The sequence below is a fragment of the Psammomys obesus genome, unplaced genomic scaffold (assembly GCF_907164565.1).
Source record: "Psammomys obesus unplaced genomic scaffold, mPsaObe1.curated_primary_1811, whole genome shotgun sequence".
NCBI lineage: Eukaryota > Metazoa > Chordata > Mammalia > Rodentia > Muridae > Psammomys > Psammomys obesus.
In genome coordinates this window covers 3,185,729-3,329,907 of record NW_026590503.1, presented here as the reverse complement: position 1 = coordinate 3,329,907, position 144,179 = coordinate 3,185,729, and the positions used below count along the sequence as shown (strand labels likewise).

The following is a 144,179-nucleotide window of genomic DNA, read 5'->3' as shown; positions in this document are numbered from 1 at the left end:
CCAACTGGGTCCAGCGGCCAAACGGTCCTCCTCCAGCAGAACAGCAACCACCTTTGAAAGACACAAGGGCAGGGGCTGGAGAGGGCTCAGCAGCGGATAGCACTCTCTCGCTAGGAACTTGAGTCAGTTTCCAGACCCCCAACGGGAGCCCACAACGCCAGTCCAGGGACTCTTTTGGCTTCTCAGGCCCAGAATGCACACACATGATACACAGACACACAAGCACACAAAACACCACACGCATAAAATAAAAATAAATGTTTACAAATTTAAAAAGAAAAACTATCCCAAAGATGAATCATCTTTCTTAAAATGCTAACACCATGCTAGCCTTTCTTTAAAAATTACCTTTTGTAGATTCTATTTCTATAAATAAATGTTTGGCTCCACTATACCATAATTTAAAAAAAAAAAAAAAAAACATCATTTTTGCATAATAATAGCAAACATAATATGTCACAGGATGTCTCTATTTCATCTAACATGTTGTTTCCTTGTTGTGGGTTGGTCTGATGCTTATATTTTGATGCTAAAACTAGCCCTTAAGACCTGGTTATTGCCTGGATACATACCTGTCCTTGTTGTGTAAACCTATCTAATTGGCTGATTAAATAGCCTATACCTGTGCAGGACAGAATGGGGAAGGCATGGCTAAGATTTCTGGGCTTTGAGAACAGGAGAATCACGGCAAAAAGATAGCCGGACAGAAGGAGTGGAAGGAGGAGGACACCTCAATGGGTTAGCATAGAGAAGGAACCAGTGGGCTGGGAAGAAGGACTCTGAGGATGGCATAAATGGCAAAAACACCAAATATAAGCAAGTATTCATAAGATGATGGACGGAAGGTAGCCCAAATTAGGACGGTTAAGGTGGCATTGGATGGGGGGCTAGGAGGTGGATGGTGAGGTTACTCAGATATGTAGGTAAAAATATCTGCCCAACCCAAGGTAAATAGACAATTATAAAATCTAACAGATGTCTATGTCTTATTATTTGTGATAGCAGGTTAAATAATACCACTGTAATAATTATAGGACAAAAATAATAAATAATATATGACCCACAAGCCCACTCTTATTTACAACATTTGTTCATTAAATACAATTAAAATTTCAGAGGGGGAGGAGGCCTGGACATCTAACACCCTCAAGCAAACAAGGCACGAAGGAGAAACACAGGCAACCATCACTCACTGCATCCTATGTCAGCATTCCATGTCTGTAACAGACCTAACCAGGTCACGTCTACAACGCAGAGAGACCCAGGAATGAGCAGAACTGGTGACAGGAAGGCAGGGACTGTGAAGCAAGGACTAGCAGGGCTGCATGTGAAGTTGGACAGAGGTGTAATGTGTACACAAGAAGCCTGTGAGATCAAGGCCGGACCAGGCTCCCCGGATCGTCATCACCTCTTTTCCTCTCCATCGCATCTCCCTCTACGCTGCACTGCACCTGAGGATGCTGTTCTTACTGCTGCCAAGAATTTTACACTAAAACAGAATCTAATAATAGTAACAAGATGTCAAGCCTAACCCTGTTTCTAAACCACAAACTCCTGTCGAACTGTGACCCTGAGGTAATCAGAACAGGCTGACAGACAAGATCAGCCCAAATCAGCCTGTCGGGCCTTAACATCATTAGGCTGTCTATGTCTGCTCTGCATTTAAAGTCTAAGGTTATATAAAAAGTTCAATACAATATATTAGAAATTATAATGTATATTATGTTATAATATAGCATGGATGTTATACTAACACAGGTCACACCTGTGTTAGTGAACTTTGTGACTATGCAGTTGGACTATTACAAGTCCATGGCCAAGTTATCTTAGGCTCTCATTAGCCCTCCTGAATGCCTTTCATTGCCTACCTTTATGCTTGTCCTTATAACCCTTACTACGGTTTGAGGTCTCCTAAATCAAACTAAGAATGTCATCAGTCAGTGAGGCCTCCATCACAGACTTCCTCACTTGACTGGAAGCCTCCTACCCACTGTTCTCACAGTGTAGCTGAAAAGTGCTTTGACTCAGGATTTTCTTTTGTTCTGAAACTATAAAAACTTAATGGAAATGTTAAGGTAACCTAAATCCATGTGCCCAGGCCAAAATCATTCATATTTGGCTGCCGAATAAACTCTCTTATTCCCTTAGAGGTGAAAGCTGTGTTTTTTATATTAAAAAAGATAATTTTCTTTTAGAGATTTATACTAAATATATTGAGGTAAAAATTATGACAATTAAGGGTTAGTTTCAAAATAATCAGGTGAATGATGACAAAAAGGACAAAACAAGGAAGCAGGAGCCAGGTGACATCTGCTACAGTATATGGAGCCTCGCAGTTAATTACTCTGGAATTTTCCATAGCCAGCTGATAAAATCTTGAGCTTATTATTTACAAATACTATATAGATTTATACTTACTTTACCAGCTTAACATGATTAGCTTAAGAGTCTAAGATTAGTTTCAACTGTAGGAAATTACAGCCTGGAGCCCCTAACCCACAGAGTCTTCAGTGACCTGTATTCACTAAGGTCATTTACATACAAGGACTTCATGGACGTACTGCTGGTGACCCACTGGAAAAGAACTCTCGGAAATAAAGAACTGATCTAATCCACAAGGACTGCAGGGTCTCGGCAGCTTCATTTCTGAACACAACGAACCCTGGAGTGCTAACACACGGAAGAGGACGTGCACCACAGAACACACCTGACATGCTGCCCGGAGAAAGCTGGACAACCGTGGTGTGTCAATCTTTGGGACGACGGCGACATCCAAGAAGTCTTTTTCTTCACTCCCTAAAACACAGGATTATTAAGTCAATAAAGGTGACTCCAAACAGTTACGCTTTTCAGGTCACAGCGTGCAGAGCAATGTCACAAACACCGAGAAGCCTAGAAGAAAAGTCCCAACACTGCACTCCACCCTCTACATCTACTGGCAATTTCCCCGGTTTCACTCTGTTTTACAGTAAGTTCATAAACTGCATCCGATTCACCTGTCTTGAGGAATGCAGAAAAGTGAACCAGTGTTTGCTGCGATGACAGGTCAAACTAAGGATGAGAAATCTCTAACACTTATGGTCCAGGGCACTCGGACCAACCAACCCTAGCATCTCTTTCTTATGTTGAAGCCTACTTGAGGATATATTCCTCGTCACGTAAAGACAATTACTTAAGAAAAGAATCAACCAACAATGTACACTCCACGGGAATAGCTGAGACCCCTGTGTTCTAGAGAGCTCTGAACTGCACTGACAGAACACGTCTTCCAAGCACACTTAAAAGGTAAAAAGTCTTTATTGATGAGGACAACTGGCCCAGTCTCAGACAGTTTTCCCACAGTTACAGGTGAGTATTTTGAGTATGGAATCTTCCCACTACACTGCAAATCCTGGGCAGGATCTGACAAAGTTCCAGGCCAATTTAATGATTCCCTATGATTCAACAGCTCTAATCTCATTCATTAACATGAGCTAATTTGTCTCTTCAAAGGAATATCGAAAGAGTGCTTCCATAGCCATGTACTAACAACGTCATCCAAAGAAACACATGAGAAAGAGCAGTTGAGTAAAAACAGAATGTGTTGTAAAGGGAGTAGACACTCAACATTCAGGGTTACCTCCAGATACAACAGTGCCTTCCCCTGGGTGCTGGGTCCAAACGTCCCTGGTGTCTATATCTTCAGTCTGAACATCTCTATCAACATTATCTTCGTTGTACTGAACATATGCCTTCAGACAAAAGCACGTTAGACTTGACATCTATTTCAGTTTCAGAGCAATTTGCCATTACTGAAAATAAAAGCAGCTACATTCTTAAACCAGCTAACCACCTTAAAAAATGTTAAGGTAAGCACTCTTGGGGTTGGGTCAGGTTGGCTGTGGGACTTCCTTGAACATTAGCTGATGTGGGAAGATCCTGCCTAAAAGTGGGTGACACAATTCCCTGGGTCTGGACTGTATGAAAAAGGAGAAAATGAACTGAGTACAAGTATGAATGTAGCTACTGCTCTACTGTTCTGACTGCAGAGGTAACAGGGCTGATTCTCTCAAGCTCCTGCTGCTGAGACTTGCCTGCTAGGGTGGGCTGTAATCTGGGCTTGTGAGGGAAAATATTCTTTCTCCCAAGCTGCTTTTGTCAGAACAACAGAAAAGAAACTGAAATACTTGTCATCTGTACCAATCATTCATCATGCCGAAGAGGCTATCTTCAGACTTTGCGTCCTCTCAGTATCATTTATGAGTATCAGTTAAGTTATGAAGGACACACTTTCTCCCAACCATAGCTTCAGAAACCATTTCCAATTCTAATACTGCAGAATAGGCACAAGGCACACACTTACACCATACTTTCATTTATCACTTAGATAACACATCTTTTACTTACCTGCTTGGTATTTTTTTTCCCAAAGTTCCTTATGTACATGTCATATTCATTTACTGGTGGTAGATCCAAGAGAGAAAAAGTGAATGAAAAGTCTAAATCAATAAGCCGGAGAAGTTTGGTACTTCGTGTCCTTTAAAACAGATTGGAAACAAGAATCAAACTGAATAACATACTCAGAGACAGGCAAGAAGGTATGTTTCAGGATCATGTGTAAGCCATTACATGACTCTAAAGTGTGCAATAATTATTTTAAATAACTAAATAGGAGCTGAGGGTATAATTCAGTGGCCAAATGCTCGCCTAACTTATAGAAGACTCTATGTTAGAGCCCGAGCAAAAAAGAAAGAAAAAAAAAACTAGATAAAAAGTCACAAACTAATGGTATGAATATACCATGAACCAAATGTGTGACTGCCCCACGGCAGGGCACTGAGGTTGAAAAGTCAAACCGTATGCACACCTGAATTTTCACGACCAGCAATTCACCTTTTTCATGATTTATTGTGTTGGCTAGTAGGATGACATTTCTGTTCTCCCAGCCAGTGGGACAGCCAGGTTTTCAGCCTACTTTCTCCTGAAGGCTACAGCAGCCTAATCCCACAGGAAACAGCACCTCACACCAGGAATCCTAGAAACTAGGTTTCTGCGTGTCCCATAGTCTTCTTTCCCAACCGTTTATATAGCTTGCTTGCTTGCTTCTTTCTTTTCTCTCTCTTTCTCTTTCCTTCCTTTCTTCCCCCCGCTTCTCTTTTCCCAGACACCCTAGTAGTGATGGGCCCCGGATTCACTATCCCTGGTCACCTCTCCCCAGGCTAATGCAAGCTGAGCAAGAAAAAGGTTCTCTTTTTTCCACTTACCAGCACTCCCAAATGCTGGTGCTCGATACATTATGAATGGGGAATGATCCTCCCAGAATCACTGCATCTTAACAAGTTAGGAGTTCTCACTTTCCTCCTCTCTGGTCCTCCACTCACAGAGTCCTTACAACAGCTGTCACTTCTGCATCATCTTATTCCCTGGCCACCATCCTCTAACTTTCTACTTACAAATTTCAATTCTGTCTCAAACCTCTCCAGCTACAAGGCCCCTGCCACAGAAGAACATTCTACATTCCCTGGCTGTCCGGACCTTCTCCCTGTGTCAGTGGCTCAGCTTCCTGTTTCCAGGCATTTATCGGCTGCTCCAGCACCAGCCTCTCCCTACCACACGCCAAGCACAGCACAATCAATGACAGCGTGGCACAGCTGATGCCCCCCTGTGCTTAGGCAGGTTGATTTCTTTGCTAAGAATACAGCATGATAACTGGGTTCTTGTAACTAACTTTGTCCTCTGACTTCAAGGCCTCTAATTTTTTCTCCTTCAATATGTCTTCACTACTCTTGCCTTTTAGTATTTGTATGTAATTTCCAGAATCAGCATCCTGAAAGGTCTGAATACACACACACCCTTACCGGGATATATAGTAGACTCCATAATGTTTACCACATTCCTGTGTGGAGACCTTCATGCAATCATGCCTATCTATTAATAGGTGACATTTTAATGGCAAATACCACTGAATGGGCTAAATTTTTATGCAGTATCTTTGCTAAATCCATTCATTATTCACATTTCTTAATATATCCTAGTTTTATCTGTAATTTTTTTCTATATAATTATGTAGCTAATGAAGTATAAATTTTGGGTTTTGTTTTTTTTTTTCTAATTTTATTTGTCCATTTCCACCTAATTACACAGAGTAAAAATGGTGGATACCACACCGACCTCCAGAACTGAAAAGCTAATTTTTATGAAAGTACTTTTGTAGGGTGATTATCAATTCATTCCATTCCGATTTGCTAAGATTTGTCACAAATCAGTGTTCTTAATGTCTGTAACCGCTGATACGACCACACAGTCTTCTGCTCTAGTGAGGTGGTAGGTGTCGGGGGTTCCTAAATCTTCGGTGTTACTCACTTTGGGGTCACCGTATGATAGTGACTAGATGTGGGGATTCTACGGTGGCTAATTAAGATTTGTTATCCTTGACCCGTCAGAAAGTGGGAGTCTGCCTGTCTGCTGAAACAGACATCCATCGTGATGAGTCAGCATGTGAGCGGGGTGGCCAGGCTGCCCCCCAGTGTCTGTGAGGGTGTGTGAGGCATTGCATCGGAGCTGCAGAGATGACTGCAGGCTCTCTGCCCACAGCGGGGTTGGGGAGCCCAATAGGCTGGTGCTCGGGAAGGACAAAGGCACTGGAAGTATGACTCCATTCAGGAGTCAGCATCCTCTTCTGCCTTTGGGCATCAGAACTCCAGGCTCTTTAGCTTCTGTTCTCAGGATCGAAGGATCACTAACCCACCAGCTCTCAAACTGTGCTAACTCTGAGAATTACACCACTTGCTTTGATATGAGGCTTTCAGACCCAACTGAGTCAGACTGTGGATTTTTTCTGTTTTTTCTTCATTTGGTAGCCTTTTGAAGGACTTCATAGCCTATGTAGTCAAGTGAGACAAAGTCTCTAATAAACCACATCAACACTCCCCACTCCGTATGTACACACACAGAGACACACCTTTTCATTTTCATAGTCATTAAATTTTGAATCAAAGTTTATACTGGGATCTGATGCCCTCTTCTGGAATGCAGATAGAGCACTCATACACATAAAAGGCATAAGTAAATATTTTTTTAAAAGGAAAGAAAAAGATTCATTTCATCTTTTAATGTTTAATTTTCTAACTTCTGGAAAATTTTTAAGTGAATTTTTGTTGATTTGGGGACTAATTCCATTATGGTCAATGGCACTCTATATTACTTTAGCCTATTGATGAAAAACTGTTTAAATATTATAAAACTCCACCATATTTTTGTCTTCACTAAATTTCTAACACCAACAAGAGAAGTTTGTTAAGAAAAAAAATCTATTCTCCAACCAAGGACCATGCATGGAGATAACCTAGAACCCCTGCACAGATGTAGTTCACACATGGCACATAGGGCAGTTCAGTGTCCAAGTGGGTTCCTAGTAAGGGGAACAGGGACTGTTTCTGATAGGAACTCAGTGGCTGGCTCTCTGACCACCTCCTCCTGAGGGAGGAGCAGCCTGACCAGGCTACAGAGGAAGACTATGAAAGACAGTCCTGATGAGACCTGATAGGCTAGGGTCAGATGGAAGGGGAGGAGGACCTCCCCTATTAGCGGACATGGAGAGGGGCTTGGAGGAGATGAATGAGGGGGCATGGGAGGAGATGAGAGAAGGAGGGTGGAATTGGGAGGGGATGAGAGAGGGAGCCACAGCTGGGATACAAAGTGAATAAATTGTAATTAATTAAAATAAATTTCAAAAATACATTTTAAAATTTTTTAAAAGAAAAAAAAAATCTCTGAATGTGTGACCTAGAGAGATGGCTCAGTGACTATGAGAATTTGTTGTTCTTGCAGAGGACCCAGATTCCATTTCCAGCACCAACATGGTAAGTCACAAATGTCCGTAATTCCAACGCCCTCTTCTGACCTCCATGGCGCTAGGCACACAAGCAGTGCACAGATAAGAAAAAAGCAGCACATTCATCTAAGGAAAAGTATTTTAAAAAGTCTTTTTCTGTATGCGGCCCTTCTTTCTCCTTTGGGTTTGGCTGGGTTTTGATACACTGCATGCTAGGTGACAACTGCTGTTTGGACACTCAGGGGGGGACTGTCAGCTCTAACAAGCTTGTCCATTTACCCTCATGAAGTAACGCAACAGCAGCCTTCTCATTCTTAAATCTGTCTCACATAGGTGACATCACATTATTTTGGTTAGTGTTTGCTTGACACATCTTTTCCCATCCATGTATTTTCAACCTTTCTGTGTCTATCATGTAAAGTTTCTTTCCTAAAATATACTGATTTTCCAGTTGTAGAAGATACACATATGCCTTTAATCCTAGCACTCAGGGAGGCAGAGGTAGGTGGATCTCTGAGTTTAAGGCCAGTCTGGTCTATAAAGTGAGTTTAGGCCAGCCAAGGCTATGCAGAGAAAGCCTTTTATGACAAAAAAAAAAAAAAGAAAAAAAAAAAATACAGTTTCCAATCTACATTATATAGAATTTATCGTGTTTTCATTATCCTACTTATTCACTTGTTATACTTTTTCCCCATTATCTTTGAATGGGTACCTTAAATATTTCAACATATACTCTTGCCCTACTAAAAATATAACTTAAATTAAGTGCTTTTTCTCTGTCTGCCAGGACCTTACAATAACTTACTGTCCCCGTTAATCTCCTCAATTCTTGGACTAAACTGTGAAGAAATTAATCCTACATAATGTTTAATTCCATAAGATATGACAGTCATTTATTCATTTAGAGCTGGTGGCTACCTGTTCATTAACTTACCCTTCCCTTTGTCACTCTCTCCTTTAGGAGTCCGTGTTTTTATCTGGTATCAATTGCTTCTCCCTGAAAAAGCCTATTGTTTTTTGTTCATTTTTGTTTTTTTTAACTGGTTATTTATTATTTATTATAATTTATTTACTTTATATCCCAGCTGTGCCCCCTCCCTCATCTCCTCCCAATCCCATCCTCCCTCCCTCTTCTTCTCCCGTGCCCCTCCCCCAGTCCACTAATAGGGGAGGGCCTCCTCCCCTTCCATCTGACCCTAGCCTATCAGCTCCCATCCAGACTGGCTACATTGTCTTGTCTGTGGCCTGGCAAGGCTGCACTCCGCCCAGGGGGAGGTGATCAGACAGCCAGCCACTGAATTCATGTCAGAGACAGTCCCTGTTCCCCCTACTAGGACTCCCAATTGGTTTTAGTACAGGTCTATAAGCAAGGAATTCTCATGGTTTTGTAGGGCAGAAAATGTGTGTCTCTTACTTTAATTTTTAAAGGACATTATTCGCTTTCAGCACTTGGAGCATGTTTGTCACTGCGGCCTATATTTTCCTTTGAAACCCTCCCACTTAAGCTGCCTACTCTAACCTTCAAACTGCAGGCTCCCAACCTCTCTGCTATTTTTAAGAGCCCCTGATATCTGGTGTTCAGCAGTCTGACCAGATTCTGTCTCACTGCACTTTTGTTGTCCTTCTTTATTGTCTACATTTATGCTTCTTGAATCTTTTAAAGCTTTGTTTACACTCATCAAGTACTGAAAATCTGCAGACAGTATGTCTTAAAACCCTGGTCCTTCTCTTCACCCTTTTCAGGATCCAATTATGCGCATCTGATGATTCCATTCCGTGTCACATCTCTGTATCACTTTTGGAGCTGCCCCCCCCTTCCTCACCTTCACTTCAATTTGGAACTTTTCTACTGCCCTCTCTCCAACTCTCTGGTCCTGCCACCTCTGATCATTTGTTATTGAACTAGTTCATCTACCCAATTTTTAGTTTCCAGTATTATATTTTTAGTGGAGAGTCCTAAAATTCTTTTGATTGTCTCATTGATATCAATGTTCTGATTAAATTCATTGCTTGTTAATTTGCTTATATACACATTAATCACATGCTATTTTAAATTTATTTTTAAAATATTTATTTTTAAAATCAAGAACTAATGACGCACGCTCAGGAATCACTTTTTAGTTTCTCCCTGGTAATCAAAATCCAAACAGGCCACACCAAACAGGTCCTACTGGGGTGATCAGAGGCTCAGTGTCATGATTTGTGATGTCAGATCTATTTCAAACTTGCCCTTATTCCTAGTATATAGGCCTTAGGAACTTAGATCCAAAATCTGGGGTGTTTACCGAGGATTCTCTTTCTTCAAAGTCCTAAACCTCACTCTCCACCTGCCCAACTGTAGGCGAAGGGCACAGTTTCCTGCTCTTGCTTTCTCCCTGACTTGCCCACCTTGAGACGCGCATACAGTCCCTGGAACGGGCACACAGCAACACAAGGATCAGCACACTGCGCTTCTGTGGCACTTGGTCCTTCAGTCCTGGCGGTCCTAGCTATTACTTCTTTGTCATGCAACAATCTCAGGATTTGTGGTTACTGTTGCTTTAGGTACAGCTTTCAGAGTTGTTTTTAGCTGAAGAGGTTTTTTTGTTGTTTTGTTTTGTTTTGACTCAAACTGTTCATCATAGAAAGTGGTCGACTTCCTGTCCCAATCCTCTACAACCCACTGGTCAAAAAGGGATGCTCTGACAGCTGTATGCTGCTCAACAGCATCTGTCATTAGGTAGATACATTTGAAACGTCACAGAAAACTGCCTCTGCAAAGGCCCTGTCAAGTTGTTACAGGCAAGATTTTATGCTATTCTCTCAATGGACACTGGAACACTGTCATTGTTCTAACACCTCATCTATTCCACAAGGGAAGTATTCATCTTTATGCATGAATTCATACTTATTAACAAAATACATTTCAGCTATATACTGACAGCAAGGAAAAAAGATTTCTTCTTCCTTACCCCTCTCACCCTGCTTGTTACGCCTCTCTGTGGCTCCAGGCCTTGCTCTGTGGCCACCATGGTTCAATATCCCTGATCACACTATCATAGACTTTGTGGGAGGCCAAATTCAAAAGTTATGGTCCCCGAGACACTGCAGAATATAAAATTTTAACTCATTTGAAAGACTGCTTTGAAATGAGTATTCTCATGTTCTCCATCCACCAGGGCTGCCTAGAGAAGCATTTCCCCACATTCAGCCATGCAGGCACTCGGCTAAAGCCATGGTTCAAAGGAATCTAATTAATGCTTGAGCTGGGCGCAGACAAAATAAGCCTATTTAATGCTTGGGCTCATGGCAGACCTTGGTTTTCATTACATGACAATAGTTTTGCAGGTGTACAGAATACAAGAATTGTTGGGTCCTGGAGGCTTCTATCTGTATTTTAAGAGATCAGTGCCACAGAGGCAGAGTACAAAATGAGCAAGCTCAATCTGCTTATCAAGATTCAGGCCACCACACATATAACTGTGTGGCTGTAGTTCCGCTGCAGTCAAAACAGGCCATGGGTTCTGCAACAGCCAGCCATGACTCTACTACAGGCATCAGATAGTAAGAACCCAGTATACAGAAGGCTACACACTAACCAGAATTGCCAATGAACACAAAGAATTGTAGTACTAGTTAAAGAATGTGACCAGGATAGCGATATAGCTCGGCAGTAGCTGAGCTCAGCTTGCCTAATAATCAAAATAGTGGGTTCAATCCCTGAACAATTTGCTTAAACAATCAACAATGAACATGGGAAACTCTAGTTTTAAGATCACTTTGAGGAAGACAGGAAAATGCACTAACACAAGTTACAACTGAGATTAGCTCAATGGGAGAACACTTGCCTAGAGCACACAAGGCCCTGGGTTTTATCCACAGCACAATATGCACACACACACACACACACACACACACACACATACACACACACATACCTGTGGCAATTTCCTCATATACCTACTTTTGCTTAAGGGCCTGACTCCGACTCTTTTGACGATGTGAGGCTGTTGCAAAATCCACAAAAATCCCACAAACAGGGGTTCTAGAAGTAGGACCATTTGTATCTACATACGAGAAGAGGAAAAGAAGCCAATTTGTGACAATGAAATAGTTCCTTCAAGCAAACAAATAAAAATACACCATTATAGTCATATATAACAATTGCACTCTTCAATCTCAACAATTTTACTTGAAATTCATAAATCACACTAGTAAGAGTTTTAGAAATATTTATAAATTGTCTTAGTCAGGGTTTTGTTGCTGTGAAGAGACACCATAACTAAGGCAACTCTTATAAAGGCAAACATTTAACTGGGGCTGGCTGACAGTTCAGAAGTTTAGTCCATTGTCATCATGGCAGGAAGCATGACAGCACACAGGCAGACATGGTGCTGGAGAAGGAGCTGAGAGTTCTACATCATGATCTGAAGGCTGCCAAAAGGAGACTGTGTGTTTCACACTGGGGGTAGCTTGAGCATTTTAAGACCTCTAAATCCGCCTCCACAGAAACACACTTTCTCCAACAAGGCCACACCTACTCCCACAAGGCCACCTCCTAACAGTAACACTCAAGGAACTCTTAATGGTGCCCTAAAAGGACAAGAAGAGCAATAAGGATGTGCCAAAGAGGAACCATTAGGATTTCCCTCAAGGGCCACCAGGTGGCACAGTAAATAAACGAACTTGTAAACAAGGTGACAACCTGAGTTGATCTTCAGAATCCACAAGATGGAAAGAGAACCAACCCCAGAAAGTTGTCCTTTGACCCCAACATGAATATTCTCTCACACACATATACACAAGAAAAAATAATTCATTAAATAAAATATCTTCCTTGAAATAAAAAGGTGAATGTCCTCAATTTAAGGAAAGAAAAAAAATCTTAAAGCTGCTAAGATCAACAGTAAAAACAAATTATCCATCCATAAAAATATACAGAATAAGAAATTCATGCTACATTGGCTACAGCGTCTTAACCTGCAAAAGCTTCCACACCAGTGCATGATGGGAGCCTAACTACGAGAAGGCACTACATTTATGTTGGAGAACAAGAACAGAAAATGTGCTCAACCTTACGACAAAGTGTTGCATCAGAGGGCACCTGGGGGACTAGAGATCACTCAGTGCTCTAGCCCTCGCTGTTCTTGAGGAGGACCTGTGTTTAGTTCCCAGCACTTATGAGCAGCACACAACTGTCCATAACTCCAGTTTCAGGGATTCTAATACCTTCTTCTGACTTCCACACGTACCAGGTATATGGTATATATGCAGGGCACTCACATACATAAAATAATAAACAAGCCTTTCAGAAAGCACTTCGGTTATGCAGGCTTAAGCAAGGGTCCCCCTTCACCTGCAGGGGAAGAAGTTCATTAGGGAGGAAGACACCGCCTAAAGCAATTCGTTAATTACAATAAAATCTGGCTCTCCTGAGAGATGCCAGGTGGAAACTACGTTAACAAAGCTACGCAGCTGCAGATATCCAGCTGTAATCCTAGCACTCAGACTCCAAGGCAGGAAAATCAAGAGTTGAAGGCAAGACTGAGGAGACTTCCAAAGAAACAAATGCCAACAAAAATGTGTAAAGAAAACTGCAGGGCTTAAAACAAAAGCACAGATCAACTTGGGCACTATGTGGAATGCCCTAAGAGAGCACACAACAAAGCCAGGTACAGTGTACACAGCCAGGAACTCACACTCACAAAAGCAAGTCACTTACACATGTTCCAGCGACCCAGCCAATGAGTGTTGGTGACAGCCATCTTGTGTATGGGATGAGTCCACCAATGTTTTATCTCAAGAAGTGAGAAAAAAAAAAAACTTGGAAGAAAAAGGGTTGGTATTTGAAGCCTCATTAACAATAACAACACATATGGCCTCCAAAATCTGCCAACAAAATAAAAACCTCAAGGTTTTAATTTCATCCCAAATAACCTCACTGCTTCACCTGTTCAGCTCACAGCACTGGTGGCTCAACAAGACCACCTGTGCCTGACCTGCCTGTGACCGTGCCCGCCACAGGCCCTGAGGATGACACAGTGTGGTCCCGGGAATCGCTAAACTGGTGCAGCAACGTTCCCCATCACGGCAGTAGCGGGGCTAAAGGCAGAAACCACTGGAAGCACTGATGTGTGGCACCAAGAATGACATTAAGTCCACCAAGGAGCCACTGGGGAGCCACAGGCATCAGTCAGGCAAGCCAAGCTGAGGAATGGGATTCTAAGCGCTCAGTGAAAAGGTAGAGAAAGTACTGAAGGCCACTGAAAACATCAGTAGATGAGGTCCTAGGAGAACTTGTGGGTCATGTTCAGAGCACAGGAAGATGAAGTAGAACCAGCAAGGTGGACGGTATCAAAACTGACCAACACTGTCTTGGCATTTCAAGTTGCATAGATATTAAAACACAAAATTGTAGACTATGACTCACACGAAACTCAGCATCAACATGTCCCTCATCATCACCAAAGATTCCCTCAGTAGCAACACTTTAGTGTGGTAGAAACAAAGGCAACTTCCCATTAAAATGTTCTTCCAAAAATGTTTCCAAACAACTGAGACTCCTTGCCACTGACACTGTTGGCTCCTATTACACAACCATTTATCATCATGCCCCAATGATCCGGGACATCCTGTCACAGGCAAGCAGGAGTCTATACCCCAGGGCTGTGTACACATCTCATTTAGAGCATCACTCCATCAAGTCCCATCAACACAAGATGGGTAAGCAGAAGACCTTAAGATGTTCTGACTGTGAAAGTCCACACTCACCTAGCTTTGGTTACAGCAGACTGCTGTCATTGTGCTTTTAGTGTTAATCTCTTACTGTGCCTACTTTACAAACTATATTTAATCGTAAGGATGTACAGAGAAGAGAAAATACAGAATCCACTGGGCTAGGAACCACTGCAGTTACAGGAGTCCACTGTTTGGGGAGGAAGAGAGGGTTGGGTAGGTGTGTGTCCACAGACAGCAAGAATGATACACTAGAATAAGAAAATTAGTATATAAACACAAAATAGTTAAAGAGCAGAAGAGAGTATAAATGAAGACTAGACCAACCACTTAATCAAAGTGTAGGTATATGCTTCATCAGGACAGCAAGGTTTTCAAAGATACGATGCCCTCATCATCAGGCTGAGAGAAAAGCAGCCTCTTAGGCTGTCTCCCTATGAAAACGGCTGCCCCCATCCACCACTTTCCTCTACGGGTTCCTATAAGTTTCTTGTTCTTACTTATCACACGTTTATTTTAACTGTATATAAATCCGTCTCCTCAGTCCTCTTGTGTGTTCAAGTTTAACACGAACATGAGACAAAGACCTGCCGTCCTGTGGTTCTTCAGGACGGCCTGCACACATAATCTCACTGACTCTTAAAACAAAAGAGTGATACAGAGTGTGTGGTTTTGAAGGAGACCCTCGTAGCTGGTCCAGACCAAAGTTCAAGTTTTGGCACCACTAAGAGTGTATGCCATGGACGTCAGTATGCCAACTACAATGGTCCAAGTAGACCTTGATAAAACTACTGTGCCAGCTCTTAAAGTGAGGAAACCCATCTCTGTCTTTAAAGTCACAGATGTAAACACTGGGGCACAGCTGACATCTTTGGAAGGGGGTATTTGACACTAATTCACCAACAGATGGAGATATGCCTTCTGGAGTGGTAAAAACTCTTTCAGATACTACAGTTGACTTTGGTGCACTGTAAAAAGGTATTTATCCGTTTCCTAAAGCCACACTTAAAAAAAAAAAAAAAGGTAGGATGAGTTCATAACCAAATAAGCCCCAGGATGCAGCAGCACATTATCCCAAAGCCATTCTAAGACAGCTACAGTTAGCTACAGTTAGCCAAGCAGGATACAGTTTGCTACAAATGTGGTTGCCAAACAGTAGTCATGGCAACATGACCTAGCACTCATGGGAACTACTCCTGCTTTTGAGTTCCTTATATATATTTACTTGTTTAATTATCAGTCTGCATAGGTCTTACAGAAATGGGAAAGCAAAGAGGTTAAGTAACTATCCTTTCTACTTAGCATTTACTGTCAACTTGACACAGCCTGAAATCACCTAAAAAAAAAAAAAGACACAATTGAGTAACTGTGTATCAGGGTTGTCCTTGCACATATCTGTGAAGGCTTGTTTTGACTACCTTAACTGAAAAAGGGGAGCTCAGACAGCAGTCCTGGCTAACTAAGGAAGAGAGCTCGCATCAGCCTACTGGTAAGTTAGACAGCAGGCTGGCAAGCAACATTCTTCCAGGGTCTCTGCTCCAAGCCCTGCTTAGGTTCCTGCCTTGACTTCCTTTAATGATGGACTTGACCTGGCAGTGTCTGCCACATAAATTATTTCCTCCCCTAAGGTGCTTATGATGTCAGTATTTTATCACAGCAACAGAAAAAAAAAAGAAAACAAACAAACAAACCCACCTAGAATACTGCTCAAGACCACGTTGCTGGCCAAGCCTACATGGCAAGATTTGAAACTCCATGATGGGCACTATTAAACATCTTCTGAGTTGCCTCCTCCAGTACAGAACATGGCTTTGTCACTGTACTCACCCTTGTGTTCTGTCCCCTTCTACTAGCTTAATTCTGAGGGAGCCAAAACCATAGTTCTTATTTTCCAGGAAACAATGTGTGTGAGTGACCAATTAATCTTGCCAACTGGGCTAAGGAAGAGATCACACCAAGCATGAATGGAGGAAATAGAAAAGGTTACTAATGAATCTATTACACAGATCTAAGTATGCTCCCAGTCCACCATGAGATCATGGCACCAGTACCTGAGCTATGGCCAATTCACACAGCAAACAGACTGGCCCACTAGCCCTGGCCTCAAAGGAGTACTTCCAGTAACAATCTACAGAACACTAAATATCCATACTGCCAACAGTTTCGCTACCCCTGCAGTGGGCACACACATGATTACTGATAACTCTTCCAGACTTCCACTTGCGTTTTTACACTGTCCTAATGCCTGATTGCTATTAGCATTCTTCATTGCAGACTATAAGATCATTTAATCTGGTAAGTCTACTATTTTCCCATGTTACCAACTGTGCTATTTTAAAAGAAAATTTTATCAAATGACACAACTTTTCCTTTAAATGATTTTAAAATACATTCTCAAAACTTATCATGCCCAGATGTCAAGAATTTTCAGAAAATACATTCTAATTTCATAAACAAAATTCCTTGGGAAAAGGTTCAGTAGGCAGGATGCTTCCTGACATGCTGGGAGTGCCGTCCTAGGTCTGCTGGCCACTCACAGGGCTCGCCTCTGTCCTGCAGTGTCCTTGGGCCTCTGTGGAGCTAACCATGGAGCAGTTCTGCCCAAGCCTGCTGCCAGGAACTATGGCCACCACTTGGTGAGAATCGAGGAGGGCATTGCCAAAGGGAACAAGAGCACGTGCCAACAGGCTGCAAAAGTGGCTAACAGTGCAGGGTGATATTCGGAGCTGTACATGGGGACAGCTACTGTCAGTTCACAGCCACCCTGAACACACGACTTGGGCCATATGTGGATCTCAGGAGTTGAGAGGCACATGGCATGGCATCACCTGATGCATCAAGGGTAAACTGTGCCCCCCCCTTCAGCAAATGTCTACACAGCTCTCAGAATATGTCTCCCGGTTACAAGTGTCCCTGCATACCTGCCCAGGGCTCCTTCACATACTCCATCCGACCTTGCTTCTGAAACAGTTTCAATGACAGCTCGCCAACCCTTTCATTCTCTGCACTGATTGCCTTTTGAATCTCTTGGATTTCCCTTTTCTGAGCTAGAGGAAGTTCTTCAGCCTTTTCTTTAGGGTCATGCTCATTATAGCTGTCATCATCTCCATCGCAAACCTCAAAATCATCTTCATAGTCCTACACACAATGAGAAGGATCTTGTTATTAATGATCAATGAGTCATTGAGTCAAATGAGTCAACAGTCACACACAACAGATTTATATACATTGTATACACATATACATTACAATTTATCATTTAAAACAAGAAAAACCTTATTATGGCGAAGGGAGATTTTTTTAATTTCCTGACTTTAAAGTTGCTGAATTATAAATTTGGAATATACTGCTGCTTTTGATATTCTGAAAATGAACCACAGGATATAGAATTATGCATAATAAGAAGCATTAACAATGTATAAACTTTGTACTAAGATTGTGAAGGATTATGCATGCATATAGTTAGATACACATATAGATGTTTGAATACAGTGCACTTAAAATGTGGTTAAACTCTAAGACACTGAAATTACCAAACACAGTGAGGACAAGCACTGATGGGAATGTGGTAAAGTTTGAATAGGAAACAACCAGATCTGCATCAAACCTTACCAGACATGGACCAGTGAGACAAGGCCTAGTAAATTATTACACATGCACTATTTTTTAAGACCACATTGTTAAACCGAGAAAAAATTAAGTTTTACACATACTTCAAAGTCTTCATCGCAATTGGCCAGATACTCATCATCCCCAGTAGCCTCTAAATCAATGTCTTCCCTTTCAGGATCCTAGAAGCAAAAGTTGAACATGAAACAAAACATGCAATCGTAAATTAACTATTGCAAACAAGCTGGAAATACATGTCTTCTAGGGTTCGTATGATGCTGTTGATTTAAAAGTAGTAATAAAACATAACAATCTTGAATTATTGTAAGAGATGCCCTTGTAAGAACACACTATATAAAAAGCTAAAGGGCTTTAAACTTCACCATAAACAACAATAACATTTGAGAGATGTTTACTCTACAGTGAACATTATACAATATACATGTGACCAGATCCAGATAACTGTTTCAGGTTCTATTAAAAAAACAAAACAAAAAAAAAAAAAAACTTTTCTTCCTTAACTCATGTCAGACATTTTGTTATACCAGCCAGAACTGAAAAGGGTATCAGACAGTAAATCTTAACATTATCAGGCCACACTGAGCAACCCTCTAGCTGTGGACCTCAGGATGACCAGAGGGACAGTGGCCATCAAAAATGATACCTTCGACTCCCGTTTCTTGTGATCCTCTTTGAAAGGTCTCTCCTTCTTCTCTGTGTGATTTCGGCGCCTCTCCTCATCATGGTGAAGGCCCTCCTTGTGCCGCTTCTCTCTGTGTCTCTCCTCCACCTCCCTGTCAGACAGCAGGCTCCCCTTTTCTTTTGAGTGTTTCTCTTTCTTCTCCCTTGTGCTGCTTTTCTCTCGGTGTTTCCTCTCCCGGTCTGGATCCTTCACCCTCCTGTGCTTCTTCTCACCTTCCTCCTTATAGAGCCAGTAGTTGAGAGGGTTCTCCTTACTGTCTCCGTACTGCAGCTTTGAAATCAACAAGGAGATCTGTGTGAGCAAAGGGTCCCGGCATAGCACGGTCTGTGTACACTATGATAAACGAAGCAGAGAAAAATCACACAGCTGGCACTGCTTGTCTTCCCTCAAGTCCCCTACCCACTGTCCTGGAAAGAACAGTCCTCATCCCACCTACACCAAGCAGTACAGAGCAACACCCAAGCCTAAGCCCTGTCTCTCCGATGTTGCACACTGTGGAGATTCCTCAGGATGGTGGCCTCCATGGTGGCATTGCTGGGAGGCACTGTGCACCTGCAGCACGTGCAGCCACAAGAAAGGCTGAGGGACTGTGGGCCTCATCTGGTCCTGCCCCCTCCTCCTCTCTGTTCTCTGACCTGGGATGCGGGTAGCTTTGCTCCACTATGCGGTGTCACAACGTGCCACCTCTCTACAATAGGGCCAACCAGGTATGGGCCAAGAGAGCCAATTCTATGACTCAAGTCAACCTTTCTTTTTTATATATTGCTTTCCTTGGATATGCTCTTTTAGTGACAGAAAACCAGTCCGGACACACAGCCAAACAAACAGCATCTGCCTTGTTTCTTTTTCCCCCACATTCGTAGTTTGTTCTCTCACCTTCTGCACCACTGCCGTGTAGTCACTGATGCTCTGTGACAGCTCTAGGAAGACAGCCCTGTGGTAAATGGCAGCAGCTGATGCTGCTGTGTCCCTCAATAACATGGTGTGCACTTTCCCTCAACTGCTCATTCCCACTCAGACAAGGAGCCTTGCAAAGAAAGGCGACCATTCTGTCACCTCCTCATCCTAACACCACCATCAAAGCTCATTCCCACTTGGAAGGAGCCTTGCAAAGAATGGCTGTTGTTCCACCATCTCCTGATCCTAACACCACCAAAGGTCAGTGGGTCACTCATGACACAAGTCACATCAGTTGTTGCGATGGTGTCCCAGCTCTGACTCCATCTGGGAGCCTTCAAGGCAGAACCTGAGCAAGCCTGACTTGATCCAGCCAGGCCAAGGGCCACTGGACTCCCTTCTTCCCTCCCTCCCAAGTCATAACTCAATCCTCTAAATTCCCTGGGACACAGAAGAGTCTCTAATCTCCTTCCTTGGTTCCACCCTGTTTATCTCGGCCAGCAGAGTATATCGAGAGAAAGAATCTCTGCCTGAGCCCCTCAGCTTCACAGGCAGTTCATTGCCTAAGATCACTTGCCAAATAAAATTAAAAAGCTAAGTCTAAAAGGACCTCTGTAGACCCACATCAAAGTCCAGACAGCTATTTACATTACTGCAGAGTAGGAAGAGGGTTTGTGAAGCATTCTGTCTACCAAAGGACAGACATGCCTATATCAGAATTGCACTTACTTAAAAAAAGAAGATTCTTCAAATCAAATTTTTTTAAATATTGCAACATAAGTGCCTAACAAAGAGTTAGCCTTTTCAACCATACTCAAGACTTGCCACGAGAAAGTGCTTGTTGCACAGGTGGTAAATAAGGGAGGCGTAGTTCAAAACACATAAAACCTAGGGTGCAGGAGGACTCCATCTAGTGTTCTCCAGCCCAGGATGATAAAATAAATAAACAAGTCGTTGACACAGGTGGAGTCATCTGAAAAAAAGGAACCTCAATTGAGGAAATGCCTAAGATCAAGCTGTAGGGCATGTTCTTAATTAGTGATTGATGGAGAAGGGCCCAACCCATGGCTGGTGGTTCTGGGTTCTATAAGAGAACAGGCTGAGCAGGACCCCTCCATGGCCTCTGAATCAGCTCCCACCTCCAGGTTCTATCCCTGCTGGAGTTTCTGTCTTATTTTGATGATGGCTACAATGTGGGATACAATAAACCCTTTCCTCGCCAAGTTGCTTTTGCTCTCTGTGCTCCAACACAGCAATAGCCAGCCCTCCCGAAGACAGAATGTCTTCGGTGACAGGCAATCACCCTATGGTAGAGATTCAACACCGTATGTGTATGCTGAAATGTCACACTGTGCCCTATAAGTGTGTTCAATTATTACTTGTCAATCACAAGTTTAAAGTGTATTTTCAGAAAGAACAAGTCCAGAAGCTTCATCTCCTCCTCAGGGAGTGTACCACGCGCTCCGCTGCCTCAGGCCTGGGTACCTTTCTTTCTCGATATCTTCTTTCTCTGTCGTCATCTCCTCTTTCAGAATCTTCCTCTCTCTTTTCTTTTTCCTCAGTTCGTATTTTAGTTACTAAAAAATACAACATACTTTTAATATTCCCAAACTTTATCTTACCAAAAAGCCAGCAATAACTTGCTATAGATTTTACTACTGCACATATGTTCATTAACTTGTATTTTAAAACATTCTTCAACTAAGACATATTCTCCCACTGCAAGGGTAACAAGTGCTAGTAGTAAACTTAAAGGGAAGATGAATATGGCCAAGAAACAGATACAGTTCTTCTTTCCTGGCAGTTCGTTACTGAGATGAACTAGTAAATGTCGGTGGCACCCTGGAAGTGGAGCCTTACAAATAACACTTGACAGGAAGCTGAAGCAATTAGGAACTGGAGGTGGGGAAACAGGACTCTACAGAGTCTGTAAGAGAAGCCACAGGTGAAGCTGGGAGGATGAACCAAAGTACTACCCAATACAACCATGTTCATAGCAGCTTTATTCGTAATAGCCAGAACCTGGAAACAACCCAGATGTCCCTCAACTGAGGAATGGATACAGAAATTGTGGTACATTTACACAATGGAATACTACTTAGCAATTAAAAACAAGGAAAACATGAAATTTGCAGGCAAATGCTGGGAACTAGAAAAGATCATCCTAAGTGAGGTATCCCAGAAGCAGAAAGACACACACAGTATATACTCACTTATAAGTGGATATTAGCTATATACTATAGGATAATTATACAAAAATCTGTACACCTAAAGAAGCTAAGCAAGAAGGAGGATCCTGGGTAAGATGATCAATCCTCACTCAGAAAGGCAAAAAGGACCGACATTGGAAGAGGGAGAAAACAGACAACAGACCAGGAGTCTACCACAGAGGGCCTCTGAAAGACTCTACCCAGCAGGGTATCAAAGCAGTTGCTGAGGCTCATAACCAAACTTTGGACAGAGTGCAGGGAATCTTATGAAAGAAGGGGGAGACAGAAAGACCTGGAGGGGACATGAACTCCACAAGGAGAGCAACAGACCCAAAAACCTGGGCACAGGGTTCTTTTCTGAGACTGATACTCCAACCAAGGACCATGCATGGAGATAACCTAGAACTCTGGCACAGATGTAGCCCATGGCAGCTCAGTGTCCAAGAGGGTTCCCTAGTAATAGAAACAGGGACTGTCTCTGACATGAACTGATTGGCCTCCTCTTTGATCACCTCCCCGAGGGGGCGAACAGCCTTACCAGGCTGCACAGGAAGACAATGCAGTCAGTCCTGATGAGACCTGATAGGTTAGGGTCAGATGGAAGGGAAGGAGGACCTCCCTTTTCAGTGGACTTGGAGGGGGGCATAAAAGGAGATGAGGGAGGGTGGGTGGGGTTGGGAGAGATTGAGGGAGGGGGCTATAGCTGGGATACAAAATGAATAAACTGTAATTAGTAAAAAAATTTTTAATTTAAAGAAAAAAATATACAAATAAATTTTAAAAAAAGAAAAAAATTTAATTTAAATTTAAAAAAAAAAAAGAAAAGAAAAGAAAACCCAAAGGGCAGGGCTTTAGCTCAGTGGCAGAGTCCTTGTCTACCATGAACAATAGCCTCAGATCTGTTTGAGCCTCAGATCTCCAATACTGCAATAGAATTAACACTTTGATGGAATACTTTTATTAAAGTGCTTTATTTTTGTTTTTCCATGGAGACTAAGACTTATTGAGATAATAAATTAAAAAAAAAGAATTTCAAAAGTTAAAAATGCTAGGCTAGTAAATACTAAGGAAATGGTTCCTTTATTGAGGAAATTTTTAAAAAAAAATTTCATAGTAAAAAACACAGAGGCTAGGAAACTGTTACTTTCTGTTTCCTAAATACAAAGTTAAAGCATACATGAAAACCTGAGAGAAAATAACTGAACTAAAAAAAAAAGTTCCTTCCAACAATGAGAACTTTTAAACAAAATGCAGGCCAAGAAAATGGCTCAGCTAGTAAAGGCACTAGCCAATCAAGCCTGACAAACCCCGAACCCATGTCAAAGCTGGATACAGCTGCTCCTACACACGATGGGAGGTGGAGTGAGGAGAGTCAGCCAGACCCCTCAGGCCAGCTAGCCTAAAGCACGTGGTGCAGCAGAAAGAGAGCCCATCTCAAAACTACGAAGGTAAAAGCCAGCTCCTGTAAGCTGTCCTGTAACCTCCTGTCAGAGTGTGGCACACATGTGCCTACACACACACACACACACACAGCCATCAATGGAACAATCAATCAATAGCAAAAGAAATATAGCTAATGAGACCCACCGGTGTAGACCTTCCTCTCCCCTGTCTGCCGGCCCCGCATTTCCCGACCCAGGAGGTCATGGTAGGTCATAGTTTGCCTGAGCTCTTCTTTCCGGGCCCTTCTCTCCTTCTCTCTCTCTCTGTCCTTGCCTCGACTGTAAGCCTTCTCAGCATCTTGGTCTCGATGTCTGTCTTTCAGCTTGTCTTTCTCACGGTCTTTCATGTCTTTCCTCCTTTCTTTGTGCTTCTCCCGGTCTCTCTCCCCACGAAGATGTTCCAGGGAGGCATACAGGTCTCTGTCCGCAGTCTTCTCCTTGTGCCGGGCCTCTCGCTCTGGGTCCCGGCTCTTGTGTTCTCTGTACTCCAGAGTGCCCAGTTCTGCCTCCTTGTGCATCTTCTTTTCTCTAACTTTCCTATCTTCCTTGGGACTACCTGATCGTACAGCCTAAAACAACATAAGCAAGATGTTCCTTGAGCATGAAAGCACACATCCATTTTACTTCCAATATCTGGACAGAAAGATTCATCTGAAACACTTTTTAAAACTCACTGACTGCAGCTGCTTTCTCAGTCCAGCGAGATGGGAGATAGAGCCGAACAAATACTCCTAGAATACTACCTGGAGTCCCACTGAACATTTCTACCAATGCTGACTGCTGACCAACCCAGGTACAAGAGATGGGCGAGGTCACTGGCAAATCAAGCCTGAAACGCAATATGGGAGGCAGGATGCAGCAGAAGATTGGCCTAGCCATAAGTATGAGTTCAATCTTAGTACTGCAGGAAGTAAAACAATAAAACACAACCTATAACTCAAGAGATAATGAAGCTGTGTTTTCAAGTTGCTGGGGCAAGAACCGCGTGGTTAGTACATGAACAATAAAGGCAGCTGGGCATGGTGGCACATGCCGTTAAGCACAGCACTCAAGAGGCAGAAGCAGGTGGATCTCTGAGTTTGAGGCCATTCTGATTTGCTGAAGTTCCAGGCCAGCCAGGGCTGGATGGTGAGACCCTGTGGCAACAACAGTGACGGTAAAGCCAAGCACAAGTGCAAGTATAATGCCAGCACTCATGAGAATGGGACAGGAGAATCATAGCCACCTCAACTCAAGGCCAGCCCAGGCTACGGAGGGAGATCCTGCTTTAAAGAAATAAATGAAAGCTTTACTATGAAATTCTCAGAAGAACTAAATCTCAACATTCAAGCTGGAGGAGCTACCAGCTGGGCTGACAAAGAGGACATCTCAGCCCCAGTGCAGGGCCACACCCCAAAATATTCCAGAAGTATTGACTACCTTGCTTCATCTTTGAATCAAAAATGCCTCTGAAATGAAATTTGTAACCAAAGCTATGCGAGGTTGAGCCTGGTCACACTGTCCAAAAGCCCATGAAGGTTGCTTGTGAAGCCCACATCAAGTCTTTAAAATACATTACCTTAAGGTGTCTTCTGAGGTCATCTGCTTTCCAAGTATCATCTTTGGTTCTTCTCTAAAAAGCAAAGAACAAAGTCAGAATTATCAAGTCAAACATAGTGGCACATAGCCATATTCTAACACTCAGGAAGCTGAGGCAGGAGGATTCTAAGTTCCAGCCAGCGTAGGCAATATGAGGAGGCCCTAGGGGAAAAAATTTAAAATAACAAATTTTGTAGTTCCATCATACTATTTGTATCAAAAATAATTAACAAAAAATACCTTTTATTATCTAGTTTTGCTTTCCTATTGAAATGAAAGATGACCCAAGTACAGGCCAAGAATAGGGCCCACATCTGTAACCCCCAGCACTGGGGTGGCCAAAGCAGGAGAATATAGAGTTTGAGGCCAATCTCAGACACACAGGGATACTCTGTCTCAAAACAAAACAAAAAAGATACAAATAAAGAGATGTTTAAATTATTCACTAGTATAAAGTGGTCCATAATTATTACAGACCCCTTTCATTGGCTATTTCAAAAACTATTACCAAATAAAAGAGAAAACAAAGTTGTAATAGCAGTTAAAGAACAGATTACGGGCAGGCATTTTGTGAGCATCTCTCAGGTGTCAAGAAAGATAGCTGAGCTTTGAAGAGCAGTGGCTGCTTTATAGGAAATCTGTGCCCAGTCCTAGCACCTACACAGCAGCTGACAATGTCTGTAACTCCAGTCCCATGGGCTCTCACTGCAGCATCTGGCCTCCTCAAAACACAGACAAGTATGTGCTACACAAACATACACACAGGCAGAACACCCATATACATAATTTATTTAAACAACAACAAAAAATACTAAAAAACATTTTTCAGATGGGCCACAATAAACTGTCTCATTCCAAATATTGAGCACAGGGCTGAGTCAGGGATTTCTGCTCCTTCTACTGTGGTTGGCCCGTCCTAGGCCAGAAGCATGCTATGTGGCTACCAAGGAACATGGCTCCCCGTGGTCTTTCTCAGGCTACCTAGCACAGGAGTTCAGATGTAAAGAAGGAAAGCAGGATAGTGGGAGAAAGGCAACACGTAGCTGTTCCAGCTAAGGCAGAGCAGAGGCCCCACAGGGTCGCTTAGTGGCCAGAATGTGACAGGATCCACCAGGAGTCACCATGAGCCCCAAACCTGTTTGTGACCTCAGATGTCAAAGGAGCAGAATTAAGCTATTTGAGCTGTGTGTTCTCCAATTCACGGTCCAGGAATACATGAGCAAAATTAAAAGATTACTCATGTTCTAACAGTTAAATTTGATCATTCCATTAAAAAAAAATAGAAACCAGAAAGACAGAATTTTCATTTCGCATCTAATATATATCAAATGGTATACTGAGTCGACTACACTACTTGAATCTATAAACCTGTCTCGGAAGGTAATGGGGACTGGAGAAGTGGCTCAGCTGGTAAACAACTTGCCTTAAAAATGTGAGAAACTTCCTGGCATGGTGGCACATGTCTTTAATCCCAGGACTCAGGAGGCAGAGGCATGTGGATCTCTGACTTGAGGCCAGCTTAGACTACAGAATGAGTTCCTGGACAGCCAAGGCTACGCAAAGAAAACCTGTCTCAAAACACAAAACAAAACAAGCGTGAGCTGCTAATCCCACACTCTCAGAACTCACGTTGAGAAGCCTAATATGGCCCTCTACCCAGCACCTCCATCTTCTAGGGCTTCAGCCTCCGGCTGTAGACCCAGTGACTCGCTTCATCTGCCCTGTGGCTTCTTTCAGCCTTTTCTTCTAGCATACCTCTCACCTTTGTGACCCACCAACCAGCAGAACCACTTTCTACCAGGGACCCCACCACTGCACAAGGGTGGTACCCAGGTCCAAGTAACCTGAACCATCAGTTTTCCCTCCCGCCGCCATTCCATCCTCTACAGATGTAATTTAGCTCTGCTAAGCCTGCCCACAGGAGCCCCACCTCCCAGCCCACCTCTATCCAGGAAGGAATTGACTTTTTGGGACAGACCCAGGGTCCCCTTACTTCCTTCTTGATGCCCTCTCAGCCGTCGCGTCTACCCCATTTCCATCCCTCTGTGACTCCCCATTGACCCACAGAACAGCTCTCTGCCAAGGACTCCGCAACCACCACGTTTGGCTGGGAACTAGAACTGCCTGTCACCAGGAATGCCACAACCACCAAATGTGACTAGGACTCAGGGATCTCATAGCCACCACTCTTGGCAACGACCCAGGGTACGCCAATGCATCCAAAGAACAGAACACACACGCAACAAAGACAAGACCAGATATCTACACCAAGAAACACTTCAAGCATCTGAACTGCAGATGCCTAGAGAGCACAAAAACAAACATGAACCACCAAGACAAAATGCCTCCTCCAGAAGCCAGCAAGTCTACTATCACAGACTATCGAGAAAAGCAATTTAGCTGAAGCACAAGACAGGGGTTTCAAAATAGCAATTACAAACACGTTCAAGGACCTTAAAGAGGAAGTGAATGGAAGATTTAACAAAGACTGTGAACACACACAACTAAGCAGTTCAAAGAAATAATGAAAACAATTCAGGGCATGAAAGTGGAATTTAGTAAAGAAACAGAATCATTAAAGAAATTCCAAACAGAAATACAATTGGAACTGAAAAAACTCAGGATCTCAAACAAAAACGTCAGAGGTAAACCTCTCCACCAGATTAAGACATGAAAGAGAAGATCAGGTCTTGAAGACAAAATAGAAGAAGTGGATAGCCCAAAGAAAAGGTTAAACCTAAAACAAAATCCAAGGACAAGCATCCAGGAAACCCAGCATACAATGAAAAGACCAAACCTATGAATAACAGATGTAAAGGAAGGAGAAGAAACCAGGTCAAAGGCACAGTAAATATTTTTAATAAAATCATAGAAGAAAAGTTCCCCAACCTAAAGAAAGACACGCTTATCAAGCTATAACAGCTATACAGAACACCAAGTAGACAGGACCAGAAAAGAAACTCCTCACAACACATAATAAACAAAACACTAAATGTACAGAACAAAGAAAGACTATTAAATGTGGCCAGGGGAAAAGACCAAGTCACATATGAAGGCAGGCCTATTAGAGTAAGACCTGACTTTTCAATGGAGAGTCTAAAAGCCAGGAAGGCCATTCCTTAAGCTCTGAACAACCAAAGATGTCAACCCAGACTACTCTACCCAACAAAACTATCCATCACAATCCACTGAGAAAGAAAAACACTAATCCAGCTCTACAGGAAGCACCAAGGAAAACTGCATACTGAAGAGAAAATTGACCACACACAAGAGGACACAGGGACTAAACAATTCCAGAACGGTAAATCAAGGGAGAGAAACCCATCCTAAAACAACATAATAAAATGAACAGACACTGCTCATTAACAACTCTCAAGACTAGTAGTCTCAATTCACCAATAAAAAGACATAGACTAGCAGATTGGATTAGAAAACAGGGTCCATCTTTCTGTTGCATCCAAGAAACAGACCTCACCATGAAGGACATATATCACCTTAGGGTAAATGGACAAGAAAAGGTATTCCAAGCAAATAGATCCAAGAAACAAGCAGCTGTGGCCATTTTAATATGTGACAAAATAGATTTCAAGCCAAGACTAATTAGAAGAGACAGAGAAGGACATTACATACTCAACAAAGAGAAAAATCTATCAAAGAGAAAAAATAGGATATTGCAGTTCTAAACACTACTTTATCCCCCTCACATACTGATAGTTCACGACCTCAGTACCTGACTCCCACCAGCAGATGGGTCATCCAGACACAACTAAACAGAGACATGTGGAGTTAAAAAAAAAAAAACCCTAAGTCAACCTGACATACCAGACACATATACTCCTGCACTCTAAAGAATGTACTTTACTTTCCGAAGCATGTGGAACTTTCCTCAAAACTGATCACGTATTACAACACAAAGCAAGTTTCCACACACATAAGAAAACCGAAATAACAGCCTGAATCCTATCTGGCCACCAATGGATTAAAGCTGAATATCAACAATAGAAATGACCGAAAACACAGACTTGTGAACAACTTACTACTGAATGAAAACTGAGTCAAGGCAGAAACCAAAATGGAAATTTAAAACTTTTTAGAACTGAATGAAAATGAGAATTCAGCATACCCAAACCTATGAGACACAATGATTACAGTTCTAAGAGGCAAGTTCATAGCATTAAGTGCTTCCATCAAAACCGGAGAGATTCTATTAGTGGTAACTCCATGACACACCTGGCAGCTCTAGAAAAACGAAAAGAAATAATGCCTCCAAAGAGTAGACCACAAGAAATCATCGAACTCAGCGCTGAAATCAATGACAGTGGAGCAACAAAAAAACAAGATGAAGAATGAAACTAAGAGCTGATTCTTTGGGGGGGGAAAATCAACAAAATGGACAAACTTTGTAAAACTGTAAACCCAGGAAACCTAAAGCTATAAAGAGAAGACCCAAATTAATTCATACTAGAAAAGGGATCCATTATAATAGACACTGAGGTAATTCATAGAATTTATAAGTAACTGATAGAATCATAAGTACATACTTTAAAAATCTGTATTCCACAAAACCGGAAAACCTAAAAGCGATGGAATTTTTTTTGATACATATGACCTACCTAAGTTAAAGTCAACAACCTTCTACCGTAAAGAGACTCAAAGGCTGCACCTTTCAGCGTTTCTGTTTGTTGGTTGGTTGGTTTTGTTTTTCAGAAGTCCTGTGCCTTCCTTAAGCTGACACCCGGCCATGCCTGTGGGTGACCGGAAACTCCTCCACAAAGCGCCCCGGAGCTAAGAAGTGAGGGCCACCCGCAGGGCTAGCCCCTCCACCCCAGCTCGGCCTCCAGCTCCGTCCTCAGTTCAGGCCAAGGCAGACGCCCGCCCAGCCGCGCCGCGAAAGACAGGGGGAACACGAGCGCGGGCCGGGCCCGGCGGCACACCGACCTTCCCAGGCTCCATCGCTCCTCGAGACCGGGCAGCCGCGCGTCTTCGGCCCCGCAGGCGCGGGCCACCCGGAGACCAACCTGCCGTCGATGGGCTCCGCCAGGCAGCGGGGCCCACGGCGACCCGGGTCCCAGCGGGCAGGCGTCCCCGCCTCCTAGCAACGGGCCGCCGTCGCGGGCCCAGCATGCCCCGCGGCTGGTCCCAGCACGCCTGCGCACGCCTGCTTCTCGCAGACACGCGGGAGCGGTCTGTTGATGGGTCTTGCGCTTACTAGTCTCCACCTTGGCGCCCACAGCTGACAAAGAGAAATGGGAAGAAAACTGTGAACAAGGCTTTGCCTCTTACAATTCACACTCCACGGACTGTATTTTAATGAAAGACATTGTGATCGGCTGTAGTGGCGCACACCTTTAATTCCCTTGCGACGGAAACAAGGGAGGAGGATCTTTGTTCCCAGCCAAGCTGTCTGTCTACATAGGAAGTATCTGGGAAGTAGCCGCTGAAAGATTAAGCAGTGGACGTTAGGTAACATTCTGAAGTCTCTCTGCAGACGACACATTCACTTTGCACACACTTTTCCAAGCCACATACTACTGTAACCCAGCTTTGAGTGTCCACTAGGCTCAAGACTCAAAGGCCAAGTCCTTGCCACACAAAAGGTATTAACAGATACACTAAGTCTTTCCCACTTAAAACTCTATTGTCTTTGTTTGCATTTCTTAGAAGGAAGGTAATCCTGGTGGTGGTTATGCTTTAATTTGGTCCAGTTCTTACAGCAATTTTTTTTTAAACTGGTTTTTGCCTCTGGCCAAAAAGAAGACTAAGCTTTTCTACATTGCTCACTGAGGCCTGTAGATGATCTGATGCCGAGCCAATCCTCTTAAGCCTTATATCACATTACACCTACAGCTGAAAGTGGACAGCACCACACTGTTGAATAGGAGACTGAATGAGAAATAAAGCCACTATCCACCATGTTAGAAAAAGTCACAGATACTGCAAAAAGGACAGCTTCCTCCATTACCTGCAACCCAAACCCGTTATACCGAGTGTAAACACATCCCCTTTTCTCCACTCTAGTCCCTGCTCACCCATGCTTCATCCCTAACAAACCCTCTAAAATGTAGTCAACCGGTTAAGTCACACAGCCACTGATTGAAACTAAAATGCACACCTCCACCACCGATGGCTCACTACCCAGGGGTAACTGTGAGAATAAACTCGGCTAATAAAACAAGTCAGCGGCGGATACGTGAGGGAACAAGGTATTTTGTGCTACTTGCACAAGGACACTATCCGCCACAGGAAGAAGAAGAGCTTTGTCCCTACCTGAGGTGGGCAGCTGTTGCAGAGTTAGGAGTAGCAGTGAGTGATCCTGGCTGGAGCAGTGGAGGCAGGTAGAATCCCCTGGATGTCATCTGGTGTTGTCTCGGTTGTCTCAGTGGTCAAGAGGAGGACCACCAAACGAGCATCACTCATGACTGCGTCAGGGTTTTCAGAGTGCACAGATGCAGCAGATCTCCCAGAATAAGGCCCAAGTCTGGGGCAAGCACAGGGATTTCTGCAGCTGGGATGGTCTTTCCCATTGCCTCAGCTGAATCAGGCTCATCCGGAGGTGAGGTTTCCTCATCAGTTGTGATGTGTCTAATAAGAACACGTGCAGATGTAACCGCCCATGGAAGAGGATGAAGAGAAGCTGTTTGCTTGGCAGCCGCCATGCTCTGAAGCTCTGGTTGGTATTGAACCTTGAACTGACAGATCTTCAGCAGCCTGCAGCATCCAAACAGCAATAGTGCACAGGTTCTACTCCCAGGAGGGCAGGAATCTGACAGATGTCCACCAAGAGGCCATCAGACCATCCTGGGCAGCTGCTCTAATAAAGAAAATGTGCATGTTCCTAAAACCAGATGGGAGGGAGGCCGAGGCAAGAATATTGTGAGTTGAGACACTAGGCTGGGCTCTACTGCAAAACCCTGCCTCAATCAAAATAACACAATGTGAGTGCCCACAACAAGTATCGGACAGAAAGGCCAACGAGATGACAGAGCTGGTGGGATGCTTGCAGCCAAGCCTGGTATCCAAGTTCAACTTGCAGTCCACACACGGTAGAAAGAGACAGAAGAGGGGCTAGATCCCGTGGAATTAACTAGATCGTCACACCTCAGTGTGTTTGCAGAATCAAGTGGATTTTCACCTAGAGATGACACTAAAACAATTATTTTCCTAATATCACACTTACCAATCAATCATATATGTCTTACAATATTTTCCACATTTGCTTCTTCACTGGAAGATCCTGTGAATTCATTCTGATGACCTGATAACTTACCAAGTGCTATAAATAAAAAAAAGAAACATGTTCTGGATCTGCAGCTGCTCATAGCTATTGAGAAAGATTATATAATCATTTATTAAATAATGTAAAAGTCAAGAGCAGCTTATACATTGCAATGAGGAAAATAATATGTCTAGAGGAAAAGAACAAATTTAGGACAGGCTTCAGTTTGGTTAGAATTTTAAGTGTAATTAAGAGACACTCGGAAACAAACACTTTGAGGGAGAAGAACAAAACTGGATACAGGTTTAGAGGGAGGAAAGGATCGGAGTGCTCAGTACTAAATAACTATTTAACAGAGCTGTGCAGCTGAAATACAATGTGGGTTTTTCTAGTGGGGACGTGTGTGTGTGTGTGTGTGTGTGTGTGTGTGTGTGTGTGTGTGTGAATCACACCGGCATTCAGACAGCACAGCAGGAAGCCCAGCACGCCTGTGAGGACTGGCAATGCTATGCTGGAGTGCCCCTCCAGCAGCGGGAAGGAGACTGCATGAATGCCATGACTTCCCTTGTGGTCTCCTCAGGACAGGACAGAGAAGCCTCCATCCGGGTACTGCACTGTTGTGCTGCACCACAAGTCCTAATACAGCCTCTTGCTAGTGGTTTTACTTTTCTTACTTGTGACTTAAATGTGTAGAGCAGGCAGAGTGAATTATACTGAGAACTGGAAATAATAAGGGCTGCTACCTCTTGAGAACAGCTAGCAAGACAGAGTCCTGGCAAGCTCTCCAAGAAAAGCTGCCGAGAGAGGTGCTACCCCTTAGCTGCCAAGAGAGCTTTAGAGAGAGCTAACAATGACAGCTGAGTCTCTAACACTCAAAGCTGGAACTGTTGAGACCCAGGTAGCTGCACTTTGCCTGTGCATGATTCTTATCAAAATTAAACAAAGGACTCTCAGGCAATAAGCTAGGCCACTTTGGCACCCACATACCTGCTCCATGACCCTGTTCTCAGGCCGTGGCTCCACACTGCCACCCTCAGCAGGCTTAGGAGTTCTAGACTTTAGAGAACCCCAACTCAGGCTAAACTGAAAGTCATGGCTTTGATGCTAAAGACAGTTTCAGAATTAGCCAGCATAGTAGAGCTGAGGATTTTCAAAGACATTTTAATACAGGCGTAAGCACAGGGCCAAGGTAAAGAAAGACACTGAGAAGAGAGTAAGACACACTCGAGTGCAGAATGGGCTTCTCAAGGGGTCGGAGCAGGTAACTGCCAGCACTGGCCATATGCAGCACGTCAGTGCCTCCAAGGCACCCTCAAAGGGTTGCTAGGAAACGTCCCCCTTTCATCCGATATGTAAGATAAATGAGGTGGCTCAAGGATGTCTTGAATGGGAGTATAATCTGGTAAGGCAGAAGTAACAGGCGCCACTGGAATTGCACACAGGAACTGGTACATGTGTCTCCCTGTCAATGGCATGATTTCACGTGGAAGGGGAAACAGGCAGCGTGAAGTTAACTGGGCTGAATATTTTGTTGGTGAGAGACTTAAGCCACACTCCTGTGAGGAGCTACTTGCTCTTCTCGTGCCTCCAGAGTTTTCTCTGCCTTTCTACCTTGCTTCAACCTCGCTCAGCTCTCGGTAGCTGTTTTAGACCTTGTGCTTCAATTTCTTATTCTATAAATCAGGGATTGCACTATAAGTTTAAAGCAATCTATGTATTGAAGACAAAAAGGACCAAAACCTAAGCAGAAATTCCAACACTTTAAGAATCAGATCAGATACTCAAGAATCTGACCCCAGTGGCTTGTGATGTCTTAGACAAACATTTAGAACCCAGCTCCCAATGATCCACATCTTACTCCAAATGGTCAATCTCAAGAAAGCTAACTGATGCAGTATAAAATGTACTATTTGCCGAGATACTGAGATGCTGACTTGCCTATCCAGACACAGACCGCGAATGAGCAGCACACCAAGTTCACCTAAGTGTTAGCATCCATTGCCTCTCAGGGAAAAATTATCTGGGGATATTTAGTGCCTGTGGCTCTGTATCTATGTGAATTTTATTTAATATTTTTATATCTGTTCTAGCCTAATAAATAATTTTATTCCTGCACCTTTGGTTTGCTCCATCATCCCCAGCATAAAATTTAAGTGTCCTGGATAAGGAACTCTCTCTTTCCCTCCACTGATCTCGCTTTACTCTGTGTTCCTGGCCATCAGGTGACCAGACTATGGGCTGGCTAGAGCTGTGTTCCAGTGAGACTCAAAAGCCTCCTATCTGTGACTGTGGACTGCTTTCACCTATCAGGTACAAAGCTGCTTCCAGGCGTTTGCATAAAGCCTTAGTTTCCATTTGTAATTGGAAGGATCCTGGCTGAGATCACTCTATACTAAAACCTGAAAGGCAGCAGAAAAATGAGGATGAGCACGGTAAGTTGCTGAGGGTGAAGGTCTGTCAGCCTTGACTTTCTTCTGGGAGCTCCTTCGCTCTCAACACGGGTGGCTGGAAACAGTAGCTCATCCAGGATGGATCAACAGATATTTTGAGAAGTCTGTCTTCTCCTCTATCACTCATCTTCCCTGTCCTAGCATTTGCTACCACTTTCTGGGGCAGTGAGGAGACTCTCCTGTGACTGGTGTTGCAGGGACTGCTGTTTATCCCTCCAGCTAGACAGATTCAAGACTTATGGGTACCCAGAATTTTGCTTTCTCCAGAATGGTGTGATTGCCCCATCCCATAGACAAATCATCACTAATTCATAGCCAGTTTCAGTTTTGTTTTTCCTTCAAGGTAAACCCAGCCTGACCAACCAGGTAGGCTTGGCTCTGGACTGAAACTAGGTTTCACCTTCTCAATTTGAGAGGATCTCTGTTCTCAGGAGTCACCCCAGCTTGCAGCTGATTTAACCCCTGACTATAGGGGGCTCTGTTGCCCTCACAGAACATGTGGGGAGTGTTCCACATGAAAGGTCTCATTCCTTCTATTCCTCTGACTCCCTCCTCCACATGTTCTCAAGAATTGGTCTAAATTTTATCTTTATAGTCTCAATTAAAAAAAAAAAAGTGACAGAGAAACCCTGCCTGGAAAAAAACAAAAACCATTAAAAAGAAAAAAAGGTGTTTTTGTTTGTAACAGATTGTGGTGCTCATAACTGCCCCAGATCAGAATGCTGGTTACCCCGTGACACACTAAGTTATAAATAGTGCATCCTTGTCAACTGCTTTTATCCAGGCCTTGTCTTTTGATAAGAAGGTCTCTGGCAGTAGCCTGTTTCCCCTACACTAAACCCCAGGTGGCATCCTTGTGAAAGGAACAGGCTAGCTTTACAGGTTTCTTTATGAATTTTATACCCCATATTAAACTAAGTGCTCCCAGGACTTTTCCAGAAATCAGAAGGACACGGACGAAAGGTGAAGCGAGTGAACTGAGACAAGACCCACTCTGTTGCAAAGGAATGCCAAAGGTCTCCACCCCGCTACGGAAGACTGCCCCAGCCTGCAGTAAGAGATGGGGTTGACAGATGTTCGTGGCAGGACTCATTGGACTTGGGTGCCTAAAAAGTCAACCACCCTAGAACCTCTTCACCCAATCCTAAGCTGCCAAGCTTGCAACCCCCGACCTCCCCATGCTTTTTCCTTTAAAAACTCCAGGTTTTTGTCTCTTGGTGCTGTTCCTCGCTGGTTTGGAGGGCAGCCACATGGGAGGATGGCTTGAATAAACCTCTTGCATTTGCAACGATTCAGTTGCCGAGTTCCCTTCATCTGTTTCCCGGAAATTAGGCTCCCGCTGGGCCTAACATCATGGTGCATTGGCCGGGAATGGAGGTACTTTAAGAAGCTTCAGAGACCGGCTATCGGAGGACTCCTCTGACCTCAGAAGCAGGTACCTCGGTTTTCTTTTTCCTTTGTCTCTCATCTGTTATATATTTGTTCTGAATTCTAGTTATTCCGGCAGTGGCAGTGTCGGATCTCTGTTCTTGTGCGTGACTTTGGTTTGGTTTGCTATCGAGAATCTGTAGAAGGGGTTTGAGTCCCCTGGGGAGGTTCGAGGCCCAACTAAGCGGTCAAATACGGTGAGGCAGATATGCTGTGAGAACCTGGACCACAAGACAGTTTAGAGGACGCTCAAACTGTCCCTTTCGGAGGAGGAGATGGAGAGATTCTGCTCCTCAACCTGTTTTGGTTTGTTTGCGAGCCTCTGTGAGAGGGGTAGCTCACAAGCAGCTGTGAGAGGGTTAGAGTCCCTCACCTGTGAGAGGGGAACTAGCTGAGTCTGTGCCTGTGCGCCTTGGCTGAATAAGGTGGTGACCTCTTCGCCCACTCTTCTTTGTTTTTCTATTTGTCTTATCGTCAATGTTACTTGTTGGAGTTAGACTGACGAAGTGGACATGGTTTGAATTAGACCCAGGGCTCAGTGCGGGAGTGCGGGCAGAGGCCCAGCCATTCTGCCTGGAGCGGCATGCGCCTCCCCTCCCATGGGCTGCAGCACAACAATGCACACCCAGCAGTGCATGCCCCTGCTCCCTGGGCTTGCCACAGCCCGAGCCACTTGCGGTGGCTGCGGAGCACAGAGGAGGCCAGGCTGGGAAGCGGGTTCGGGCGCCTAGTTTGAATAAACCTCTTGCATTTGCATCGATTGGTCTCCCCGTTCCCTTCATCTGTCTCCCTGAAAGTTAGGCTCCTGCTGGGCCTAACACTTGCAAAGCCCACCTTGGGGCACACTCACACCCCTGCTCGACCTCTAGCCTCTGTGCCACCAGCTGCGCTTCCATCTGCCAACTCTGCTCCCATTTCATCCTCTTTTCCTGCTTCTTGCCTGCGCAGCTCACTATATCTCTCTTCCCTTCCCAGACACATACTCTCTGATGCACACTGGGTAGCCATCTCCTCTCCCTCAGAGAACATCCTTTCCACTCAGAAGGTGCGTAATGGGGACCTTATCACCACCTGAGCACATGTTCCCTTTCCATGCCTGGACCATCCTAAACACAATACAAGCTAGGGTTGTTTATCCAGGACCCTCCACCTTCGTTAAGGAATTCAAAGGGATCTTTGTCTCTCACCTAGAAATACATCTATACCACGCCAACTACCTGCTCTCTATATAAGGTCGTTTCAGTCTCATATTCAGTCTTTAGAATATATCTAGGCTGTTGAGACACATGCTCACAATCCAGTTACAGACAGGTCAAGGTATGATGGTTTGCCCAATATAGACTTCACTGTTCATATAAGCCACTGACATAGAATGTTATAAGGAAGGACCCATTGAAACTGCATAGTTATCCGCCTATTAGAGAGACTAGAAAAGGTCAGTATTAACCTATTAACTATACCAAGTCGTGGGAATAACATGGTGATTTCTAAGAACCGTGATCTATTTCAACTCAGGCTATTTGAAAACATAAACAGGTATAACAGTCTGGATTCTGAGTTTCAAGAAGGCCAAGCCATATGTTTTATAAGCCAATCCACTCCATTAAGACATTAGGCTTAAACTTCAAAAATATACCAGAGACCCTAGACTCCTTTCCATACTTATTTAACATGGCCTTGAAAGCCTTTAATAACCCAAAGGAGACTTTAAAAGCCAGAGGGCCAAATTAAAAAAGAGAAAAGATAAATTGAAACCTTAACACAGACTTATTCTCTTCCCAACTCAAGAACTCCTAGGTTTTCATGTAGTGGCCATCTGGTTCAGTCTAAGGGAACTAACCAGCTTTTAAATAAATGATTCCTGCTATTGTGGTGGTAAGCTGGGACATGTCAGCCAGGAGTTAAAAAAGCCATCAGGTTATATACCTCCACTAGGACCATGCTCAGTCTGTAAAGTGGTATCCTATTATAAACAACAATGCTTCTCTCTACTTCATGAAGAAAGGCCAATCTCAACCCAAGGAGCCCAGGCTCAAGTTCAACCTGAAAGTGAGCACCTACCCCAACTCTGTTCCTGGAAAGAGATCCCTCTTCCTCTGAGAACTGATAAGACCATGAGACTATACAGGCTCTCACATTTGCCCTAGTTGTGAAAGGGAGAAAAGTTATATTCCTTATCAACCCTGAACCAACTTTCCCCATCCTCAGCACATTCCCTGGTTCTGCCTTCTCACTAGAATTAATGGCAAGCCCTGACTAACCCATTATACCTCTCTTAACATGTGTGATAGACAAACATATCATCACTCATTCTGTCTTAGTCACTGTTCTTTTACTGTGAAGAGATACTATGACCACAGAAACTCTTATAAAAGATAGCATTTAATTGGAGCTGGCTTGTAGTTTCAGAGGTTCATTCCCTTATCATCACGGAGCAGAGCATGGCAGCATGGTGCTGGAAAAGGAGCGCTACATCCTGATCTGTAGGCCGAGAAAGAAAACAAAGCTAAGTCTGGAATGAGTTTCTGAAACCTCGAAGCCCACCTCCAGTGACACACTTCCTCTAACAAAGCCACGCCTACTCCAACAAGGCCCCTCCTAATCTTTCTAATTTTTTCAAACAGTTTCACTTCCTGATGACCAAGCATTCAAATGTGTGAGCCTATGGGGACCATTCTTATTCAAACCACCACATATTCCTTGCTATTCCTACTTAGCTACTTCATTCCCTCATAGGTAGGGACATTTTGTCTACTATTTAGAGGCATGTATAGCTTTTTTGAAATTCCAGAGGCTCTTATAGCATATCAACACCAGTTTCCTGCCCTTCGGTAACCCTAGGAATGTCTGAAGCCTCAGTGTCTTTCCATGAGGCTCTTCTATAGGACCAACAAGCTCTTACCCACAGTCTGGAAGCTCACAGACGCTCTTATCACAATTGCCCTTAAGGACCCTAACAACTTTCCTCAAAGGCCCCAATATTCATTTAAATCAGGAAACAAAGAATGGCTCGCAGCTTCTCACTAATAAACTCCTGGCTACTAATCTACACATGCATGTAGCTCTCCACACAGCAACTCTATCTTGTCAATAAAGAAGCCACATGTAACAACAATTATTTTTCTGTTGTGAAAAATACCTGGCCAAAGCTCTAAAGGGAGAAGAGGTTTACTCTGACTCACAGTTTGAGGGTGCGGCCCTGGAGCAGGAAAGTCACGGCAGCAGAAGTCTGAGACAGTTAGTCACATTGTGCCGAGCACAGTGAGATGAATACTCACACTCAGCTTGCTTTCTCTCCAGTCTACCGTCACATTTAGGGTGGGCCTTCCAAACTCAATTAACCTAATCTGGAATAACTCCTCCCAGACACAGACATGTCCAGATATTTATCTGCATTGTGATTTGAGATCCTCGAGTTGACAATAAGGTTGGCCATCATAGACGAGCCCTGTAATGCTGGGACATTCACCAACCCTGCAGGTTCCTGGGATTAGACTTTCAGGATGTTTTGGGGTTTTTTATTCTCATCCATCTAGACTCTCAGTTCCTTTTATCTCTGAATTGCAGGATCTCACTCCACTGCAGTTACTCAGAAACTTATCAGAACTCTCAGTGTCTTCACTGACTGTCCTTGAGAACATGGGACTTATGCTAACTCTGGGCACAAACTCTTTTTAGTTTCTGCAAGCATATCAATTTAATGATAAGACCCAGCCACAAAACAGATCAGGGACTTCTTGGACATGACAGTATTTTGCAAAATTAGGAATAAGCTGTTAGCCTCATAGCCAAACCTCTCTATCAGACCTTAAGGGAATTGCAGGAAGAGCCCTGGGAGTAGACCCTGAAATAGTATAGGCACTGGACTTCCCGGGACAGGGATGTGGTTCTACGCCAGCACTGGATTTCCCTGGTCTTCCTGACCCTTCTCTTTGCATGTACATAAGTGAAAGTGATTAGCATTGAGAGTTGTAATCCAAAGTGTTGAACACTTCCAGAACTAGGTTGGCTATGTTTCCAAGATGTTAGGTGGTACAGGGTTGGCACCCTTGACAGAAGGCACAGGGAGTTGTGGCTCTGTTGGTTAGGGAGGAATCGAAATTAACTGTGAGAAGAAGACATTGGACTACAGAAGCTGGCCAGACTTAAAATTCTGCTATGTTATGGCTAGATCCTAGCCCTGTGACCTTTCTACAACATTCCTGTGTGGAGACAGTTGGCCTGACCTGCAGTATTAGACCAGATCTACAAGATTCCATACTTTCTCAGCCAGAGGCTACCTAGTTCACAAATGGTGGTAGTTTTATAGAGCAGGACACAAACATTCAGGGCATACAACACTGAGCTTCACAGAGGTCTTGGAATCCAGGCTCTTATGGGTAATTCCATGTCAGCCCCCAAAGCAAAAGTAATTGCTCTCAGTAGGGATGTCCAGCCGGAAGCAGGAGCATTTACACAGATTTAGTCTGTACTTTTCACACAGCCCAAGCTTGTGCAGCCATATGGAATCACAAAGGCCTCCTTACTGCCCATAATGTTTCTGAGATGCTCTATTAGAAACTACCTGGATTCTGGCACAGGTAGGTCTTTCAAAGAATAGATCAGCAGTCCAAACAGGTATCTTGGCTTCCACTCCAGCCTTAATTCTCAATCCCCTGCCTATGTCCACAGTATACCCCCAGGAAACTCAACAGCATTCAGATGAGGGCTCATAAGCATCCCAAAGGGATGGCTCTAGAAGCCAGAGACCAGGCTGTTTGCTGCTTCCTAGCTCCTTTGAATGGAAGATTCTTAATAATTATTGTCTAGCTACATACTGGGGACCAAAAACCTCCAAACTGTATAGTCTTTCTTCCTGAACACAGAAATTCTTCAGACTTTGTGGTTTGTTTCCAAAACACACCCAACTGTCTAGCCAAATCTGAGGTATCCCACAAACCCCCTTCCCTTCTATAATCCATCAAGCATGGGACAACTATGCTGAGGGAAGATTAACAAATAGATTTCAGCCCATATACCTATGTAAAGGACTCAGATATTTGCTCATTTTAGTAGATTTTCACTGGGTGACTAAGAGAATTCTCTAGTAGCATAGAAAGAGCCTCAGAGATAACTACTGTCTTACAAAACATGTTACTCCCTACCTGTGGTTCTCTGGTCCCTAAAGTTTAAAAATGGTTGGGCTTTCATTTTTCCAATATCACTCATGGAGTACGTGAAGCTCTTAAAATTAAGTGTTACCTCTATGCTACCTGACACCTTCAGTCTTCTGAAAGAATTGAAGAGATTAATCTAGCCCATCAAGCACATGTGCCCACTGTCCTTTCAACTGCACTTTCAGATCCCGAATGCTCCTCAGTCTTAGCCCTTCTGAAATCCTTTCTTCAGGCAATCCTCTTGCTAGGTTGAGAGGGCCATTACCTCTATCAGTATGTTATAACACTGGGACAGGTTATCAAAAGCATTACTGACTTTCCAGGATAAGTACAGCCCCAAATGTAATCTCACTTTTGAGACCACCTTAAAAACTTGGGACTGGAACTACCTTAAAACTTACTCGGAGAATAAAACAACATGTGAAGCTGTTGGAGCCCCACTTTTCAAGTCCTTCTCAGATCTCCAACTAAAGTAAAACTAAGGGCCTAGCCTTACAGGTTCACCAGCAGAGTTAAGACTGTTCCACCTCCAGAAACTCAAACTACCTATACCTGTAAGGCTCTTGGAAACCTGTCTTTTCTTCTAGCGAGACCCTCATGAAAGGTCCTGCAAAGGTCCCCATGTCTATCACAGTCTCAACAATGATTAAAAGTCCAAAGCTCAAAATCTCTGAGACTTGTGGCAATCTCTTAACTGTTAACCCCCTATAAAATCAAATAAAAAAGCAGATCACATTTCCAGTGTACAATGGCACAGAATATGCATTACCATTCTAATGGAGGAAAGGAAGTGTGGTGAGGAAATACTGAGCCAAACTAACCCTGAAACCCAGCAATGGCAAACTCCAAACTGCATCTCCAGGTCTGATGTCAAAACACTCTTCAGATCTCCAACTCCTTTCAGCTTTCTTGACTGCAACACACTTCTCTCTTGGTCTGGTTCCATACCTGGTTTGCAGCTTTCCGTGGAAGGAATTCCCATGATTCGGCCAACTCCAACTTCTTGGGGTGTCCAAAGCAGTCCATGCTCGAACTTAACAGCTTCATACCATGGTTTCTTCAGGCCTCCATACAGAGCCTCCTCTGACACATGCCTGGACTCAGTAGCTTTCCTTAGCTGCACAGGATGATTCTTATATTGTGTTCTTATATTCTAGACTTTAAAACCTGAACGAGGTGGCTGAAGTTGCCAGGTTCTGCTGTTTGATCTGGACTTTCCGCCTTCTTTCAATTACATTCGCATCATCTTTCTGCTGTTGATAGTTTCCTTCATTGCTTAAGCTTTCCTTTAATTCCCTTTCACAAATTGGAAGCTTAGCCGGGTGGGGTCTTGCCTTTAGGTCACAGCTCTCTTTATTCCTTGTCTTTATTCTTTATTTTATTCTTTATTCATGCTTTTCTTTTTTAATTTTATTTAATTTTTATTTTATGTGCATTAGTGTGAAGGTGTCAGACCTCTTGGAATTGGCATTTCAGACAGTTGTGAGCTCGTATGTGGGTGCTGGGAATTGAACCCAGGTCCTTTGGAAGAGCAGACAGCACTCTTAACCATTGAGCCATCTCTCCAGCCCCATGCTTTTCTTTAAACTTTTTATGGCCTTGACCCCTGGGCTTAGCTCTGTTACACTTCCTGATTGTCCTCTGTCCTCAAATAATACATTTTGTATTTCTCCTTGTCCAGCTTGCTCCTTTTCATTGTATAGGTCTGCATAAAGTGATCACTAATAAGCACATGACAGAGTCAGTGCTAGGCTGTCTTGAACTCTCACTCTGTAAACATCATTAATCCAAATTATTCAATTTAACCTAAGACATGTTTTTAGGACAAGGACAAAATGAAACACATTCTTTGCCAAAATATCACAAGAATGGTATCTAGGCCATTTACAAATATTTTTTACTCTGAAACTTCTGGAGCTGGGCCCCTGTAGTTCAAATCACCCATGACACTGTCCTCCCTGCATTTACTGGGATGGCCCATAAAGCCCCACTCTAAGTGTTCAACCCTTTTCTAGCCAAAAGTTCCAACTTCCTTCACAGTCCTCCAACAAACAGCATGGTCAGGCCTGCCATGCAATGGTCCAGTCCCTGGTATCAACTTCTGTCCTAGCTAGGGTCACGAATATTGTGATGAAACACCATGACTGAAGGCAATTCGGGGAGGACAGTGTCTGCTTGGCTTACACTTCCACATCACTGTTTATCATCAAAGTAACTCAGGGCGGGAACCTAGAGGTAGGAGCTGATCCAGAAGCCATGGTAGAATGATGATCACCAGCTTGCTCCTTACGGATTGCTCAGCCTACTTTCTTACAGAACTAGGACAACCAGCCCAGTAGCCCTCTCCTATCTATCACTAATTAAGAAAATGTACTATAGGCTTTCCTACAGCCCAATATTCTGGAGGCATTTTCTCATTTGAGGCTCCCTCTACTCTGTTGACTCTCCTTAGATTGAGTTGATATAAAACTAGCCTACACACCTTGAGTCTCAGAACTGATTTGTGGGCATTTAAACAGTGTTGAGACTGGATGTCTGTGGAGACTTTGAAGTTGGACTAAATAGTGTTTACATTATGATATGGCCACAAGACCATGGGAGCCAGGAAGCGAGATATGTGGTTTGAACGAGACTTCCCCCCCATAGGCTCATATGTTTTAGTACTTGGCTCCCAGTTGATAGAAACTATTGTTTAGTGAACATTAGGCGGTGTGCCTTTGTTGAAGGCTGTGACTTTCAGGTTTCGAGAGACCTGGGAACACTCTCTTTCCCCTGTTTGTAGCTCAAGAGGTGAGCTCTCAGCTGTGCATACTGCCATGCCTTTCCTCCTCCATCATGGAATCTCATCTTCTGAAACCATAAGCCCAAATAAATGATTTATTTTAGAAGTTTCCTTGGCAATGACATGTCACAGCAATTGAAAAGTAACATCGAGTTACTTAATCTTGTAGTATGACTCGTATTTTTCAGATCATAGATCATTAAATTCCATTTAATAGTAATAGCAACCATTACTATCAAGGTCAGCAACTTCCTTCTCCCACCAAGAACTGTGGCAGCTTGTTTATAAGGTGAAATTAAGCTCAAAAATTTAGACTTTTCAACTCTACTTCCTGGAAACAGTTGTTCATAGCTAGCACTAGCGGATTCTGCCAGAGGGTCGAGCTGACCTTACATTTTATTATTCAATAATGTTATAACTCCTGTTTTATTATCTATTCATGTGACTACACTCTGGTCACACCCTTCTTATCTACATGCCTGGCTTCACTTTGGCTGTGCTCTAGAAGACCCTAAGCCCTGCCTCACTTACCTCACCTAGGACCAATCAGCTTAAAGGTCAGCTGATAATACTTTGTCTAGTTAGCCAAAAACATAATATCACTATGCACGATTAGCCAGAATGTGTTCCTGCCCTCCTCATGTCTTTTACATCTGGTTCTTTCTATACAAACTCTGATGTGAGAACTTGTAGATGTCATAGGCCTCCAAGTTCCTTTCTATGTCCCTGACCTGACTAGTCTTGGGATATTATATTGAATAAACCATATTTCACTGAGACTGGAGTCTGAGTGGTTTGTATGGCTATTCTTGAACTAGAAAAGAACCTCCTGACCTTCAAGTGATGCCACAAGCTGGCTTTCCATCTCTTCTAGTAATCACCCCCTTCCCTCTCCAAAATGCCATTCAGTCCTTTCATGGATACGGTCATCAATCATATGACAAATCACCAATGTAAACAAACATCCTTGTGGTTTTACAAAACTAAAATCCCAACCATTCAGTTTTACCAATGAAGACTCAGGAGCCAGATACTAGCTCAGAGAGGCAAAAAATCACCCAGCTGACCTTCTTACTCAGCTCATGTCCCAGAAGAGAGAAGTCCTTCCTACTCACCTTTTGCCTCAGAAGGAAAAAGTCAAAATCCCTTTCTTCTTCTCCACACTGTTTTAAATACACATCTCTCAATGTACCTCCTTTCTGTTTACTCCCTGTCAGCTGGTTGCTTGCTCCCTCTCTTGACCAATGATTAACTTTATTTAATCCGATTTACAGAAAGCTCTTGGGTTAAATGTGTATGCTAGGGCTGAACCACACCAAACAAGAAACAGGTTTTTACAGTTCACAGTATTGGAGTTCATAATGGGATCAAATATCCTGCAACAGGGCCTGCTGTTCCCTCACTCAGCTCTAAAGCAGGTACAGAATAAAGAACATAATTCTATCCTCTGCTAATGACTTGATTCTGTTAATTTTCCAGGGAATGTGACAGAAAGCAGAAGTCCACACACTGACCATTAGACAGACTGTCTGGAGCCTGCTCCTGGTAATTTGTGACGTCTTATAGGAGCATCTGGAGCCCCACTCCTCATGAGGCATGGCACCTCATCCCAGACAACCAGTTTCAAGAATGACAACTTATGCTGAAAACTTGCTGCTTGACAAATAACAAGAAACCTGTTTGGCTCTCCAGGTATATACTCCACACAAATGCACACAAGATAAGACCATGCAACTTTCTTTAACTGTTTCCAAGATGGAGTCTCTGAAAATTTACCTGTTGCATCTCTATCTCTGAAGACCATTTTGTTCAACAAATCTTTTTATATGTTTTTATTTTGCTAATACTATGGTTCCATACTTTAACCTTGCAACCACCATTCCCAGCACATTATGTAAATACACAGGGTAATTCCTGGCACAAACTAAACCACAATAAATGAATTCAACAGCATTATCATTATTACTATTTTATGTTATTTTTCAAATGAAGACATTTAGGGAAGAAAATTGGAGATGCTTAAATTGTGGCTTTATAAATTTATGTCATTTTTAATTTGTAGTAAATCATAATTGAGCACTTTCTGAGTTTCAGTAAGCCAATTAATGCTCTTCTCTTTTCTGTACCAATGAAGAGAGGAGTAGATGAAGCTCCACCCTTTTGACCATCCTCTTTTTGGGGCCAGGCTTTAAAAGAAGTTAAGATGTCTAAATGTCAGAAAGCTACCTGGAGACGAAGGGGAAAAAGCTGCACCATAAAAGACCCGAGGAGGGGCAAGATGGGAGGACATAAAGATGATTTTCAGATGATGAGCAGCAACAAAAGAGACCTCAGCCACACAATTACAGGACTAACATTTCCATCACCTAAATGAACTTATAAAAGAGTTGTGCTATGGTTTGCATACAAAATGTCCTCAAAGGATTATGTGCTGAAGCCAGTGTCAGAGACAGGGCTTTTAAGAAGTGACTGGAACATGAGGGCTCTAACATCCTCAGTGCTTTGGTATACTTAAGGGTTTGTGTGCTTCTTTATTGTGAAAGTACTCCCCCAACCATGGTCTAAACAATGACAGATTTTTAAAGAGCACAGGACACTTTCTGGGAAAAGACTTATGTTTACCTTACTAGTGTTTTGCCTGCAAGTTAAGTCTGTGTACCACATGTGTGCAGTATCCACAGAGGCAGAAAAGACTGTCAGATCCTCTGGAACTGAAGCTATAGATGTTTATGAGCTGCCATGTGAGTGCTAGGAGCCAAACCTGGGTCCTCTGCTAGAGCTCTTAGCCCGAATCATCTCCCCAGCCTCCCAAGGTCCTTATTCTGTGTGCAGTACTGGACATTACACTTGGGACTTTTGGTATTAAACAACCCCTCTGCCAAACTCCATCCACATCCCTTAGAATGACCTTTAGATGGGGACCTGATGTTCCAGGCCAGACTCAGGTCATGCATTCTGGGAGAATAGTTCAGAAATGATGCTGTGATATGTTCTTCTCAGAACACCAAATTGGGACTATTTCAAACTGTCTCATCTCTCACTGCTGGAGTGTATGTCACGTCTGCCTTCTAGTGTCTATTGGCTTTTTTCACTGTAAGCTCTCCATTTTCTTTGATCAGTGATTTTATAACTTCCTGGTATTATTTTCCACCAAACCTCCAGCTTCTGTCCTGAGTCTCCCTCTGTAGTTCAGCAGTGCATCAATCCTACTCTGAAGGTTGTCAAAAGGTAATTTCCTTTCCATTATTCCTTTATTAATAGACATTCTAATGCAAAAAGCTTCCTTCGTCACTATTTCTTTTCCACACGTTCGTCACTCATTCATCTCTCTGTTCTTTCAGGGTTCCTAATTTGTTTACTGGAAAATAATATGTTCTGTTAGTCAATTATTTGTTCCATTATTGGAACAAAATACCCAAGGGAAAACAATTTAAAAGTAAAATTTGACTTTTGCCATGACTTAGGGTTTCAGTCCACCGGCCCTGCCTGCTGTGGGCTTGTGTTGAAGCAGAAGAGCCTGATGTAAGTTCAGCTGAACAGAGAGGCTTACTTCATAGTGACCTGGAAGGAACAAGTGTATGCTGTTGTCAACTGGATTGCAATAAATACCTAAGGTTGGTCTCAGGGCGTAGCTACAACAGAAATGAGCCAAACTGGGCTATTAGAAAGATTTCTGGAAGTTGGATAAAGGCCAGCATTTCTCAACATGTAAAACTGGTTACCATTTGCCAAAGAGTCATTCCCTTACTTCTGTCAGAAGGACAAAGGGCTACCTGTGGTGCCTGACAGCACATGCTGGCTCTAATTCCCTCAGGATCTCTAGTACCTGTTCAGCATTTCAAAGTCCACACCACTCCTGACCCTTCCCTACCCGCAGCTATTCATCCTCCTTAGAACCCACATTTGTCCACTCTGTACCCTGTCTCTTGCTAATTCTCTCCTGCCCAGTCCTGGCTCCTTGCTATTTCCCTTCTTGATATCCTCTTCCTCTCTCACTATGCTCTATTCTCTATCTCTTGCTATCTCACGATCTCTACTGTTCCCTCTTGCTTTTCTACCACCCTAACCCTGATCATGTCCAGTCTACTTTCTTTCTTTCTGCTCTGGACTCTTCCAGATGTCTCTGGTCTCTGGATATTTTTCCTCTTATTCACAACAAAAACATTCCCCTAAAAATGAAATTGTCATACCAGCAGTTTCTTTACTGCACTCCCTGGAGACACGTAAGTATCTGTAGAGGAGTAATATGTAGAAGAGTGTCTAGGGAGGGAGAGCCTCCCTGAATGTGGTCAGCACTGTCTAGGAGACAGAGGCCCAGAGAAAGCAAAGTTGGAGGAAGCATGTGCCAACACTACTGAGTGTTTCCATCCAAGCTACCAGTTTCTAGACTTTGCATCTCAGCTTCTTCAACCTTTTGATATAGGCCCAGTGCTAGCGATCCTTCAGGGAGTTTCCAGACATTTGGTGTCAGCCACTGTTTGCTTAAGTTTTCAGTTTCCAGGACTGAATGTGGTTTGGTTGTGCAAAAAAAAAAAAAAAATCAAAATCAGAAGTCTTTTTGAGTTTTGGTGAGAACATAAAAAAATGATCTATTTCTTCCCTATCAGAAAGGGTCATGGCTAACAGCCTAATATCCCAAAGCAGGCTAACAGTAAAAAAGATAATCACATATTCACAGCCATAGTTTCACATGTCATAGAAACTTCAAAATGAGACCTGAAGATGGAGAGTGAACGACCCTTTTCCTTTTTTTTTTTTTTTTTTTTTCGGGGAAAGGGGGGGGGGGGCTCAATGAAGCATGAACATCCATGTATTATTATGATTGGACAAAAAGATAGTTATCCAACATTAACAGACTAAGCTGGGAATGCGGGAAGGCCTTCTCAGATTCTTCTCAGCATCTCTGTAATATTTCTTGCATTCAGGTAGGGGGTAGGATCACGTTAAATGGTGCTTTGTAAAATCTCATCAACCAAGCTAGTCACTGTACTTTCTATGCTTCATGGCTTATTTTGAGGAAAACATATTCTCATTCTTATGATTTGCCTTAGAAAATGGAAATTCTAGTTTTTAACTTGGTTTGTAGGGAGAAAGAAAAGCAGAAGGAAGCAGATATGAGAGACTTATTTTCTAGAGAGAAGACAGTGCATGATTTTATGTTTCTGGTATATTCACAGGAGTCTTTATACAAGATGTGAACACATACCTTTAGATAAAAGAGCACAAAACCTATAAAGGCTTCCTTCTTGCTCCTTCGTTAGCAAGGGCATTAGTTTTTAAAAATAATGTATACATGTGTCTGAGTGAATACATTTTCTGTGTGTGCAGTGACTGGCAGATGTCAGAAGATGTTGGATCTCGACTGGTATCCAATATCAAGTCGTTAGCCCTGAAATCATATACATAATTTATGAAATGGGCAGGTTGTAGTTATATACAATGTGTGTATTCCTAAATATATAAATACAATATATATGAACTGTATGTGTATATATATAGTGGTGGGTTGAATAAAAATGGGCTCAATAGCCCCATAGGGAGTGGCACTATTAGGAGGTGTGGTCTTGTTTGAGGAAGTGTGTCACTGGGGGCAGGCTTGAAGTTGCAGAAGCTCAAGCCAGGCCGAGTGTCTCACTGTCTCTTCCTGCTGCCTTCAGATCCAGATGTAGAACTCTCAGCTCCTTTCCAGCAGCGTATCTACTGCATTCTACCATGCTTCCCACCATGATCATAGTGGACTAAACCTCCAAACTGTAAGCCAGCCCCAAGTAAATATTTTCCTTATAAAAGTTGCCATGGTCATGGTATAAAACCCCAACTAATACATACAATATTGTGTGTGAATTAACAACAATTAAAGAGAGACTATGAATTTGGGAGAAGTCATGGAAGGAGTACATGAGAGGGGTTGAAGGAAAGAAAAGGAAGGAATGATGAAACTGTAATTCCAAAAGATTGGGTTGGGAATTCGGAGCACACAAATTCAATTGAACAGGGTTCCAGGCCAGGCTATGGAGCAGGTAAACGAGCTGAAAGAGAAAGGCAACAAGGCTGAGTGCGGGGAACATGGACTGTGCCTTACAGTGCTACTCTGAGCCAATTAAACTAGATCCCCAGAAACATGTGCTTTGTAGCAATCACTGCAGCCAAAAAGGGGAATACCAGAAGCCCTATGAGGATGCCTGCAAGACAGTTGACCGAAGCCTGACTGGGGCAAGGGTTATTCAAGAAAAGCAGCAGCCCTTGAGTTTCAAAACCTATTTGAAAAAGCCAAACGAACCTATGAAGAGGGTTTAGTCATGGTTACTTAAAATAAATAAATAAATAGATAAATAAATAAATAAATAAATAAATAAATAAAAATTACTTCAAAAAAGGAAAAAGAATGAAAATAAGTAGAGCACAGGGAAAAATGGCCAAGAGCAGACTTTCACTGCTCTGAGAGTCTGTATCTCAGTGGCACTGTGACCACAGTGTAAGAGAATGCAGTTCAATCTGAGCAAGGTTTTGTAATTCAAAGTAGGGAAGGGGTAAGAGCATGGCCTCTCCAGACCTGGAAACTGGGTTTTTGAATAAACAACTTTTCAAAACTGTGAGTTGGGAGATAAGTCAGATTGTCTCCAGGCTCCAGGGTATAAGGGGTTAGAGCTGTATTGCACTTCCTAAAGTCTTGGGCCTGTTTCATGGTTCTGGTTTGGAAGAAGGGGTATTCCTTTAGGATTCCTTGGAGCTGGCCTTACAGGCTCTTGTATGTTGCCCAGTATGGGTTCTGGGAACCAAACTGTGGTCCTCTGGAAGAGCAGCAAGCACTTGTAACCACTGAGCCATCTCTCCATCCTAGGGGATCACTTATTTTGATGCTACTGAAACTTAGCAGCATTAAGAGCTATGTGGGGGAAATGGGTTGCCATTTGCTATTCTGCATATAGTTTATATGATGCGATTTCATGTGGAGGCAAACAAAATAATGTGAAAAAGAAAATGCTGTGTGTGGCTTGAAAAGGAATGGCCCCCACAGGCTCACCAGGGAGTGGCACTATCTGAAAGGATCAGGGAGTGCAGCCTTGATGGTAGCAGTGTGTCACGGGGGTGGGCTCTGAGGTTTCAAAAAGCCCATGACAAGCCCAGAGTTCCTCTCTTCCTGCTGCCTGCAGATCTGGATGCAGATCTCTCAGCTCCTTCTACAGTGTATCTGTCAGCATGTCACCATGCTTCCGGCCATGATGATTGTGTGCTACACCTCTGAAACTGCACGCAAACCCCAATTAAATGCTCCCTTTCATAAAAGTTGCTTTGGTCACGGTGTCTCTCCACAGCAACAGAACCCTAGGCACCTTGCTTGGTTTACTGTCCTTTGTCTAGTAGACTATGGTCACCTCTCAAAACATGGCATGCCTCTGCAATGCAGTAATACACATCCACACATATTCGGGGGGGGGGATCTTTCCACGGCTGAGTGCATTTATTTATTTGCATTTGTTTGTTCACTCAGCGCTTAACACTTAAATCAAGGCAGTTTTCAAATACACTGATGAATCACAAACATCAGAAACGCAGCTTCAGATACTGCTGACATTGGTAGCTTTTGAGTTAGTGGAAGCTAGTGAATCACAAGGATGTTAGATCAGACACAGAGATGGGCAATGAATGGCTACTGAGGGGAACAAAATATAACCCAGGATAACTTAGCTCTGGATCTGCAACATTCCACATTGTTAGAAATAATCCTCCTGGAAATTTTTCTTTAAAAGTATGCCTATGTGTGTCTGTGCACACACAGGTCCTTGCAGAGACTGGAGGTGTTAAGATCCCATGGAGTTGAAAGTTGAAGATACAGGTGCTTGTGAGCAGCGAGATTCGGGTGCTGGGAACCGAAATCAGGTCTTCTGGAAGAGCACTACGTATTCTTACCTAGTGGGACATGTCTCCAGCTCCTCTTCAGCAAACTTCAACATACATGTCTTTTTTTCTGACAGTTCACAGATGTTCCCTAGAATATGGCCTTAAGGAGGGTGTGAGGGTTGGCCACAAAACAAATACAACTTTGATTCTCGTTGCATTTAAAATAAAAATCTTCACGACAACTGTGTTTTCCTAAGTTTACCAGGGCCATGGTTTGGGAAGTCAGACCTGAAAGAGGACTAGACACAGCGGCGCTACCACACTTTAAGGGCGCAGGGCGAATTTTATTGTAGCAGGCACAAAGTTCTCATACCACTTAGGCAGGCCCAGCAGCCATCCTCCTACCCTGAAAGTTCAAGGTCTCCGCCAGATTGCTGGGAGCGGCAAGGGGTTGGCTGGCCGGAGCCCCGACAGGAAAGAAGCCCGAGGAGGCGCCAAGTACTCCGCGAAGCTGAAAACGACTCCACCCGCTGGCCTCCCAACCCGCCAGGGCCACCGCGCCCTTCCCGCACCCCGCAAAGGCCACACCTACCATCCCGGCCCTCCCACCGAGCGAAGTCCGGGTGGGCAGCTCCCCCTCCCGGGGCGCAGACGGTAGGGCGGGCCCGCCTGGCCCGATGGCGTCGCCAGCAACGGGCGAGTAGCAACGCGAGGACAGCAAAGCGAGGGCGGGGCCTACGGCGCGCCCGCACCGCGCGGTCCACTCGGCGCCCGCGGCTCTTTCCCGAGGGCCCGGACGAGGGGGCGGGATCCGGCAGGCGTGTGCCACCGCGCCCCGCCCACACGCTCCCTGTACCGCCGCCTCGGAACAGTCGGTCCTGGCAAGGAAGGGCCCGGCGCACGGCGATGGCGTCACCGAAACGAGCGCTCAGCCCGAACGGAACAATCTCGGGCGACGCCTCGGGTGGGGGCGGGCCTTTGCGCACCGTGATTACGTCAGGCCCCGCCCTCTCGGGGAGTGGAGCGGCGGCGCCCGCGGTCCCCCTCCGAGGGGCGCTGGCGCGCGGGGCGGAGCGACCGGCCGCCGTGTGTGGGAGTGCCGCGCCCGCCTCGGCCGGGAGGAGTGCGCTGCGCGGTGGGCGATGAGGGGCGCGGGCGACGAGGGTCCGGAGGCCGCCGCTGGCCGCGCCGGAGGCCGCTCGGAGCCCGAGGCCCCGGGCAGCGCGCTGAGCGTGGACCTGCCGGGGCTGCTGGGGCAGCTGGCGCGCAGCTTCGCGCTGCTGCTGCCGGTGTACGCCCTCGGCTACCTGGGGCTGAGCTTCAGCTGGGTGCTGCTGGCGCTCGGGCTTCTCGCCTGGTGCCGCCGCAGCCGCGGCCTCAAGGCCAGCCGCCTGTGCCGTGCGCTGGCCCTGCTGGAGGACGAGGAGCGAGCCGTGCGCCTGGGGGTGCGCGCCTGCGACTTGCCCGCCTGGGTGAGTGCTGTCCCCGAACCTGAGCGGAGTCAGCTCGGCTGCGCCCTTCTCCCTTCCCTACGGACGGGTGGGGACTCAAGCTTCATCCCAGTGCGGTGTCCGCCACCGCTTGCCCCGGATCTTAGTTCGATCCGGGGGTCCAGCGAGTCAGTGCTACCGCTGTCAGCCTGCTCCTTGCTCTCCGCCTACCTGCTTTCCTTGGGCGTTGGGGTGAAGTTCTGGCTACCGTGGCCCACCCAGGCCCCAAACCAGGGCCTGCGTCTGGGTCTCACTTGCTGCCTGCGCACCCACGTCCCACACCTAGGTCAGGTATCCTCATTGCTGTCCCCACCCTCGTCCAGGGCGAGGTGCCCTGGTCAGTATCTCTCAGTCTACTCTCAGTCCTCTTCCTGTCTTTTCCTCCTCACCGCGTCGCTAGCAGAAGAGCGCAGGTAGTGAAGATTTCCTAACTTGGCAGTATTGGTCGTTGCCAGTTGCTGGGCCTTTTCCTCCCCTCAGGCTAGAAGTGACTACCGCCCCAAAGCATTCCTTGGTGGGCGGAGAGATGGTCTCTGTCGTCCCTAGTGATCCTGTAAACCTTTTGCCAGCGACGCTGCAGGGCTGGAAATGTCCACATTCTCACTTTTGGTTTAAGAAGTAGTGACAGCCAATGTGGGGAGAAGTCAATCCAGAATTCAAGTAGACTCATTCATTACTGAATTGTCCCAGGAAAGCTTCTATTAGATTAATTGAAGTGTTTGTTTTGGTTTTTAAAATGCCAGATATAAGACTAAGCACGTTCGTACGATCTTTCTAGATCCAGGGTGAACATATATGGTCGGAAGGTTTGAAAGAGTGAACGAACAGTAATGATGAGTTATGGTATTATTTTGTTTTTCCTAAAGTAGCTTTCTACTTACTGAGTATGTGAACCTATTGGAGAAGCTTAATCATTTTTTTCTCCTCACTGTCTTTCTTAGGGAGGAGTTAGTGTCACGGTTTCTGATAGAAGGAAATAGTGCATAGTTTACGGTAAATGTTGCGCACGTCTGTGTGAAGTAGACAGCCGAGAGTTTTAGAAGGGAGAACGACGGAATTTAAGTGGAGAAAGAACTTGGACAGGGCTCCCCCTTTCCAGCTAGGAAACACTTGAGAAATGTGGTACAAATATCACAAAGCAAAAGTGAAAAAGTAGGGGTTCCCAGAACGAAGAGGAACATAATGGGGAGCGCCGTGTGATGACAACTACCGACTGAAATAAGCACTGAAATAGCGAGGTACTTTTGAGGTTGAAAATTCTGCACAGAGGTGCAGAGTTTGGCGGGCAGTAACGTTTTGGAAACTGAAAGTGACTGGTATGGTATACCATCTAGATAGCAGTAAAGGAATGTATAAAAACAGGAAATTAGAACAGCCAAGGTGAGGAAAAACAAGAACCAGTGGTTCATTCTGGAATGCTGTAGTGGTATCTTGTGTCCCTGCCACTCTAACTTAAATGATGTCAGGAAGCTGGTAAAAATTGTAATAGTTAAATGACCAGACAACACAGTGATACTGAAGTCTTCGGGAGCGGCAGTGCTAACTTTCAGAAATAGCTGGTTACTGGGCAACTGACATAAACTAGCTTTTAAAACATTGTTTGCAAAATGCAAATATTTTCACAATGGAAATAAAATACAATTGCTCATGTAATGACCTAAAAATGGAATAAGAAGTAATTGGCCAGTTTTCTTGTTGTTAGTTTTATTGGGTTTTCCCGTGCAGTGTTAGGGTCAGACCTAAGGCTTCCAGCATGATAGTAAAGTGGTCTACCCATTGAACTACATTGACAACTCCTGAAAAGTTTGGTTTGGTTGTTTGGAAACAAGATCTCACTTCGGGGCCAAGGTTGATCATCCTGCCTCAGCCACAGAGTAGTGAGATTAGATATGTGCTAAAATTCTTATCTGGTTCCTGGGCTTTCTGGATATTGGGTTGGTATTTTGTCTTGAATAAGATGTACATGCCAAAGACTGTGTGTGTTTTAAGTGCCATTGGTGACTATGATTCATGGTGGGGTGGAAGCATGAGCTAGTTCCTATTCTCACCATTAGATAGATTTACCCACAGCCTTTCATTTTATTTAGCAAAATGAAAATTTAAGCTGCACATGGGCTTAGGGACAATGCTGCACTTAGATGTTTATTTGAAACTCAGAACTTGATAGAATAAAGTGTGATTTTTTTTCCTGTTTTTACTACTGCCAGTAAATGCTGATGTAATGGCTGCAAATATATAGAAACATCAACCTCTTGTGTACGGTGTGCCTGACTTGATGAAAGGTGCTCTTCTAGTATTCAAACATTTGAGTTACTGAGAACTGAAAGAGTCCACTTCTTTGTATATGTTCTGTTGTGTACACCTTTGGAGGGAGACAGCTTTCTTCCCAGTGTTCTTCTGGAAGCCTAGAAGAATGTAAGTCTAGCCAACATATGGTAGTTATAATCTAGGAACAAGATAAATAAAAGATTGCAGGGTAGACTCATGCAAAGAAAGAACAAGTAATTGGCTTTGTTGACACTTTCAGAAAGTTTTATGAGAGTTGTATCGGCTTGGTATAGAATTTAGGCATTTTAATCTGAGCACTCCCTTGAGGGTGAGACAGAGTGCTGCTGAGTTTCTTCTTTAAAGTCACACCTACTTATGCTCAGGTAGTACAGGCTGTGCCAATTAGATCACATTGCCATATGTGTTCTAAGTGTTCCAGTAACTTAGAGCATAGAGTCCTGAGGTTTAGAAAAATAATCAGTAAATACCTGGGTTGTTATTTAAACTATAGTAAATTCAAATTTACCATGTATGTATCCATCAGCCTGTATGTTCAGGCTTCAGCTGTATTTTTATTTCAGATTAATATCATATTTAGTTTAATTTAAAGATGGGACTTAGATCAAATATGAGTACTTTATAGATATGAGTAACATGTCTATAAATCTAGTGTGTACATTGGTTTGTGTACCTATAATTTTGCAATATTCTGTGTGTGGTCTCTTGGATTTTGTTAACAGTATGAAATCATCTGTTTTTTTAATTTCTCAGACAGTCATAGTTAGATGACATGTATAAAGTCATCCTGTCTTCACATTTATATTCTTCCTAGGTAGATGTAACTGACAAACCGGTAGGTAGGCTGTAGATAGCCTTTAGCATGTTGCTGACTTGTGGCCAAACTGTGCGGATCTTGTCTGCTGGACCTGGGACCTGAGGCCCTGACAGAGTGGGGGGACTGCAGCGATCGCTGTAGAGCATCTTGCTTCAGCTGCACACGGATGTCACAGAGAGAGCCATGACTAAGGAAGGGTGACTTCAGAAAAACATCCTAAATATTAACAGAGCAGCCTGCCCCAGAACTTTCTTTGGTCAGACCAGGGGAAACGCAGTTGCCTGGCACATCGTGCAGATTATTTCTGGGAGAGCCAAAGGGAAGACAAAGTGCCATGTCCAGATTCAGGGTACGCTGAGAACAGATTGGGCTTTCACCAGATTGGGCTCTACAGCTTTGCTCTGACATCCAACAAGAATAAAAATATCTTATAAATTGAATGTAAATGTTTTCACAGGAGGCACAAACTCGCTTTCAAAAACAATCCAGGTAGCAAAATGCACGTGAAGTAAAAGACCCTCTGCCTTTTTCCTGGAGCCTCTCTCTCACTTCTGCAAGGCATTGTTCACCATTGGTTTTGTTTGTTTGTTTGTTTGTTTGTTTTTGCTTTTTGCTTTTTTTGAGACAGGGCTTCTCTGTGTACCCTTAGCTGTCCTGGAACTCACTCTGTAGACTAGACTGGCCTCTTAACTCAGAGATCTGCATGCCTCTGCCTCCCAAGTGCTGGGATTAAAGACTCACACCGTCACTGCTCGGCCCCACTTTTTTATTTTTTCAGCAGAGATGCTCTGGTTTTGCTGTCATTTGGTCTTCTTTATTTGCTAATTTTTAAGAAAGCTACAAAGGACTTCTTTTTATGCTTTTGAAACTACACTCCCGTGACACACTTCCTGCACCATGGCCACACCTCCTCACTCTTCTCAAACAGTTTCATCCACTGGGAACCAGGCATTCCAGTATCTTAGCTGTTACCGTTCACACCGTCATACGAGCCTTAGGAGAGACATTCTGTACTCCAAGTGTGCTAGGTCCTAATGACACAGAAATGGGCACAACAAGGCTGTGAACTCAGGAAATACGACCCGTCTACAATGTAGACCTTTAAAAAGCCATACTGTACATTGGTAGTCTTGTTTTCCCAGCCCCAGTTTATATACTTAATATTTTCTTTGTTGAAAACAGACTCTGTTTAGCCCAGGATGGCTTCAAAGTCATGATCCTCAGATTCAAGAGTGCTGTAATTATAGCCGCTGTGCCCATTCTGTTTCTTTTTTAACTGTTGGAAACTGTACATATTTATAGTGTACACATGTCACTCTGAAATACATACATGCATTGTATATATAGATATATATATACAATATATAGATATATATAGATATCAGTGGCTGAACTGAACTATTAACATAGCCATTACTTCTCATCTTTACCAAGTTGTTTCTTCATAGTGAGAAAATCTCTTAGTACTTTTTAAGAATTCATAAAATTGTTATTAACTGTGGTTACCATGATGTACAATATATCTCTAGAATACAATACTCCTCCTAACTGAAATTTTATATCCTTTGATTACTATTTCCCCTCTACTCCTTTGTGGTTTCCTTGTCTTATAAAGTTAAAAACATTATGAAAATATTTAAGGTTTCATTGATTTATTTTATTTCCTCATTTGTTTTGATTGTGGGTCTCATTCGTACCAGGCTAGCATCAAAATCACTATGTAGCTGAGGATGAGCCTCCTGCCTTCTCCTCCTGAGTGCTGACTTTACAGGAGTGTCCCACCATGCCTGGTGTGTGTGGTTCTGGGGTTCAGCCCACATCTCCTATTTCCTAGGCAAGCACTCTGCCAGCTGAGTTACATCTCTAGTTACATCTCAAGCGATTTTTGTTTGTTTTTATTTTTCTTTTTAATTCAGGGAAAATACATTAAATACAAAGTCCAGGGGCTGGAGAGATGGTTCAGAGGTTAAGAGCATTTGTTGCTCTCAAAGAGTCTGGGTTTGATGACCAGCACCCACATGGTGGCTCACAATTGCTGTAACTTCAGTTCCAGAGGATACCATGTCCCGTTCTTACCTCCTTAAGCCCCAGGCATGCAAGTGATGCCTATACATACATTCAGACAAAACACATAAAATTAAAAAAAATGAATAAGTCTAAAAAACACAGTAACAAAAATTATTCCATAGTGTTCAACTATCCTTGATGGTAGTTGTCAGAGCATTACAAATGAGATGAGGTTGCTGTATATTTTCTGATAAGTGTACTAAAGATCATTTGTTCGGGAAAAATCTGAACTACTGATTTTTTAAAGTAAGGTAACCCTTTTACTAAATCCTAATTGGTAAAGTGTATGCTTTTGTTGTTTTTTTAATGGCTATTTAGGGCATTTTGTACATTCACTAAGGCAGTAGCAATACTCTTTGAATTAATCTATTTTAAAGCAAAGTGTTTACATTTCCTTTTTGAGGGGGTCTTACTCTGTAGCCAGGATGCCTGGAACTCAGAGCACACCTTTCACCTAAGTCTACCAAGTGTTAGGGTTGCAGCAATTACCCATCGTGCTAGCCCAGTTAAAACAAAGATTTTCTTGATAAGGTGCATTGATGTTCATCTATCTGTGCAAATAACTAATTTTAGGCTGTGTTATTGTTAATTGTTTCTCCTTATGGGTGTTTTATGGGCACTCTTGTTTAGGATGCCTTTGAACATCTGGTTCAGCAGGTGAAGCTGTCAGTGCAAAGTCAAATAAGCGTTTTGTACCTAGTGACTGGAGTCTAGGACTAGTGTGTCCAGGAGCCTGGTGGCATTCGCTATGCTTCTGTACATGTTTATGTACATGGGATGGAAACTGAGCTTGAAGCATGGTTGTTGTTTAGTCATATAGCACATTTTTTACCTTTAGCAAATGTTCAATAGTACTTTTCTTTATAATGTGTGTTAGTGGCTAAACAGGTATTTGAAATGTCATTTTTCTGATATAAGAAGAATGTGCCCTCATTCTAGAACATTTCAAGCTTTCAGGAAGAATAAACACAGGGGGAAATGTCACCGGGAACACTAATTAGTGATAACCATTCCTGACATTTTGGTAGGAAAGTTATATCTACAAATACAGATAGAAAAGTTTTTAGTAGTTTCGGGGATTGAACCCAGGGCCTTGTGTATACAAGGCAAGTGCTCTACCATTGAGGTTCATGGTGATCCCTTTTTTAATTTTAATATTTTTCTCTTGAGCCAAGTTACTGACCTTAAATTTGCTGTGTTGCTCAGGCTGGCCTTGAATTTGTGATCATTCTGCTCCAGCCTTCTATCTATCTGGGATTGTAGGTATATGCCATTGTGTTTGTCTGGCTTTTCTTAGTCTTGATATGCTTAGATAGGCAATATGTATATGTATGTGCACATAGTATTTTTGACACAAAATAGTTCTTGTTCCAAAGTAAGAGATAGTTTACTTTGAACCAAATCTAAGTAAGTGACCATGGCCTAGACATGTTCAGGTTGTCCTGAATGGCACGTTGCACTGTAAACGTGGTTATGTGAACTTTTTTCTTTTTTTCTTTTTTTTTTAGTAAATGACAAGAAAAGCTGCAACATCCTCATTAGGGTTCGGAGCTACAAAAGAATTGTTTCCAAAGCTTATTTCATATGTCTCCAATGAGAACTTTGTGCAGTTTCTATCTTTTCTCCTCTCTCCTCTTGCCTCTCCTTTGCTGTCTTCCTTCCTCACTTTCTTTCCGTCATTCGTGACGTGTTTCCCCTTGTTGTCTCTCTCCATCTCCAGCTCCTGGAGAAGATCCTTCTGTTTCAGCCTCTGGAACACCTAGTATTATAGGTGTGGTCCAACATGCCTGCATTCTTAAGAGGCTGCAAGTGCAAGTACAGTTACTACTCATAGATTTCTAAAATTTCACCTGAATTGATCCAAAACGTATGCAGACAGATAATGAAGAAAAATGTGGGACGTGGAGACAAGAGTGTTGGTGGGCGGTCAAGGATGCTTCCATTGTGAAGAACTGGTTGATTGCTGTGTCTGTGCATTAATTCCCAACCTAAATTGTCTCTCCTGGAGGCCAAAAAGCCTTTTATAAGTTAATACTTTTTGGATGCCTGCTAATGAAGAACTACCAGAAGTTCCACCTTTAAGACTTCATTTTACAAAGGACTAGGACTCTTTCAGACTCCATCTCTATTAGGAATTGTCATGAGGACATTCATCCAGAGTGTTGAAAATGTATTCTAATGCCCACAGAGACTAGTGGCATTCTTATCCTCTCCGTTACATAGTGATTACATGAACTTTTATACCCTCAGAGTAAATACAGTCTTAAGTTGGTGTATTTGCTAAATGCATTGCTGGGGGACGTTTAGTAGACAGGTTATGACAAAGCAGTGTCTTTTGTAGGTCTCAGATGCTGTCTAATGACATTCTTAACTTTTGGGTTGATGGTCTAAGTTAATACATTCCAAAGGCTCAACCTGATAGTCAAAAGTCTGGTGGGCAGATACAGAGCGAGGTAATAAATGGCTTCTCAGGAGAGATCCAGTCATTTGGGCCCTCAGTATAGAATACTCCACATTCAGGAAATTAGAATCAGATAGTCAGTCAGACTCTTCAACACAAGTGCTGTTTTGATTTTCAGAGAACATCATTTCACTGTATTTTCCTTTCTCTATTGGACATTATTTTGTGGATATTATATTATTAATCTTTAGAATATGACGATGATTATTAGAGCATTATCTGTCTTATGGAATTATTATCTGTTTATTTGATAGAGACATTTGAAAAACAAGGTGTTAGAAACAAGTGTGGTTAGAAAAGATAAAGCTATATTTTGAGTGATTTCATCTGCTTTTTCAAGTTAAAAAAATAATACTTGACTTACTAGAGCTATACTTAGAGGCTATATGAACTACTTTTAAACTCATTAGGATAACACAACAATTTTATACATAAAAGTCTAGGTGGAATGCAGTGTTTATTTTGAATGGTAAGATACTGTAAGACACAATAGAGGGGCTGGAATGGCCAGAGCTGAAGGGTTCTGGCTACCCTTTCAGATGACATGGGTTTGATTCCTGAGCTCACAACTGTCTGTAACTCCAGTTCCAAGGCATTTGATGCTTCCCTTCTGGCCTCCCTTCAGGCATGCACACAGTACACAGACTTGCAGGCAAAATACTCATACACATAAAAACAAAGGTTTTTAAGACATGGTAGATGTATCCCCAGCTCTCCTTATAAAAATGACTTTTACAGAAGACATTCCCTCCACAATGAGTCATAGCCCCAGCAGGCTCTTCTTCCTGTGTGGGCTATGTTAAAATTTGTTGACAAGAATGTTCTCAGATAGTGGTTTTATGTAGCATAATAAAATGATAGCTGCTTTGGTATTTCTGAGACTTGCCGGATCGTCATGTCCTTCTGTGTCAGTATTTACCCATATGCCTGGTTCCGAATCCTTTGCATGCATTGATACTTGTCAAAAGCAGTCAACAGAGACCAAGAGCTCAGACTCTGACTCTGGTCCTTGTGAGCTACACCGCAGTGAGATCCACCCTTCCTGATTTTGTGCTTTTGGATGACCTGCTGTTCCTCCTGAGAAAAATAGAATTGAAATGAGGCTGACTCTACCCTGTGAGGCTGGAGTGAGGCAAGGCACAGTGACATGCAAGGCACAGGCAAACGGACACGTTCTTGAGTCACCACATGAGTCACAGACATGTGCAGCTTTCAGTGATGTCCTCTAGCCTTGTGGCCTGAGCCACTCCTCCCACCACGTAGATACCCTTTGCTAACTCCCTTCCCACTTCAGTTGGAGTGGACCTAGGAGCCCTTAAGTTTTTGTTTGTTTTTCACTTTGGTATGTTTATTTTGTGTGGTTGCTAAGAATTTATTTATCAAATTTTTGTTTGTTTGTACAATATCAGGGCTTGAATCTAGGATCCTTGTACATGTTAGCAAGTACTCCACCACTGGGTTATTTCCATTTCCCACTATAGCTCTAGTACCTAAGATCTGAGTGTTTTGATTTAGAATACATGCAACCAAGTGTAGTAAAGAGAACCACACAATTAGCAGAAAGACAGGTCTGAGGAATGAGAGAAACAGCAAAGCAGGGCCTTGAAGAACATGGAAGAGGAGCTTAGCTTTAGCTTCGAGACCCTAGGTAAACAGCGGATATGGACTAGAGTAGGAAGTGTTAATTTTAAAGACAGGCTTGACAGTAATAGCCAGATGGAGAAGATAGAGAAGGTGCCAAGTCTCATGGAAACAGTGCTGGGAGGGGAAGATAGAAACAGAGTGAGAAAGAAAGGGAATGACAGCTCCAGGTGCAGAAGTGGTAGTTCTGCGAAGAAAGATGATTTGCAAGCCAGTACTGGAGGTCAGGATGGTAGGCTATGAAGTCAGTGTTAAAATGCCTATGATGCACCTGCTTTCTGTCTCAGTGGGCTTACCTCTTCTGGGTAGTTCAAATAAAAATAGAATCATACAATATATGACTTTTCATGTCGAGCTTAAGTTACCGGTATATTAAGATATTTTATACTTATTTGTTTCGGTGTGTGTATATGTGCAGACACACATGTGCAGTGGCCCATGCTTAGAAATAAAAGAGCAGCATATGAGTTCAGGTTGCCAGGCTTCACAGCAAGTGCCATTCCCAACTTAGCCATCTCACTAGCCTTTAGCCATTTGTTTGTTTCTTTCTTTGTTTTTGAGATAGGAACTCACTATATAGACAGGCTTGACCTTAAACTCACGGAGATCCACCTGCCTCTGATTCCCAAGTACTAGGACTAAAGGCATTTACTATCATTCCCAGCTTATGCTTTTCACAATTACATTTTTAAGGCTGGAGAGATGACCCAGTAGTTATGAGCACTCATCGCTCCTACAGAGGATGAGGATCTGATTCCCAGGATCCCCATAGTGATTCACAGCCATCCTTAACTCCAGTTTGTGATACCCTGCTGGATAAGGTTGAATCTGACATTTTTGGATAGACTCTGTGCTCAGTCTATAATGGTAGACTCCTTTTTCTCAGTGGGGTTCTTTCTCTGCCTGATCTGGGAACCCCAGATCCTGTAAGGAGCATCACATAGCCCTCAGAGAAAGATCACAGGCCAATGCTTTCCTGGTAAGAAATCTGTTGAACAAGCTGTTGGGGATTCTTGGAGAAACCCACGCTATGCTAATGAGATGTCTTGGTGTCTTGACTTTCCACCAATGATTTTTGACTGCCTGGAACTCTTCCCCACCCATAGGATAATTAAGTACTGCTTTCCCCTCTTATGATAGGTCTTTTTGTTCATGTAGATTAAGTATCCCTGGCACTCCTGACCCTCCCAAATCAAAGACATTCATCCTCGAAACCCCTCCCTCTGCCCAGGGTTTATATTGTCTTTGATTTCACATGAAATAAAAGATGCTCTCTCACTTCAAGACCATCTGAGATTCATTTATTCTGGGGAAGAATTGCTGCTGGACACCCAAAATTGGCTGCGAGTCAAGCAGCTACATGTCTGCCACTGTGAGCTTCTGGACCACCTCAGCAGCCAGCTTTTGACCTGCATCCCACCAGACTTGCCTCTGGCCAGTTTTGGGCCTCTGCCATGCTTAGCACAGCAGCTTAACCAAGGAGCTCTAACACGTTATTGCCATAGGCTTTGGAGCGCTCCAGCTTCCACTGCTGCCAGCAATGTCATTTTAAAAGTGCTATAACACAATCTCATTTTATAACCATAACACTCCATGGAAAACTATGACCTATCTAGCCACAGGTTTTCTGGCCCTGATAATGTTGCCAGATATGGGGTGTGGATTCCATCCTATGGATTAGGCCTTTAAACCAGTCTGAAAGTTCTTGGTTACCATCTTACTTTTCTATTGGGACAAAATATCCAAATCACCATAGTCACCCCCGGCCCTATAGGCTTGTAACCATATATAATAATGCAAAATGCATTTAGTTCAAATTCAAAAGTCCCCATAGACTTTTAGTCTGAAGACTGTTTAAGAGTCCATCACCTCTTTGCAGATTCAAAGCAATCCCTTAATTATAGCATCCTGTAAAATAAAAAAGCAGATTACATACTTCCAACATACAAATTATGTACAATATCACAAAATTTATATTGGCATTCCAAAAGTGGTGATGTGGGGCATAGTGAGGAAATCCTAGGCCAAAGCAAGACCAAAATCCAACAGGGAACATTTCAAATCCTGTAACTATGTCAAAGGGGTTAGATAGCTTCATTCTTCCGGCTTTGCTGACTGGGTTGTTTCTACTGCCTGTGTTTAGCTCTTCTGGGTGGATAGCCCACAGCTCTGACACCACTATCTTGAGGTCTCCAGTGCAATTCAGACTTTAACTTTCACATCTTTGCCATTCACTCTCTCTTTCCTGCCCGTTGACCCTTGCCTCCTGGGTTCTGAGAGGTTGCCAGGAATGGCCTCAGGTGGCTGTGTGTACCACAAGAAACAGGCTTCAGTGAGACAGCTCATTTAAGTGGTGGGAACAAGGGCCTCTTAAACTTTGGGGGCAGTTATATTCTCCATGTTTCTACTAGGGTAGTCCACCAAACCCCGCTTACAGCATTCAACCAGTTTTCTAATTCAAAGTTCCAAAGTCTTTACACTTCTCCAAAAAAGAAAACAGCATAGTAAGACCTATCACAGCAATACCCTATTCCCAGTACCAAATTCCATCTTGGTTACTTTGCTATTGTTGTTTCACACTTGAGGGATATAAAAGGAAACTATATTTTAGGTAGCCAATTCCTGATTTTATTCTCCAAATTCCTGAGATTTATGCTGTCTGTGTGAGAGAGTAAAGTTAAGCCCTTTGGAAATCTATTAACCTCTTTTCTTTCCCTTTTCCTCTATTTTTCTATTGAGACAGGATTTTTTTTTAAATTTTATATTAGTTTATTTACTTTATATCCAGAGGGTGCCCTTTCCCTCCTCTCCTCCCAGCCCCCTGCACCTCAACCCTTCCCCCTTCCCCTCTCCTTTCCTCCCTCAGAAAAGGAGAGTCCCCTCTGCCTGTACTAACCTTCCCCAGCATATCATGTCACATCAGGACTGAGTGTATCTTTATTCCCTAAGACCATGCAAGGTAGTGCTGCCAGGGAGAAGATATCCAAAAGCAGGCAATAGAGTCCATGTTAGAAACAGCACCCACACACACCCTCGCCATGTGCCTCATATAAAGACCAAGCCTCCCATCAGCCGCATGTGTGTAGGGGTCCTAGGTCCAGATCATGTATGCGTAGTTGATGTTTTAAAACTTTTTAAATTTTTTATTTTATGTGCATTGGTGTTTTGCCTGCATGTATGTCTATGTGAAGGTGTCATATCCCCTGAAACTGGAGTTACAGACAGTTATAAGGTGCCATGTGGATGCTGGGAATTGAACCCAAGTTCTCTGGAAGAACGGCAATTGCTCTTAATCACTGAGCCATTTCTTCAGCCCTGAGACAGGATCTTACAATATAGCTAAGGCTGGTCTCAAGCTGGTGATCTTTCTGTCTCAGCATTCTCAGTGTTGGAATTATTGGTGTAAGCCACTATAAGCGACTTGACTTAAAATTTTCATGTGTATGGATGTTTGCCTGTATGTGTATCTGTGCACCAGGTGCACGCCTGGTGCCCACAGAGGCCAAAGGAGGACATTATAACAACTCCTCTGTAACTGGAGTTAGAAAACTGGGAATCAAATCTAGGCTGTCTAGAAGATCAGTCAGTGCTATTAGGCTATGTGAGGCATTATAGGATAATTAAGTACTGGGTCCCCGTCTTGTGACAGGACTGTGCTGCTGCATGTAATTGAAGTATCCCAGACACTCCTAGCCCCAGCACATCAAACACATTCACCCCTAAACCTCTCCCACTGCCCAAGGTTTGTAATGCCTCTGAATCATGAAATAAACTGTTTCTCACTCCACTCCTCCACCATGATTGTCTGAAACTCTTCATTCATTCTGGGTAAAGAAGGGCTTCCCTTCTTCCTGAAGAATTCACTGCCAGACACCCAGGCTTGACTGCTAGTCAGGCAGCCATACGCTGCTGGCCAGGTAGAGCTTTCGCCATTCACCGGCGTGTCTGCGAGGATCGAGGACTGAGAAGGACCACACCTTTGAAGGCTAGCTCTGGCTGTTCCTAAAGCAGCCACCCACTCACCCAAGCCCTGACTCGGCTCTGCCTGGAGCTCCCCGCTGCCAGCTGGCCTGGTGCTGGCAGCCCAAGTGAAAAAGCAATAACTAACTGCAAAGACATCTTTTCTCCTGCACCTCCAGCTGAACCTGAGTTCTGGCACCAGATCTCAGATCTGTGTTCCACCCTTCTAGGCTGGAGACCAGCATTCCTGCAAGAGTTGGAACCTTTGACCCTGCGCTTCACCCTCTTCCTCCCAGAAACCAGCAGCACTTGTACCTTCCTGAGAGAGAAGAGCACTTCGGGCCAGGTGCTGTCCAGGCCTCCTGGGAGACACAGAGGGACAGGACAGTGTTATACTTTCTTGGTGCTTCTCTAATTCTAGGATCTTACTTCTTAACATTTTCATACTTATACATATATATTTAATAAGAAAGCTGAACTTATCACAAAGAAAACATGTGCTGCTACAAGTGCACATCCGTCTTCTGATTCATTCTAGTCATAACAGAAGCCAGTTGCCTAGCTCTATTGGATTGGGAGTTTTAAAGACCCACCAGATTGTCTTTTGTGCTGAAGACAGGCGTCTTCCTTTTGGACTCATTTTAATTTGTAAGATTGATGTAGCTGATGTCAAAACCTAATTTAAATCAAGATTATCAGATTCCTGCATGACTTTCTGTTAGCAGTGACAGAACTATGAAGAGTTTGAAAATTTTGTTAAAATATGCCTCAATTTAAAAAAAAAAAACAGTCACCCTTGGATATGTGTTTACATTTGAGGCATTAAGAGCATCACTAAGTGGTGGAGTTGGTGTCCTTGTATATGCTATAAGCTCTAAGCTGTCACTGAGTTGACTTTGCCATTGAATATCATCATCCCTGGCTAAAATATTGCTGTCATGCCATACATATAGTGAAAAATAAAATGCCTTGAAAGATAAGCAGTTGAATGAATTATATATGCCAGATATACATATGAAATTCTATTGCTGAAGTAAAATTGGTTTTCAGCCAAACATGTTGGCACAGCTTGTATTCCAACACTTAGAGGCTGAAGCAATCAGACACAGGTCTGAGAGCAGCCTGAGCTATTTTGTAAGAGCCCCCCCCCACACCAATGGGTTGGTTTCAAGAATTTTAGACATCTTGTAATAGACAGTACACTAGCATTCACCTATTTTAAAATTGTCTTCCACTGTTTTCTTAAAATAGATATGTAACATTCATGTAAGAAGTATGAATTATCAAAGCTAATTACTTCTTAAGCAAATGGCTTTGTACACACTCACTGTTGTTTCCTGTTGCTCCTTCAGCTATCAGGAGTCAGAGCTGCACCTTTCCCCAAGGTTGGCTGCTGTCCTTCATGAACATTCAGCCAATATTTGTTTCAGACCTTTGCATTTGCAGTAACGTAGGAAAGTCGAAATTTTACCCTGACTTTACTAGCCCCCCATTGTGAGACTATGCAAGAGTGATTGCGGTCACATATGGTCTCAGGTAAAGACTTGTGGGATGTTAATGCTGTTTTCCATTCCTTAGTGAAATGTCTCCTAAACAACTAAGCACCTAGGAGAGATTTTTTTTAACTTTTATTAATTACACTTTATTCACTTTGTATCCCCCCATAAACCCTACCCCCCTCCCCTCACAATCCCTTCCTTCCAACCCCTTCTTCACGTATGCCCTTTCCCAAGTCCACTGATAGGGGAGGTCCCCCTCTCCTTCCTTCTGATCTTAGTCTATCAGATCTCATCAGGAGTGGTTGCATTGTCATCCTCTGTGGCCTGGTAAGGCTGCTTCCCCCTCAGAGGGAGGTGATCAAAGAGCAGGCCAATCAGTTCATGTCAGAGACAGTCCCTCTTCCCATTACTATGGAAGCCACTTGGACACTGAACTTCCATGGGCTACATCTGTGCAGGGGTTCTAGGTTATCTCCATGCATGGTACTTGGTTGGAGTATGAGACTCTGGAAAGACCCCTGTGTTCAAACTTTGAAATAAAGGAAATTTGTGAATTTTTTACTTTTTTTACTTTTTACTTGGAAAATTAGATTTGAGACTACAAACTCTGTATTTGTGCATTTTGTATGACTTAGGAACATACTTTCCGTTAGCTCTGTATCTTAGAGGGTTTTTTTTTCTTGTATTTTTGCTACTTTAAATTCTGTTTTGTGCAGGATAAGCAAATGTTTATGAATATGTATTAGTTAGAAGCAGATTTTTAAAGTTAGTGAAGAGAATTTAAAATTTATTATCAGATTTACTCTTTAAATATGCTATTTTTCTTTTCTTATTTCTTTGACAGTTTGAAGGACTGGCTTATAAATTAAAACCTCAGGATGACTGAGTGCCTTTCCAATAATCTGAAATAAATGCTAGCATTGTAGGTCACTGACTTGTTTCAGTTGGTTCTGTCACTTCCAGGAAGATGGGCACAGCAAAGAGTCTACTTTCATATTAACTTTGCACATTTCTCTGTCAAGCACTTGTGTTGTTGATTATTAATATTTATTATTGATTTATCTTTTAGTTAAACAGTGATTATTCCTAAACCAGCTGTACACCCAAATCACCACACAGAGACTAGAATTTATTTGATTAATCTAGAGCACAATTCTGGGCAATAGTTATTTCATCCTAAACCTCCAAGCCTGCATAGTTTCCTCCCATTCAGGTTTCCCACATTATACTTGCTTTTAGTCATATGTTAGGTCCGGTTCATCTCTCCTCATGGTTCCAAAGGCCTCTCCTGCTGATTTCTCCTCCCCTACTCTCCCACTCTCTTTCTTCTCCTCTCCGAACCAGGATGTCCCACCTTATTCCCTCCACTGCTCAGCATTGGCTGGTTGTTTTATTGACAATACAGAGAACAAACAGTGGCACGTTTACACAAACTTGAGACAGGTCCGGATTGAAACCAGATAGTGGGGTAGAGAAATCAGCATTTGAATGAACAAGGGTAAATTGTATACATTCCACAAGAACATTATACCAACATACTTGGATATAGCACTGTGGCCTGTAAAGCCAGCCCTGCTTATCATAGTCAGAGCATATTTTCAGATTTGTCCATACTCTTCCTTCTTCCAGGCCATCCTCAGAGAATTGCATCTGCCTTAGAATTCTCATTCTCACTCACTTCCCTCTCTCCCCTCTCCTTTCTCTGCTTGGTCTGATAGAAATGGTTTTAAAATTTAAACTTAAATACTTTTTTTACTCTCACATTCAGTGTAATACTTTACCTCAGGTCACCAAATGTGGTGTGGGTGGAAGGGTTTCCATAACCAAGCAGTTCTCCAGCAGGACTGCCTGGGTATCCTATACTTTAGTTTGTTTCTGACATTGTCTACATGAAGTTAGTGTCAGATACTACAAACTGAGAACTCAGTCCCACGATTCTCTTTAAGGAGCCACTTGCAAGTAATAAAATTGTCATACATGCTTTTGACCAGTTATACCATGGGTTCCTACAGTTCCTATCTTGAATTCTTTTAATTTGCTAGGGTGGCTTACAGAATGCAAAAGTGTTTACAAAGGCAATTACCAAGGATACAAAGGCTATAGACACCAGTCAGAAGAGAGGTGCCTAGGGGAGGGTCCAGGAGGAAACGCAGAACCTCAGTGTCCTTTCTAGGCAACCCCAGGTGGTCTGCCGCCTGGAGTCATTACAACCCTGTCCATTTGGGTTAATGATTAACTCATATGCCATTGTTGATTGGCTCAACCTCTGTCCTCTACCCCCAGTACAGTAAAGGCATGGGAGCCAGAAGTTCTTCCCTTATCATATTTAACTCCATCCTGAAACTAGGAGCCCGACAGAGTCTCCAGATTGGAAGGAGAGATGTTTCTCTGTCCCAGGAAATTCCAGAGTATTTAGGAGCTTTATGTGTGAAAGCCAGGGTCAGAGATCAAATTTAAAATAAAAGGTTGGGGAGGATCATGGTATACTGCCTTTAATCTCAGCACGTGGAAGGAAGAGGCAGGTGGACCTCAGAGTTCAAGGATGGCTCGGTCTTGACAATGAGCAGCAGTCCAGCTAGGGATTCACAGCTGGACACTGTCTCAAAAATAAAAATGAAACAAAAGGTTCCCCTACTGTCCACGGTAGCAAGAGATATAACTCTGTCTTGCTAGTGGCACAGCTTGACGTATCTTCAGCAGCCTCTATCCAGGTGCAACCAGCCTCTTGACTCACTGCTGCTACATAGAAAGTTAGGTCACTCATCTCAAGTCCATATTAGAGTTCACACAGTTAGACAAGGCTAAACAGTAAGAATGTTGTAATAGGGAAGTTTATAACAGGAAGGCTTAACATGTTTACGTTTAAGCTAAGCTTCTCTTATCTGAAGGGTTTGCTTTGCTTTCGAGTGAGACTATAAGGTAGTTTATAAGGCCTGTTATTGTATAGGTTTTCAGATGAAAAGGGAGACCTAACATTTTGAAAGCCAAAGGTCACAAAGGTTCATGTTCTTGTGTTTTGGTTGTACGAATGGTTCTTGTGGTAGTGTAGTCAGTTTTGCAAGCTGTCTTATAGAGTTCTCATTAGCTCTGTCTAAATTCCTGACTCTACACAGATGAATTACCTAAACGAGGCTGAGGTGAGGGGCTTTTTTCATTCTCGTGTCCCTTTAGTTTTTTTCTTTGCTTTCTGCCCTGTTTCGCCAGTGTCCTTGTCTATAGAGGGCTTTATGAGCTACATGTCAAGAACAGAGTCAGGGACTGGGTGGGTGGGGTGCTCGTGCACACACATTGTGTGCAAACGTGCATACTGTCTAATTGTGCAATGTTAGTGAACTACCCAGATAAGGCCAGAGCCCTCCAGTGCGCTAACCTCTCCAAAGCAAGTCTCTAAAAGATGTGTATGTGAGTTCCTCAGGGAGAACATTCACCATGTGTGCAGCAATTAAAGAGTCATCCCGTAGCAAAAGACACTGAGGGAAGTCAGGGACCACAGGTGTCAGTGCTGGGTTTGTTCTGGTGTACAGCTGTGAATAGAGAAGCTTTTCTGCATGAGTTTTGAGTATTCCCATCCCTGGACCTGGCTGGCCAAAGTAATTCAGCGTGCATTAGCAGACCCTAAGCAGTCAGTGTTGAAGAGTAGGAAAGCTCTCACTCGGAGACACTCCCAGGACTCATTGCATTGTACTGTGTTGTCAGGGAGGTGTTTGCTTAACTTGATATATTACAAGTTTTTCAAAATTGGGATAGATTACTTACATTTTAAGAGAACCCTACATCTGAAAATTATTTCCTTCTATTATAAAGTATGGTTTAATTTGTGAACATTATATTTTCACATAATTTTAATTATTTTGTTAAAAATAGCACTTCTGTGTACTTTCTTTGCTTTTTAATTTGACTGTATCTCCAGTAACCCAGGCCCACCACTTCCTGCCGCCTTTAATGCTAGGGTTGTAGGTGTATGCCAGCATACCAAGCTTGCGACATTACTTCATCTTAAAGTAATGATTGACAGTTTAATTTTTTGGCTGTCACAAAGAATTAAACTGTGAGAGCAGAGAAAAAAAATCAAGATTCTTTTTATTGTTATTTATTCAATACTTAATTTTGTGTTCTGTACATTTATAGGTGTATATAACCTAAAAATAGTTGTGTGTGTATGTATATGTGTGTGTGTGTGTGTGTGTGTGTGTATATATATATATATATATATATATATATGTATATATATATATATATGTATAGGCATATACATACACACATATGTCTATGCAAAGTGTTTTAAGATTGCATAGTCCCTATTAATTGTTTATTGGCTAGAAATCTGGCTGTAGCTTCTATTATTAAACATAGTCCTTCCTTAAACTTTTTGAAGACATTATTAGAAGGCCAGAAGTTCATTTGATGTTATTTTACAAGTATGATTTAGTATAGTCATACTATATCATGTACTGGGGGGGGGGGGTATGGAGACTAATACCTTCTGTCTCAACTGGTAAATTAAGTTACAGAGTGGCTGTGAATAGGATAGTATCTGATGCTTGGTAGAAGGTCTGCTTACATGGTCCAGTAAGTTTAAGGGATACTCTTGGAGGCAGAAGGATGTTTGACACCGAGTCCATTGGGGATTGTTTCGAGTATGTTGTGACAAATGCTGACTTTTCTGACAAATGCTGTATTTCTGCACTGATTGATCTTTAAGTGGTAAAGTGCTGAGTAGGAAGCCGACCAAAACTGAAGTGAGCTGGTTCTTAGTGAAAGGCTGGCAGGAGAAGAAAGTAGGAAAGAACGTCACTCCATGTCCACAGCCATGGCTACTCTGGCTGTACTCAACAGGATGTGAAGAAAGTGGGGTCTTTGAGTCGTGACCCAGAGAAAATGGGTCTGCTTTTGAAGTTCAAGCTGAGGAAGCTAAACTATTTGATATATTTGCATGCACTCAAAGTAAGGGGAATTGAAAAGGAAGTTCCTGTTTTTTAGAATATTGTTCAGGTAGCTCAATTGGGCAGGCAAGGAGAGGCCTTTGGGGGAAGCAGGTGAGGACAGTCAGACATCAAAGGGCCAGGATAAGGCCCTACGGAAATGTCCATTTGGCAGTCACTCTGAGATTACAGAAGTTTAGAGTGCATGTGCACTGCAGCAGCTCCGTGTCAGCAAACAGAAGATGCTCAGCATTGGCCTTTTGAGCTTTCTGTTGCCTCCCGTGCTTGTTTGGTTGGTGTACAGGAAAAAGGTAGAATGTTAGAGAGCCTCACAATAAATTAGAAAGATGCAAATATCTGTTTTAATGCTCTGCCTGCCACTCACTGTCCCATTCTTGATCGCACTACTGAAATACTTCAAAGTAATGCAAAGAAATGACAACAAACTGATTGCAAATGAATTACTTTTGTGACCTAATTTCATAAGTCTAACAAGACTGCCTACTGCCTTCACTATAATCACCACTTTTCCTCCTATTCCTTGGAGAAAGTGTGACCCTTTCTTACACATTTGTTCGCTTGGGTTAAAATTTGCCCATCAATGATGGCAGAGCATAGCATCTAGAGTTTAAGCAAGTGTGTGTAGCAAGCAATTCACTGACTTTGACCCCCTGGCTTGTTGAGTATTGTCTTCCCCAACTTCAAAGCAGCCATTGTCTCCATTCTGGAAGCTTTTGTACCCCACCCAACCCCAGTGAATTTATGCTTACCTAATTTAGAAAAGACGATTTTCCACTCTGGTGTGTCTCATGGTTCACCAAATAGTCTTTATATTATATGGTTCAAGGGAAATAAGGCCTACTTAGGCCTGTTTGTAGACATAGAGAGAACCCGTAACACTGCCAATATCACTAACCCTGCTTATTTTCCTCTTGCCAAGACCCCAGTGGGAGCAGTCAGTCACTCCAGGCTTCTCAGAGCCATTATAAGCTGTCTGTGATCAATGGCTTGATAGTTACCTGTCCTGTGTCTGGAGATTGGCTCCTGCCAGACCACATTTTCTGTTGTTCTCATTATCAAACTTGAGAAGTACAATTGGTGTCTCAGAAACCTTGGAAGCCCGACCCGGGTGCTTGAGACTATATCCTACTCAGCTTCTGGTCCACTGCCTTTATAGGAAGGATTCTTTATACTTCATGCATCAGATCTTCTCAGTCACCAGTACAGGCTCTATGATCTGCTGTACCTCCAGATCCAAACTGTGTGGGGCCTGTGTGCTCCTCTTTTGAAAGCTCCCTTTTGTGGCCAAAAATAGTACTAGCTTCTTTTGCAAAGATGTTTTATTTTAGCTCCAACAACAGAGAAAACATTCTTCACCTATTTTTAAAGTAGGTTTCTTTTTGCATTTTCAATCACTTTTCCAGTATACAGGCCTTGCTGTGGGGAGGTTTGATCACAGTGCACATCTGGGAGAGGGCAGACTGGTGGAAATGGCTCTTGCAGAGAAGTCATCTGGCTAGGGCTAAAAAGGGAAAACAAAAAAAGGAGAGGTGGATCTTGAAGTCTGAATCTAAATTCTTAGCAGAATGATGGCAATGTTAATATTCTTAAAGGCATGAAAGCATTTTTCTTTACTCTGGTGTTTCAAATGCCAAGGAATACCCACTTGAGTGCTATGAGGCAGAGAAGGCTCTGGAGACATTTGTGGGCCCCCAACCCTCTCCCTCCAAGTTTCTCAGAATGTGGAAAGTTAAGTACCACACTTTTCAACTTCCTTTCTCTGAGACCGTGTTCCAAAACATTAGAGTAGAGTGTTTTAAAGAAGTATTATATAAACACAGGACAAAGAGAATACGAAATAGCCTATGGGTCATTTTGTTTGATTGTGAGGAGTCATTAAATCATGTATGTGTTCTTGTCTCTCAGGTTCATTTTCCAGACACTGAAAGAGCAGAATGGCTAAATAAGGTAAGATTAGCATATTGTAAATATTCAGTGGGAATTAGAGGGCCAGCTACCATCTTCCCATATTTGGGGATTTCAGTGTTGGTCTTACTGGAATTTAGATTGCAGTGAACAGGCTTCTGCTCCCCAGAGGACTGTTCCAAGCAAGTATGTAACTTTCCCTTGGGAAGAATCAAGAGCTGTCACTGACCTAAGAAGACTGATGCATTTGCTTGCATGGCATTCCCATCTTGTCCTTGTGTCTTCTTTATTAAATAAAGGCTGCTCACATATGCTTTATAGAAGTCACAAGCAGTCATTCTGGAAACATGAAGAGAGAAGTAACTCTCAAGAACCGCCAATCTATACTACCTTTTAAAGGATGCTTTTGTTTCAGTGTTCCTATAAGCTTTAGGTTGAATCTCTCTTACCTTGTGTTTTGAGCATCTTTCAGGCAATGTGGTAACCCTAGCCTAGACAGAAGTCACCCTATAGCATCTCTAAGGCAATGTGGTAACCCTGGCCTAGACAGAAGTCACCCTATAGCAGAAGTTTACATGTGATTAGGAAATGCAGGAGTAGTTACAGAAGTCATAGTTTTTGTTGGGTTTAGTTTAGTTTTGTTGTGGTGTTGAGAGCAAACTGAGGGCCTCACCCACAAAAGACAAGTGAACCACTGAGCCACACTCCCAGCCCAAGGTTTGTAGCTTAAGTCTTCCCACAGCCAGTTGAAGCTGTAGGACTTTTATTAGTGATTATGATTATTAGATATGCAGACATGTTTAAGCAGAATAGCTGACTAAAAAAACTAATTCCTGTAACATATTGGTTAATCAGTACTTAATTGCGGAAGTAAATGTTTAATATTTAGAATACATTTTACAGGACTGACTTTAAATAACAAGAGCATTCTTAGTTTCCAAAGCCAGATTCTAATAGACCACATGATTACAACTAGTGACTCACTCAATTATGTCATGTATCATAACACCTATTTAATATGAGTTCCTTTTCCTTCCAGACTGTAAAGCACATGTGGCCCTTTATTTGCCAATTTATAGAGAAGCTCTTTCGAGAGACCATAGAGCCAGCTGTGCGGGGAGCAAATGCCCACCTCAGCACCTTCAGCTTCACGAAAGTGGACATGGGTCAGCAGGTCAGTACTTCCTTAGTGCCTTTTCTTAGTGCATACGATAGGACTGCTGAGAAAACATAGTAACGTTGTAACCACTACAGACCTGAAAGAAATTGTTCATCAAGAAGAGCAATTGAAAAGTCTACAAAACCCTTAGGCTCTTTCTGAACAGTGTTTTCTGATTTCTTCTGCCTGTTGGGAAGTAGGCTTGTTGCCTCATTCTCACTGTGCTGTTTTTTATATTTTGTTGCTTCTTTCTTTTCTTTGTACTTTTTAAAATTAATTTTTATTTGTGTGTGTGTGTGTGTGTGTGTGTGTGTGTGTGTGTGTGTGTGTGTGGTATGCCATATATGCATGCAGGTGTTCCTGGAAGCTAGAAGATGGTACCAGAGCCTCTGGAGATGGATTAATGGGCATTTGTACAGATGCCTCATGTGGGTGTTGGGACCCAGACTCCAGCCCTCTGAAGAGCAACAAGTGCTCTTAACCACTGAGCCATTTCTCCAGCCCTATTTTTTACTTTTTTTTGTAATAATGACAATTTTAAATACAGATTACTAGCTTTAACAAATATCAATTTGTTTAACAATGATTTTGCCTGTGTAGATTTCATATGTATTATATCACTCATATTTTTGCATTATTAAATAAATATTTTATATAAAGTTTGATTTTGTTCAAATTTCTTAGTTTTCCAACATTTCCTGAAAGTTACATGAGAAATCATTTCTTAATATATATTTATTGTAGAAAATTTTATTATTAAATAATAACTTCTAGCACATGATAAATATTTTGAGAGAATATTGAGTGTTTTGCATTCTCTGTACTGTTGGTGTTTAATTTTTGACATTTTTCTGCTTGCATTTTGTGCAGTGTATTGTACTGTATTGTGCTCACACCTCCATCACTGTCTCTTATCCTGTTCCCACCACTGTTCCCACCCTTTCTTCTTTCCAGCCAGCTCCATCCTCCCTTTCCCTCTCTCTCCCTCGTCCTCTCTCTTTCTGTGTGTGGGTCGGTTTTTTTGGCTTTTGAGAGAGGCTTGCTGTGAAGCACAGGATGGACTTTAGGGGGTTTCAGTGGTTCGAGCTCCTCCAGCACTGACGACTGGCTTGTCGCCACCTGTGGCTCCAGCTCAGCAGACCTGATTCTTTCTTAGGCCTCAGCACTCAAATAGTAAAATTAAGTCTTAAAAAAAAAAGAAATACAGCATGTCTTATGATCTGTGTTTTGTGGTTGCATAGTCAATTATCTGCACCATATATTATTATTTTTCTTTTTGAGACAGGGTCTCACCATGTAGCTCATGCTGGCCTTTTAACTGCCAATTCCATGTTGTGATTATAACCTGCAGCACACACTCAGCTATATCATCTGTTTTCTATCTACTCAAAAGCCCAATTTCTGTGAAATTTTAAAGTAAAAACTTATAAAACATAAATTAAAAGTAATGGGAAGTGTTGATAAGGATAGGGAAGAAGAAAAGGATCAGATTAATTGAAAGAGATGGGGCTTCACAATAAAAGCAAATATATTTAATACATGTGCTAACAACAACAGTAATACCCATGTTTATTGAATACTTACTGTATGCCTGACAATGTACTTCCATTCATTATGTCATTTAATTCACAGTAATCTCACATAGATGCCACATTGTTTATATTCTACAGATGAGAAAACTGAGGAATACAAGTTAAAGAAATCATCAAAGTTAAACAGTGTGTTAGAAAACTAGAATTATGCTTGTAGTCTAATGCTAAATTTGTTCTTATCACGTCTGTTGCGTTATTGTAGGGTTTCTTCGCTTTTAAACCTTTGTGTATTTTAAATTAAGCTATTTCTTGTTATTGCAGCCCCTTAGAGTCAACGGTGTCAAGGTTTATACCGAAAATGTGGACAAAAGACAAATTATTCTGGACCTTCAGATTAGGTAAGTTTTTATTTGTGTTGTATTTTCACCATGATTACTGACACATAGTGTTCACTTAGCTGTATGTACAAGATGGAGGTTATAATAAGTAGCTTGCCTGTTCTTCATTGGAATTTGACTAAATTCTTCCAAATCTAAATATTAACAACCTTTAAGTCCCTCATAGACTAGATAACCATAACTCATTAAGTATATTAAATATAATAAGACTGGAAAGGTGTCTCAGCAGTTAAGAGCAGTTCTACTGCCCCAGACAACCTGGGTTTGATTCCTAGCACCCACCCTCTTCACAGCCATATGTAACTCCAGTCCCAGGGATTCAGGGCTCACTTCCGGCCTCCATGGGCACCGGGCACATGCCAGGTACATAGACATATGTATAGGAATAACACCCACATACATAAAATAGAATAAATTTCTAAAAATGTATTGGATAAAAAAGTATATGCTCTATAAGAAAACAATAATAAATAATCCTTATGAACCTTAATATAAAAATCTTCAACAAAATATTAGCAAATTGAATCTAAATTATATGCCATCAACAAGTAGAACTTATTTCCAGAATGCAAATGTGATTCAGGATATGAAGACCAATCTTTAAAATAGACTGCTTTATTTTAAGGAGTGGGGTGGGGTGGGAGTCCTTCTTGATTATCTCTGTTGATACAGCAGATTTGTTTAACATTTAGTACTCTTTCATGGTTTAAAAAAAAAAAAGTTCAACCTAGAGTAGACAAAACAATGAAATAAAAGGACTCTAAATTGAAAAGTCAGTGTTTACAGATGATGAGATCCACAGAAAGTGTTAAAGTCAGGTGTGATGGCATACACATTTAATCCCAGCACTCTGGAGGCAGACTGGCCTGCAGTCAAGTCCAAGCCAGCCAGGGCTTTGTAGTAAAACCCTGACTCAAAACAACAACAAAACTCTTAAAACTTTAAAATGAATTCAGCAAAATGCAGTTAAATGAATTGTGTTTCTGTACATTAACAATGAAACATCCTAAAAGGAAATAAGAACAATTTCAGTTGTAGTAAGATGAAGCGACAGCTCGACTGGTAAAATGGTTGCTTTGTTCAGGCCCAGAATCCTAAGCAAGCAAGCATGGTGGTGCATTTGTGGAGGAGGCAGAGAGAGAGTCTCAGATGCTGTGGTCAGCCACCTAGCCTTTGGTAATGAGTCCTACACATCAGTGTGCAAAGTAAACAAGGCAGGAAATTATTAGCAGTCTTTTTTTTTGAGCCTAGACTAAAGGTAATTTTTTTTTATCATTTGTGAGTTTCCAAAGTACACTAATATAATAATTGTATAGACTTTATATCAATTACCTTTATTTTATAAAAAAAAATATTGACTATCTTTATTGTGAGGAAATCTTCATCTTACAATATTTGATTCTTAGGCATGCATGGTGTTTCATCATAGCAATAGCAATCCCAGCTAAGACAGATCAAATCGCACACCATCCCATGTGGAGTGTATTCAGCAGTTCATGTTTGTGTTGGAAATAAACGCCTGCTTTGCAGTGTCATAGAAAAGAACCATTTGTTCCATAATTATGTTTGAAGTTAATCTCTGAGTAAAGTGAAAGTTCAAAACAAGCTGTTTCTAACCTTTAGTATCATAAAACCCTTTAGCATCTGAGTGAGGATTTTTGTCACTAATGAAAAATGTGGTGAGATCTACTGCCAACAAAATAAAATCTAGCATTCGTTGAGTTTTAAACAAAGGTTTTGTTGTACAAATAAAAACACCTTCCATCAAAAGGGTGTTCCAGAAATTATACTGTTTTTATATTTTCCTTTGAAACTAGAGGTTTACATGTTTATTAAATTTTTGGTTTTTGAGATAGGATTTGAGGTTTCTGTATAACTGAGGATGATGTCGTTCTCCTGCTTATTCCTTTGAGTGCTAAGAATTCAACATTCCGTCCATGCCTGATTTCTGAGAGAACAGGGTATTGAACCCAGAACTTCTTGCTTCTTCTATGCTAGGCAGTCAGTCCACTGACTGAGCCGCATCCTCATCCCTTTTGTTTTTGTTGGCGTGGTTTTTGCTTTTTTGAGACAGGGTCTTATACTGTACATTCCAGACTGGCCTTAAGCTGGTGGTCCTCCAGCTTCAGCCTCCCATATGTTGGCTATGTAAGTTTAAGCTTTTCATGTGTAATAAAAGCAAGAGCTTAAGCACAGTGTTCCTCATGGGATGCTACAGCAGGGTTGAACCTGAAGTAGCACAACAGTCTTGTCGTGTAGGCTACATTTCTTCATCAGCTTTGCCTGCAGGGTGGGTATTGCTAACTTACCATCATTTTCTTCTCACGTGTACTTTGCAATGCCTATTATTAGTAGATAATTAAGAAAATAGTTAATTCCACTCACTTTATGTAATGCAGAATTTTTCTGTGCTAGTTTTGTAGGAAATTGTGAGATTGATTTGGAGATCAAACGATATTTTTGTAGAGCTGGTGTGAAAAGTATTCAGGTAAGTTTTTCAAATTTTCATTTTCGAGTTTTGTAGGCTATATTAAAAAAGAAAAGCTATGGAGTTTTCATTACCCAGGTGGCCATCAAAACTGTGCTCTGACTTGTGGTTCTTGTCTGTTCAGGTCCATGGGACTATGCGGGTGATCCTGGAGCCCCTGATTGGGGACATGCCGTTAGTTGGAGCCTTGTCTATCTTCTTCCTTAGGAAGCCGGTAAGTACACGTTTCATGATGTCGCCTTTATCTTTATCTCTTCTTGGTGACACGGACACATGGAGGATAGAGTGGAGGGACAAAATCTGCCCTCAACCTACCTTTTCCCTCCTGATGGGTGAGTCCTGAGCTTTAAACTTCTTTACACCTTAAGTAAGGGTTTATCTCTTGATAAACGAGGGTCTTCTCTGAATATAAAAAATGTTTTTTTTGTGGAAGTTAGGAAAAACATTTTTGACTAAGTAAGTTGAAGCTACATTTAACCTGTCACTAAGTATGATTTTTATAGCATTTGCTTATTTAGTCTGCCCAATTCTAAAGCTAAATATTGTTTCTTTTTACTGACCTGGAACTATGATTAAGAGGTCAATTTGTATAAGTCACAGAACGATTAAGTAGTAGAGCTTTGGCATGGATGCAGATCAGTCTGATACAGATTTTATATCCCTAAACACTCTAAGGTAATACCATACCTGTAACCTTCCTCTGACCTCCGCCTGAAATAAATGTTCCTTCTTTTTGAGGGGTTTATGAGTTGTGCTTTTAAATGGAACGTTTGACTGGCCTTCTAATACTTGGCTAAGCATGATGTTGTCACTTCATATGTTAGTTTATATTTCTTTTTGTTATTGTTGTAAATGCCGTGTGCTTATTATACACTATTAGCCTGAAACAAGAGAAGGCTATTTCTTCCTCCTGTAAGACAGACTTCTGTCTCTTTACCTCATCTCCTGCAGCCTAAGACTAATGCTGTCTTCAGTGCCTTTTTCTGCTCTTTCCAATGCTCAGAGCTGAAGGCAGGACTGTGTGCGTGCTGGGCAAGCATTCTTCCTGGAATCAAAGCTCAAGCTCTCTCCTAGCCTCATTCTCACTACTGCCTAACTGGGTGTCCCAGGGACTGAATGTCCTCTGAGGAAAAATATTAACAGTGCCTTCTACTTTTTCTCTTTTTCCTTTTCCCCAAAATTCTATCTTGAGCCATTTTGTTTCACTTATTTCTAGAAGATTTCTTTCTTCCAGGCCAAGTCACCACTGTAGTATTGAAAGTTATACAGCAGAGGCCATTAGTGCTAACCTGGGGGCACAGATGTCTGCAGAGTCAGGAAGTCTTGGGGAGCTGCCCTTTAGGAGAGATACTGCTGTGATCCCTGGCAGGCTTTCTGGGGAGGGACTGCTCATAGCATGTGTTATTTTAAATGGATGTGTTCATTTGTATAATTTGACTCAAAAAACTTAATGAAAATTACTTGGTTTTGAAAATATGAGTATACGTAGGCCAAACCAAGTGTACCATGGGTAGTGCTTTTTCTGCATGAAAATGCATCTGCTGCCTCCAGCATTATCATTTTAACCTTCTTATTTTTTATGTGGTTAAGTAGACCATGCACATTACAGTTCAAAAAGCTATCAAGGAATCTCTTAATTTTTACTTTATTAAATTTTTGAGAAATCTGTAAAAGATTTAAAATAACTTTTTTCCTCCTACCAGTTTTTAAAAACCAGTTTATGTAAGAACTGACTCCATTAATGACTATTTTTAAAGTTCTTTAATAAATTGCTACAAACTTTAATTTATCTTTTGGAAATATTCTTAACAAAGATCCTCTCCCTTAGAGTAACAAGATCTTTATCTTCCCTAAACTTAATGGTGCTGTTTCATGGCACCGTTCTTCCATAGATGAAATCCCTTTAAAATGACTTACAGTATTAACTCCCAAAGGGGTGTGAGTACCTCGAGGAGAAGGACGAAGTGAAATACTCAGTCTCCCTTTTCCTTATATGGTGAATAAAGCCATGAAACATGCTTTAGAGGGAAGGGAATTTTTTTCGGTTACTTTGAGCTGGAAAATATGAGAACTTATTACTGTTAGCTGCCAGATAATTCTTTCTGAGACTGGTGAAAAGTACAACGAAGAGGGCTTTTTTGTTATCCTAATTTTCATTGCCCCGATGATTCAGAAACAAGTGCCAGAGACCAGTGTAACACTGGCGCTTTTCTGCCTGTTGGTTTATGTTGTGGAGGGAGCCCTGAAAATTCTTGACATAATGAAGTTTGAAGCAAGTGAAGAGTCCAAGTGGATAGTGGTGTGCTTTGGAGACTGGGAGCAGCTGGGGACAGCTTTGCAGTGCCTGAGTTCTACTCCTGGTCTTCGTGCTGTGCTGTTTCAGCAGCCCACTCCATTTCTCTACGTCTCAGGCCCCTGTCTGTAACACACAAGTGACACTAATGCCTAGCTCACGACTAAATGTCGGTGATCTTAAAAGCACACAGTGAGCATTGCATTGCGGTTCAATACATGGGTGATGCTAGGATAATGTTCTGATCATGGATGGTGATCAAGCCCAGCAGTAGAGCTGCAATGTGTCAGGCCATAGGTTCGAATTTCTAGGAGTGAAAAAAGTTGTGGTAACCGAAAGGTTAGTCAGTAAATGGCCTGTTGCGTACTTCACTGAGTAAGGACCTGATCACAGATGCCCAGAAGCCACAGACCCAGGTGTGCTGGCATGTGTCTATAAACCCAGAGCCAGGGGTAGGGCAGACTGACAGGGATCCTCCCAGAGCTCACGGCAGCTGGTCTAGGAAGTGGGTAAGCTGTGTGTTCAGTGGGACCTTGTCTTAAAAGTGAAGAGCAATAAAGGAAGACCCCAGTATTGATCTCTATAGTGCCTACACAAGTACATACACAAAAAGTAATGGCTTAGAAGCACCAAAGGATTCCCTTTTGTTATTGGATATGTACATAGGACTTAATCTAAGTAGCTACATTTTTGATATCCTTAAAGCATACATTCTGAAGGTTTTGTGTCAATCCGAAAACAACTCTTACCTCAAAGGGGATAAGAGATAGTTTATTTTTGGAGGCAACTGTGAGTGACCTTGGCCTGGGAACACAGATTTAGGTTACCCCAAATTCCATGTTCTAAATGTGGTAACAGTTTGGGGAGGTTTTTCTAGTAGCAGAACAAAGTCATAAATAAAAGCACTTTTCAATTAATTGGTGAAAATGTTAGGTAGGCAGATTAAAGCAAAGTAGAGAAGTCTCTGTGCCAGGCCTCAGACACTGTCTGATGACACTCTGAGCGTTATGGTTGGTGAAAGCCATTGGTCTCTTTAATACATTCTAAAAGTTTTTTCCTGGGAGTCGCAAAGATGTGAAGTCAGACAAAGAGGTGGGCAAGGAGTGACTATTAGGGAGCTACAGGTAGCCCAGAATGAATTATAATTAGAACTCTGGACCTGGAAAATTCTAGCCCTCCAGTTAAGCTGTTCTTACCCTGAAGTTTTTAAGTCAGACTTAAAGAAGGGCCAGTGGAAGGTGTGCTCATTTTCAGGGGCTTTTGTTCACAGTTGCCTTCGGTTCTCTCTCTCTTAAGAGTCTAGAAGTCCTCCACAGAGCAACCCATGCTTGGTCTGTGTGATTTTCTTGAGGGACTAATTTCAGCCAGGTGAAGGGGAACTGCAGCACGCAGTTTTAAAACTACTTTATTTGGAGTGTCAACCTCCTTTCCAACCTCCCACCCTACATAGGAGAGAGAGGGTTAGTGGGGAGGGCGGGACCCTCTACTTCTCCAGGATGTTTCGGGTCGACGGGTTCTTTCAGGGCTCTATACCAGTCCCCATCAACCACAAACACAGCCAGCAGACTCCTCCAAGCCTCAGCGCCCTGGAGCCTTTCTCTAATCTCTCTCTGCTCCCAACCGCCACACTGTCCATCTCTCTGGTCTCTCCAAACTGCTACACGCCAACACCCACGCCACACCTTCTCTTTCTCGGCTCTCAATTTATAGCCTCAGAGCCCTAGACCAGGCCCCTCTCTGTGCTGCACTTACCAGCTGGCAAAAGCCATGTCCTGCACAAGACATTTAACAGCTGTGGACAAACTATAGCCCAACTAAAATCCCACACTTGGAATTAAAACAAAAACATATTTACATGACATAACAGAGTTTACAAAGAAACCAAAACTTCCATTATAGGGAACTGGTTCCTGGTGTTGTTTGAACCACAGATTGCATTTCTTTGTTAAATAGAAGTATCTTCCTTTTAGAGTTTTAATGGGAAGAACTTGAATCTTAGTAGGCTAGGATCCCAGAAATTAAAATATTTTAGGTAAAGTGAGTGTTAAAAGAAGTAGAGGGATTTCTTAAAACATAAGCTAATTGTGCAGTTGAATCTCAGAAGCAGTTTGGAACCAGGAGCTAGGGTGTTTTTGCAGCTGGAAGAAGCAGTGCAGTGTGGTGGTTGAGCGGGTTGTGGAGCCAGGGGAAAGGGAGTGCGCCTCGGCCGGGGGAGTGCTCAGCACCTCTGCTCTCTTCCCAGGCCATGTCTGGGAGTGCGAGAGGGGCAGTGCAGGGGCTCCCTCTGCCACCCGCAGGCAAGTCAGCACCCAGGCCTCTGGGTTTAGAGCACCCCGTGGGTTGTGAAGAGTAGTTAGTGTGCTTAGTTTGTGAGAGACCTGGGCTCTGATGCCTTTAATTGTTTGGGCAGTCTTGCACACTCTCCATAGCCTGTACCATCCTGAGTCTTGAGGTAGAATTCTCACTAGGACCAACATGTAAAATGAATAAATAAAAAAATAAAAATAAACAAAACAAGTGGAGATCAGCCACTAGATACTTTATGATACTTTATTATTTACAAAAATAATAAAAGAAACAGGGTTGCTTTGTTGCCTAGTCTGGCTCTGAATTTCTTGACTCAGGCAGTTCTCCTGCCTTAGCCTCCCAAGTAACTAATAGTCAAAGCACATGGTGGTGGCCGTGCTTCTTCTCTAGCACATTGACTGTGGGCGTGTCTTGTGTTCTGCCGTCTTGCTGAGGAACAGCAGTGCATTGGGGGGGGGGGGGGGAACTGATGAATCGTAGAATTAGGCAGAGAATTCTTTTGAGTTATGCTTAGTAAAATAAGTAGGATATCAAAGCTGGTAGTGGGACTGGTTTTCAGATTACTGCATGGAATGATGTGTGATAAAGGGAGTTTGAAGATCAAAACTGGGTGGACAGTCCTTTCTGGGTTTTTATTTATCATATACATGTTTTTGGTTTTGACAGCAAGTGCCTTGTGACATTTATTGTTATTGTTTTTTGTGTTTTTATTTTCTAAAAATTTCAGTTTTGTTTTATCTATAACATAATTCTGGTAGCAATTGAAGCTTTTCAGCTAAAGCTAGCCCCTGTTTATCTTTTCTAACATCTGTCTTCATCTCATCCAAGTATTTAACAGATCCAAAAATGCCTCATAGCTACTGAAGATTATAAAATCTTATTATAATGTAAATCTCAAGTATTCATCACCAAATTCTTAAATGATGATATTAACAAATACTATTAAAAAGTTTGAATTTTCTTTTTGAGAATGTTTTATATAGAACTAACTCTTCTACTTAATACTGTTAAGACAATACTGAGATGGAGTTGGGGATGGATATACTTAACATACATCGTGCGTATATATGTATAACATTTTCAAAGAACAGATATTAAAAATAAATATATAAGATTAAATTTCATTTATTACCTCTCTTTCAAAAAGTGTCACAAACAGCATAGTGACATATAAACTATGCCTAGGAAACTTACAACTGAAATGTTTTCTTTCCTAAGAAAAAGTATTAAATAACAATTGTTTGGGTTTCATCACCTTCGTTGTTCTGTTAATTGTAGTGGTCTCACCTAGTCTTATTGAGAAGCTTCCATCTGTGCCCCTGCAGTAAGCTTATCCTATCCTAGTCTGTATGGCTCTCTTGACCCATATCCCTGTATATGAGTCAACCAAAATTAGGCACCTTCTGGGAAGATACATGTCAGGTACTTAAATTTGAACTTGTATTAAAAGCATACATTTCACATTACATTTCTGGCATATTTTTATTTCCTAAAGTAAATTACTGATCAACAGAAAGGGCTTTTGTAACTAAATCATAAAATTGTGTCGTAAATGTCCTTTATTTTTATTTTAAAGGGTATGTTTTAATCTTACTACATTTTTATAATATATATTATATAATCGTATGCTTTCTCCTACTCCCAGTCTTTTTCGGACCATCCACACCTCCCTACTCAACGTCGTGTTTATTCTCTCTTTAAAAAAAGGAAAGAAACAAAAAAATAAAATAAAACCAACACCCATGGTAGCTCAGTGTCCAAATGGATTCTCTAATAAGGGGAACAGGGACTATTTCTGACATGAACTCAACGGTGAGCTCTTCGGCTCCCCCCCACCAAGGGAGGAGCAGCCTTGCTAGGCCACAGAAGAGGACATTGCATCCAGTCCTGAAAAGCCTTGATTAAGCTAGGGTCAAATGGAAAGGGAGGAGGTCCTCCCCTATTAGTGGACTTGGAAAGGGGCGAGGAGAAGATGAGGGAGGGAGGGAGAGTGGGATTGGGAGAGAATGTGGGAGGGGGCTACGGCTGGGATACAAAGTAAATAACCTGTGATCAATATAAAAAATAAATAAATTTTAAAAAAGTCAAAAAAATAAAACAACAAAATAAAATTCAAAAGACAAAAATACCAAACAATAACAACAACAAAAAAAAAAAACAAAAAACATGCACAAAAAAATCTTGATGTTCGTTTTGTGTTAGTCAGCTACTGTTTCTTTTTTTTTTTTTTTTTTTGGTTTTTGGTTTTGAGGCAGGGTCTCTGTTTGTGAAGCATTGGCTGTCCTGGACTCACTTTGTCGACTAGGCTGGCCTTGAACTCACAGCGATCCTCCTGCCTCTGCATCCCTGGTCAGCTACTCTTAAGCATGCAGCCTGTGCTGGAGTATGGTTTGTATAGCCAGTGTCGTTCCTTTTAAGAAAATGTATTTTCCTTCTGCAGGAATCAATTGCAAATAGCTTCTTGATTAGCAGGTGGGATTTTGTGCTCACATCTTCTTTACTGGGATTTTTGTCTGACTTGAACTTGTGCATGTTGTCATAGTCTCTGTGAGTTCATACATGCATCAGCCCTGTTGTGTCTTGCCATCATGCTGTGCAGGGTAAGCACAGAATGTTCTTTATCGTGTTCCCTGTAGGTCCTTTCGGGGGTGGGCTGTTCTGTGTTGTTCTTTGAGACCTAATTCTCTGTATAGCCCTGACTGTCCTGGAACTCACTCTCTAGACCAGGCTGCCCCTGAATCAGAGATCCACCTGCCTCTGTCTACAAAGTGCAGGGACTAAAGGCATGCTCCACCATGCCCAGATCAGAATATTCTGCCGGGGTAAGGAAATCCTGCTCCATTTTGAATGCTAAAGATACTCTTTGACCTAAAGACATAAGAGGAAAGAGAAAGGAAAATGAAACTGTTGGTCAGGTGCTTGTCAGTCACCTAAGTGACGTCAGACACTGATGCAGACCCGGATACCTTGGATTCATGGCTTTCCCAGCCCCTACTCTTGGTCCTGAAGCTCCTCTCACATCTCTGCTGGTGGCTGGAGAGTTTGCCTGAGTACTCGAGTGAAAAGTAGGTTTGGTTTGGTTTTGGGGGGTTTTTGTTTGCTGTGTTCTAAGCCTGATTTCTTCTTGTAGAACCATGTTTAGAGATCTTAATTGGAGACCATGATTGCCTTTGGGGCAAATCCGTAAGCAGACCTGGGAAAGCCTTGGTTTACGTTCAGTTTGCAATCCGGATTCAAGATTGAGTATACTTTTCCATTCAGTTTTTTGGTTTTTGTTTTGTTGTTGTTGTTGTTGTTGTTTGTTAGGGTCTCTCTGTGACCCCGCTGGTCCTGGCACTTGCTGTGTCCCAGAAGGCACTTGTGCAATGTGGTTTCTAGCTCTGTGCGTGATGGAGAGAGCCTGCAGTTTCACTTAACATGTCCTCTACAAGTATAAAACACCGAGTACATAGTGTCCATTCTGGTAAAGAAAATCAGTATTTACAACCAGAAGTTCTAACTGCTTATTGTCTACTTAATAGAATCCTAATTAAATACATAAGAATTTCTTTCATGACTATATATATTCAGTGAAAAGACAGAACGTGTTCCATTCATAGGAAAATGCAAATAAAAAATTCAAAGTAAAGTACCATTATTCAACAACCATATGGGGTGAGTTTTAATACCTGGTTTTGGTGACAGCATAGAGAAAAAATGTTTCTGTCCCATACTTTTACATTAATGGAAAGGTAAGTAGTAATTTTGGAGATCACTAGGTATTTATACTGAAAATGAAAATAATCTTTAGCATCACATTCCATTTTGAAGTTTTTATTTTTCATGGTACTCTGTGGCGTTTCCTGCTGGACTACGGATCTTGGGAGCTAATCTCTGTGTCTAAAGCCAGCCTGCTTTTCATAATGAGTTCCAGGGTAGCTGAGGCTACATAGTGAGATCTGTCTCAAACAAATAAGAAAAACACACTAACAAATAAAGGATATTCACTGTGTTGTTTACTTGTAATAAAGGAGAAATTGAAGATATTACAGGGACCTATACATAAGAGGAAGGGCAAACAAATTATTACATGTTTTTAGTAGGGAAAACTATGACATTACCATAAAGAACCACGGTCTAGGTCTTCATGTGCAATGAAAGAAAGCTGTCTTTGATGATGTATTACTATTGGGAAAAGGTGTGGCAGTACTTACCATCTCATTTCACTTATACACACCCACTTGTATTTGCTGTGGTACATGGAAGCAGTTTTGATCTTTAATATTTTTCCTCCTTTTTACAAAAACAGCTTTTAGAGATTAACTGGACAGGACTGACTAATCTTCTGGACATCCCTGGGCTGAAGTAAGTGTTGTTGCTGCTTGTAGCTGCTGCTGTGTTCTCTCTGAGCTGTGGCTTCCCCTCTTCACCTTTATTCTTGAGAGGGTGGGTCAAAGGGAACATGATTACGAAGTTTCTAACCACAGAAGTGGAAACTCTTTGTTCCGTAACAATTTAGTGAATAAAAAACAAGGAGATTGTTCTGTAACCAGCACCTGAGTCACCACTTGCCGCCCCCCCACCCCCACGGGAGGGTCAGCTGGGTCACTGCCCATCTGTGTGAGATGGCGGATTGGCGGACTCCAATCTCTCAGTCACCACTTTACAGGAAAAGCTGGAATCTATAGTCTGCAAAACTGACGTTTTGATGTTTTCGTTATTTTATCTGAAGGTTAAAATGTATGGCTTATTAGTTATTAGTTACATTTGCTTCTATTAGATATTTTATAATCTTTGGATTTTTACCTTTAAGCAGCTTACAAATTCAATTCCAAAACTTTTCTTTCAGACTATTTTTCTTATTTCTGTATGCTTATTTGTGCCTCTGAAATGACTGCTAGAACAAGGTTTTGCTTTAAAAACAAGCATCTCTAATAATCTGAGACACAGTCAAAAATAAAATACACTATGGTTTACCAGGTTAGGAGAAGGGCTATTATTTTTAAAAGATCCGTGGATAGAAAAGTACAGCTTTAAAAGGTTTCTTGACATTTTTAGAATCTTGATTACAAACAAAATACTGACTTAAAATTGACACAAGTAATTTTTTTTATTTGCAATGTTGAGGATTAAACTCAGGATTTTGTTTTTGCTAAGCTACATTATATCTCTGAGCTACACATCCAGTTCCCATTTGATACCTTTTCATTTATAAACAATACTTTTACTATTCATGTGGAAATAACACCTTTAAAATTCAGTGCTGTCCTTCAGCACAGCGGCTGACCTGAGCACTGTTGTTAGCCCTGGGGCATGGATCAGAAGAGCAGTCTCACAGCTTTCCCCAGAGAGGTTAGCCTGCACTGGCCTTCACAGCACAAGTGCTGTGTCCACATTCTCTGTGGACGTCAGGCTCAGGCGGAGCTTGATGCCAGATGGTGTGGGCTGTTCTTAGCCTTGCAGGCGAATGCTCGCACCTGTCTTGCTGTGTGCAGCAGCTGTGAGGTCCTGTTCTGCAAACGCGACGCTCTTTCCTGCTAATTCTAAAAGAAACTCCAGGTTACCTTATGTGTCTATCTGTCTTGAACAGGTCCCTGTGACTTTGACAGTCAGGTTTGAGTTATATATATGCTCTACAAAGACACCAAGAAATGTTTGGTTACGTGAACTCCTCCTTCCCAGTTAACGAGCCCACGGGAAGGGAGAGCTTCCACTGCAAGCAGCTGTGTTGCTGGATGGCCAGATGTGAGCTGCAGCTATCTCAGAGTCTCCTATGAGAAAGGATCTTGTGCTGTCTTTTCGTTAGCATCATAAGTGGGCTGGAATAAGCAGGCTAGCTGATCATCTGGTCTGCTCTGGAAATGACATAGTATAAGCTCTGTAAGTGGCCATGGGGCATGGACGAGTGTGCCCTGCCCCCACAAGCCTGTAGCCAGTCCAAAACCAGTCACCAGGGGTCTGTACACAGTCATCATAGATACACTCATGAGAATATGTACATTTCATTTGCGCACATATCTAGTTTCATCTTACTCAGTGATTTGTAATGTAAGCAGATTCTTTACAGTAATACCTTCTATTTGTAAATTGTATGTGTGTAGTATAAATTGTATATTATAGTGTATTATATATGGAATTATATCATTAAAATACATGCTTAAAAGGCTTGGAAAATAGTTGAGTTGATAAAGTGCTTGCTGTGCCTGAAGACCTTAATTTGATTTCTGGCACCTGTGTAAAAAGCCAGACGTAGTCACATGTGCTCACAGTCCTAGTACAGGGATACGAGTCAGGTGACTCACTGAAGCTCACCAGCCAGCTGGGTTGGCCTCAGCCTAGGGCCCAGTGAGTGTCCTTGCCTTAGCAAAAAGGATGGAAGGCTTCGAAGACCAATGCCAGAGGTTGACCTCTGTTCCCCACATGCGCACACAAGCACAATTATTCATGCATACCTTTGTGTGTGTTTGTGTGTGTGTATGTACACGCATGCATGCATGTATGGAAACATAAGTATGTACATATATACCACATACAGAGATAAATATGCATATGTTATTAAAAGTAAGCTGTCTATAATATGGATATATAAGAATATCCCCATAAAATAAGAGGATAATTTTAGATATACAATATATAATTAATGTGTAATTGTATAATTTGTATAAAACATCAATTGTTTATGATATATAATATATATATAATTTATGTGTAATTATATACATTTGTATAAACATCATTTGTTTATGATACAAATTTTATGCAATAAAATATAAAGTTGGGACTGCTGATCTCCAGACCAAGGTTTTGTATTGAGCTGGATACAGTAGTGCACAGCGGTCAGGTGTCCCCGTGCTTAGGGAGGTGAGAGGCCCAGTGCCACCCTTAGCTGTATATTCTTGGCAAGTGTAAGGCTAACCAAAGACCCTATCCTAAAAAGATTTTCTGTTGCATACATCAAGTATAAGTAAGCCTTATGTTACAAATCTTCAAAGAAGATAAATATTTAGTAATTGAGTCTAATGTAATGAAATCTTGTCCAGGCTTTGTAAGGTGAGTATATGTGTTGTATTCATGGGTTACAAAAAGAATTGGTGTCATTACAAAATAGGAATGATGTCTGAATCGGTTCACTTTACAAGGCATTTTTGTTGCCAGGCAGTAAAACCCCTTTAGCTCTCGATGAAGAGCTTATACTACACAGAGAACCTGGGAGAGGGAGAGGCTGGTCCAGAGAGGCGATAGTCAGTGGTGTGCACAGGAGCATGGCTGAAAGGCAGGCTGGGAGACCAGCGCCTGCCGGAAAGGCTGCAGGTGCTTGAATGTCGGGTAGGGTCTGGAGCAGCATGGCGCTGTTAAGACTGTGTACAGAAGAGCAGGTTACAGTTCCTGCCAGCTCATGTCTTTCACATCTCTTCACAAGTAGGAACAGCAAGGGTGGCTTGCTAATAGGAGGAATGGTGCCGTGTGTTATTGAGTCCCTTTCCTTTATGAGACTGAAAGGCTGGGGAAGGAAGGGCCGCATCTTATTATCATGCGTGGGTCAGTTCTGCGTAGTGACTGTGATGACTGACAGAAGACGTGTGTGCACGTGCAGTCACTTACATGTGCTGGTGACTTAATCCCAAGAACGCTCGCAGTGATCCTGGCTCCTTTCGAAACTCCGGGTTCCAGTAAGGGTTTTTAGAGCAAGGAGACTCACGTGGCTGTGTCTCCAAAAGTACTGCCATAGATACAGTGTTTAATTCTCACATCCACCTTGAGTAATAGGCAAAAGTAGATATAAAGTGCTTTCCTTTAGTCTTTTATCCACACCACTAAATTTGCTATGCAGTGGTATAATAGCAGATTAAATCATTAAAGTATGTAGAACTGTGTGTACAGAATGAAGGAAAAACAACTAAATTATTTTACTTCATTGGAAGCAATATACAACACTAAACATGAAATGGGTTCGTGAATGTTTACTGTGTTATTCTCTTTTATTTAAGTTTGAAATGTTTATGTTAAAAACAAATGTAAAGAAATGTATCTTAGCTCTGTCATGAAACCATATAGGAATATTTGAAAGTAGCTAGAATTTTATGTTTTCTTACAAAAATAAATGCTACCTCATCATTACAACCGTATAGCTGAAGCATTGAAGTGTTACCTATCCTGGTAATATCCTAAGCACTATCCTGGAAGAGTTAGAGAACCCCAACTCCATATGTGGCTACTAAGTTGTGCATGCTTATTGCTAAGGGTGATAGCAAGCGTTATCTATCTCATTGTTTGTTTTTCTCTCCACTAATAGTGGTTTATCTGATACTATCATTTTGGATATAATATCAAACTATCTGGTGCTTCCCAATCGAATCACTGTTCCTCTTGTCAGTGAAGTTCAAATAGCTCAGTTGCGGTTTCCCATACCAAAGGTAAGCTTGCATTTGTATCCACTAGTATTTTAAAATGTCCTGGGATCTTTTCATGCACAGGGCGTTATCTTTAAACTACTTGTCTTTCTGAACAGTGTGTGCTAATATATTGCTAGATGCCCTGCAGTCTCTCAGAGAAGTACTAGGAGTCTGTGACCCTGAGGCTATCCAGAGACTTGAGCAGTTCTTATGTTTCAGGCCGTTCCTTCAGGATACCAGCAGGCTCATTCTACAGACGTGGTCACAAGTCTTCAGACAACAGCAGACGTGATCTCAGAAGGTCTGAGTTTGTTTTCTCTGCAGACAGTCACTCTCAGCAACAAGTGCGCCAAGACTGCTGACACAGGGAGGGCTCTTGTAGAATGGGGTGGAAGTCTCTCTCATACACTGCAGGGGCTGTCTCTGCAGTTACATTACAGATGAGGTGACTAGTAAGTGCAGTCAGTCTTACTGTGAAGAGATACCATGACCATGCACCTTCTGTAAAGGGAAGCATTTACATTTTCAGAGACTTAGCCTGGCATCAGCACTGCAGGAAGCACGTGGCATGCAGGCAGACATGTTTCTGCAGAAGTAGCTGAGAGTTCTACATCTGGATCTGCGGGCAACAGGAAGAGAGAGTGACACTGGGCCTGGCTTGAGCATCTGAACCCTCAAAGCCAGCTTCCAGTGACCACTTACTCCAACAAGGCCACACCTCTTTACCGTTTAAGTGGTGCCGCTCCATAAATGTTTGAGTTCTTGAACCGTGGTAGCCATCCTTATTCAGACCATCACCGTGACAGAGGAGTCACTGTGTAACAGCTGCACTGACAGGAAGGAAAAGCAGAGCTCTTGGGTATGGAGGTACACTGAGATACGGTTAGCCTCAGCCTCGGCTCCTGTGAGACAGACTGGCTCACATGTCTGTGGAAGTCACCTTGAGTAAACAGCAGCTGTAGGCAAAGGCGAGGTACTGCAGTGGTCATTGGAGATGCTGGCGTGTCAGCCATCTATGCTGGGTACACAGATATCGGGACAGCGGGCCGTGAGTTGTGTACAGTAAGAAGCAGTACTGATACACACTGTACTGTTCAGAGTTACTAAAGTGGGACAAGGCAGGCTGATGCCGTTTTGATGGCTGTGTTTGCAGGGTTATATCCTCAAATGGAGATAACATTACCTTGATGCCCTCCTTCCTTCCTTTCTCAAACCCAGGACCTATGTCTTTGGCCCACTTTTTACATTTTTTTAAGAAAACATATCCCATGTAATATGATGATAAAATTATGTTGTTGGCATTCAACAGAATTGATAACACTGCATTTAAGAAAGGGAACTCCTATGATACAGGAATTTCTTTGTGCACTCAGTACAGGGAGTAATGGGGCTGGCCTGGATCCGACCATCTTTGTTCTCTGAACGTAAAGCCAGTCTTGTGGAAAGACATGGCCACATCTCAGCTGTAGCCATGTGAAACTACAAGCAAGAATTTCTTAGAGCATGTCTTCTCCTGAGAAGGCAAGAATATAAGCATGTAATTTCTTAAGCATTTGGAGGAAGAGTATTACACTACCAAGCTTTATTTGCCATAAAAGAAATAAGTAAATATTTTTCTCTTATAAATAAAACAAGATTTGAGAAGAACTGCTTATCTTTTGATGCACACTGCATATTCCAAAGTTCCTGTTTCCTCCTCTATAAAGTAGGCTTAATAACAGTACTTCATAAAATTGGTCTAGAAGTTGAATGGCTTGGTTGCTGAATAACAAATGCTTCGTATCAGGTCTGATCTACCCTATCGTGCTAGTTACTACCTACGTAGTCTCAGAATGTAAGAATTTTTTTTTAGCATTGTGGCCGTGTGTTACCAGCTTTCTGGGGGAAAGTGCGCTGCTGCACTGGGACCTCTGCAGTCAGTGTCCCTCTACCAAGCAGACTCGGGCTGTCTGCATTTCTGCTGAGGAGTCCTAGCTAGTGGGATGACATACTGCCCTCCCTTCTTAACACTGTCCTCTGGGAACGTGTCACAGCTGAGCAGTCAGAGTCTCTGCTGGGCTATGCACTGTATGTCTTCCGTTTTCCATAGCCAATGGCACATGTTTTGTTTCTCTTTTCAGGGTGTCCTAAGGATTCATTTTATTGAAGCTCAAGATCTTCAGGGAAAAGACACCTACCTTAAAGGCCTTGTTAAGGGAAAATCAGACCCCTACGGAATTATCCGAGTGGGCAACCAAATTTTCCAGAGCAAGGTCATCAAGGAGAACCTGAGTCCAAAGTGGAATGAGGTGTATGAGGTAAGAAGCAGGCCAAGCCCGGTGACGAGTGACGGCGGCAAGAGCCTCGTTCAGACTCTTCACACAGAGCATGGGGAGCTGGGGCCATTGTCTAAGGTTTTTTACATTTCTCAAAGCATTCTTGTAATGTGAATACATGATAGTTTTAAGCATTAGTTATATAAGGCTACCACAACGATTCATGGCAATATATTTTCTTATATAAGTAGGTTTTTCTAATTACAAAATATTGTAGGGAGTTAAAACACATGAATGTGAAAATATAATATTGTATACATTTTTTTCATTTAATATACCTGGACATCTTTATATTTCAATGGATAGATAACTACATGGTTATTAGTTTTATTTTTTATATTTTGTTTCCTTTTTCATTGTTTTTTTAACATTTTTATTTTCTTTCCTTGAGATGGTGTTTCTTTATGTGTCTTCCACTGACTTCTTCACTGGAGGCCTGGGCTACTAGGTGCAGTGCGGCAGGCAGTGCTCTTCCAGTGAAATGTCCTATGTAGTTCTGAATCGCTGAGCCTAAGGTGGAGGTTTCCAAAGGACAGAGCTATTCTTGAGAATAGTGCTGTATGCCTCTTGTCACCCTCTGTCCTCTGTCACTTGTCAGTTCCTTGTTCTCCGAGAGGCTAAGTGGTTAGTGGCTTTTCAAGGTTAGCTTCTGAACAGAGCTAGTTCAGAGTTTAGGGCTATTTCCTGCATCTTCACTTCACCTAGACCTTAGACAGGCCTACGTCTGAGAGACCTCACACTGCCAATTTGGTTCCTTGTATTTGAACCACTGATAAGGAATTCAGAGAACCAGAAACAGGCCGAGGAAACTTGCTCTGTGGACAAATATTTTTGAATGGCCCAGTCATCAAGAAGTATGTGTGGTCTGACAGTGAGAAAGTATACTTTTAAAACTGCTTACTGCAAGAAAAGCACATGGTGATGCTTGTTATAATCATCATACTTAGTCATTGTCTATGGCAGTGAAACTACAGTAACTACTAACTGTTAATTCTCAGGCTTTAGTCTATGAACACCCTGGACAAGAACTGGAGATTGAACTCTTTGATGAAGACCCAGACAAGGATGACTTCTTAGGAAGGTGAGGAAAGATCTTGGGAACACCCTTCTAGCCACTCCCAGTGATGCAGGCTTTCAAGGCCATTTGTTTACAGACATGCACTTTAAGTGGCTATTACATATGCAGTTATTTTACCACATATTTTTAAAGCATTTTTACTTCTAAAACGACTCTGTTATCCATCACAGTAGTCACTGGTACTAGCATTGCTTCCGTCAGTGAGTCTGACTGTGCAAGCAGCGGGAGAGCCCACTACTACAGACCCCACCCCCCATATGCAGGGAAGTCGGTAACTACCTCCTTCTAGGTTGTAAGTCTGGGTTAAACTTCAGGCATCTCAGTTCCTAGGGTGCAGTTACTTACATTGTACCCACACATTGGGACTGCAAATACTATTTGTTTACTCCAGTTGAAGAACTGATATAACTGGGGAAATGCAATTTTAAAAATACCTTTCTGAGGCTGAGAGATGGCACAATGGCTAAGAATGCTTACTGCTCTTCCCAAGGTCAATTCGTAGCACCCATGTCAGATAGCTCACAGATGCCTGGAACTCCAGCTCCAAGGGCTTTGGTAGCCTCGTCTAGCCTTTGTGGGCACCTACACACACACATTAAGATAGTAAAAATAAATATTAAAAAATACCTTTCTGGGGCTGAGAAGATAGTTTAGCGGAATGGCTCTCAACCTGTGGGTCGTAGATCTCTTGGTAAACCTCTGTCTTCAAAAATAATTATGTTATGATTCATACCAGTAGCAAATTACAGTTATGAAGTAGCAACAAAATAATTTTATGGTTGGGGTCAGTACAGATGAGGAGCTGTGTTAAAGGGTTGAAGCGTTAGGAAGGGTGAGAACCTCTGGCTCAGTGATTAGAGTGGCAACACTGAAAGCACAAGAAGCAGAAATAAAAATTAAGGAAAAGCTGAGTGTGGTGACACATGCTTGTCACCCCAGCACTAGGAAACTGAGACAAGTGGTCCTGGGCACATTAGAAAATCAAGGACTGAACCGTAAGAAAAATCAAGGAGGTTGTCCTTTAGCCTCCACACCTGCATTTGCGTCTGCACACGTGAGTGAACATGACCATTCACATCTGTCTAGTTAAGGACACCTACATGAGTTTATTGTGGAGGATAGTGGAAGATTAGGCTACATTGCAGAGCTTTATGCCTCATCAAGTATGGCCTAGGTGTTCTGCTCTGACTGCAGAATCTCTGAGACCATGTGTTGTGCTCTGACTTCAGAATCTGATTACATGCACAGCTTAGTGGGAGCAAGAGCATGGTCAGATCAAATAGCTATGTGAGTGTGTAAATGGGAGCTCAGTAGAGCAGCAGGAGCATGTTATCATTGGCTAGGGCTGAGACAGGACTGATTCACACTGAAACCTAGATGGTAAGGGAGAAATACAACTGGACTAACCCTTAATTATCATTCCCGGCTCCTATGAGGTGGTGCCATGCCTGAATTAGGGTAGGCTAAAGGACTTGATACAGTATTTACTATAATCCATTATGCAAATAACTTTATCCACAGTGATGACATGTGAAAACCCATCAGCTAGCCAGGCATGGTGCCGCACGTCTTTAATCCCAGTACTTGGGAAGCAGAGGCAGTCAGGTCTCTGTGAATTCAAGACTAGCCTGGTCTACACACTCTATCTCAAAGCATAAAAAAATCAGCTGGCCCTGGGGAGATCAGAGCATAAGGTACTTGAATGTAAGCATGAGGATCAGAGTTCAGACCCAGAACCCACAGAAATGTCAGAAGAGCATGGCAGCTACATTTAAGTCTAGCACTTGGAATACATGCAAGGAACTAACTAGACTAGCCATAGCAGGCTCTGGGTTCAATTGGGAGACCCTGTCTTAATGAATAAGGTTACGAGTTATTGAGAAAGACTCCTGAGGTTAGGTTAAGCCCAGGTCTCCACATACATGCACACAGGAGCAGTCAGTTCTGGCCTAGAGTGTGTGGTCAATAATTTGACCACAAAAATTGAACCCTGTTCTTTCTCACTCTTTTGATTTTCTTGGGCATAAGTTGTAGGAAGCCTTGAGGAAAACAATCTATTTCCTGGTAAATTGTATAGTATATTTTTTCATTCCTAGAGTAAGCCCATGCAGAAATAAAAATTCATAGAGAGTGGTCAACTTGTTCAGGTGCAAGAAGTGTTTCTGTGTTCTAAAATGATTTTTTTTTTATTCTTAATAGTCTTATGATTGATCTTATTGAAGTTGAGAAGGAGCGTCTTTTAGATGAAGTAAGTTTTCTCTGACTTAATGTACACTGTAAGTACCTCCTGTGTGCCAGAGTCACTGTGGCCCACTGCTTTTGCCCACCTACCCAGTGTGAGAATCCTAGCTATTGCTTTAGGAACTGTATTTGCTTCACACAATACATTTGAAATGTAAGGCTACAGTGTAAGCTATAGTTCAGTGTGCTTGCCTAGCATGTGTAAAACTCTGAGAAAGTGTGGGTGAGCACACATGTAAAACTCATCTTACTGTGGACAGACTGTGAGGCCTTGGAGGCTTTAGGGCAGTGATGTGCGAGAAGTTTTCACTGTAGTTTAGTGAAGAGCAGGGACGCACAGTGCTGTCAGAATGCAGAAGATACCTGTAAATATACCAGTAACTTACAGCAAAAAGATACTACTTCAGATAGGGAGAACGGTCCATATGCCATAAAATAAAAAAATACATAAAGGAGAACTGTACAGCAGCTTCTGAAGACAAAAGATGGGTGACACTTGGGCAAGTGCTGCCCAATCAAGCAAATCAGTGTCGAGACCTTGCTTTGCTCATAGCAGCACCTTTTTTTTTTCCCTAGAGGTGTGTCCATCCATTTCACAGTGTTCCTTATACATCTGTTAGGTTCCAGTCACTGAGCACAGCAGGGACAAAATAGGCAGACCCTGCCTGTGGCATTCCCTTTTTAACATTGTTTGGTGGTCTTTATCTTATGACTTTAAATCTGAAACAACTATGCACTGTTTTATTAACTTTTGTGTAGCAATGAATAAAAACAAGTATCTTAACTTGTTTGATCCTGCTCTTCAGTATTTGGAGGTTAGTGTTGGTCTCCGAGCTCCGTGTGAGTGTGTCTACATGCCTCGTTAGTGCTGACAGTGCTGGAGCGCTTGGCCCTGTGAGTGATGGTGTACTCACTGCATCGTTAGGGCTTCCAGAGCAGGTGGGGCTTCGAGCCTGCTGTCTGCCGGCCGTGGCCCTTGGAGCATGAGGCGTAAATGACAAGTGCACTCCTTTAGTACCAATTAAGAGCTGTTGGTGCCACATGGCAGTGAGCAACTTGCAGCGTTTTTAGAGGAGGTGTGATTAGAATGTATTCTTCAGGAACACTTTTGCTGAACTTAGACACTTTCTCTTCAGTGGTTCACTCTGGATGAAGTTCCCAAAGGAAAGCTGCATTTGAAGCTGGAGTGGCTCACCCTGTTGCCAGATGCGGCCAACCTCGACAAGGTGCTGTGCAGTGTCTTCTACCGTGACACCTGCTCCCGACTAAAGGACCAGTCTCTTTGATTGTGCTGTTACTGTTTAAAAAAAAAAAATCATACCAATAATTTTGATTATTCTGCCATAAGTCACCACAGTGGCAAACAAGCATCAAAGTATAGAGAATACAACTTGTAGGCCATTGTTCCTGTTCTGAGTCCTTTAAATTTCTTGCTGTGGTAGCGCGGGGATTGTGAGAACTACATGTCAACGTAGTTCTTCATTTCACTTGGTATGTGTGGAATTTTGTTGCCTTGTTATTTGGAAGACAGGCTTAATTCTCATTCTGCGATGTGTATTATATTGTCTTTTACTTTTATCTTCTCCAGCACAGTTAAATAGAAGTAGTGTGCACTCGTGTAGACACACACTCATGGAGACTTCATTCTCACCATGTAGGTGCTGGCAGACGTCAGGGCTGACAAGGACCAAGCCAATGACGGTCTCTCCTCTGCGCTGCTGATCTTGTACTTGGATTCTGCAAGGAACCTTCCGGTAGGTAATACAGAGCTAGCTCCTGTGCGTGCGTCCCTATGTGGAAAATGCTACTTTGTTCAGCCACAGCATATTAGCTAATCTTGTGTAGTAGCAACAGAGGGGCATAGGGTAGCGTTTGCCCGTGTGTATTTATATCTAATTATTACAGCCTAGTTGTGTCAAGATGAAAATTGTCTCTTAAAATGACAAACAAATGCTCTCCTTCAGTTAGGAGGAGCTGTAATCACAGACCCTAACGGTGTCTTAGCTCTAGCACAGCGGTTAGTGAGCTGCAGAGCTGTGACCATCCCAGGTTTAAGATGAGCATGATTGTTCTACCAGGTAGGTGTGCTGACTTCAGGTACCTGGGTGCTTCCAGCTGGACAGAGACACAGCAGTGCCAAATGGTGGTGGTTAGCTTACAAGCTTGTTTATTTGTTTACATCAGATTGTCTTGGTTTTAGGAGAAACTACAAAGTAATCCGATCATGTTAGGGATAGTGGATCTTTCACTGTCCTGCCGTAAAGCCACCAGCTAAAGTAATGTGTCCTCATTATTAATGTTCCATTGTTGGGTAACTTTCCGGGTGTGTCACTGTGTCAACAGCCAGTTGTGTTGAAAGAAAGAACGTTGTCATCAGTTACAAGGGCTATGCCCACCAAAATTGTCCATTGAATAATTAATTCTTCCATTGTAGTGTCAGTCACATAATTGCATTTGTGAACAGACTCCAAACAAGAGCAAAGAAGCACTTTACTTACTTTTTCTGACAGTCTTTCTTAGACTTTCATGAAATTGCATCATTTAGTATCTTACGGCTTTTGAAAATTATGTATTTATTTGAGCTTTACAAACAAAAAAAATGAAATATTCTTTGCATTAATACATTTTATTTCAGCATAAAAACTGAAATATGATCGAGTGTTTTGTATAGGAATATAGTTCTCTCTTTGCCAATACCGTAACCCTTTCTGTCAATGGAGTTTTCTCATCGAAGTTTTAGCTATTTAAATTCTTACCTTTTTTTTCTTAGTTTAATTCTTCAGCCGGTCTTGTCACTTGAAGTATGTGACTGTACCTGATTTTATTCCAATTTGGGAATATCGGCTTCATTACTATTTAGCCTTTTATAGAATTACTCACACAGTAAGCTTTATGCTTTTGTTTGTTATAAAATGTTTCAGTGTTTTATAATGCCTGATAGAGTTTATTTGTCAGGCCGGTAGGATGGCTGTGTGTCAAAGGCACTTGCTGCCAGACCTGGCCACTTGTATTCGATTACCAGAACACACATGATGGACGAATAGCATTGATTCTTCAGGTTATCCTCTGACCCACATATAGATGCTGTGACAACCCTTCTCCCTCCCCCACTCCAAATAAATAAATGTCAAAAATTTTTTTAAAGAAATTAATTTGCTGCATAGTTTAAGATATAGAAAGTAGTGATGGCTTTTCTGTAAAGCTGTGTGTTTTTTCTCAGTAATTTGGAATTCAAATACTATCACATAAGCTCTAGAGGCAGGGGATGCACTGCTCTTCTATTCCAAGGGGACTTGGCTCACGGTGTGGCGTGGCTCACCTGAGGCAAAGGGTCCACAGAGCCATACCTGCTGTTTGTCGGTTTTAGTGGGGAGGCTTTGTTGGCCAGTCCCTATGTGTCCTGGGATCCTTTGACTCTCTCTGCACCCTGTTTGTTTGTGCTTCTGGCGTGTGCCCACTGACCACAATCCACCATTCTTTGCTTTCTCTTCCTGTCTCCACTTTCCTAAGAGTATCTACGAGGGAAACTTTGGGTGTGGCTACTTAAAAGAGAGGCGAGCGTCGGGACTAGTGTTTTGTGAGAATACTACCTCAGTCTATAGAGCACTATTTGTGAGTCCTCCAAGCACCTTCTTCTGTGTTCAGTGAAGACTGCCCGAGTGTGGCCTGGAGCTTCTGTGCAGTCTGCTCATGGGAATGATGTGCATGCTACTTTCATTTTCTTGCATGACTTCAGTTACCAAAGCCTATTTTCTGCTGTTTTGTCAAATGTGACTCTGCTGTGATGTTGGGAGTACATCTGACGTGAGATGAACTAACCTAACTAACTCTACTGCTGCTGGTCCATGGAGTCATAATTAGTCCTCTGAGGGAAGGACAGAGCCATAAAGCTAAAACTTAAATTCCATCGAACTACCTAAATCTACTTTTCCTCCTCATGAAGGATAGCAGCATTAGAACTGGGGCCGCCTTCCAGTCCACACCACCCTGTCCTCTCTGTCACCAGTCCTGGTCACTTGAAGCCAGGAGTCTGCCCATCTCTGTGAGAGCCTGCTTCTGCCACATGGCCCAGCCAGAGCCTCTGGGGAAGAAGAAAGCTGCAGCCGGTCCATGATTTATTTCTTTCTAGGAACTCCTTTAGAGTTCTCTGAAGTAAATAATTGAACATCTTGTTCTGATTGCATTCTCTCTGATCCCATTGCCTGGTGCTGTTCAGGGTACTCTGGGAGCTGCTGGGTTCATTTCCTCTGGGGTCATAGAAAACTACATCAAGACCTACTAGTCTGCTAATTAGTGTGTAGGATCACACTTCAGATTTGTGCTGTAACTAGTTAGATTTCTTAAGCCCTCTCAAGGAAGGACTGTGGGGTATCGTACTTTAAAAACACGTATTTAGCACTATTTTATAGACAAGGAAAAACAGTACCCTGAAGGACAGGTCACACTAGTAATAAGCAGCATATTGATGTCTCTGCCTCTGTACTCATAACTGCTTCAGGCCTTTTTAAAAGTCAAAAGGTAGCTGGCATAGAGGGTTGTCCTCTGATAACTGGCAGTTTGGGTAGGAACCTTTCCTCTTTCGTTATTGTGACACTGTCTCAAAACCAAAAAAGTCAGAAGGAAGGCCCTTAGAATGATAATGCTAGTAGATGCCATCACTATTTAGAAAATGCTTTATGCTTCTGTTCCTTAAGGAAAATGTCATCAAAAAGTCATATAAACAATAAGGCCAATCTTCTGTGTAATTGTGTCAGTCTGTCCCTTCCTAATCTACAACTGCTTTTTTTTTCTTTCCTTTTTCTTTTTCTTGTTTTTTGTTTGTTTGTTTGTTTGTTTTTTGGTTGGCACAAAGAAACTATTTTTGAGTTGTATTTTTTTAGTTGCTTTGTAGTTCTGACATCAATGGTCAGCTCTCAGATTTCATTCTCTTCATTGTCAAAGTGATGCTGAGCTTTATGATGAAGGTCTGCACACCACATAAAATATTCTGTGGGGTAGTGTACAGACATTTACTGTTTACTCACTGGCTTCCAGTGTAATGTCAGATCAGCTTTCTCAGTCTTTGCCTACATGAAAAGCATTTTTATAAATGGTTCTAGTCCCTAGCTTTTTTACTTTCCACCTGTTCAGCTATTCCCACCTATTTCCCCCAGTTTCAACTCCATTTTTTCCTCTCTATTGGAAATAACTTCTTTTTAAAGCAGGCTCAATTTTTCCCTTCTTCAGTTTCAGCTTGAATGTGTTCTCTAACTGTAGCAGCCGACATTAGAGTATTAGGCTTACTTTGTAACTTGTGTGTGTTGAGCACTTTGCAGTAGCCACAGGGGCTGTCAGGAACCTACCTGGGACAGGCCCCTCATTATCCCTAGCAGTCGTAGATAGTTCACAGGTTAGAAAATAAAAGACAGTGCAAAGGGCATAGTGACTAAGAGTAGAGCTCTGAGATCTCATCACTGTAGAATATTCACTGCTCATGCTGTCTTAATTCTGTAACTGAAGATGGTCTGAGATGGGTGGTGTTCACATGGTGCCTACCTTACATATAAAAACATGACAGTATAACAGCTACCACTGAGTAGACTCTTAGAGGCAAAGATAGATTTTGTTTGTTTGAGGCAGGGTCTCTTATATCCCAGGCTGTCCTGAAACACTTTCTGTAGCTGAGAAAAACCACTGAACTTACGCTCATCCTTCTTCTACTTGCAAGTGCAGGGATCATAGGATAGACCACAGTTCCAAGTTTATGAGGTGCTGGGGTCTGAATGCAAGGCTCCCCACATGCTAGACAACCATTCTCAAGTGACCTGTATTCTTAGGGCATGGTTCTTGATGGGGGGGGGGGGGAGGCTGCTGTCTCCAGTGATCAAGAGGCCCAGGAGTACACCATGACAACCCCCATGGTACACAGTGCCTGACTTCTGAACCTTGTACCTACACATCTGCCCCAGCTATTTCAGTACCTAGTCTTCCCACCCTCATGCTATGCAGTTTTCTGTGACCTCACCGCTGTCTTTGCTTTCATGATTCACAGTACCACTGTTCTCTTTGTTTCTTGATAACTGATGCATGCTGAGATAACAAATACATTTTGTTCAGCTGTTTCTATCTAGTGTGTACTTCAGGAAAGGCCCTTGTAATATCAGGAGCAGTCAGGCTGTCTCTGGGGAGAAAAATGCACTATTGGAACTTTTAGGGAATATCTGGTCTAGACTTCATCCAGAAATAGAGACAGTAGGTTCTGAGTCTTCAGGGAGCCCTGTAGCTCTTCCTGTTAGAATAGTCTAGATTTAGACCCACATAGTATGGCAGGAGCCCAGCCTGGCGCTTACCTTCTCACCTGCCACCAACCATAGGACCCTGGGAAGCTACTATCTTCTTTCTTTCGTACATCTTCTGACTTATAAAACACTAAGACAAAAAGTAAAAAAGTAAGAATTAAATCTAGCTAGGGTTGGTGTCACATGCTTGCAATTCGAGCACTCAGGGAGGCAGACGCGAGCTGATCTCTATGAGTTCAAGGCCAGTTCTACAGAGTGAATCTGGGCAGCCAAGGCTACACAATGAAACCCTGTCTTGAAAAAAACAAACACACAAAAAAAGAATCAAATCCAACACATCATTTTAAATTATTACAACAACAAAAACCAAAAACATTTAACCTCAAATGTTAATCCTGTAAGCTTCCAAAGCAATTTTTTTTTTTATTTTAGAAAGAGCAAACTTAAAATATTCAGTGAGAGAGAGAGAGATATACCCTAGAATAGTACAATGTATTTGAGTCCATGAGAAACTCTTGAGAAGATCTTGTTGGCCTGTGCTTCCATACCTGAGAAGGACAAAGCGTTCACCAGAGAGATGGGCTCCATCACTGGATGATGCTGTACCGAGAAAGCAGGTCTCGGCGGCATAGGCAGTGGTGACAGCTGCCATAAGCAGGACCCGTTCCAGCAGTGTGGAGAGCATGGCCTCTGCTGTGCTTCATATTAAACCTCTAATTGTTGGTGACATTAGGGTCTCAGGGAAAGGAGAGTAAGCAGAGCCTTTCCTCAAGTCACACTCTTGATTCCTACTGACAGGGAAAGTCAGAGGTGAGGAAGTGAAGGCTTACCAAGAATGAGGAAGTGTGTCGTGATGTTTTAGATTGGCAGTCACCATGGTTCTTGAGCACAAAGGCAAATCTGTCAGTTTATATGATTTTGGTCTGGTTTAAGTATTTGTTTATTCTCATGAATTTCTGTGTCATTAACCATACATAAACTCCTCATTGCATGTTGTATTAACCCTTGGTGTATTCATTTTCTTCTGACCTGAAAGAGTAACCCATTAGACTTTAACCCCGGTGTCTTGAAGAAGTCTACAGTTCAGAGAGCTTTAAAGGTAAACGGAGGGTCCCTTATGGCTGCTAATCACGACATATTGAAAGATGCTACTTCGGCTTTCCTAAGTGTGTGGGCAGTTCCCTCCCGTCCTAGGTGATGATCGGACAGCAGAAGAAATCCTACTTTCGTTTTCCCAGAATCTGTATTTAGAAGACATTATATCAACCACAGTTAAATTTAAAAATTCCAATATGAAAATTTAGATTTTATTCTGTCTCTCAAAGCCAGTGAAATACTGTGTTTTCTTTGAATTTGAATTTGTGATTAGCAACTTAAAAGTTCTATTTAAAATCTTGACCAGATTTTTATCTTGTGATTTCAAAATGCATCTTGCAAACTGTTGAGTGCATACTTAAGGAATTGCCTCTTCCAATATGTTGAGGAGGGCCTCACTGAATCAACCTTGTGGCTTTGGTGCTTGGGTGATAGATCTTTCCAGAAGGTTCAAATTTTATCAAATGAGGTATATTGAAAACTAAGCTCCACTTCTTATCCAAGATGATAGCTTGTGTTCTCTGGCTAAATTGTTGATATTTCTTAATTAATCTTAATTAAGTGAGAGGCAGGGCATTTTAAATAGAATTGCCTTAAGAATATTCTAGATATTCTAACTAATGGGAATACTTTAATCCATTTCATCTAGCAAAGTAAGTTAACTTTCTAAAATGAAGGAGGTTGTCATTACTTGTCTAAGACGATGTGTGCAGGCCTCACTCTGCCATGTAGTAAGGAGATAACAGTGTAGGTATAGAGAGCATCATACCAGAGAGTGCTGGCACACGTGGTTGACACAACTATGCCTCCCAGCATAGTTGGGACCTAACGCGATGTAGGAAAAGGACCTTTGCCACACTCTGCCCACCATTCGTTTGCTGTCTTGTTGGCCAGCAGAGCACAGAGGTCAGGATGGAAGGCTCTGGAGTCATGTAGCAGCATTGTGATGCAAAGATGATATTTAATCTGTCCTACTTATGGGGTGGAAAGAGTACCTTCTCTATTGGATTAGTAAGTAAATTAAAATATTATACATAAATACTTAATAGCTATATAAATAGATGTGCTATACCTATTTGGTAAACATCAGATCACTTAATCCTAACAAGTTCTAAAAATGGTATTGTGCCTCTTTTGTAGACTTGGAACCTGAGGCTCAGACTGATGAAACCTAGGTCTCAGTAGTCAAGAATTAAGGAAATGAAATTTAAATTCAACAGCGTAAGATTATATATTCAGGGATCATTTCTATATTTCATTAAATTCAACAGTGTGCCATTCACATACATACATATATGTGCAATAAATCAATTAAGGCAGTGACACCTGCAAATTGTTAAGAAGCAGGTTTTTAGTGTTGTCAATTATAAACTTCATTCTATTTTTTTTTTAATATTGGAAGGAATGGCACCATATAATTAAATCCTTAAAACTGAATGGTCCCATTTTCACAGGAATAGCCTTAATATCAGTTAGAAATAAACTCATGTATCCAAGACCCAAGGTAGAGGCCAGGCGTGGTGGCATACCCCTTTAATCTCAGCGCTTGGGAAGCAGAGGCAGGCAGATCTCTGAGTTCAAGGCTAGCCTGGTCTATAAAGTAAATTTCAGGACAGCCAGGGCTACTCAGAGAAATCCTGTCTCAAAAAATAAATAAAATAAAATAAAATAAAATAAAATAAAATAAAATAAAAAACAAACAAAAAAGATACCAGGGAGATGTGTCTGAAATCAGTGTGATTTTATGCCCTGCAGCTGTTCAAGTTCTCCTTAGTAGCTTGAACCTCATATCTAAGAATAGTTGTGCATGCCCTCCCTTAAGGTCAGAGTCTCCTAGCTAGCCAGGAGAGAGAAGTGGAGGCTGCATCCTTATTCCCAGAGGACGTATGCTCACCTCAGATTTGGAATCCTAATATTACAGAAAAAAGAAATAAATGAGTTTACAAAATATTAATTGGCTTTGTTATTTTTAATGGTATTTATTTCATTTTACAGAATTCATTCACATCAAAAAGATGAACCAGAAAATAGATTATCACAGTAGGTTTGGGTTAGTCATATTTTTTTCGAATAATCAAATGATTTGGACACCTATCTCTTTCATTGCTGCAGTGTTGAGGACTGACTCTAAAATTATTTAACTAAAATACTTTTTTGTAACATTCTAATTTACATTAACACATTTAACTGCATCTTTGTGGGGCTAAGTTACAAATAAACCTCATGTCACGTATCTGTTGTGTGTTACTATGTTTTCTTCTATCAGCTGTCTGCCAAAGTATGCTTCTTGTCATGTTTTTCTTGTTTATGAATTTTTAAATCATATTTATATTTGCTTAATTCCATGCAATTCTAAACTGACATTTATTCTTCTGGTGATAATTACTTAGCAGCCGGTAAGCAATACCCACTGTCTGATAACTGTTTACTTAAACAGGGTGGGGTACGTTCAGGGTAAAGCTGTACACCTGAAATTGTGATCGTTTTTACTGCAGCTGGGTTGACATTCTGAATGGTGACATTCTTTTGATTTGTATTCTTTTGTATTTATTTCTATTCATTGCAGTTACTTTTTTGATATCCTTATAAGTCAGTTTTGAGAACTGTAGTTAATATTAAAGTTTTAAACTTTGAAAAGATTGCCCTTCTCAAAGTAGCTTAAAGTAAAACATTTGACATTTCAAACGTGTATGTAGCCTGACACGAGCTTGTCCCTGTAGTCACCACCACTTTGGAGGCTTATGTGGGAGAATCACTGGTGCCACGGAGTTCCACACTAGCCAAGTAGTGTTGTCAGACCCTGTCACTCAAAAAAAAAAAAAGTATGTGACTAGAAGTCTTCTCAGTTTATGTCGTGATGAATGATGATGGCCCAGAATTGGCTTACAGTTGTTTTCTACTGTTTTTATGTTTCCTGTGTCTCACGTATCAGAGGTAAATAGAAATGACTCCTGATAGCAACCATAGCTTCATTTTTAGTGGAACCCATTTCAAAGTGTGTTTACTTATTTTATCTGGTTTTGTTTTTGGATAGTCAGGGAAGAAAATAAACAGCAACCCAAATCCTCTTGTCCAGATGTCAGTCGGTCACAAGGCTCAAGAGAGTAAGGTAAGAGTTCGATGGCTCTCTGAGATTTTCTCCATGTAGCACCGTTTGTCACCATCGCCAGCAGGTGGTATCCAGGTGTGTGATATGTACACATGCTTCCATATAAAACAGTCATTTCACAAGTACAGATATATTTAACATTTTTAAATAACACAGACAACACCATAAAGATATGCTTTTGTTTGATTTCCTGGGGAGAGATATGGAATGACTTCCAAAGCTTTTAAGTACTTAATAATTATTCAGTTTTAAAGTTAACACATTGTACTTCAAAGGAGGTATTGTTGTGTGTTCCTCTTTTCTGATGGGGGTGGGAATTTAGAAATTGCTCACAGTTGTAAGCCACTGTTAAATGAGGACTGAAGACAGTAGAGGAGAGGAGGTCTTTGGTCTCTTGGCAAGCAGGCATGGATTTTGTGCCAACTGCTTTCCTAATGCACCTCACAAAGCTTAAGCTTCACCTTTTGAGTATTTCTGTGCTTCCTAAGATAATCATAGGTCACTCAGTAGATGTATATGTCTTTAGGTTTAACCACTCTGTGCTTGTGCATATTATGTGAGTAAGCCTTGAATCAGTGGTGCTCCTCTGTAGGCAGTACTGGAGAATTAATATTGGACTTTCTGTTACAGATCCGGTACAAAACTAGTGAACCTGTGTGGGAGGAAAACTTCACTTTCTTCATTCATAACCCCAAGCGCCAGGACCTTGAAGTTGAGGTATTTTATTGCATTTTGTGGCTATATTTTGAAATGTGGTTGATATAAATTACACACATTCACAGTTTTTAATTGAGTACACAGTACCCTGCAACCCTTGCCTACAGTCAGCATAGGGAAATCCTCTGGATTCCCCGTGACTCACAGTGTTTCCAAACCCACTGTCTTAGTGGGGTTTTTATTGCTACAGCTAAACACCAGGACCAAAAAACAAGTTGGGGAGGAAAGGGTTTTTTTGTCTTACACTTCCATGTTCCTGTTCATTATTGAAGGAAGTCAGGACAGGGCAGGATCCTGGAGGCAGGAGCTGATGCAGAAGCCATGGAAGGTGCTGCTTACTGGCTTGCTCCCCATGGCTTGCTCAGCCTGCTTTCTTAGAACCCAGGACCACCATCCAGGGATGGGCCCACCACAGTGGGCTGAGCCCGCCCTGATCATCACTAAGTAATTTCCTTACAGTTAGTTCCTATGGGGGACATTTTCTCAGGTAAGGTCCCCTCCTTTCAGATGACTCTAGTCTGTATATCAAGGTGATACAGACTGGCCAGTGCAGCCATCTGATGTTTAGGTCTGTATCAAGTTAATCTTCAGTTACTATCAGGAAAGGGTCGTGATTCTTTTTTCATAATTGTCAGCACATTGTTGAGAATTATTCTTTACTCTGCTTTGAAGTTAGTGACTTTGTGGAATGTCAGGACCGGTGTGCCCCATGCGGGAGTGACTGTACCCTAGGTTCTGTGCTACTAGTATACCAACACTGCTGTCTTTGCTACTGTGGTTGAATATCATAAAACTAGCTGGTGTAAGCCTTCAGACTTACTTCCCATGGGTGTTTTGACTAAGTATACGTTCCATATGAATTCTAGTATCAGTTGTAGATTTATGCAGAGAACCTATACTTTTGATAAGGACTCCATCCTGGAGTTGTAGAACCAGTGGGTAGAATTGACATGTCCACAACAGGAAACATTCCAATGCATAGAGACATTACATTATTTTATTTGATGTAGTAGTCTTTTATTTCTCTCAGCACTGCTTTATAGCGTTCCATGTTCAGTGTAGATCTGGCACCTATGTCAGACTTATTCTTAATCATTTCATACTTTTTCATTATATTGTGAATGATCTTACTTTATTTCCCTACGTGAATTGAAGATAGGAGCTCGTTCATTCCAGGCAAGAGCTATACCAGTGTTTCCCAGTCACTAAATGGTTCCTAATCTTGTATTTTGGGCCTTTTTTTTTACTAATATACATAAACATATCCAGCAATTGTAGTGGATTCCTGTGATCCCAGCATTTAGGAAGGCAGGGCAGGAGGATCATACATTCAAGAATAGCTTGGGTTGCCGAGTAACAAGACCCCACCTCAAAACAAAACAAACAGCCCAGAAACCAGCAGGAGACTAAGGAAATGGAGCCAGCAATGCAGTGCCTGCTGTGCAAGCTTGAGAGCTGACTCTGACCCCCAGAACCTGTGTGGAAAGCCAGGCTTGGCGGCACCAACTTACAGTTCCAGCCCTAAAGTTATGGAGAGGGCTAGGTCCTTGGGTCCTAGGCTGCTAGCCTAGTCTACTCAGCAAGTTCTGGTCCAGTTGAGCACCTCAAAAATGGGGTGTGGGGGAATGAGAATACGGAGTGAGTCTTTATAGTGACATAATCTCATAGAACCCCACTAAAAATAGCTTACTCTTTTTTGTTGTTCTTTGCTTATGGAAGGGGGCAGTCAATTTTATCACATTGTCTTGAATTTACAATTCTACTGCTTGGCCAGTTTAGTGCTGAGACTATAGGTGTGTGCCACCATGCCAGGGCTGCTTTCTTGTTCCGCTGGATATTCTGTAACTATTTTAGGATTTTATGTGGGGGAAGTTATGTTATCTTTAGTAATAATGTCATACCAATCGGATGCTTTTGTTTTTCAGTTTTTCTTGGCTAGCCTCCCTGTTCACCCTTCTTTACTATACAGAAATAGTTCATGGATCTGGTCTCCCAAGAGATACTTTCTTCCTTCTCTTTGAAAGCAAACTTTGCTTTGTCGTCACAAGAAGCAGACTTTCCCTACAGGCATTTTTCTACGTGTGTTGAGATGACAGTATCATTTTTCAACTGTACATTGTCGATTTTCACATGTTAAGTACTGCAAACTTCTATTTTGTTTTTCACAGTTAATACTAGAATACCTTGAACACAGTATTTTATTTGGGGATATCTTAGTTAGGGTTTTATTGCTGTGAAGAGACACCATGGCCACAGCAAACTCTTATTTATAACAGAAAACGTTTAATTGGACATGACTGAGAGCTCAGAGGTTTAGTCTGTTATCATTATGGTGAAAAGCGTGGTGGCACACAGGAGGACGTGGTGCTGAAGAGGGGCTGAGAGTTCTACATCCAGGTCAGCAGGCGGCAGGAAGAGAGAGTCACACGTCCTCCTAACAGGACCACTACCTGTGGTCCTGTGGGGGCCATTTTTATTCAGACTACCACAGGGGATAAGTCCCACTCAGGCATGATCTTCCTTATATGTATTCAGCATGTTAAGATCCTTGCTTCTTGGGTCTGGAGATTTGGCCTTATAGAAGACCTGGATTCTGTTCCTGCCACTCGCATGGCAGCTCCCAACTGCCTGTAATTTGAGTTCCAGAGGATCCAATTCCCTCTTCTGTCCTTTGAGCTTTTCTGCACATATAATACACATACTCGAGTACACACACATACAAAGTAAGTAAATAGGAAAAAAGAAAAACATTCTTCCTTCTTAGTTACTCATGAAAGTTGCTCATTTGTACTCTTGCTTCTTTTTCAATACCTTTTTCTGTTTTGATGTCAAGGTGATGATAGCCTCCTGAGTGAGTTAGGGAGCATTTGTTCCTCTTGTATTTTCTGGAAGAGTCTGTACAGAACTGTTTTGCATTTTGCTTTTTTGCATTATCACTTATATGCATTATTATAATGCATTTTTGCATTATCACTTGCTTTTTTTTTTCATTTTGAGGAGGTGTTTACATAGTTATAAACTCACTTCTATCAACAGCTCTTGCTCTCTGTGGGTCGGCTATTTCTTGTTTATGAACTGCGGTATTGATGCCTCTCAAAAAGTATGTTCATTTTGTCCAGTGTTCTTTCTTTAATCAAACTATTTTGAACAACCGATGGAAGTAGTTCTTATAACAGAGGCAGTGCTGAAAACTTATTATTTGTGAAAAACAAATATCATGTATTTAAAGGAAATACTGTAAAATTTCAAAGCAACTGTATAGACTTTAAACAGAGAAGGCCTTAAGGCACTTAAAAAATGCCTTTTCTCCATGAATAAGTGTTTTCAGTAGAAAATTTGTACATTACTATCAGTATATACCATATGATTTCAAAGTGTAAAAGATATTTTCTTCTGACCTTTAGTTTTTTTGTAGACTGTTACTTTTTTTTTTTTTTAAGATTTATTTTCTGGGTATGAGTGTTTTTGCTTGCATGAATGTCTATGTAGTTAGTGAATATCTGGGACCTATGGGTCAGAAGAGGTCCTTGGGTTCCCAGAAATTGGAGTTATGGAGCCACCGTGTCTTCTAGGAATAAATGTGGGTCCTCTGCAAGAACAAATGCTCTTAACTGCTGAGCTCCTAGACTGTTCTTAACTGAAATTTCTCACAGTAGATTTATAAAACAAGATGTCCTTTGTTGTGCTCATCATGATTTTGTGACAAGGAAAGGACAGGAACCTCTGACAGAAATACTGCTTTATTTCCCTGAGAGGTCCTGTAAAAGTTTTAGACTTACTACTTAAATAATATATGAAATGTGTTGTGTTGTGTTTTATGCTGATATATTTTTGAAGCCAATCTGTGGACCATGCTACATTTTTTCTAGTTCCTTTTTGTTTCCATTGGTGCTCAGAGTTTTCTGCTCTGCATTTTTCAGGTCAAAGATGAGCAGCATCAGTGTTCTCTGGGGAACCTGAGGATCCCACTCAGTCAGCTGCTCATGAGTGACAACATGACTATAAACCAGCGGTTCCAGCTCAGCAACTCGGGTCCAAACAGCACCTTAAAAATGAAGATTGCCCTACGGGTACTGCATAGTTCTTAGCAGGATACCATAGAGGGAGGGAAGAACACAGCTATACCTCAGCCCCAACTAGTATGCCGTACACAGGCCTGGGTCAGGTGACGTGGTAGCATGCTGACAGTTGGAGGGGAGCAGAAGCTGTAACAAATTATGGGAGTCCAGTCTAGACTCCATTCTGAACAAGCCTTCCAGACTGATTGACTGGCCAGGAGGGTCCAGAAAAAAAAGTCTGTGTATCATTAATTAAAAGTATTCAGCCAGGCTTGGTAGTGCCATGCCTGTAATCCCAGCAGTCGGAGAGACAGAGGCAGGCAGATCTCTGTGAGTTTGAGGCCAGCCTGGGCTACAAATCAAGTATAGGACAGTCAAGGCTACACAGAGAAACCCTGTCTTGAAAAACAAAACAAACAAACAAAAAAACCTATAATACCAAACGGAATTATATATAAAGTGTGTGTGTGTGTGTGTGTGTGTGTGTGTGTGTGTGTGTGTGTGTGTAGTATATAATTATATATAAAGTATATAATAAAGAGCCAGCCTTTTGTTTCTGCACTAGCCTCACACATGCTAGACTGGTGTTCTACCACTGAACTATATTCTAGCTTTAAGAATGAACTTTTTTTTTTAATTAAAATAAATACTTAGTCTGCTCAGGGTGCTATGGAAATGTTCTTCTTTCACATGATCAAGACATAGGTAAAATAATGGCCTGTCTGCCAGTTGTAGAGCTCTTTTGCTTACAATGAAGACTGAGGGGAGTCTATGAAATGAAGATGTTTGGTGTAGCTTTGGTTAGTAACTGCAGAGTGTCCTGCTGAGCACAGCCCTGACATACGTGTTCCACGGTGCACTGTGTGGTAACTGCATAGTTGAAGTTGGGCACAGATGGACCCTAAGGCTTCTCGTGCATGAAGATGTCGTCCCTTCCCCTCCAGGTGCTCCATCTGGAAAAGCAAGAAAGGCCTCCGGACTACCAGCACTCAGCTCAAGTAAAGCGGCCCTCCGTCTCCAAAGAAGGGAGGAAAATACCTGTCAAATCTCAGATGTCTGCATCACCAGGCACCGCCGGTAGCAACACTGCTCCATCAACACCAGTCAAGGGAGTCGATCAGCGTGTCATGGAGGAGAGGCCCCAGCCCCCCGAGGCCAGCCCTCTTGGGCAGTGTGACCTGGGCAGGAGCTCCTCCAGCCTCTTGGCTTCTCCAAGCCACATCTCAGCCAAGGAACCCACTCCAAGCATTGCCTCAGACATATCACTGCCCATTGCTACCCAGGAGCTGAGGCAAAGGCTACGGCAACTTGAAAAGTAACTAGTGATCACATCATTGTTTATCAGAGCGTTCATCCCGCACACCACAGGAGGGAGATAGGTTTCTTAACTTAGTGGGAAGACATTTGAGTTCTGCTGTTACTTTGCTCGTTGAGTCTTTGACTTTACAGTGATACTTGCTGTTTTGTAGGAGCTTGGATGTGTTAGAAGAACAGTAGTGAAATAAGAGGTCTTGCAGGTGGGAAAGGGTAGTGACTTGAGCTGTGTAGACACCGTGTACTCAGTTCATGCCAGGGACAGAGTCCTGCAGGGTGGACACTGATGTGCTGCACACTGTGTCAGCTGCACAGGCTTGGCAGAGGCTTGCCCTCTCTCCATTGCAGAGTACAGCCCTCATTACCACATCTCCCCTGGCTTTCTTTGGATATTTATTCTGATTTATAGGTGGTGTTAATGGTTTCTTCAGATAAGGAGGAAAAATAGTCACCATATGCTTCAGACATCACCACTTCCTGTGGTAATTGTAAAAATCAACCTTCAAAACTATTCATCTTTTGTGAAGAGGTGTGTCCAGTTTACAAGGAAATACAGGGAGAGGCAGTGGCTATAAAAGCACTTGGAGATGCAGCATTGCCCATGTCTGAGGCTCCTCTGACTGCGCTCACCTTTGCTCTGCATGCCTCCTCATGTGCAGCACTGTGGGAACAGAAGCAGCTTGAGGCTTGGGTGGAGTGCACTGTTAGAGCATTTGCCTAGCTGCAGGCTGAGCTTTGACCACAGGATTATGTCTGTCCTGGGGAGAGCTCTGAGTCTCATTTGTACCCTGAGTGCTCACGGGGAAGCTGTCAGTTGTGAACAGTTAAGGAACACTGACCCTCAAGTGAAGTAGTTTCAACTTTGGTACCTATTCAGAAGTTTCAAGTCATGATTCAGATCATGGACAGTTAGGTCCCATTCTGTGTAAGTGAGTGAACATTGTCTTGATGTACACACAGAGCAGCACGCCTTTTTTGAACCTGGGGCAGAGGTGGTGACATTGCGCTGTTTCCACAGTGGGACGACCCTGGGACAGTCTCCTCTGGGGCAGATCCAGCTCACTGTCCGGCACAGCTCGCAGCGGAACAAGCTCATTGTGGTCGTGCACTCCTGCAGGTGAGGCTGCCTGCCACCGCATCCCCGTCACTGCGCCAGGAGTAGTTAAAATATAAATATTTTGAGCTTATAAAAATTCTTTTGAAACCATGGGTAAATGGAACTGGTGGCATTGACACCTACAAGGTCCTGAAAGTACACGGTTTAGTTCAGTGAGGGATGATGGGGGACCTTGCTGAGACAGTGACTGATGCCAGGTAGGCACGGCAAAGGCTGCTCCGATGGCTCTAAAGACAACCTGCCGCCTGCCTGTGGTATGGGTGATGTGCTTGGCTTATACCGTCATGCTAGGGAAAGAGCAGGGGACAGGTTCAGGGAGGGTTCCGGGAGGAGGTTGGCCCTTTGCAGAAGCTGTGACTGGAGGTGCTACCGAAGGAACCAGTGTGGCCACTCAAGGCCTTATTAACAGAAGGACCAGGTTTGCCTCACAGGGCCGTTGCTTATGTGTCCTGTGAGTAAAGCCATAGACGTCTGTGAGAAGGTATGTTAGAAGCATAGAGCAAGGGCTGTGAATGTCCACTCACAGTCTGGTCTTAGGTTGTAAAGGCAAAAGTTACTCTGGCAAAATTGCTAAAAGGGAAGCTTTAAAATGATGCCAGCAGCTGGTGATTCAGAAACAGACTGTGGGAAATTTGAAGTGTGTTACTCCTTAGGGTTCAGATAATGTGAAATCAAAACTTGATAAATATTTGAATACGGTATAAGTTTTATTTATTTTTTAATTCTAATGTCTAGTGTTCTCTGGTTTGTATTAAAAGAAACCTCATTGCCTTCTCGGAAGATGGCTCTGATCCATATGTCCGCATGTATTTATTGCCAGACAAGAGACGATCAGGAAGAAGGAAAACCCACGTGTCAAAGAAGACACTAAACCCTGTGTTTGATCAGAGGTAAAGTGGACACTTGGTTTAGCTAAGAGGCTACCTGGATGAAGTGATCGGTTAGGGCAGGCATGAAAAGGCCTGTGGAGCTAGTTCACTGTTGAGAAATGGGATTCTCTAGCATATTCCAGCACATGTTTCTTGTTAAATAAGTCAGCATGTGACCTTCAGGCAGCGCTGTTAGCCATGGTCTGTCCATGGCATACTGCTGTTTAGGGAGACTGATCACTAAAGGTCTATTGTTGTTTGTTTTTTGTTTTTCGAGACAGGGTTTCTCTGTATAGTTCTGGCCATCCTGGAACTCTGTAGACCAGGCTGGCCTACAGAGTTAATTAATTTGGTTGGCGGTTGGTTGGTTGGTTTGGTTTTTCAAGACAGGGTTTCTCTGTGTAGTCCTAGCTGTCCTGGAACACATTCTGTACATCTGGCTGGCCTCGAGCTCAGAGATCTACATGCCCCTACCTCCCAAGTACTAGGATTAAAGGTGTGTGCCGCCACCGTAAAGGTCAAATTATTGATGATTCTGAAGAATTTTGATGCACTAGGTAATATATACTGATACTGAATTTTAAATTGAACAGAATTTAAGCATACATTTAAATTTTTTATTTTATAGTATAAGTTAATAACATAAAATACACATTTTTGAAAAGAGCTCTATTTTTCTAAAGCAGTTTCTAAAATTGGTGGAGATAAAATTTTGCAAATCATGACTGGCCACCTTAATAGAAGCTACCTCTGTGGTCATGCTCAGTCTGATGGGCCACGTTGCCTGTGGGCACCCCAGAGATGCCCACCAGGCCGCACACTGCCCCACCTCATAGTTGTCTGGCAGTATAGTATCCGGTAGTTTTCAGAAAGTAATAACAGCTGAATAGCGTCTGTGTCTGTTGGCCCACTTCTTTTTCTTCCTTAAGGGTGCCTCTCCCTCCCTGTTGTCATGAAGTGATTTTACTTAAACTAAGGTCAGCCAGGTAAGCACCAAAAAGGGAACAAGAAAAAGCAGCATCTGGCATGATCTCAGAAATAAATATGCTGTTTTAGTTAACAGACGATGCTAACTATAGAGAACTGACATAGCCGTGTTTCCTGCAGCTTCGATTTCAGTGTCTCACTGCCCGAGGTGCAGAGGAGAACCCTGGATGTGGCAGTGAAGAACAGTGGTGGCTTCTTGTCCAAAGACAAAGGGCTTCTTGGCAAAGTAAGTTTTTAAGTCCTGTGTCCCGCACATTGTAAAAGTAGACACTTCCTGCAGTGCAGTGTGCATCAGGGCTTACTTAAGTGGGAGGGGGAGCTCGCTCTGGCTAATGCTTGTTTATTCCATTGGACTAAGTCATCAGGACATAGCTGTTTCCATGCATTCATGCTATCAGCTTATTACCCATACTACCGTCAGGAGCTTGCCGTTGAAGACAGGTTGGGTGTGTGTTTGTTTGTTTGTTTGTTTCTAAAACTTTAAAAACTGCTCAGTACTGCACTGGAAGGAAAATATCCTCAAACGGCCACCAGCTACCACTCAGCTAATCATGTGCTTCCTTTAGCATGTTGTTGGCTTTCTCTCTCCACATTTTCTTTTTTCTTTTCCATCTCAGCTAACTTTGGTTTATTTACTCTCTCACAGTATACAGAGGTTTATATAGGGGTTTTGAGTTGTAGGTGCCACTTTGTCAGCAGCAGAAGTGAAAAATCTCTGTCACCCAGGCCATGAAAAACGCCTAAGGGCGCCAGTTTAAAGGAGAGGAGGTTTAGTTTTGTCTCCTGATTCAGAAGTCTCCGTGCATGGGGCACATGGCACTTTTATTTCTGGGCCGTTGGGAAGACAGAAGATTATGGTGGGGAGCATGTCCGAGCCGCCCACCTCCCGGTGGCCAGAGAGCAGAGAAAGTGTAGCTTCCGGAACACATCCCTAGTGACCCGCTTCCTTTAGCAGGTTCCACCCTGCCATTGCCATCATGGCAGTGAGGCCACCATTGGACTAGCCCACTGATTACATCAGAGCGTTCTTTGAGAAAGATGCCCAGCTAGTTGACAAACCAAGCTTTTAAAACATGAGCCTTTTACAGTCAACAGTCTCTGCATGTGTTTTGTAATAATTGTAATACTGTCAGATACAAGAAGAATCTCTTGGATATGCTCAGCCACGCAAAGGTTGAAAACACTTCTAACATGAGAACCTCAAAACAAGAGGGTTCCATATTGTTAAATTAAGATAAGAAATTAGAGAAGTAGAAGGAGTGGTGAGTGGAATTACTCAGCGATTTTCACAAGTTCCTTCTTTTAACCCACAGGTGCTGGTTGCTCTGGCATCTGAAGAGCTCGCCAAGGGCTGGACCCAGTGGTGAGTGCCCCTATCCCAGGCTGCAGGCAGTCCTCAGAGAAACCCAGTCCTGTTCACCACCCCAAAGCCTGACCCACGTCTGTTGTGCTTTTCTGTGCCCTCTCAGGTACGACCTCACAGAAGATGGAACAAGGCCGCAGGTGATAAGGTAGCTGCACTGGACGTAGGCCTGTTTCTCCGGTGGATCGCGCCACCTCAACATGAAACACACCTTCTCGCAGATGCACCAATGCTATTTTTATAATATTAGGTATCGAGTTATACACACCTTCAGAGTTTTATAAATTGCAGGCATCATAGGAAAATGTGGCCAAATGTGGTTGTTAAATTTCCCTGTCCCAGTGCTCCGGCAGGCACTGCGCCGCAGCAGCGCAGCAGCGTGCTGTGTGGGACGCCGGCAGCCGCACAGGCTGGAAGACAGGCGCCTGGACTTGCTCGTTTGGTCCTGCCCTGCCCCCGGGGGTGCCTGGCACCATGTAAATAGACTCCGTTCCCTAATGTCTGCACGCTGGTGTGCACAAAGAAGAGAATGCGCCAAGGAGACACTTTCTTCTAAGACATTAAATTTTTGACAAGTAATCACTTTCAGGTTTTCAGCAAAAAGTTCTCATAGATCAATTGTGTGGTATGACTTTCTTAAGGGAAAAATGAAAAAATTATTAAGTATTAGGATATTTATGTCTGGTATGAATGATAAAAGAAAGTGTTCAAGTTATTAACATTATTATAAATAGGAAGATACAGTGAGAAATCAGTGAACGGCTTATTTAAAAATTGTATACCTGAGTAATGGACAATACTAAGAGTATTGTCAAGGCTCATGAATCGCAGTATGCTCATCTGAAATTTATTACATAGGAAAATACTGTGCTGTTTATTTGTAATTGTTTGTTCTAACAGATTCATGGAATAGTACAGAGATAAACATGCCAGGTGTGGTACCTCACATCTGTAATCCCAAGATATAGGAGAGGCCAAGGCAGGAAGACCAAGAGTTAAAGGCCAGCCTGTGCTACACAGCAAGACCCTATCTAGGGAAAAAGAGATACATACTTTACACTTTGCCCAAAGCATAGGAACTAGTCTTCAGTCTTGGGGAATAAGGTGTTGTCCAGAGTGATGCAAGCCTGGCTTGTTTTGTCAGTGTTTCTAACCGTATAAAGACAGGTCTATTGTTGGGGTGTAGTGGAGAAATAGGATGGAAGAGTACAAAGGGTGTTGTGCTAAAGACTTATGCTGCACTTGCCCTTGGTGGGAGAAGCTGGTTCTATATCCATCACACAGGATAGCCCTACACACCTGTGGGTAGGGCTTTCTGTGCGTCCCCTGATACATGGGACCCCACATGACAGACAGATCCTGCCCAGGGCCAGAAACAGAGCTGTCAGTCTTGCCATTTTCTGGATACCCTCATTTTGTGTCATGCCAGATGTTAATATTAGCATTATACAATTTTTATTTTGTAATCCTTTTCTTTTTAGATTATGAGGAGCATATTTTACATGTGTAAGAGTCCCCAAACCTCTTGTGAGGTGAGGCTGTAAATCACAGTATTATAAGCTATGCATGTCCGTAAACAAAATTTGCACAAATGTATAAAGATATTTTTCAGTGTGCATTTTAAGCTGCAGGATGAAAAGGGCTTCTCAGCTATGAGATCATTTAAAACTATGTACACGTACAGCAGGAAAATACAGCTTTGTAATCAAAGTTGGAGGAGTTCCTTTCACATGCTTCCTGGAAGTAAACAGCGTATGGGAAGTCTATGTGGCCAAACATGCCAAAGTGCCTATGATGAGACCCAGAGTCCCTGTCACACTCTCCTCCTGTCCAGCAGATGAAAGCGCGCCTCAGTGTGTGAGGAACCGCGTACAGTTGGTGGAGTGTGTAGCCTCCATCTCCTGTTTGCTGACGCCTTCCTCTTAATCCTGTTTCCAAGTCTTTTTCCACTAGTGTGCAGGTTTGGGAGAAAGCTTATGTATATGTCACACATATGAACATACATGCACATAAAACATGCAAGGGTGGCATTTTAGTTGCAGGAGAAAAGCAGATAATATCTTATTAAAACTAGTTGCTTGGCCAGGGTTTCAGATTGTTTCTTAAGTGTCTTTTTAATTAGGTCCACTGAAGGGCTTATGTTAAAATCTATGAAGGAGATTTTCTTGCTGAAATTGTATCATGTCAATGACTTTTCACCAACAACCTAAACATCTTGGATTTGCACCCACATACTCAATCCGTTCAGTGCATTTTTTTTTAATTTAATGAGATGTTTTTCTTAAGCAATTAGGCAAATTGAGTACGGATAAGGGTACAGTCCCCTAATAAATGAGTATAACACCTCAGTGGGATGCCCTATGATACAGTCACAAAAGCTGGCGCCAATGAATTCAGATGCAGTGCCCGCCTGCGCCATCTGAATCCTCCAGTACCTCTCTCCACACTGGAAAGGAGAGAAGGTCCAGTGATCCTGGTTGTACTTCCTTCTGTGACCAGCCTGGGCAGAACTGAGTTGCCATCAAAGCATGCTCCAGTGTCCTGAAGATAGAAGATACTTCGAGTTCTCAGAATGATAACTTTTAGTTTTGATGGCTTACCTAGGAAAAAGAACTTTAAGTTTTCTACTTTGAGCCAAACCAATGAGGGGAAGTTAGGGATCTGAAGTACAGCTCTGCTAACTTATTCAGTGGTGTCTTCTGTGCCTTAAAGTACAAAGTGTTTTCACGGTTCAGATGAAAACACAAGCAGCCTTGCAACTGTGTTGCCACCACGTGGACTCTGCACTGTCCATCTCCTCTATAGATGGTCCTTACGCAGAGGGCAGTCCTCAGAGACTTTCGAATTATCTTAAAAACCTCAGGCAGATGCAGAGAGTACAGGTTCCTGCAATGACGGGTCCCATCTGGATTACCCACTGTAGAGGCGGACCATAGAGGCTGGCTTTTGTTTTTTGTTGTTTGTTTGTTTTAAATCATAGAATGTCCTTTCTGCTTAATTAATTTTATATTAACAGCACATGTATTTATTCAATAAACCTTTTATGTTAGTGTACTTGTAATATGTTTTGTTTGTCTCTTGCTATGAACAAGTTGAATGTGGAAACAGTTAATTTGGACAGTTCACACGCTGTGTCAGGTATATTTGCTATTTGCACATTCTTTCACTGTTCAAGTGGCTTGATAGTCCTCTTGTTCCCATCCTAGTTTCTCTCTACCTAGCTCACAGACTTGGAGCTTTGCCAGCAGCCAGCTCTTTGAAAGGGAATGGTTGAGTAGGAAAAGTAGACTAAATAAGGCCAGAACACGGAGAACTTGTCTACTTCCCTTCACATAAATTTAAAGTTGCTTTCCTCAGTGTCTTTACCAGCAGTCTGACCTTAAGTAGTCTCCTTGATAAAGACCCTGCCACCATGTTACTTTTGTTCATCTTACATAACGAAGTTTCATTTGAACATTGCTTATAATTTTCTGCATGGACTATAAACCACTAAGAGCAGACACAGTATGAGTATTGATTTGTGATGGCTATTCTTAGCATGCAAGATAACTCTCATATTTTCTGAATAAATGATCTGTAAACAGTTCCAGGCCATACAAGACTCCCATTTTAATGAGTTTTCACATAAAGAATTGTAGTTAGCTCCGGACAGTTTTATTAAAGGTGAACATAAATGAAGTGAACATGTAATAACAGGGATAAGAAGGTGGAGGCATAATTCACCTACAAAACAGTTGGGCCACAAAAATGGGAACTGATCTCTTATTCTGGAACTCCTCGAAAGATTTCCTATAAAAAGAAATACTTTGTCTAAGTGAACATACAGAGGAAAAGGCATCTCCAGAAATGGTTATCGACTTGACCTCAAGAGAGTAATCCAAAAAACTCGGCTTTAACAGACGTTTAATGGGTTACGCATGGGACTATAAGGCTCCATTTCTTACATCCTCATAGTAATAGCAACTAACAAGTATAAACATGAAGAAAATCATACTGCAGCCTTGGGATCACAACAGCAGTGAGAACCTATGACCTCCACAGGAGAAAGAAATGTCTTATTCCCGAAAACTGCTACAGTGTGACCTGTCTGGATCCTGAGAAATCAATGTCTATTGTGTTTGTTAAACGTTGTCATTGCAGCTGCCTGAGCCTGTGTTACCTCTAGAGACAGATGATGACAAAACAAAGGAAAATCCAGAAACAAACTTGAGTGTTTGGGGGACATAGAAGATGTGAATGAGGAGATTGCATTTCTGCAGAGGATCTACAGAAGTCCTGGTATTGTTTCTATGCGTGATGAGTAGGGGATTAATTGGTCCAAAGTACTTAAAGAAATACTGATTTACCTGCTAGGTAATCACATAAACCAACGAGGCAGAGACATGCCTGTAATTCCAGCTCCTGGAAAGTAGAGGCAGGTGGATCTCTTGTGAGTTCAAGGCCAGCCGGCCTACCGAGTGAGTTCCAGGACAACTAAGGCTATACAGAGAAACCCTGTCTCAAAAAAATTAAAAAAAAAAAAAAAAGAAAAAGAAAAAGAAGGACTATCCAATCCAAGGAACAAAGGTAGTACAGAATAAAGAGAAATGTATGGACACATAGTAACCCATAGAGGATGGAGAGGAACACCTTAAAAATGTTCTAAGAAACACTGTAGGCTAAGGAGATGGCTTAGCAGATAAAGGCGCTTTCCACCAAGCCTGAAAACCTTTGTTTCATATCCAGAATCCACACTGAAAAAGAAATCTGACTCCTGAAAATTGTCTTCTGAACTGCACATGTGTCTTCTGAACTGTACATGCCCATACAATAAATAAATAAATATTACTTATTACAAGTAAGTTATTTTTTAAATATTTTTGAAAGAAAAAAAAAAAACAATATGAGGTTGGTGTGGTAGCCTGCACCTGTAATTCCAGCACTTGGGGAATAAAGAAAGAAAGATCAGTGGTTGAAGGCTAAACTCAGGTATGTAAATCCAGGCCAGCCTGGGCTGCTTAAGAACTTGTCTCGAAGGAAATTTGGCAAAACCAAATATGATAGAAAAAATTTACATTTTTAAACTGAAGGAACTTTAAGTGAAAAAGAGCCACACCTACATACATTGTAATCAAACCGTTGAAAGTCAGAGATGGCAGCAAGAAACTCCTCTGAGGCTGCTCAGAACAGCTGTTTTCTTGTAACAAGGGCAAGGAGGGATGCCAAGTTCAAAAGGAAGACTGCTGGCCCAAAGCCCTCAGCAACTGTCCAAGGTGAGGGCAAGTCAGACTGTTAGATTTGGGAGCCAACACACAGGGCTTGGGCTCACCGCATAGCTCAGAGTAGCTGAGTTCAAAGTGCCGCCTCGCCGTGGTGACTGCTGGGATTGCGTGCATGCACCGCCACTCCTGGTGTCATTCATTTTAGCGTGCATGTATGTGTGTGCTCGTGAATGTACATGTGCAGTTGGAGGCAACTTTAGCGTCAGTTCTGTCCTTTGAATTAGTGGTTCTGGGGATTGAACTTGGGTCCCAGACGTACATGGTAAGTGTCCTTATCCACTCGGCCATCTCACCAACCCTCTATTGTCATAGTTCTTAAATGAGAGAATTTGTTGCTAACATGCTCTACAAAAATACTAACCAAATATGTATGGCTTGCTTGTCTTTAACAAATATTTATGATCTCTGAAAGAAGCCTACGTGATATCTCAGGATATGGGAAGCACTGGGGTCAGACCGCCCATGTCCACATCCCATATGTGCCTCTGTGTACCTTGGGACCACCATAGCCTCTCTATACCTCAGGTACTTAGTACCAAGGTGGGAAACAGCCGTGATGCTTATCAAAAAGGTGGTGCTGAGGCACAATGGAAGAATGCTTGCACAGTGTTCACAGCGTTACCCTTCCACATGACCACCCAGACCAGTGGAAGGGTGCTGACCTAGAGAGAACCAGCCTTCTCCCAAGACTAATTTCTTCTCCCAGAAGGCCCCCGTGTCTAACAACTGAGTCACATTTATCACAGGGAAACTGCAGGTAGTTCCAACACACATCTAGGCAACATGGCGTATAGGAGAAAGAGAAGATAGCCAAAGCGGGACTTCCGACTCTACACAAATCTGCATGAAGACCGCACCGATCAGGCCACGTCACACTAGCAGTCTCAAGGCACATGTTCCTTAGAAGGGTCTCACAGAGCATGGGGAGGCAGTGCTGTGTCAGGCAGCAGGCCATCCCTGCTGCACAGGCGGCACAGCTGGCTTACTGTTAGCCCTTTCTCCAAAAATGGGCTGATTCATTCGATTGCTCTGTTTTTTCAGCTTTTCTCGGACCCCACCCTCCAGTGCAGTTTCTTTCCCTCTTCCTCCTGAGACAAACTCCTGCTGTCTTGCTCATTCACCGGGGCTGCGCCTTTTTGTTCTGTTTTCCAGTGTCCCTTGCCTCCTCCACCCAACCTCTCTAGTGGCACTGAAAACTCTGCAACCCTTTCAGAAAAGAGAGTAGTGTGACCCTTCTCTACTTTAGCCATTTTCCTCCCTTAGGCCCCTCCATTTCCACCAGCAATTTTCCAGCTGCTCAGCAAGTCTTTTAAACTTTTTTGAAACAAAATATACAAAGAAGAAAAAGAAAAAACAGAAAACCCCTTCTGGAAACAAAGCAGGGGCTACCCAGCAGTAGCAGCTGTTGGGGAGTCATACTGACTCAAGCAGCCAGGAAAGCCTTCCCTGCCTTGCACTCCCTCTGTAAACTTTGTATACTTTGCAGGAAAATGTTCAGGTCTCCACCTGAGGAGCCAGGCTAGGCAGCTTCAAGTTTTGCCCCTGGGCACCCCGTCCATCTTTCCCAGCCATTTTGGGTGACACCTCCCTGTGGTCCGGAGAGGGGTGCTTGAATCTTCAGCCTATGCTGCTGGCCACCACAGAGAAGGGACTGCACCTCCCTCCCCCTGAGTTTCCTGTCAGCAGCCACAACTTGGTTTCTCCACGCATCTGATCTCAGGTCCCAGGGCTGTGGAGACCTGAGCTCAGCTTAGCTCAGCTGCTCTGTAGTCTGAGGTGTTGCTGTCTGGAGCCACCAATCCCTGAGCAGAAAAACATACCAAGCCCACGACTTGAAATCCCACCAATCCTCACCCTGAAAATCGCTGCCCTAGAAAGCTCCACCCCCTAAGAAATTCTATATAAAGGCTGTGCCTGCTCAGTTGTCTGCTGACTTCTCCCAAGAACAGAGGCAGGCAAACCTGGATTCATCGGGTACTCGCTGAACACTCCAATAAATCCTTTATTTATGGTGTGACTCATTGGAAGAAGTCAGAAGCAATGGAGAGAAAGAAGTGAATGGGGCTGAGGCTGCTGAACTTCTTACCTCAGCTGGGTTACCCTCCCCTGTGAGCTGCAGCACCTCTGCTGAGGCCTTCCCTCAGAGCTGTGTGGTTCCTGGGCCCCTGTGTCTCAGGTGCCCTTCCACTGGGACACCTCATCTCAGAGCTGCATGGTTCCTGGGTTTCCCAAACACCTTCCCATCGAAGCACAACAACAGCCACAATAAAGTTTTTGCTGGGCTCGAAAAAGAAAATATTCCTGTGTGCCCTGCCATGTCCTCTACAGCATTTGAAATCAAAATTTCCATTTTTATTCTTAATCTTTTGAGCCCCACATTGGGCACCTCTTGGGTTCTTTTTCCCATCCTTGACCTCCTCCCCACACTCCAGTTCCTGCCCCTATCACTAGACAGAGAATGGATAGAGGTAGGGAGAAAAAGAGATCTGAATCTAATTTCTTGTTTCTTCTTTGCTTATAGCTGGCTTTGCTAGTTTGTGGGTTCTTCTCTTTCTCACCCTTTATCCCCCTCCTGTTTCAACCCCTATCACTAAATAGGAGAGAAAGAAGAATAGAGGGGAGAAAAAGAAAGATAGAGATCTGTGAATCTAGTTTTTTTCTTTTTGTTTCTTATTTGAGCATGACTACCAAAACCCGCAACCAACCTCCCTAAACAACCACCGACAACCAACCCCACCTATCAGGGCTCTAGCATTTAGATCACCTCCAAAACATTCCCAGAATTTTAAACATTTCACAATCACAGAAACTCTCTGCAGCTCTAAAGAAAACAAAAACCAAACACCTCTTAGAGAGCACAAGGCAAAACATAGCCAGTTGCTAAAGTAGTCCCATATCCCCATACCTGGGATTAAAACAGATACTTTTATAATAGTCCTGTGGGCTTATTTTTTTGTCTGGGTGGTTTGGGGTTGTTGCGTTATATTTTTTAATTTTTTTTTTGTTTGTTTGTTTTAGTTTTTTGAGACAGGGTATATCTGCGTAGCCTTGGTTGTCCTGAACTCTCTGTAGACCAGGCTGGCCTCAAACTCACAGAGATCCACCTGCCTCTGCCTCTGTGTGTGCTGGGAATACAGGTGTGCATCACCATGCCCGTCTTATTCCTGTGTTTTTTTAACAAAACCAGAATTCCAGAATTATCACTACCCCTATCTCAGCCATGACTGTGGCTTCTGCTGGACCAACTTTATGACCGTCTCACGCCTCAGTGAAACTCAGGCCAGGGTTGGGAATCACCTCCCCTGGTGGCCCATCAGAAAGTCATGAGTGATACTCACACAGTTCCTCATTTGTGTGAAGAACTTGTCACTTTTCCCTCTGGTTATATAATCAGGCTGTTCAGTTTGCTTTCCAAGTCAGCTGGGACATCCTTTTGTGCCACCTCCACTGTTACATTAGACAGGCTTCTCCAAGTGGGCTTTTCTTGCCTGCTTTTGAGCTTCTTCATTAGTGTGGGCTGAGCTGGTAACACAAAGAGATGTCTGAAGTGGAAGTAAAGAGGTAGCAGTGGTGGAGGTGATAAAAGCTGAAGCCACAGAATGCCGGAAGAGTTCCAGGGACAGAGATAAAGGGGAGCAGAAGCAATAGAGACAATAAGGGATAGTGAAAGTAGAGAAGGTTAGAGCGAATAGAGAGCCAAAACTGACAAAAGGTTAGAAGGCTCTGAGAAGGCACCAAAAAAAACAACAAACAAACAAACAAAAAAACCCTGCAGGCCTTAGTCTTTGGGTGAGTGCCAGAAAATCACCAAGGGCCTTAGACACTCATGACCTTAAAACTGTGACACTGATCCTGAGATAACATCCCCCAAGGTCTATCCTGAGTTGCAACACTACCAAACACCTTCTGCTGCTGCTGCCACTGAAAACCATGGGTTACAGCTGCTGCCAGAGGCTACGGCTTCCAGTAGATGCAACAAAGAGCAATGTTCCTCCAGCCTGAAGATCAAAAGTTTCTAACTCTAAAGCCTGGAACATTGGGCTCGTAGCTCTTGAGGCTTAACTCTGTAAGCCTCTGTGGGTCTTCTCATCCAGCCCATAGGCCTTAGTCACCCAAGAACATGGGCTGCCAATACCACAATACTCTTGTGCCTACTCAAAATTTCTAACCAGGGAGAGTAGGACTCCAGCTTACTCGTTATATATCCATTCCACTGGCGTTCCATGGGGCTCAACTGTACCTTTTTGCTTCTCTGTCTCATCTTTCATGCTGATTGGAGCCAAAGAAATGAGTAGAAGCAACATCTCCACTCATGGTGAGCAGCTTCCTCTCATAGACGTTGATACATGATCTGCAACACTTCCAACTTTAGCTCCGACTCTCATTTTCCAGGTGAGGCTCCTACAAAAACTGATTCTATCAAAAAAGTCTCATGACTTCTTATAGAATAGAAGAATTTGTAAATTCTATGTATTTTAGCGCCCTATTGGAATGAAACAATGACCTAGTAATATAAGTTATATACTGTAAGCACAATCATATCTAAATGTAGTTACAGCAAAGTTAACCCTCTTGTGTAACAGTTTCCTCCCAGAATGAAATAGTCTATCCTTCAGGGAAGCTCTTTAAGCAGGAAAGTAGACAACTCAAAATAGCATCAGGAAGTCCATGAAACTGACTTGATTCACAAGGCCCCTCTCTGCCAGAATAAGCAATAAAAGCTTCAAAGAAGACTCAAACAAGCCAAGCTGCAAAGAAAAAGTCTCTTGAGACCAGACCAACTGTTTGAAAGAAGTAGAAACCAGTTGAGTGACCTGAGAGCGATTTAAACCAACTGATTCATTTGGAAAGCACACTCCAGCCCACTGAGCGGCCTACAGGCTGTGGCCTGTAAGTCCAGGCTCCCCGCTGCCACCTGTGCTCTGTGGGCTTTGGTGACTCAGCTGTCCTTGAAGCATTTCTGCTTCTGTAATCCCTCACCCATATTTCGTTAAGTAACCCAAATAAAACTCATTGGTTCACCAAGTTGAACTTCGGTGGTATATATACTTTGCTCTGTCATGGACCCCCTAGTTGGGGTAAGTTGGTGTGTGTTGTGTCTCCCCAGAAAAAGTTTTGTCACACAATGGTCTACTGACTCATCTGCTTCAGTAATGATATCAAATGATGTCTCAATATTATGAGACTATTTGGTCATGCCTATAATTTACTTATTCAGTAACTACCAATAATGATAGTTTCTGTACTGTTTCATAAAAAAAATATGAAATGGGAAAAAGAATGTAGGAACAAGACAATATGTATTATAAAATTGTAATTGAGGAAAGATGGTACTTTTTATTTTGAAGCAATCTCTGACATGCAGATGAAATACACTCCTAAGATGCACATTCCTGAAAATGGTAGAAAAGGCACACTTTGCTTTTAATTAGAGAATACCATTGAAAGAGTGCTGGTACCTTCAAGTGGTGTAAAAAGATCAGGAGTTTAAGGCCAGCCTCAAGGAATCAGTTTGAGTCCATAATTAGTTTGAGGCTAGCCTGGACTACATGAGATCCTGTCAAAAAAAAAAAAAAAAAAGCATATAGTGACACTAAATTACAAGTCATGTTCTCCTACAGCTTCTTTCTGGCCTCCCCTCAGCCCAGTACTGTGCTGTAATCCGACGTCTTCTTTTAGACAACTGAATGACTCAGTTCTGGGAGCCCCTGATTGAATCCTGATGGCTTTCAAGAAGAAACAGAGACTAAGGAGATGTGCACAGATGTACACACACTCCTTGCCTCTTGACGTTTGCTACCCTGGGCTACTTCAGGACTCTGCTTGCAAGCAAGAAAACATTGTTGGGGAAATGGAGAGCCATCTCAGCAGGTGCAGAGCCTGCTGCCAAGACTAATGATCTGATCCCCAGAATGCACATGGAAGAGGGAGGCAACCCGCTCTCGCCCGTGGTCCTCTCAACTCCACATGCACATGAGTGGTGTTGCGCTCTCTGTCTGTTTCTCTGTCTCTGTGCGTCTGTCTCTCTGTTTCTGTGTGTCTGTCTCTGGATCTCTCTGTCTCTCTGCTTCTCTCTCTGCCTCTGTGTGTCTGTCTTTCTGTTTCTGTGTGTGTCTGCCTGTCTCTGTCTGTCTGTCTCTGTGTCTCTGTCTGTCTCTGTCTGTGTCTCTATGTCTCTCTCTAGAATAAAAATTAATCAGTGCTAGATGTAGAACCTTAAACCTCTTTTCAAGTTAGCCCACCTGAGACATATTTTGTTACAGTAAATTCAGAGCTAAAAGGAAAAAGAGGAGGTGAAAGGAGAAAGAAGGGAGAAAAGAACATGAATTTTTGTGGCACATGGTAGGGGGATTCTGAGGTCCAGGAGTGGTGGTACACACCTTTAATCCCAGCACTCAGGAGACAGAGGTATGCAGATCTCTTGAGTTCTGCTTAGTTCTGTTCAGGCAGTTCTGAAGTTGAGTCAGTGAGTTGTGAGCCAGGCTGGAGTTTGTTCATGTGTTCAGTGCAGGTCAGCATAGGTAGTTGAAGGCAAAGAGCAGCACAGAGAGAAAGAGGAGGCAGTTTTTTTTACCAGGGGAGTTTTACAGAGAGAGATTGAAAAAAGAACAAGCTAGACAAAGGTGAAGACAGAACAAGCCAGAGAATGAAGATCTAGAAGATTAGGACATATTTCTAGAGTTAGTTTGAGGCCAAGAAGAGTAAATCAGTGGAAAACAGAGAGAGACGCCAGATTGAATCAATCAGTTTGGAGAGGACTTTAAGCCAGAATAGCTGAGTTGAACCAGCCGAAAGAGTTCCGAAAGAGCTAGAAAGGGTGAGCTTATTCAGCAGTAAGTCTCAGAGGCTGACAACATCCTAGGCCTAGATTAGATTGTTCTGAGGCTAGAAGCTTCCAGGACTAGGATGGATGAGCAGACAGTCCCATTCCCCATTATAGGTTCAGATAACATTGGCGCATCAGTATACGAAGTTCAAGCTTCCCTCATCCACATTTTCTAAATCGTTCTCTGTTACTCTGTTACTTGAGATTAGAGCGGCCTACCTCTCCCTGGAAGCTGTGGGTAGGACAGAAGTCAACTATTGCTCAGACACTGTTAAATATTGTTGCGTCACTGTTAATGTTAGCAATATCCCTTTATTCTAATTATCCTTTTTTTTATATGTATTTTTCTCTAAATATCTGAGATGTTGGGGGCCGGCTAGATGTTGGGGCTAGTTAACAGCTGTAGATCCTTCCTTGGTGCCCTGGCTGCCCAGCCAAGAAGCCATGTAAACACTATCATGTACTATCATGTAAACACTATCTGCTTTGAATATACCATAAACACCTTGAGGCCACACTGCTACCACTGATAAGAGTACAATTCTGGCTCCCAAAAACACAACCTGACTTTTTGCCATCACCTTGCAGATAACCTACTAGTATTTTCTGCCAGGTCACTCTTCTTCATGGTCCAGGAATTGGACTGTTGCTACTGCAAACACAGTTCTTCATTTGCATAAAGAAATGTGATTGGTGGAAGCACAGCGTTCATTTGCATAAGGAACTCCTCCACCATTGGCACAAACATTGTTCATTTTTTACATGACAGTCTGCAATAATTGGAATAAAGCGTGCTCAGCCTTTCTGACTCTATAACCAGGCTGTTTGGTTCGCCCTTTCAGTACCTGAAGCTGGAGCTGGTGCTGTTTCAACGTTAGGCCAAAGATAAGGCTTCGCATGCCTGCTTTCGATCACCACCGTTAGCAGAGCAGGGTGACCTCTTTGACAGCTGCCAGGAGTGTTGCTAAGTTACAGCCACCAAACAGGCCTCACGGTTGGGATTTCCTGACAGCTTTCAATGTTTCAGCTGTAACAGCTGGCTGCCGTCTTGGTTTTCCCTTTCTTCACCAAGGCAAGAGTAGTGTTGCTGGCAGGACAGCAGTAGTGGCAGGGGAATCACTGTGAGTGGTGATAGCAGTGAGAGAGGCAACAGAGACAAGGAGGGGTGGAGGAAGTGGACAGAAGACACTGGATACATACCCTGCAAGCTTTTGTCTGTAGGCTCAGAGGCCTACAAGAGAGTGGCGACACTCTTTTTTTGAAGGCAGGGTTTCTCTATGGCGCCTGGACTCACTTTGTAGACCAGGCTGGCCTTGAACCCACAGAGATCCCCCTGCCTCTTGCTCCCTGGGATTACAGGCATGAGCCACTACGCTCAGCTTGAGCTGCAACACTTTTCCTGTTGCTGTGGACACAGAGACATTCATAACATAAGCACTTGTTCTTCCTAAAGACAGAGGCCTCATCATCTGAAGTACAAGTCTTTCTCCAAAAAGCTGGTTCTGACAAGCCTCAGGACACTTGGCAGTACTGTTTGTGGGCTTTATGAATATCAGATACCAGGAGACAACAGGGAAGACAGGCATTGTTGTGGAAACCAGGCATGAGAGACAGACATAGAGTTTGATATTCAGTGCTGGACCTGATAGGTCTGTCTTCACAGAAGGGGGAGAAGTTAACTTAGGAGGATCCCACGACTGGTGGGTTTTGTGGCTTTGTTGGTTCTGTGGTGGGGATTCTAATCCAAATGAGCTAGAAGGATCTGGATGACTTAGACTGGCATGTAAACAAGGTTTTTTAAGTTGCTGAAGCACTTAGGAAGGACTGGAAAATGGAAAAACAAGTGACAGTTCCCTTTCCTTTTTTAAAGCAAGGTCTCATGTACCCAGGTTGGCAGAAAGCTACGTAGCAGAGGCTGACGTCAGTTTCTGACTCTCCTGCTGGGGTTATACACGTGCCCCGCCACCTCCAGTTTGATTCTAGGCCATCCCTAGTATCAAAGTACCCCAGGGCTTCGTTCATTGTAGGCAAACACTCCGCCACCCAGGCTACATCTCTAGCACCCTGACAGCGTTGCCGTGGAGGACGATGATAAGAAGCCAAATCCAGTGCTTGGGAGCCTCTGGAGAGCTTTAGGTCTGGCCTGACGGTCCACTGATGGCGTGCGTGATGGAGCAGTGCAGGTGGAAAGCCCTGACGGTAGGAAGATGTCCTCCCCACGTAGACTGCACTGTGTGTGTGTTTCTTGAAAGGAAGTGGACTGCTGGTGAAGACTGCTTACCCAGGCCCCTTCAGAAGCTGGTGGCTGCAGCGCGGGCTGAAGAGTGTCACACTGAAGGGGGGGGGGGGGAGAAGGAGCAGAGCAAGCAATAGCCTAGCTTGTCAGGCTTGGTGGCAAGTGCCTTTTCCTGCCAAGCCACCCTGCTGACCCCCAGTGATCTTAGTCAGTCAGTACAAAATCATGGTTTCAGATTTTTTGTAAGGAGTTCATATATTCTCGTGTACAGTACTGACTGATTTTTTTCCCCTTAGGCTGTCTTGTCCTTAGAGTTAACCTCTTGTGAACACAGTGCCTTAGCTTTGAAGCGGTCTCCACAAAAGACCAGGAAGAACCTGAGTAAATGCAGGCTCATTGTTCCTCATGAGCCTTTAAGGCCATTTCTAGGAAGGTCAAGAACAAGAGAAATCACAACATGAAGAGGAAAGGATGGGACTTATTTGTGTGGCCACATTTGAAGCTCAACACTCAGCCCTTCCCCATCTCCCTGTTCCTCTCAGCTGAGAAGTGGGTAGTGTCATCCGGGAGACTCCGTCTTTCTCACCTCTGCCCCTTTTCCAAGGGCTTCCCACAGTTCAGCCCTTCCACCCTGAGGGTGTCCCAGGCCATGGCTTACTCCTGAGCCCAGCTAAGGGGCCGCCTAACACTTTCAGCTCTGCTGGTTCTTTAATTCTTGTACTCTGAGGATCTGTTCTCCATATCGACATTTTCCAAGATCAGTTTTATTCTCTGAAACAGTATTCTCTGAAGCAGTATAGCATGAAACCACCAAAGGGAAAGAATGTTTCTATGAGGACTTCCTGATTGGGCAGGAGTTAGGAGCCTTTCTCAGAATCGATGACTCATCATTTCCAGGGTCCTGTTCAGCTCTGGATTCTCACAGAAGGCAGGCACCCTTGACAGCCACCTCACACTGCCGGGCTCTGTCCAGGTCGGTTTTGAAGGACTCACTTTGATTAGGATTTATTGGCTCCTACCTGTTACCAGGTTATTGTTTTAGCCATTTCCCCGGGCGCAATTCTGATGAGACTATAAATTTTGTATTTTTCTTTCTTTAATTTTTTTTTTTTTTTTACAAGATAAGTTCCCTGTATGTAGCTGAGGCTTACTTGAAAATAGCTACCTTCCTGCCTCAGATTCCTGAGTGCTGGAATTAGTCATATGTTACCATATAGTGCAGTGAGAATTTTGGTGTCTTTAAAGACTTGGTTTTGTTATGTGAATATGTTTTTGTTTTAATCCCAGGTGTGGAATATGGGGCAGCTTTAGGTTGCCACAGCTGATTCACAGCCGGTGACTGATTTGCCTCATCATCTCCTTGCCACCTGCAGATAGTTTCTGAGTGTGTGATGTTTGGAATTCTGGTATTTGAATTTCAGAGGGGATAAATGCCAGACCTCTCCCGGCCCCCCAGAGGGGCTGGAGGTGCTCTGAAGAGCGAGCTGCTGCCCCCGCTGCTGTTGTGAAGTGGTCCCTCACAAGGAGTAAAGGAACTTGGATGCCCTGCCAGTGAAGACCACCCAAATAACTTGATGCCTCTAATCATCAGAGAGTGGTGTAAAGAGATCTGTGTCCCCTGCTCCCTCTGACCTTCTTCCTCAACTATCGTTGAGGGTTGGGAGGGATTGAGGTAGAGAACAGTGGCTTTGTATTTCACTTTTGGTTCATTATTAAAGATGTTGCAATTATCAAAGCTATTACTTTAGTCAATTTTAACTCTCTCAGTCTGTTTTGTAATTATTTGCTGAGGTCTGATTTTAACTCTGCCCATTCTCGTTAGTCACTTTGTGAGGTTTTTAAGAACAGAGGTGACTGTATACATTGTTTTAGAAGGCTGGTTTACAGTCTCAAATGTGCTGGGCCTTGAGCTGTGCCTTAAGTGAAAGAAGGACTTCGGGGATCGCCTAGGGGAAGGGTGGTGAGTGGCGACGGAGCCCACACAGAATCCCGGGAATCAGACTAGGAGACCAGACTCAAAGGTGCCGGTCTAATTTTATTGTCCAGTGTAACAGCCTTTAAATGATTGAACAGCCAGTCAGACCATCCCATGCTAGCCTCAAGCACCAAACCAGTCAGGTTGGTACAACTATAAAGAAATGAGGGAGGGATCACCCTAGAAGGGGGAAGCTGTCACCGTCCGAGGCCAGGATCCATTTTGAGGCGTCACTGGTGTGTTGGGAGTCCCTAATGGATCAGCACTGTGTGCCGTGGATCAGGACTTATCGAGGAGCCTTAGAGTGGCTGGACGCTGAGGATGCTCCCAAGCTCCCAACCCCCACGCAGGAGTTGGTGAAAACGGCTTTTAAAGTCTCTAACACCTAACAGGAGTCTTCCCAGCAGGCCCGACTGCAGCAGAAAGCCACGCTCCAAGCCCAAGCCTTAGCAACTTCCCTGAGGGAGCTGTTCACATTCCCAAGCCACGCCCTGCCGGCTGCCCGCAACCTGGCCACCGGAAGCCCTTACGGGCCTGTCCTCCAGGCCCAGTCCGGGAGGCCCCGCCCCACCTGCACAGGCACCGCAGACCCTTCCAGTCCTGGAGGACTGAAGGCTCCCAGATGCAGCGACCTCCTTCACCCTTGCCGAGCCCAGGGTAACACTGCAGGTAGCAGGAAAGTCCATCTCCTTTCTGATGGACACTGGGCTGCCTTCTCTGTTTCAGCCTCACGCTGGGGTCCCACGGTCCCATCGCCAACTTTTATCACGGCAGGGTGGGCTGGGGGTTGGACAGAACAACTTCCTTTCCACCTAAGACCGTGCCGCTCCCCTCCATTCTTACAGGATGGTTGTGCTCACCTTCTTTTCTGGTCGTGCCTGTCTGCCTGCCTCAGCTGCTTGGGGGCTACCCTCTCCCTGGTCCCCATGACCTCTCATCACTGCCATCTTTTTCTTTCCCTAGTGGCCTTACAGTCCCCATCCCAGACTGCCCTGTCCCTACCAGTTGACACCAGGTGTGAGATCTCCTCACACCAGCGATGGCTAATCCGCCACTAGCAGGTCCCCATCCGCCTTAAGCACCCCTCTTCCTTTCCCTCCAGACCCCAGTTTGCCACCTCTGAAGCCCCCCCCCGCCAAGGTCTGAGGCCTGTCATTTCCCACCTCCTATCGCAGGGACCCCTAATTCCTGCGGACTCGCCTTGCAACTCTCCCGCTCTCCCAGTTCATGAGCCTCCCAGGGCCTCCTGATTAGTACAGGACTTCCGTCTCATTAAAGAGGCAGTCATCACCACCCCGCCCCACCCCACAGTTAGCAACAGTTACACCCTCCTCTGTAACATTCCTCCTACAACCTTCTGCTCTGCCATCCTGGACCTAAAGGATGTCTCCTTACTGTCCCCGACACCCTGACTTGTATTTTCTCTTTGCTTTCCCCTGGAAGGACCCTGATACTGCAGATCAGCTCACATGGAGTTCTCCCTCATTCCTCTGGGCTCAGGCCTCATTCTTTGGTCAAGCCTTGGCTACGGACCTCTCCTCCCTAGACCTGAATCCTATGTCTTACTCTGCAGCCCTCCCCAGTCTCTGCCTCAGAAAAACACGTTTTACTCCTCAACTGTTCTGGTTCCCTGGGTTTCTCCCTCTAAAGCTCAGCTGTGCTCTCCTGCTGTCGTGTACTTGGCCATCTGACTCAGCCCAGGGTCTGAGACCCTTACCTCTGACCAGGTGCAGACTCTGAACAGATCTACGGCCCCCAACTACAGCAGACCAGATTCTTGGGCCTGGTGGGGTTCTTCAGACATAGGATCCTCTATTTTACTGTTACAGATAAGCCACTGTACCAGGTGACCAGAGAGACACCCCCTGGACCCCCCTCACCTCCCTGTCCATGGTCCGCTGTCACTTCTTTTTACTTTGGGATGCCCTCTTAGTGGCCCCTGCCCTGGCATTCCCAGACTCCAACCACCGCTACCACCTCTTTACAGACAAGAGGATGGGGGTGGCCACACGTGTTTTAGCTTAACTTGTTGGGCCCTCCCATTGGGCGTAGCGTTGTTCTCCCACTGTATGTGGATGGCAGCTCTAGTTGTCTGAGAGCCCTAGCAGCAGCAGGACTCACCTGGGAAGCTCACAAGATCACCCTCTTTCAGCCTATCACTGTATACCCCACCTGCCGCCTCTTGAAGAGCCTTCTGGGTCTTTCCTCCCTTTCCCTCCTTTGGCCTTCATGGGTCTAGGCCTTTCATCTTCTGTTTCTAGAAAACCAGCAAATTACCCTAACCTCCAGTCCCACCGTACAGCCTGCAACCCTTCTTACCCCATCTCACTCCTAGCCTGATGCTTTGGGGGCTCTATACCCACCCTGGCCGGGGGTTCTAGACCAACCCCTCACAGACTCCAGCTCTCCCTCTTTGAGGATGGGAGCTCTCTCACAGACAGATCGGGAACCAGCGTCGACGGCCTACACTATAGTCACCTCCACTGAAATAGTTGAGGCAAACCACCTTTCAGGGGGGCCCCTTCGCAGAAGGCTGAGTTAATCACCTTAATTAGGGTGCTTGAAATAGCCAAGGACCAATGGGCTCACATCTACACTGATTCTAAGTATGCTTTTTACTAGCTCAGACCCACTCCTTTGGAAAGAAAGGGGTGTTGTGCCCAATTTTTGAGACCCCCAAAAGACCACCAGGAGACAAGTCCATTGCAAAACACGAGAATCTTTATTTGCAGCTCCACCTGAGACTCTCACAGACACCAAGGCACTGGTATCCAACTGAGAACCTGAAGGTGATTTATAGGTAACAGACCCTCCCAGGGCACCCAAAGCAGGGGAATTCCAGCCTGGCAAAGTGTCTATTGGTTGAAACACAAAAGGGATGTTGCATTTTAAAACTGCTGCTGTGGGAAGCCACAAAAACATTAAAGGTTCTGGCTTCCTTTGTTTGGCTGTTGCTAGGGGAGAGGGGTGATCTGGGTCACTTTCCTTGCAACAGTATCTTTAGTGGGTGGAAAGAAATGCAGCAAGGCTGGCTCCTCTCCACAGCTGGCCAGACAGGTCTCCAGTGCCTGACCTTTGTTCAAGCAACATTCATCTCTAAGGGCTTCTAGGCCTGTCCTGCTGTAAAACAAACAGATCCAAGCCCCATCTGTTTGCAAGACTACTTCTGCCAGGGAATTAAAATTTTCTAAATGGGTGATTGGGTTTTCAAGGCATTGACTGTCTTTATCAGTATCTGCCTTTAAGCTGTTATAATTCTGGTTTGTGTGGCCGGCGCTGCAATGCCAGGTCCTGCTCCAGCTAAGCAGGTCCCCAAGACAATGGCTCATGTCACAGAGCCTCTTCTGACTCAGCATCTCAGCCTGTGAGGTGGGATAAAGGCTGATGGATTTCTCTTTTTTTGTAACTTAAGGCTGACATTGGGGTGGGGATTTCAGGGACCTGGGAAGGCTGAAAGGCTAGTCAAAAGCTAGGCAAGGGAACACCACCTAATTACGGATCCAGCTGACAAGACAGGGAGGTATCACACTGGGTGGACTGGACTGCTTCAGCTTTCAGCAAGTCCAGGTTTCACTTGCAATCCATAGCTGAACCCTGAATGGAGTCTGTCAGCCAGGTGAAAATCTGCTGAGACAAATTCAGAATAGACACAGAAGTTAAATTGTGTCTAGTAAATAGGGGAAGTGAGGAATCCCAAGACCAAGGGAAAAACTCATGTGGGGTCTGTTTGAGCTATGGCAGATCCAGGTCTTCTGACTTTTTTATTTCCTGAGATTCATATGAATTTTACTTTACAAAAGGAAGTATATTAGCATCACCATTGTATTGAGATCCAAACTTTAGAAAAAGCAGGTAACAAGTGTCTACAAGACACCAGGAGTAGACGCATGCCATTAAGACCTAGGAAAAGCTATGGCTTTTGGGTGAGAGATACATATTAGACAGAGATGGTTTTAGCATAATCAGAAGAACCATTAAGTCTATCTCCATAAGACAACCAAGGAGAAGTTAAAATCTTGAGCTTGTGACTGGATAATAAGCAGTGATCCATCAGCTTATCAGAACTATATTGATCAATGTCATAACTCTGAACCTTTGAAATTTTATAACAGTATAAGCACAACAATAGACTAGAAGGGGGAGAGATCTGAACTATCTCCCATTTTCAATATGCCTTAAATTACTTATATCATTACAACTTGTAGCCACATACCTTAAAACACCTTTTTAGACCCACAAACATTTTACAACTTGCACTTACCAACCTTAAAATACCTATTATGTAGTCGCCGGCGACCACCAATAGTAACTGCCTGCACAAGGGACTGGGAATTAAAAGAGACAGAGAACACGAAGGAGTGACACCAAGACAGTGCTCTGATCAAGGTGCCATCTTTATTACAGAGTAAGCCACTTACATAGGCAAACCACAAGGGACTTTCCAAGTAACCATATCCAAGCAAAACAGGAGGCTTAACCAAGCCAAACAGGAGGCGTCTGCTGGAAACAACAATAGTGAGCCAGCATGACTTGCACGCACATGGCCACCTCAGGTCCAGTGGGGTGGCCACCTCCTCATATTTAGACCCTCCAATCTTCCTTGCATTTACCAACTTCGAAGCATCTTCCTAGACCCTCAATTTTTTGGATGCTTACAAGTTAAACTTTCATATCCTCAAACCTGACATAAACTGACATAAACATAGTTATTCACCATAAGACACAGGCAGTTAACATGAAGCCTATGAGCAGGGCAAACCTGTTTGCCTTTCTAAATAAGAGATCTAGTACCTAGTAGTTCTAACTAGCTAATGAATCGACCAATGAACGAACAGTGGATCTAACTGTCTGCTCTTTAGCTGCAAAACTAACTCTAGCTTAGCTTGGCCATCAATGTGATCACAGACCTGAGAAGGATAAATTAAAAGCTAAATAAATGTACCAATCTATGTACTAATCAAAATGACAGATGACTGGTCAGTCCACAACCTGGGCAGTTGTCCCTCGCTTCTGTGGTCTCATGGCATCATGAGCAGAGGAAAAAGAAAACTCATCTTGCCTTCAACAACATGAAACAATGACTCTTCAGGTGTCCACAGTTTTGTCCGCAGTTTAGGCTGAGCCCTAGTGGTGGGTCAGTTGGGGCAGCTTTGCCCAGTGGTTAGCATGCCACAATCTAGAGCTGAAGTCATCTGTTGTGCTCAAATCTTCTCGGAGACCTTGGGAAGCTACTGCCAGGATTTTGGGACTCTCTGTCATAATAAAACCTACATACATTAGATGCCATATTCATCAGATCTCTGACAAGCTTGAGGGCCAGCATATCTGAGGTTAGTCTTTGTCTGTCTTTAGTTATCTGCTCTAAACTGCATCCTGTAAAACGAGAATGTTATAATCTCTAATTCTGGCATATTCCTTAGATAAGTATTTTAGGACCGTATCTATTTCAAGTAGATCTATATAGGCAGTCTTGTAGCTACCCATCATAGGCTTAACCTTGAAAACATAAAGCTCAATCTTGAAACCAACTGCAGTCATTAGCATAACTTTAATTTTATTTCTGAACTAAAATCAAAGCAAAAGGAGGGAGGATGGGATTGAGAGGGGATGGGGAGGGGGCTACAGCTAGGATACAAAGTGAAGAAACTGTAATTAATAAAATAAAACAAACAAACAACTTTCAATCAGATACAGTTCATAGAGGGGCTAGCAGATCTTGCTGATCCTACCACACTGGCCTGTCATTCCGCCAGACCAGAGACTGGAGCAGCAACATATCTGTCGAGCTCAGCCAGACCAGAGACCAGAGCAGTGGCCAAGCTCTGCCAGACCAGAGGCCAGAGACCAGAGAGCAGTGGCTGGGGCTCCGCATACTGTAGTCATCCCTTCGTGCCTCCCTGCCTCTGTCACGGGAACCTGTGGAGCATGGCTGGGCCTCCCTGAAATGGGCAAGAAAAGTCTAGAAAGTTGGAAGCAGTCTAGCCCATGTTTTTTGTTGTCTGAGTCCCGTCCAAAGAAATGAGAACAGTCACCACAGACAGCCAGACAAACACAACGTCAAACAACAGATTCCACCAGGCAAGGGGGGAGGAACCCAAAACCAGTAGTTAGCAGCACTTCCTGTCTCTGTTGGAGAGACCCACTTTCTTCTAGGTCTATCAAACAGAGGGACCCCAGGTCCCTCGCAGTGATTGTGGTAATCCCTGTCCCCACGTCCCCTGGACGTCTCCCAGAGCCCCATGGCCGTGGTCTTCCAGCTCACCAGCTAGAGTACTACCAGCACGACCACTCACTGTGTACCGCCTCCAGGTAGGGTCTGGTTGGTCACACCGGGACCCCTTACCCCCGCCACGCCTGCGTGCAACCGCAACCGACGTACTTTCTCTGTACTCTCAGCGGGAGCCAGCCTCACCTCCTGCCCCTCTGACGATTGCTCTCACCAGTCCATCTACGACTAACCTAAGCGAGCGAGCTGTCTGCACGTCTCCCTCCCTATCTTGTGCTGCCCACCGCGGCTCAGAAGCACGCTTGGTGCCACCACTGCTGCCGCCACACACTCTGGGCGGGGGGGGGGGGGGCAACGCTGGGCTACGCCCGCCCCCCACTGGCGCCTTGGCAGGGGCCAGGACCTGCTGTGGATGCGGGCGGGAGGAGACAGGCTCTGCTCCAGCACCTCCACCGGCCGGTCCCGCCGCTCCTGAGGTGCCTCTGTTAAATTTGATCACAAATTCTGCTCTTCTTTCCACGAGGAGCAGCTCATGGCCTCTCACTCCTCTCCCAGTCCAGAAGCTGCGGAGCCCATGAGCACGCCGCAGGGCCCTCTGTTAAGAAAAACCTAGCCATGTACAAATCGTTCTCCTAATACCTAAGCCCTACTCCTATCTCTAAAACTATACTTTCCAACTCTTAAAAACAAAAAAAAATCCTCTCTCGTTTCTTTTTCTGCTCTCAAAAAATGTCTTAATATTAAACTGTAAACTTTAAGATGACTATATGGTATGAAAACATTTTAAAACTTCTTAACCATAATTAACTCTTTATTTTATCTCCTTTTAGACTGAGAAAGCAGGAAGTCACATTTTAAATTGGTACGGATTTTTATATAAGCTGCAGACCTTTTCATAAACTAATACATACAGGAAAGTATTATATTCTCTTTATGGACTATGCTTATGATTTTAAGGCTCCATCTTAATAGGGATGGAACTTAAAATCTTAGTCTTTAATGCAGATCTATTTGAGCTAGACATGGTCCTCAAACTCCTATTTGGAGAATATGGTGTAAATATAGATCATGGCATTCTGTTTTATGTCTATACGGTGTAGTTTAGAGCGGATAACTAAATACAGAGATAGTTGCTTAACTGAAATATACTGGCCTTCAAACCTGTCAAAGATCTGCTGAATATGGCATCTAACATGCATAATCTTATGACAGACAGAGTCTCGTATCCTAACAGTGACTCCCAAGGTGGTCTTTGAGAAGATTTGGGCACAACAACAGAGGACTTCAGCTCTGGATTGTGGTATGCTAACCACTGGACAAGACTGACCCAATTGACCAGCTGCTAGGGCCAGCCTGAACTATGGACAAACTGGAACCTGGACAGTTATTGTCTCACATTGCAGACAACAAGGTGACATCGATTTTTCGCATGTTCTCCTTCCACAGGAAAAACTTACCTTCTGCACCTAGTGAGCAGGCTGTCTGCCCGCGTCGCCATGGAGACCTGGGACCACTGTCCAGGTGCTGGACTGACTGACTAGTCATCTCTATCACTTTGATAAATACATAGATTCATTTAGATTATAATTTATCCTTCTTTGGGCTTCTATTATGTTGACAGCTAAGACCAGGCCTTAAGCCTCACTCCTAGAGCTG

General features: G+C 42.9%; 2 protein-coding genes across 3 annotated transcripts in view; one reads left to right on the top strand and one right to left on the bottom strand.

Moving 5' to 3' along the window:
• Dync2i1 (dynein 2 intermediate chain 1) overlaps window positions 1-30,074 on the bottom strand; it is a 55,493-nt gene extending 25,419 nt beyond the window's left edge. Inside the window, exons 1-12 of the mRNA XM_055607567.1 lie at window positions 29,905-30,074; window positions 24,947-25,000; window positions 23,534-23,957; window positions 21,222-21,313; window positions 18,801-19,109; window positions 18,241-18,318; window positions 17,449-17,665; window positions 11,757-11,859; window positions 4,387-4,516; window positions 3,620-3,731; window positions 2,708-2,796; window positions 1-51 (exon numbers count right to left, since the gene is read on the bottom strand). The exon at window positions 1-51 is cut by the window's left edge and continues 79 nt beyond it. Of these exons, the coding sequence (XP_055463542.1) occupies window positions 1-51; window positions 2,708-2,796; window positions 3,620-3,731; window positions 4,387-4,516; window positions 11,757-11,859; window positions 17,449-17,665; window positions 18,241-18,318; window positions 18,801-19,109; window positions 21,222-21,313; window positions 23,534-23,957; window positions 24,947-25,000; window positions 29,905-29,919 (1,674 nt within the window). The 5' untranslated portion in view covers window positions 29,920-30,074. The remainder of the gene's footprint in view (window positions 52-2,707; window positions 2,797-3,619; window positions 3,732-4,386; window positions 4,517-11,756; window positions 11,860-17,448; window positions 17,666-18,240; window positions 18,319-18,800; window positions 19,110-21,221; window positions 21,314-23,533; window positions 23,958-24,946; window positions 25,001-29,904) is intronic.
• Window positions 30,075-52,872: 22,798 nt separating this feature from the next.
• Window positions 52,873-123,060, top strand: Esyt2 (extended synaptotagmin 2). 2 transcript variants are annotated; one of them, XM_055607545.1, is made up of 23 exons: window positions 52,873-53,312; window positions 74,910-74,951; window positions 75,949-76,083; window positions 77,922-77,998; window positions 80,414-80,486; window positions 80,611-80,700; window positions 89,375-89,430; window positions 93,359-93,479; window positions 95,579-95,755; window positions 96,772-96,854; window positions 99,051-99,099; window positions 100,229-100,318; window positions 100,751-100,846; window positions 106,407-106,469; window positions 109,500-109,574; window positions 110,205-110,291; window positions 114,212-114,361; window positions 115,294-115,664; window positions 116,682-116,780; window positions 117,539-117,670; window positions 118,757-118,862; window positions 119,950-119,999; window positions 120,106-123,060. In XM_055607545.1, the coding sequence occupies exons 1-23, from the start codon at window positions 52,983-52,985 to the stop codon at window positions 120,149-120,151; spliced, it is 2,598 nt and encodes an 865-aa protein (XP_055463520.1). In that variant the 5' UTR covers window positions 52,873-52,982; the 3' UTR covers window positions 120,152-123,060. The 2 variants fall into 2 exon arrangements, with proteins under 2 accessions (XP_055463520.1, XP_055463521.1); XM_055607546.1 differs by lacking the exon at window positions 106,407-106,469.
• Window positions 123,061-144,179: the final 21,119 nt, after the last annotated feature.

Coding starts and splice junctions, on each gene's coding strand:
- Esyt2 (XM_055607545.1), top strand. CDS start 52,983: ATGAGGGGCGCGGGCGACGAGGGTCCGGAGGCCGCCGCTGGCCGCGCC. Junction 96,855..99,050: donor AAGGATGACTTCTTAGGAAG/GTGAGGAAAGAT, acceptor TATTCTTAATAG/TCTTATGATTGATCTTATTG. Junction 110,292..114,211: donor GCCAGGACCTTGAAGTTGAG/GTATTTTATTGC, acceptor TGCATTTTTCAG/GTCAAAGATGAGCAGCATCA.